Source organism: Notolepis coatsorum (genome assembly GCF_963971535.1).
Source record: "Notolepis coatsorum genome assembly, chromosome: 8".
In the NCBI taxonomy this organism is placed as follows: Eukaryota; Metazoa; Chordata; class Actinopteri; order Aulopiformes; family Paralepididae; genus Notolepis; species Notolepis coatsorum.
In genome coordinates this window covers 19,355,181-19,499,359 of record NC_140172.1, presented here as the reverse complement: position 1 = coordinate 19,499,359, position 144,179 = coordinate 19,355,181, and the positions used below count along the sequence as shown (strand labels likewise).

Sequence of the window (144,179 nt, the reverse complement as noted above, 5' to 3'; positions counted from 1 at the left end):
GGTATACAGCATTATAGTACATGCAATCATACAGGGTTATGTGCAGGTGTACAAGCAAGTATTCCTTCATAATGAGACGAGCAGGACAAGACAAACAAACCAAAACACAAACAGGAAAAACACATGTTAGTGTTATATATCTAGTCTGGTCAGAATGACAAACAACAGAAATCCAGTTATAGCTCCATTTTTATTTAAACGGATCTCCTTCCGGTTTTAATTGATGGAGCTGCTGTAGAGAATCAGACGGCTGTTTCCATGGTAACGCATTTGATGACAATTCATGGGCAGAAGTGATGGTTTCCACTACAGATGGAGCTATAAGAGTGGATCTTTACAAAGTGGTGTTGAGTTTACCTCCTCATTCTTACCAGACTACTGCTTTCACTGTCTACAACTGCCCTACACTGTAATCATAGTAATCATAATACAATAACTACCCACCTCATACTAGTCTATCCATATACTCTTTATGATATCATAGCATGTACAACAGTGCTGTATATACTGCATATTTACATCCATATTTGTATATTTACCACATATTTATATCCATATTTATCTGAATATAACTGCTATACAAAACTCTACTTATACACCTGCATATAACCCATAGCTGTCATAATCACAGCAAGAGCGTTCTTCACTCCTCCTCATTCCCCCCTCACATTCACCACACGCCCTCCTCACTCCTCTTCAACCTCCCTTCCATCCACCACGGAAGCATCACGCCCATATATGGTCAGCACCCCTTCACCCCTGTCACTCAACTCAGCTGCACCTCATCCCCTGATTCGCACGCTGCCAGGCACCTCACTCCTCACAGCTGTATCCCATCCCCTGTTGATGAAGACCCTACTTCTACTGGACGAAGCTGACCAGAAGTCGTCGTGGTGTTAGTATCATTACCTAGGTACGACGCCTCAGTCCGAAGACCTGCTAGACATCCCCGTGTGATTATTCCCTGTTCTAACTTTCCTCTCTTGTGCCCAGGACCTCCGTGCCAGCGTGCCCCTGTCTGGAACCCCTGGAGCTTACCAAGGAGTTCCTGCTCCCTCTCTCGACATGGACCCGTGTCTTCCGTCCGCAGTAGCACTGGAGTGCACCTGCTCCCATTACCCCAAGAACATTCCCAATTCATATTTGTTGTACATTTCTGGATGTAACTCTTGCTTACTTGGGAATACTATTAAACAACCTGAAATGCTCCATTCTCTCTTCTCCTGTGTTCAGCGATTGGGCTCTGCTTAAAACCCATTCCCACAATAGCTCTGTATGATAGCATGTACAATAATTCTATATATACTAGAGGTGTAACGGTACACCAAAACCACGGTACGGTACGTACCTCGGTTTTGAAGTCACGGTTTGGTACGGGTTTTCGGTACAGTGTGGCAAAGCCTTTCCATGTTCCACTCAGGGGTGATGTAGTGTGCAGTAACTAATTGTACTTGTAGGGCTGTCAACGAATATTCTATATTGAAATTAATAATCGACTTTCAATTCAAAACACAGCCGCTCTGTACGGTACGCTACACACTGAAACTTGTTTGGTTCGGTACGGATATGCGTACCTTTACACCCCTGATACCTTATATATGTATTCTCACTGTATGTATATATATATATATATATATCCCCAACTGTCTTTACATAACTGCATATAATCATTTTTACATATCTGTAGATTCTATATCTGTACATAATCCTTACCTACTCTTACTAGTTACACTGCTGACCAGTATGACTTACCTGTATCACTGTACATGTTAATACTACAACTATGTACATACATTTGATTTTATTTGATTATTTATCCCAAACATATACAAATAAAACATGTAAAAAAGCAAGAAGAAAAGTGTTTTCACACAACATTTACCTAAAGCAGGGGTGTCAAACATACGGCCCGCTAGGGGGTCCAGCTCGGCCCGCCGGATGACTTTGCTAAGTGTGGAAGACATACATTGCATTTCTATACAACTTTGCTTTATAATAAAGGTAACTGCTATTCCTAATCAGTCCACTGGGGGTCACACTGTATCCATAAGATAGACTGTATATTAAACAAGACTTAAATACAATTCCCTCCAACAGTTTACTCAAGACAGGTAATATGCTGATAGCTAGGCCTGCTGTTCGCCCTGTAAATGATTCTCTGACATTTTGTTTTGACAAGGGAGTAACCTTTGCAATCTTCCACAAATTAGGGTAAACACATTCCTCAAAACGAAAGGTTATGTATATAACCTAGTTATATGAGTACTGGCTGAGCGTCTCGCTCTTTCGCCATATTGAGATATACCTCATCTCCAGTACCTACTGTACTTCATTAACGAAAACAATGCACCCATGCACTTGACCAGGCCCCGCCCCAGTGTCCCCCTATAAGACACTGGGCATGGTCACACTCGCCCTTCCTCGGGAAAACGTTTTTCATCAAGAAACACCCAACCAAGGGACCTCAGGGCGCGCTAAGAGCGAGACGCTCAGCCAGTACTCATATAACTAGGTTATATACATAACCTTTCGTTATATATTCGTACTGGCCAATCGCGTCTCGCTCTTTCGCCATATTGAGATATGGGACATAGCAGACGCGTGGCCCGACAAATGTACCCCCTGAGGACCCGCAAGCCCATCACCAGGGGGAGGGGAGTCCCGTCCACCCGCCCTTCCTAGTGAAGAGGGAGCGGCAGTCAACTCCACCAAAGTGCGAAAAAGAGGGAACTAGAGACCCCTAAAAACGCACAGCACAGGCGGAACCACGTGTGACACATCACCCACACACCCCTGCTAACCCACCGAAGGGCGGGACGCAGGGGAGGTCCCAGACCTCAGAACTGCCTGGGAGACAGAACCCCCAGTCATGTCCATGAGGTAAAACCTAACGAAGGGACCCGGGGAGGACCAGGAGGCCGCAGCACAGATGTCCTCCACCGAGGCCCGCCCTAACAAGGCGGCAGAGGCCGCCACCCCACGAGTGGAGTGCGCCCTGACACCCCCAGGGGGGGCCAGCCCAGCCAACGTGTAGCAAAGGGCAATGCCCTCGCACAACCAATGTGACAGGCGCTGTTTGGACAGTGCCTTACCAGCGCGAGAGCCACCGTAACAAACAAAGAGCTGATCGGTAGCCCTGAGGTCCTGAGTCCGGCTGAGGTAAACCCCCAAAGCCCGGACTGGACACGACAGGTGAAGGCTCGCCTCCAACTCACCAGCGTGAGGAGGCGGATGAAACGCCTGAACCACAATATCCCTGGAGCGAAAAGAGCTCCGGATATTTTTTGGCACAAAGACTGGATTAGGCCTCAGAGTCGCACCGCTATTGACACGAATAGACAAGTACTCAGGCCGCACCGAGAGAGCACAAAGCTCACCCACGCGCTTAGCGGAGGTGATGGCCAGCAGGAACGCAGTCTTGAAAGACAGCTGTTCCAAAGACGCCTGCTCAAGAGGCTCAAACGGGGCCTCAGACAACCGGCCGAGGACCAGTTGGAGGTCCCAACTCGGAGACAGAGAACGTTTCAATTTAGTATAGATTCCCCCTCCCCTCCTCCCCCTCCCCCTCCCCTTCGAGAGGGTAGTCCTAAGCAACTCGCGAGACCTAGAAGATCTCACAGGACTTGAGGTATTCAAACTCAAAGTAAACTTGGCGCGATGGTGTCTTCACTGGCTTGACAAATAGTCCTAGTGTGAGCCAAACTCCTTGGTAAGGTAAGTCCTTGACAATATAATGTATTATGCCATTCACATACCATAATCTTGCTGTCATCGTTTGACTACATGCTACTTTGTGAATTATTACCGTGGTGGCAACTATTACAGTGCAGAACTCAGCTTGTTAGCATTGTTAGCATTATTAGCTAGCATGCTAGATACTAATAATAATAATAATTCATTTAATTTATATAGCGCTTCTCAATAACCCGAAGTCGCTGACAGTAGTCGGGAGCAGGGGTACAAAAAAAGAAACGAAAGCAAAGAAACAAAAACAAAAACAACAAAGAAACAAAAACAAAAGGAACATGAGACCATGGGGGGAACAGGGGAGACAGCCTGATAGCACAAAAAAGGACTGGAGACAGATATCAATCAGGTTGGAGGGGAGGGGGGGGGTTTAGGGGTGGGGGGGGTTGAAGGCAAGGGAGAACAGGTGGGTTTTGAGGCGAGCTTTGAAGGTGGAGAGTGTAGGGGAGTCTCTGATGGACTGGGGGAGGGAGTTCCAGAGTCGGGGTGCAGTGCGAGAGAAGGCCCGATGTCCGAAGTTTTTAAGCTTGGATGTCGGGACAGTGAGGGAGGCAGTGGAGGAGGACCGGAGGAAACGGGTGGGGCGGTAGGGGAGAAGGAGATCAGTCAGGTAGGGGGGGGCCAGGCTGTGGAGGGCTTTGAAGGTGAGGAGTAGTGTTTTAAAGTTAATGCAGTGTTTGATCGGGAGCCAGTGGAGGGAGTGGAGGACAGGAGTGATGTGTTCGCGGGACCGGGTGTTAGTGAGGAGGCGGGCGGCTGAATTTTGGACCATTTGCAGTTTATGGAGGGAGCAGGAGGTGATACCAGTGAGGAGGGAGTTGCAGTAGTCCAGGCGGGAGGAGATGAAGGCGTGAATGAGGGATTCAGCAGCGGGGGGGGAGAGGCAGTGACGGATTTTTTGCGATGTTGCGGAGGTGAAAGTAGGATATTTTTACGATGGAGCGGACGTGGGGGTCAAATGAGAGGGTGGGGTCAAGGAGGACACCAAGGTTGCGGACTAGGGGGGAGGGGGTGATGGTGGAGTCGTTGATGGTGAGTGTGATGGGTCCGGATCTGGTGAGGGTGGTTTTGGTGCCAATGATGAGGAGTTCAGTCTTGTCACTGTTCAGTTTGAGGAAGTTGTGGGTCATCCAAGTTTGGAGTTCGGTGATGCATGATTCGATGTGACTGAGGGGTGGGCTGTGGGGGGATTGTGTACTGATGTAGATTTGGGTGTCGTCAGCGTAACAGTGGAAGTTGAGGTGGTATTTACGGATGATGTGACCAAGGGGGAGAATGTAGCAGATGAAGAGCAGGGGGCCAAGGACTGAGCCTTGGGGGACCCCCTGTGTGACTGGGGAGGGGGAGGAGGTGTGGCCGGAGAGGGAGATTAATTGGTGTCGGTCAGTGAGGTAGGAGGAAAACCAGTCAAGTGCTGTGCCCTCAACACCCAGTTGGTGCAGCCTTTGGAGGAGGATGGAGTGACACACTGTGTCAAAGGCTGCACTGAGATCGAGTAGGATCAGGATGTTGAGGGCACCGGAGTCAGCGGAGATGAGGAGGTCGTTGATGACCTTAACCAGTGCAGTTTCGGTGCTGTGAGCGGGACGGAAGCCAGACTGAAGGGGTTCATAGAGGGTGTTGGACTGGAGATGGGAGTGGAGTTGGGAGGCAGCAATACGTTCCAGTGTTTTTGAGAAAAAAGGAAGATTGGATATGGGGCGGTAGTTGGAGAGGCTGGATGGGTCAAGAGTGGGTTTTTTGAGGACAGGGGTGACAGCGGCGAGTTTGTAGGGGGAGGGGACGTGGCCTAGGGATAGTGACTGGTTGAAAAGGGCGGTGAGGTGGGGGATGAGAGCAGGGAGGCAGGCTTTGGTGAGAGTAGTGGGTAGGGGGTCAAGGGAGCAGGTAGTGGTCTTGGAGGTGGTCATGAGGTCCATGATGAAGGAGGAGTCAACTGGGGCGAAGGCAGTAAAAGGGGTGGGAGGGATGGAGTCAGGTGGGGGAAAAATGTTGGTGGGGGGGGCGAGGGTGGGGGAATTGGCGATGCAGGCAGTCAGTGAGCTGTTGATTAGAGATACTTTATTATTGAAGAAGAGGAGAAACGAGTTGCAGAGGTCAGGGGAGAAGAGTGAGTTATTGTCCGGGGGTTGTAGGAGTTTCTTGACAGTGGAGAAGAGGGTCCGGGGGTTGCGGTTGCTGCTGTTGATGATGGTGGAGTAGTGGGCGGATTTGGCAGCTTGGAGTGCATCACGGTAGGAGGAGACGTGCTGTTTGTGGAGGTCGGCGTGGATGGTGAGGCGGGTTTTTTTATAGAGGCGTTCTAGTTGACGGCCGGTCTGCTTCATGGAGCGGAGTTCCGGAGTGTACCAGGGGGAGGGGGTGGTGAATGAGACAGTGATGGTTTTCAGGGGTGCCAGTGAGTCGAGGGAGTCAGAGAGAGTAGAGTTGAGGAGGAGGGCATAGTCGTCGGGGTTAGAGGGGGCGGAGTCAGGGGGAAAGGCAGAGGATATGGACTGAGACAGTGTGAGAGGGTCGATGGATTTTATGTTACGGAAAGAGATGGTGCGTTTGTTGGAGTGGTGGGGTGGGGGAAGGGGAGCAGACAAAAGGATGCAGTAGTGGTCAGAGAGTGGGAATGGGATGGGGTGAGGATTGGATATGGGTAGGGAGGCAGAGCAAACAAGGTCAAGTGTGTGGCCTTTGTTGTGGGTGGGGAAGTTGATGTGCTGGGTGAGGCTAAAACAGTCAAGGAGGGAGAGGAAGTCAGGAGTGAGGTTTGAGTTTGGTTGGTCAACATGGATGTTGAGGTCACCGGTAAGTAGGAGGCGGGTGGAGAGAGTGGAGGCTATGGTCAGGAGATCAGAAAGTTCAGTTAGAAAAGAGGGATGAGGCTTTGGAGGGCGGTAGAGGAGTAGTGCAGTGATAGAGTTGGGGAGGGAGAGGGCAAGGTATTCAAAGGATAGCATGGGAGGGAGGTTTAGGTGCAGTTCAGTGATGGATAGGGAGAGTTTGTGGAAAACGGCAAGACCCCCCCCCTCGGCCAGAGAGGCGGGGCTTGGCGATGAAGCTGTAATTTGGGGGGGTAGCTTGGTTGAGGGAGTAGAAGTCCGAGGGCTGTTGCCAGGTTTCAGTGAGGAGGAGTAGGTCAAGGTTGTTTTCCAGTAGTAGTTCATAGATCAGAGGTGATTTGTTAGAGAGAGAACGGGTGTTGAGGAGAGCAAGGGAGATGGATGGGGGAGCAGGGAGGAAGGAGCGAAGGTTATCGAGGTTAGCGGTGCGGCGGGTGGGGGTGGCAGGGGGGCGAGAGGTAGTCCAGGAAGAGGGGATGTATGAGCCGTCAGGGAGGTGGAGAGTCCGGTTTCGATTTAGGCGGGGGCCTCTGTGGATGTTGCGACGGTGACAGTGAATGCCAGCGTTTCTGGCAGCAGTGGCAGTGGCAGCGGGGAGGCGGTAGTTGTTGTTGAGCGAGTGAAGATCAGCAGGAGTATATGAGAGGCGGCCGGGGGGTGGGGGGGGGGCAGTGAAAAATGGGGGGAGGGGGGGGAGTGAGAATCCAAGGGGAAAACGGTAGGAGAAGCAGGAGTCCGAGTTGGGTGTAGAATAGGAGCAGGAGTGGGTTAAAAGTTGGTAGTAGCTGGAGGGCGGAGAGTTGGAGTAGAATGTTGAAACTAGTTAACTGGTAAGTGAGTTCTTATGGGAATAGTATGATCCCATTCAGATACCATCACCGGGCTGTTATCGTTTGACTAAATGTTATCTCTGTGCCGTGGCAAATAGTTTTGAGCTTGTTTTAGCAAATAGTATTGCATATTATTACAGTAGCTAGCATGCTAGCTAACGTTAGTCCGCCATTTTGTTTCGTGTAAATGTACATTTTTAATAGTTGCATAAGCATTGTTGTAACCAGTGTTAACAAATACTTTATTATAGTTCAATTGTGTTAAACTTGGGACACAGCCATGGCTCTATATTTTATTTCGTTTTGTATGTGAGGCATTTTAGCTTGAAGTTGTTGTGTTGCATTGTGGGTCTTCATCTTGAAGTTGTTGTGTTGCATTGTGGGTCTTCAGCACAAAGGAATCCCTTGCTGAGGGTAAGATGGTTTTCTGTCTGCTCAGACTCAGAATACTTCATTAACATGATCTGTGCTTCATAAAAAACAGATATTGTTTATCTGGTTTTGGTTATTTTGCACAGTAAATACTTATTCAGGCCTACCTGCAATTCAGCATTTAATCCAGCAGGGCGGCAGTTATGTTCATTCTGCCTTTTGTTATATATAAAAAATGGGGCTTTGAAAGACTGACATATTTGAACTTCTAGCTCCTGCTACTCTAAACATATATATAATATACACAGTCTTGATAAATTGCATACAAGGATTTTTGAATATTTTGATCGTCTTCTTTTTAGAATTCGCTGGCAATCCTCACCACCCCCAAGGCTATCAAGGTGAGTTAACTAACACATTCTCAAATCATGTTTTGTTTTTACCACCAGACATGCTCTAGGCAGTGGCGGCTGGTCAATAGGGGTGCTAGAGCGCCGCCCTCCCTGGTTAAAAGAGAGAAGAAGAAGATTTTAATTTTTATTTTTTTATAGCCCTATAAATAAAATAAACATGTTTAAAATGAATAATATTTACTCATTTTAAGTATGTTTGTGTTTCCAATGCACAATATAACGTTAATATATCAAATATAAATAATTGTTTTCAGTTAACAGGAAGTGACTGTCTGATAGAGAATACGTTCCGTAGCCGCATTTCTCTCTGGCTAGCTGTAGCCGCATTTCTCTCGGGCTAGACGCAATAGCGCTTACAGTGGGCGTGTACTGGTTTCATCGCTGTATCCGTCGCAGCCAATCAGTGCGTAACGCGCTGTGCGTTGAAATATGATGTATTATGATGGAAGCCGGGCGTGTTTTAAAGCGATCTATTATCATCTAAGCAAGCAGCGCCAGTATTTTCCGTAGCCGCATTTCTCGGAGACGCTCTCTGATTGGCCGACGCGGTGACGCCAGTACTTTTCCGTAGCCGCATTTCTCGGTTTGGCTTAGAGCAGGGCGATAGAACTCCAGGTAGTTTGCACTTTGCAGCTGTTGGTCGGATGCAGTCTGGACAGGTCAGTGACGGGCTGACGGCAAGTTATTTCGACGGTTAAGCTTAGGCACTCTTTCAAAGTTGGTTAAGGTTAGAGTTTGTCTTAGAGCATGGCAATAGAATGCCAGGTAGTTTGCAGGCTGTTCGACGCTGTTGTGTTGTGATGCAGTCTGGACAGTGGGCAGTGGATATACATCGACAACAGTCTGGGACTGTGGGACAGTCAGTGGACATACACTCTATCAAGCCCTCCGGCTGGACCACGTTTCAATTAAACAAAGTGAGTTAATTCTCTCTCTCTCTCTCTCTCTCTCTCTCTCTCTCTCTCTCTCTCTCTCTCTCTCTCTCTCGCTCTCAACACAGCGTGTTCATTTCGCAGCGCGTGATGCATAATGGCTGAATGAATGAATGGTAACTTGTTTAAAATGACAAGATATATATGTGTTTAATATTGGATTGATGATCATACGTGTACTAGTGTAGTATGAATGAACTCGCGCCCACCCAAATGTAGTTCACAGCGGCCGCCACTGGCTCTAGGTATATGGAGCTAGGTACACTTGCTACTGTATATGGTGCTCATTGATAACTACTTTGATGGTGCTTATTTACCTTATTTTGTTAATTATGTCGCTCTTTCTCTAGGAATGCCAATGTATAACTCCAGCCCCTACCACACTGCCATTGTCTCAGCTCAGTAAGTATTATCTTTCAATTCAATATTGTCTGTCTCTCTCACCCCCCACCCCACTTCAAACTTCACACCTTTCTCTGTGTTTTCATCTCTGTCTTTCTGTCTCTCTCACCCCGACCCCCTCCACTTCACACAACACCTACATTGCCAAAGCCTTTGTCATTTGAAGACACAGCAGTGCTATGTATGTCTCTCTCTCTCCCTCTATCTCTGTCTCCCTCTCTCACTGACATAAAAAATTGATTGTCGTATTCAATATTTCAGAGATTCTTCGCCAGAGGAACTTGAAGCCATTCCCGAATTACCACCAGAGACCAGCAGTTGCACGCAGGCCGAGACTGCCTGTAGCGTGAGTTGAATTTTATACACAAGTTCACTGGTGTTTATTCTTATATAAAACTTCTCTAAAGAGGTATGTTTACCTTTGCATTGATTGGCGGATTTGTGACTGAAGACATTGGATCTTGCCTGCTGTCCCATTCAAGTCCCAGGTTGTAATGACGTAATCATGACACTTAGTTGATTCTGAGTAGACAATTACTCGTTGCATCTGGGCTCATAGTCGTCTACCTATCTTACCATATAGGAATGACCACTACACCGTCGTGCCAATAGCGGCCGAGGGAGGGAGAGTTTCGCGAGTTCTTTGTCGTTCAGACAGATTCTCCTATCTGCACCTATCTGACACGTTATTCTTATATAAAACTTCTCTATATAAATAAAGAGGTATGTTTACCTTTGCATTGATTGGCGGATTTGTGACTGAAGACATTGGATCTTGCCTGCTGTCCCATTCAAGTCCCAGGTTGTAATGACGTAATCATGACACTTAGTTGATTCTGAGTAGACAATTACTCGTTGCATCTGGGCTCATAGTCGTCTACCTATCTTACCATATAGGAATGACCGCTACATCGTCGTGCCAATAGCGGCCGAGGGAGGGAGAGTTTCGCGAGTTCTTTGTCGTTCAGACAGATTATCCTATCTGCACCTATCTGACACGTAGCCACTGATGGTGGAGAAGTGCTGTCCAATTAGCCAATTAGCAATTTTGGGGAAATTCAGGCGTAAAATAATATTCTGTTGTGTGTCACTGTCAATCCAATATTTCAGAGATTCTTCGCCAGTTGCGGGAACTTTGTCACCACCGCGGAGAAGACGCAGACCATCACCTGAAGCCCATGTAGAATCGTGAGTTGAATGTTATACACAATAGATTATTCTTATATAAAACTTCTCTATATAAAGAGGTATGTTTACCTTTGCATTGACGGCGGATTTGTGACTGAAGTAATTGGATCTTTCCTGCTCTCCCATCAAGTCCCAGTTTGTAATGACGTAATCATGACGCTTACTTGATACTGAGTAGACAATTACTCGTTGCATCTGGGCTCATAGCTGTCTACCCATATAGGAATGAGGTTAAACCGTTGCGCCAATAACGGCCGAGGGAGGGAGAGTTTCGTTCGAGTTCTTTGTCGTTCAGACAGATTCTCCTATCTGCATAGGGACTCTGAAGCTTTTACAGTGGCTGACACGTAGCCACTGATGGTGGAGTAGACAAGTGCAGTTCATCAAAATGCTAACATGTTTTAGGACTTACCCTTGTTTAGTCTATCCATACAGTTGATTTGGAGAAGTATGGCCTGTTTTCTTTCACCTTGTTACAAATGAATTGGCTTGGTGTTCTGTTCAAAGTGATCAGAAGTTTAGTAAAAAAAAATGATCTGTGTTCTTGAGCTTAGTATCAGTGTTAGTATCAGTCTGTCTCCCTTGTGAAAGAGATATTTGATCTCGACGGGACTAACCTGGTTAAATAAAAATAACCTTCTCACCAAAAAAATTGTTCTAACTAAAATATGAACAACTTACAAACACAACTCCATATACTTAGCTTTGTGCTGCACTTTGTAGAAACCATGGATTTATTTGTGATTATTATGTCTCTTTCATTCCTTCAGGACACGACTGATGAGCCAGAGCTTCAGGGTGTTGCAGTGGCCCTCCTTACTGTCATCAGTGACCATGACACAAGTCCAGTTCACTACCAGCCTGTGACAATCTCTGTTGTCGTTGAAAGTCACATCATGATCAGCCTCCCCAGATTTGGTGATTCCTTCCTGGTAATGTTTGGACTAATCTATGCACTACACCTCAGCTACCCCAAGGGACTTACCAACACTTTTGAATTCATTCAGAAGATTTTACTAGGTCTAGAAGCTGGGGAACTGTCTCCCAGGTTGCAGACTCTCAAGAATGACTTGATGATGCATTAAACTTTTGAAGGTATTATTTTGACATGACAAGGAAAAAGTGTGTCTATAGAAACTCATCTGAAATGTCTTGTCATGTCAAAATAATACCTTCAAAAGTTGCCGTACTACTTTGCAGATGTTCAGCCAATAGGTCCAAACTACTCAATGTACCTTGTTCTTTTTTTTATGTAATATGTTTACATTTGAGAGTTTTACAGTTCGAATTTTCTTAACCGTCTATAGCATTATTGTAATTTCATCCAAGTAAGTTTTAGAGTTGAAAGAGTTTATCAGAATCTCAAAGGCAACATCCAAGTCCCAAAACGTTTGTTTCTCGAGGAACAATAGGAGGCAATGGGCATAAATGCCACTCTGCTCTGACTGCTTCCATTGCTTGTAGGCAGTGGTAGAGTGTACTGTATAGTGTTCTCAGTACCGAGTACTGTGTTCTCAGTACAGAGTACTGTAGTGTTCTATAGTTATCATTCTGCAAACATAGCCTGCTCTAAATGACCGATGGTGCCTCTGACAATCTGACCAACTCTTTCAATGAAAACACCATCTTGTTCCATGATATAGAACATCATGGAGCAAGTACAGCTGCATTTCCATACCTATATGTAGGTATGTCACTATTAACAGTATTGCCAGCTGTATAGCGTGTAATGTGGATTGGTATTTTGGTTCCACATTGGCAAGACCCAATATACAGCACAACGTTTGTGAATTTTACATGTGCCAAGCGGATTGACAATTTTCAGATAATCTATACATTTTATTCTGTACTGTACATAGATACACTGTGTTATCCCAATGGTCACAATAGTTGCCGTCAACATGTTTGCTCATTCTATGACCACACTATACAAATTTGAGTAATTCAGCCAGGATGTAAACAGCTCTGGTCATGTGCACTGCACATATTGAGACCCTTTATTATTTCAATATTTGCTGGAAATGCATTAATGCATCATTCAGTAACATTTTCAGAGCCTTATAACAAACATTATTACACTATTGTGACCAGTGGGATTAAATGTGTAATATACATTACATTTTATGTACATGTTATAACATGCATGTATTTATTTTCTATATATATTTTCTATATATATTTTCAGATAATCTATACATTTTATTCTGTACTGTACATAGATACACTGTGTTATCCCAACGGTCACAATAGTTGCCGTCAACATGTTTGCTCATTCTATGACCACACTATACAAATTTGAGTAATTCAGCCAGGATATAAACAGCTCTGGTCATGTGCACTGCACATATTGAGACCCTTTATTATTTCAATATTTGCTGGAAATACATTGATACATCATTCAGTAACATTTTCAGAGCCTTATAACAAACATTATTACACTATTGTGACCAGTGGGATTAAATGTGTAATATACATTACATTTTATGTACATGTTATAACATGCATGTATTTATTTTCTATATATATTTTCTATATATATTTTCAGATAATCTATACATTTTATTCTGTACTGTACATAGATACACTGTGTTATCCCAACGGTCACAATAGTTGCCGTCAACATGTTTGCTCATTCTATGACCACACTATACAAATTTGAGTAATTCAGCCAGGATGTAAACAGCTCTGGTCATGTGCACTGCACATATTGAGACCCTTTATTATTTCAATATTTGCTGGAAATACATTGATACATCATTCAGTAACATTTTCAGAGCCTTATAACAAACATTATTACACTATTGTGACCAGTGGGATTAAATGTGTAATATACATTACATTTTATGTACATGTTATAACATGCATGTATTTATTTTCTATATATATTTTCAGATAATCTATACATTTTATTCTGTACTGTACATAGATACACTGTGTTATCCCAACGGTCACAATAGTTGCCGTCAACATGTTTGCTCATTCTATGACCACACTATACAAATTTGAGTAATTCAGCCAGGATGTAAACAGCTCTGGTCATGTGCACTGCACATATTGAGACCCTTTATTATTTCAATATTTGCTGGAAATACATTGATACATCATTCAGTAACATTTTCAGAGCCTTATAACAAACATTATTACACTATTGTGACCAGTGGGATTAAATGTGTAATATACATTACATGTTATGTACATGTTATAACATGCATGTATTTATATATATATTTTCTATATATATTTCTTCAATTCTAACATTGCCATAATGTTGGAGAGGGCAACACAATGTTTTTGTAAGTTAAATAGATGTATACTCTGAATAGAAATAAATAAGAGTTTGAAGTTGATATAATGTGCTTGTTGGGATTTTTTACCACAGTCGAAAGAACGAGTAGCAAGATTCTCCGTGGGAGGAATAGCCGTCTTATCAGCTACACACAAAGGACTATGTCGGAAGGCAAGGATATTTATGAAAGACGAGGAAGGCTTTCCTTGTTATTTTGAGTTTTAACGAGACGGAAGACGACAGTGGTTTTGGTCGTGTGAGTAATAGCACAGCTCCAGGGCAACGGAACTGCCCCGTGTAGGGGAGAGCGACGGAAGCTGCCCCGTTTAGGAGAGAGCGACAGACAGCTCTCCTGTATGATATTTCATAAAGACCCCGGTTGTGAAGTGAGTGACCCACCATCACCACCACCACCACCACCATCACCACCACCACCACCACCACCATCATCACCACCATCATCATCACCACCACCACCACCAGCTAAGTACCTAGCTTAGCTTCAGCTTAGCCTAACCTGAAAAGACAGGAAATAAGGGAAGATGCCGGGACTCGGCTCTCCCACAGAATGTACTAATTGCTTGGAGATGAGAAAGAGGATTGTAGAGCTGGAGGCTCGGGTTTCTACCCTGTACCAAATACAGCAGGGTGAGCAACTCATTGACTCTATTTATGAAGCTACTACAAATATAGCCAACAATACCATGATTGAGAACTGGCCTATGCTAGTAGCTACAGAACAGCACCACCCAAAAGACGGTCCTTGGCACAACCAAGGAGCTAGACCAAAGCAGTGGATCACCGTCAAGGATAAAAGGAGAAATAAACGATCCAGGACCTCACCCCCGGTACCGCCAGGAAATAGTTTCAACCTACTCTCGGAAACACGCATATCAACACCCAAGGCAAAGAGACATAGAAGCGTGGCTAACAACGCTAACGAAGCAAACAGCGAGCGTAACGGAGCTCACGCTAACGACGCTAATAGCAAGAATACCGGAGCTCACGCTAACACTAGCGAAGCAAACAGCTGGCATGCCGGAGCTCACGCTAATGCTAGCGAAGCACACGCTAACGACGAGACGACGAGGAAAACAGAGCCACTAGCAACACGGCTAGCAAACACGACCCAGACCGAGCGAACGGCTAACAGCGAAGAGACTATCATGCGCCGAGAACGTCGCGGTAGCCAACGCCGAAGGTACGGGACCAGCGTTAACATGCCGGCTATTGAGAAGGCTAACGAGGCTTCACCAAGACCACAGGACTGTGGAAAGAACCGGCAGACTAGGCCTAGCCCAAAAACAAACGGCCCCAAAACTGTTGGAAAGAAAAATGCTAACCTCACACAGAAAATAGACTGCATACTGATTGGAGATTCCACAACAAGGTATGTGGAGATGGCAAACACAGAAAATATCTGTCTAGACAATACATCTGTGAAAGAGCTGGCCGAAAAACTTCCAACACTAATCAGACCGGGAATAACAAAAATTGTCATTCACTCTGGATCGTTTGACATCCTGCGAAAGAAGACTGGCACAGAGACTTTGAAAGACGATTTCACACGTTTAATGAACACACTAGACAAACATCATTCTGTGTACACAAACACTGATGTGTCCATCAGTGGACCAATTGCATGCTTTCGCAGAGGACAGGAAGCATTCAGTCGACTCCTAAATTTTAATTCATGGTTAGGGGCTGCATGTCTCGTACACGGCCTGAAATTCATTGACAACTTCAATGTTTTCTGGAATAACCCAGAACGTTTTCAAAGAAATGGCTTCTTCCCAAATCGCTTAGGTTCAAAGCTCCTATCAGCAAACATGCGTCATGCCTTGATGGCCTCCAAGAATATTAAGCTCATACCAGCACGAGAGATAGTCATGAAGGACACAATCTCACCACGAAGTACAGCAGCACAAGACGTCCCCCCCCCCCCCCCCCATATCACACAAGGCCATCTCGTCTGATCAAATGTCCCCGAAAGCACAGTGCAGTCAGTACGGTGCAGTATAGCACAATTACCATGCCATCTCTCAAAACATACAAGTAATCATAACCAGCCAATGGCATGGTGAAAAATATACGCCATCAATGCGTTTACCTGCTATTAACCTCAGGGCCATCACGGTCAAGCCAAAGCAGACCTCCTCTAAAGAAGTCCGACAAATAAAATTAGCTTTCCTAAATGTCAGATCACTGAATAATAAAACATTCTTAGTAAATTATCTGATTAAAGAAAATAACTTAGATTGCATCTGCCTAGTAGAGACATGGCTAAATAATGACACAGCTACATCAATAATGATAGAAGCTTGTCCACCAGACTATAACTTTTTTCAAATACCCAGAAAAAATAAAAGGGGCGGAGGAGTTGCAGCAATCTTCTCCTCAAAACTCTTGTTTAGAATCACAGAACTAGGCGAGTTCATGTCAATGGAATATCTTGCCATTGAACTAAAAACAGAATCAACTATTATTGTCACAATATACCGCCCGCCTAGACACTCACCAATATTTATACAGGAGCTCTCTGAACTGATCTCACTATGTGTTACCGGATATGATAAGGTGATCCTAAATGGAGACCTGAACATCCATTTTAATAAGAAAACAGACTCCAAAACTATGGAACTAAAAAATCTACTGGATAGCTTTGACCTAATACAGCATATAACAAATGCAACTCACCGGCTTGGGAATACACTAGACTTAGTTATAACAACAACTGGGCTAAGCATAACAAATATCTCAATAATTGAATTACCTCTCTCCGACCATCACTGTATATTTTTTGATACTCAAATAACCCTTACTAAAACAAAAAAATAAATCATAGTTAAAAAGAGGCTCCTAAACGACAAAGCTGAATCAAAGTTCATTGATCTTATCAGACTACATGAACCACACAATCATGACAGCTCTCTAAATGAAATGGTAGAAAATCTCAATGATGCAATGTCATCTATATTAAATTCTGTCGCCCCATTAAAAACGAAAAAGAAGAAAACTAGAGCCTCGCCCTGGTTAAACTATAATACGGTCAACGAAGAAAAAAGGAAATGTCGTGCAGCGGAGCGAAAATGGAGAAAAACAAAAACCACCTTATGCTGTGATATATACAAAGATGCTTTAACTGCTTATAATAAAACCATCCGCTTAGCAAGGAAAGATTACTTCTCATTACTTCTCAAAATCATTACAGAAAATGCTGGAAACTCCAGAATCCTCTTTTCCACTATTAATGTACTACTCAACACTGCCCCTACACCTCCTCAGTCATCAACGGTTAAGTGTGAAGAACTTGCACTATTCTTTAACAACAAAATAACCTTGATCAGGGCCAGCATTACTCATGATGGAAATAAAGTTGATTGCGGCAAACCGTGCAATGTAACCATGAGAAGTTTCACATGCATCACATTAGATGTACTCTGCAAAACTGTCTCAGAATGTAACTCCTCCACCTCAGACATTGACCCTATACCTACAGCTTTCTTCAAACGGGTATTTAATAGTGTTTCAAGCCCTGTGCTAGATATCATAAACACTTCCCTTAGGACTGGTATTTTCCCGGATGCCTTTAAAACAGCAGTTGTAAAGCCATTACTAAAAAAACCTAACTTGGATAGTAATGAAATGGCAAATTATCGTCCAATATCCAACCTACCATTCATTAGTAAAGTACTTGAAAAGATAGTTTCAGTTCAAATAAATTCCTTTCTTGAAGAAAACAACATCTTAGAAGAATTTCAGTCAGGATTCAGAAAATATCATAGCACTGAAACTGCCCTCACCAAAATAATCAGTGACCTCAGACTAAACTCTGACGAGAATAAGATCTCCATCCTTATCCTGTTAGATCTCAGTGCAGCATTTGATACAATCGATCACGATATACTAATCGATCGTCTTGAAAACCATGTCGGTTTCTCAGACCATGTGCTGGGCTGGTTTAAAACATACATCAGAGGGAGGAAATTCTATGTTAAACTAGGAGATCACATGTCTGATATATACGACAACAACTATGGAGTTGCACAAGGGAGTTGCTTAGGTCCTTTACTCTTCTCCCTTTACATGTTACCGCTGGGTGATATCATCAGAGAACATAATGTAGATTTCCATAGCTATGCGGATGATACACAACTGTACATATCTGCTGAACCAAATGATACAGCGATTAGCTCCATTACAGACTGCTTACTGGCAATAAATAAATGGATGAGTAAGAACTTCCTGAAACTAAACGAGAACAAAACTGAAATTCTAATTATCGGCTCCAAAACTAAAAAAGAAACATTAATAAAGAACCTGGGGGGACTAACCCCTTGGATCAAATCTGAGGTCACTAGTCTTGGGGTTATCATAGATTCAGAACTGAACTTCAATTCTCATATTAGCAAAGTGACGAAAACATCGTTCTTCCATCTCAGAAATATAGCAAAAGTACGACCATTTATTAATCAGAACGATGCTAATTCATGCATTCATATCTAGCCGGTTAGACTACTGTAATGCACTTTTCACGGGTCTCCCTAAGAAAACCACAGAGAGGCTTCAGCTAATCCAAAACTCTGCAGCCCGACTGCTAACTAGAACCAAAAGGAGAGAGCACATTAGTCCAGTCCTAGCCGCTTTACACTGGCTTCCTGTAACATTTAGAATTGACTTTAAGGTCCTTCTCCTTACATACAAAGCTCTAAATGGACAGGGACCTAGCTACATCGCCAACACTCTAATAAATTACACACCAGCAAGAACACTGCGATCATCAGCTGCTGGACTACTAGAGGCTCCCAGAAGCAGTCAAAAGAGGATCGGTAATGCAGCCTTTATCAACTATGCCCCAAAACTATGGAACAAACTACCCCAAAACATCAGGGAAGCCAACTCGCTAGACATCTTTAAAAGACAGCTTAAAACTCTCTTTGCTCAGGCATTTCACTGATAGATATCTGCTACCACCTAGTGGCAAGAGGAAACATCAGGGATATCCTGACACAACTTGTATTTATTCTTACCCTGCCTACTCTTTTACACTGCCTATCAAATTCATGTGTCGGTTATTGCACGTTTTACTTCTTACTGATGACTATTTTTAAACTGAATCATTTTAAACTATTCTTATTATTTGCTAGATCCAAATGTGAAACACTGTGATTATTTGTTCATGAATTACAGGAGTATTACTGAATAGAGAGCCTATTAGGATGCTAGATCCTAATGTGAAACACTGTGATTTGCCATATCTTGCTATGCTCGCTCATGCCTGTATTTTTATGTCCGTCGGTTATTGCACTTTTTACTTCTTACTGATGACTATTTTTAAACTGAATCATTTTAAACTATTTTTATTATTTGCTAGATCCAAATGTGCTCGCTCATGCCTGTATTTTTTATGTCCGTTCTATTTTATAATTTTTTTTTCTTTTTTTTTTTTTTACTATTTTTAAACTGAATCATTTTAAACTATTTTTACTATTTGTGTTACTGAAAACTGTAAGCGGAGAGCCTATTGGGATGCTAGATCCTAATGTGAAACACTGTGATTCTACCTGTCTATCTTTTTATGCTCGCTTATGCCTGTATTTTTTACTGTTGTGAAGCACTTTGAACTGCAACCTCTGTATGAAAAGTGCTATACAAATAAAGTTATTATTATTATTATTATTGTGTAGTTATTTTTCTGTTAACTTATTCACATGGATTTTAAAACTGAACCTTAAGTTATAGTAACTGCAAATATTTGAGTTGATTAACTTAGGCATAAGAATGACTCAATTTCTTTGAGTTCTGTTAACTTAATCACATGGATTTAAGGTTGACCCTCAAGTCACAGTAACTGACCATATTTGAGTTGACTCCACTTGAGAACCTTAAGTCACAGTAACTGAATATATTTGAGTTGCCTCCACTAGAGAACTTTAAGTCACAGTAACTGAACATATTTGAATTGCCTTAACTGAGAACTGTAAGTCACAGTAACTGAATATATTTGAGTTACCTCCACTTGAGAACCTTAAGTCACAGTAACTGAACATATTTGAATTGCCTTAACTGAGAACTGTAAGTCACAGTAACTGACCATATTTGATTTGACTTAACTGAGAACCTTAAGTCACAGTAACAGACCATATTTGAGTTGCCTTAACTGAGAATTGTAAGTCTTAGCCAACTGAAAACATTTGAGTTGATCAACTTAAAAAATTTGAGGCAGGGGGTTACATCAATTTTTTTAAGTTCTGGAAACGTATTGGGTTTTACAGTGTAGCTGGATGGTTTGTGGTTATAGGCTATGTGTTATATAGCTGGATGGCTTGTGGTCAGTGGCGGACTGGCCATCGGGACGTTCGGGACGAATCCCGATGGGCCGGAACCAAAGTGGGCTGGTCCAAAAAAGAAAAAAAAAAAAAATTATACTTTTTTTTTTTCTTTTTTTTTTGGGCCCGTGTGTGGGCCAGTGTGTGGGCCACTAATGTGGGCCAGTGTGTGGGCCAGTGTGTGGGCCAGTGTGTGGGCCAGTGTGTGAGTCGGTGTGTGGGCCACTAATGTGGGCCAGTGTGTGAGTCGGTGTGTGGGCCACTAATGTGGGCCAGTGTGTGGGCCGGTGTGTGGGCCAGTATGTGGGACGGTGTGTGGGCCGGTGTGTGGGCCAGTATGTGGACCAGTCTGTGGGCCGGTGTGTGGGCCAGTGTGTGAGTCGGTGTGTGGGCCACTAATGTGGGCCAGTGTGTGTGCCGGTGTGTGGGCCAGTATGTGGGCCGGTGTGTGGGCCGGTGTGTGGGCCAGTATGTGGGCCAGTCTGTGGGCCGGTGTGTGGGCCGGTGTGTGAGTCGGTGTGTGGGCCACTAATGTGGGCCAGTGTGTGTGCCGGTGTGTGGGCCAGTGTGTGGGCCAGTATGTGGGCCGGTGTGTGGGCCAGTGTGTGGGCCAGTGTGTGGGCCGGTGTGTGGGCCAGTGTGTGGGCCAGTGTCTGGGCCGGTGTAGTGTGTGGGCCGGTGTAGTGTGTGGGCCAGTGTGTGGGCCGTATGTGGGCCGGTGTGTGGGCCATTATGTGGGCCGGTGTGTGGGCCAGTGTGTGGGCCGGCAATAAAACAATAAACAAGTTGCATAAACTAAATCAGATTAAAAATGATCACAGTTCTGGTTTGCCTTAAGATGCAGTTTAAGATGGGTCTTGAACATGGAGTATGTAGGGCACTCTCTAATCACAACTGCTATTCCAGTAGTTACCACTTTTAACAGAGAACACAGTTTTTTGCAATGGTAGTATACCGAAAAGGCACCTTACAGTCCCCTCTACTGATGGCCCTGGTGGTAATGCCAGTGTCTGCTTTCTGTTGGATGAACTCATTCAATGGGGGAGGGGCAAGTCCATGCAGAACCTTGTACATGAAGCAAGTATATTTGAAAACTTGGAAATTCTCGAAACTTAGCATGTTATGTTTTTCTAAAACATTACAGTGATGAAATGAAATTGGTTTCCTATCAAATACTTTTATGGCTTTTTTGTAGAGTAATTCTATTGGTGTAAGAGTAGTGACATATGAAAGAGACCAGTTGATAAAACAGTACTCGATGTGTGATAAAATCATTGAATGCAGAAACATCCTTGCAGCATTAACGTTAGGTTATGACTATAACCGAGTTCTGTTAACACTTAGTGAACGCTCAGCGTTTCATGCATAATCTCGCTTCAGCGTATGCACACTGAATAAATTTCAAATGTACCTTTAAATGCCAGCATTCATCTGGCCACACCCCCATCCGCTTACCTACATAAGCAGGGATGGGCCACACACTCATCTCCTTCCCAACAAATTTCATCACAATGAAAAATCAAGGGCCTGCAGCAGCGTCTAGACGCTGAGCGTTCACTAAGTGTTAACAGAACTCGGTTATAGTCATAACCTAACGTTCTGTTCCACACTAGCTCACGCTCAGCGTTTCATGCATAATAGGAGCTGGGCGGGAGCTAGAAGCTCGACAAATGTACCCTGCTGAGGCCCCCCACAACCATCAGACCAGGGAGGGGCGAGCCCCCCCGACCCACCCTAATGGAGGGCACCCCCCCTATTGGTGGCTTCACGGGAGGGCGACGGACCCGACCGTGCGAAGAGGCACTCAAGCAACTTAACGCACAGGGTGAGCAGAGCGTGGCTTGACCCCAAGACTACACACACGCACAACCCGCATGCCACCCGGGAACGAACGGAGGAAACAACCTTGTTACTGCCCCCAGAATCACGGGGTCAAGGGCAAACCCAACCCCGTGGCAAGGCCGTAGCAGCGGAGCGCGAAGGAAGACCCAGACCCACCAAAGGGACTGGACCCCCTGGAACGGGGGCCCGGAGAAGTCCATGATGCCAGCATCAAGACCCCACCAGGTGGGCACTTAGTGACCCCGCCCCCCACATCGCCAGCGTGTTCGGACAAAGGCCCCTCAGCCGAGCGGGCCCTGTCCCCCCAATAGTACACCGCCTGGTACACTGACCCTGCAGAACAGGCAGTCAGCATGGCCGTAAGCACACAAAAAGGTCAACCAACGGAAGCAGGCAGCGCACCGGGGAAAAACCAGGCAACAGGCTGTTAACCCTAGCCTGGAGACTGCGGACGAGACAGGCGCCAGAGGGGACAGCTGAACACAGTCGCACCGGCGGAAGGGGCGTATGCTGGCGTTGTTGCATGACCAAGCCTCCATTCAAAAACCCCCACCCAGAGGGGTTGAGGCAGAGAAGGCTGACATGAGTGGCAGACGTCATGAACGTGCAGGGGCACCCTCAAACGGTGAACCCGGGAGTTGACACTGCTCCAACACACCAGGGAATCAACCACCTTGGTGTTACCCAATGCGGTGGTTGTTCCATAACCCCTCAAGAAAAAACTCCAAAACACACCTGCGGGTATACACCGGCTATACCGCAGTACAAGTGTTTCAGTTTTCAAAAAAGGGTTAACCCAGGCCTACGGGTCGATGAAACATTACCTCGGACCGGGCCTGGCGATACGGGAAGCACAGGGTCACCAGAGGAGGTCAAAGACCACCCCAACAGGCCCCTCTTCGCCATGCGTGAGAGAGGAGCGAAAAAGAATGGAGAACCAGCCCCTAAGCACACCGTACTTGGTATTCCCAGGCGGTCTCCCAACCAAGTACTAACCAGGACCAACCCGTGTAGCGGCCGAGATCCGACGAGATCGAGCATGTACAGGTTGGCATGGCCGTAAGCCATTACGACAGTGCTGAGTAAAAACGTACCCAACCAGGGTCTCCATAGCGCTTAACCCTGTGACACCCGGACCGACCTGGCATTTTTCCCCCTGAAAAAAGCCCAAGTCCCTCAGGGTACCAGAACAGCAGATCTGCATCCCCGGCGGACAACGGGTTCAACTGATCCGGACCAGCGTGACCAGAACCAGTCCCGTGCCCTAACCACGCCGACATGCCTACTCCAGGAGAAAGGGCAGATATGCGTGTCGATCTTAACATGAAAAGAAGGCGCCACCCAGACGTTCGGGCGAACCGCGCCTGGTGGCCCACCCCAAGGGCGTGAGACCCCTCTACATATGTTCAGATCCATTCCGTCATCATCCCCCAGACATGAACGAGAATCCGTCGATAACCAACCCAGGTCGTGGGATGTGGTCGTCGGAAGAGGAAAAACCCCCATCTCAGTCGCTTTATAAAAACGCTGTTTTAACCACAAGCAACCAAGGCGTGCCAGTCAGTCGCCTGTTTACAGCGAGCTAGCACTATACGTGCGTCGGGACACACCCCCATCAATGAACAGGCTATTTAGACCTGTCATTGAATCCCCAAGGCGCCCAGGGGAACGACAAGAGGGGTGTGACACTTCCTAACTCCAACACTTTTTGAATAGAAAAGAAGGAAGCATCAACAGTATGTATCCCAGTCTACACAGCCGGGGGTAAAAAAAAATCACATTTTTACATCCCACCATCCTCCCATAGGAAGGAGACGGGGATCCCCAGAGAGACTTCCCACGCGAACTGTACAGATTGAAAAGAATATATTGCACCTTGAGCCATGTAAAAAATTGGTTTTAGGGCTCTCCGGGGAAGAGGCACTGAACCCATACACACTCAATAATCGAATTGAATCAAATACATATACAATAGAATAGGACACCTTCTAGAGCAGTGGTTCCCAAAGTCGGGGTCGCGACCCAAAGGTGGGCCGCGAGCAGCCACGGATGGGCCGCGAGATGATTTAAAAAAAAAATAAAAAAAAAAAAAAAAAAAAAAAAAAAAAAAACATTTTTTTAATTTTTAATTTTTTTATTTTTTATTTTTTTATTTTAATTTTTTTTGTCAGGCCACTGAACTTAGAAGCAGGCCAGGACAGTGTTTCTAGTTGTATTCTAAAATTCTATTCTATAGTATTCTAAAATGTGACTATATGGTTTTATATTAACTTAATAAATAAACAAAAACGAAAAATCTACTTATTTCAACGAACATTTCAAACTAAATAACAGATTATGCACATAAAACGCTGAAAACAACCGAAGCAACAATAGTATTTTAATGAGGCTATTATTATTATCATTATTATTTTGCAACAAGTTAGCCCTCTCATAAATAGCACATATAAATGAATAACTAACTTGAACTAACTTAACACTTTGAGTGCCGGGACACGTCTTTTCACGTCTTTGCTGGCCATGCTAAAGTTGCCGGGGGACGCTGTACAGCGTCCTTATATCAATATTTCAAAAATCTGCGATCGGATTCATAATGTCCCTCCGCTGGCCTGAGATCCACCAGCAGGACCCACTGAGCTCTCTGGCGGTTCAGGAGCGCCATCTGGTGGCCGATCGGCGCAATCGCCAAAACAGGATGTTGAATAGAGGTTGTCATGACGACCGTAGTACTTCCGGGCGCTCGCTATGGTTCATGTGACTCTGGCTCGTCACGCTACACGGTGATCGATTGCCAATAACTCGATAAACAACATGATTTGGACGTATATACCATTATACAAGCTGGAGATGGACCGGGTAAAAATATATCCCATAATGATAAAATGTCTACTCGACGATGATCGCCCAACGGCGCGCGGAGACTGGGGTGAGTTTCAGCGTGTAACGTTACCTTCTTCGATAATAACTGATATTATCAACATTTGACCCACATTAGATGATTGGTATAACGCTGCCCACGGAATTATAAACGCCCCCTCGCCCATCCGGTCAACATCAGATGACGTGTAGTAACTTCTAGAAGTACGTCTAGTTGGAATTTTTTATATCGCGCTGATTGCCATCAAACTGTATTTCATCATCAATATAATGCATTTGGGGCTATATATCACGTTCTGGAGAAAGCTGCAGAAAGAGATGAAAACATACTTATACATTAGACCATACTTTACTATGAATATGTGAATGAAAAAGTTTAACGTTGCTACACAATGAACAATACATATAGGACTTTGAATGGGCCCTAATAATGGCAATGTAGCAATAGAATTTAAAAAGTTATAGCCCTGCAAAGAAGGGGACTTTCTCCATAGACAAATAGCGCTGGCAATCTATGGTATATCATTAATTTAACCTTAGGCAACCAAAGTGTTAATAGGATTGAAGTGATATTTGGCTTAAAAAATCGGTCGCATGAAAAAAAAAAAAAAAAAAAAAAAAGCCAGACGATGTGCATTGGGCCGCGGCTCTCTGACGCCTTATTTTCTGGGCCCCGGCCTGAAAAGTTTGGGAACCCCTGTTCTAGAGGGTCCACTCACTTTGACAATCTGAGGAGGAAGGCTCTGTACTCTGATGGAGGCTCCCTCACATGGAAGAAGGAGTCCGAACTCACAGAAGGCCCGAATAGGCGCTTGGTGAGGAGGAGCCCTGACCACCCCCCTGAAACAGATCCATCACATGGACCTGAACAGCACACGGAAGTCCTACCAACAGAGACGCGCACGGTAACGTACTCTATGGCGGGGGAATTTCTGCGGTGCACACGCCCAATATACCAGGCCGTGGGACCAGGAAACTCCCCCCCCCCCCCCCCCCCGTAACGTGCCGAACCGCAACGTGACGGGAACCTTGAAGGACAGGGGGTGTACCCCTGACCGACAGAAACAAGGGGGAGAGGAAAGCTTACCAGTTCACCCCTTTACGACCCCACACCCATGATACGATGTAATGACAAAAAGAGAATATGACACAGTCATAGTCAGCTCTATGAAGCGTTTGACAGCTCCACACAGCGCATGAGCCAACCTGCTATCTGATTTTTACTAAGGAAAAAACACAGAATAGAGAGGGCTCTAAGAGCCCCGGTCCAACATACACATGTGCTTCTGTGGCCAGTCCAACCCAGTTGTAGGTCACATGACACACACAACCCATCATCACCTACAAAAAATGGCAAAAACACTCTACAGAGGAACGCCGTTTTTCATAATGAGAGAATACATAATTCTCGATTAGTATCGGCCACAGGCCTTGCTAAGCACACACGACAGCGACCAAACAATCTTTTCTTTTTTGGATTAAAATAAAGTTTCTCCAGCAGTTTTAGCACAACCTCAGCAATCAAGCTAAGGGTTACATCGCATCCCTACCACACAAAAGACACAACGTAGTGCAACATGTCTGATAGGAGGATGAAAAAGTCCCCAGGGAACCGGGGGGAAACACAATCCTCTTATTTTACCCTTAATACGGCCAGTTAAAACAGGAAAACCTGTTAATATGTTAATTGTCATCACAGGCTGAGAAAAGAACATTCTCTTACTCACTTGTCACTAAGCATAGCTTCATAGGTTAGTTACCTTAGTTGTGAGTACACGGTACATATAAACACACATGATGTTTCTCACACAACAACCAGATCATTTTCACATCTGTAACAAACCGATTTGCACGGAGAAGCTAACTGCCAGTGACAAAGACACATAACTCGCGTCGTATCCTAAATGCATTGCAGCAACACACGTTTTGGGAAAACATCGTTATTCACAAAACACTTAGAAAAGTCAAACCAGAAGACGTGTTATAAGGTCTGGTCAAACCTTGTCCTACCCGGAACGTAGATCAGCGAAGTGCAGACTCAAGACCCCGTAGACAACACAGCCGATCCTGTGTTGCTCGAACTGGGCAGCGTCGTCGCTCCAACCAGTCGCTACAGTCCTCTATGTTGACGCAATCCCCGTCCAGGCTCAGGGCAGGGTCGACGAACATCCCCTGTCAAGGATGACGTCGTAGTCAAGAGTGTAAAACATGTTATAATCAAAGCACGTTCAACAGAGTAGCATTAAGCTAACGGCCGCTCCAACCGTTCGGGCGCTACTGCCCCTGCTCGCGAGACGCAGAGCTAACGGCGCACGCGACCAGAAGCGAGCTCGCGGCGGCGCGCAAGGAGCTGAAGCTACCCCGCGCCAGGCCTTGGCCTATAGCAGCAAGCTAATGTTACCTAGTGATCAAGACATGCTAGCGCCGCAGCTAACAGCTGACTGGCTAACAGTAGGCCCAACCTAAGTAGGCCATGCAGCGATCCCAGCAGGCTAACGCAGCAGCTAACAGCTGACTGGCTAACCGTAAGCTAAGCAGCTATCACCTGAACATGTATACAATGACATAACACTCACCCAGACAGGCCGCCGTTCTGAACCTCTCCTCACTTTTTAAGAGAAAAGAGAAACAAGATGTCAACACTGCTTTACAACGGTGATTTTACCAACACCCGACGGAATCAGCACAATACCAAACTGGCCTGTGTAGCTGACTTGAACATGGATCTGCCGCTATCGCACATCCATGCACATATCTCCTCGTGAAGGAATACTCTCATTTGGATATGAAAAAAGGGGCTTAACACGGGACAGAGAGATATCCACTCGTCCAGAAAACACAGGGATCACCAGTGTTAATGGTCGCGGCCCACTAGTTAAACTAAAATGGCTTCAGACCAAGGTCTTCCGTCGTCTAGGAGACTGAACAAAGGACCCTAGCCTGGGCCCGGTTTTCATAAACATTGTCAATTAGTCCCCATAGCACTAACAGACAAGTGGAGCCTGCCAGCAAAACACTACTCACCCAACCTGGAACGCACCGCTTCTCACAACAGCGGCGCGCCACTACAGTCCCTGCACCGCCGGAGGGTTTCACTCCGTCCAGCCGCATCAAAGAAGACTGTAGCTGGGAGGTATGTAGCGGCGTGAACCCCCAATACGAACCGGTGGAGTTTGTGGAATGATCACCATCTTCCAGACACTCCAGTACGAAGACAATATCGCCGTATTTTCTCGTTTTAAAATAGTGAGAGAGAAAATAAAGATATGATGTCAACGTATTCTCCTTATTCTTCCTTTCCTTAGAGCAATATTTTTCTCCACGTCAAGTGGGCATATGAGCAACACGTTGCTTGTGATGAAATTTGCGAAGGAGATGAGTGTGTGGCCCATCCCTGCTTATGTAGGTAAGCGGATGGGGGTGTGGCCAGATGAATGCTGGCATTTAAAGGTACATTTGAAATTTATTCAGTGTGCATACGCTGAAGCGAGATTATGCATGAAACGCTGAGCGTGAGCTAGTGTGGAACAGAACTGGCAGGCAGGGCCTGATCTGCCTGAAGTTTTCGATGTTAAACTTGACTGTGTTTGTCACTTTCTTCACATTACTTTTTGAAGGTCAATGTAGAGTCCAATGTGACCCCAAGATACTTGAATTAATGTACAATGTCCAGCTCCGCCTCTCCCAGAAACACATTAGAGTGAGTGACCTCTACTGGTGACTTTGTGAACATCATACACACTTTTTCTTGGTGTTAAGTGAAAGACATGCTTTTGTTAGCCAGTCTTGAATGAGACATGAGACATCAGTGAATGAGATTCACGTTTCCTCCCAACCGCGAGTAGGCCTAGAAGCGCAGAAATGGAGAATGCAAAAAAAGAAAGGGTGGAGCTGAAAAAGCTAGAATTGCTAGTAAAAGACGCAGAACAATGTTCTAAAATTACAGACATGTTTAGTAGAGGAAGGGCTGGCGTTAGAGTAGCTGCTGCTGCTAATGATGATGAAGTTCAAGTGGAAGGAACCAACAGTAACATGACAGGTGCGTGCAGTAGCCTAGTGCATATTCTACTGTTGGTGTGTGCCGGTTCATGAGGGCTAGCTAGCCTATACTAGTTCTTGCAGTGATTTCAGTCATTCTATTACAAGACAATGTGCTTTCCGTATTCCTGATTCCTTACAGCACGTGGACGTAAATAGTCGTGACTCGTGATGTTTTTTCTCTGACTAAAAGTTTAGTTAGCAATGTTAGGACTAGTGCCCACCACAGCATCAGAAGCTAAAGTGCTAACCTAGAGAGCCAATCAGAACCTAGGACGGGCTGCAAATTAATTGGCTACTAATATTATAATAGTAAATACTCAAATAGAATACTATTATGTTCCCTTTCAAATTTTCATGTTGATATAATATTGGTAATCTAATTGATTGAATTGATTAGTTGCCATTTTACATGCTTAAATAAGATGTACCTTAGAATTCCCAACAGTTAGCCATGTTCTCGATTAGTCTCATCTACATGTTTGTAGATAACCACAGCTAACTAGCTTAAGCTAACAACTAGGTCAACTACTACCCCGTAGTTAAACAAATGTGATTGCATATAACAGCTAACTGCTACAGCTAAGTTGGTAGTTAGCCTATTCCATTAATGTTGAATGTATTTATGAAGGTTGTTGATGGTGGTTGGCGCTGAATAGCAGACATGATTCTGTCAGTCTGCCACAGGGAAGCTGTGTTTGCTGATGCTGCTCACGACCACCAGTAGCGTATGACTGTGTGAGTGTGAATGCTTGATGGTTTCTGTGAAGCGCTTTGTGGAACAATGCTGATATACAGTTAAGAATGAGTAATTCGCTTTTGGTTTTTAAGAAAATGGTTTGTAAAGCTATTTTTGAAAACTACAAGGGTGAATAATACTGTTTTTTTTGCTATTTTCTTTTAGAATACTGTTTTGGAGTCTTAATTTTTTTAATTTTTGTTAAGAATATAGGACAGGCATAGGCTATATAAGCATTGCTTCAGTCTGTACCTTCTCAGTCACTGTAAAATCAAATATTGTTAATTGATGGTGTATATTGTATTGTGTGAGATGATGACTGAATAAACTACTACTACTACTACTACTACTACTACTACTACTACTACTACTACTACTACTACTACTACTACTACTACTACTACTACTACTACTACTGTAGTAGAATTCCAGCCAAACTGTGTTTATTGTACTGTATACCATGAAGCACAGAATGGCGAAAACACAGAGGTAAAATACATACACTTTTCTTCCCCCGCTCCTAAAGTACAAGAAACGAGACACACCGCTGATTTAGTAATGCAGCTGCTGGTTCAGGCTTCCTCTAATCTCTGTGGAGGGGGGTTGAAACAGGCAGACGCTTATTGAGTAAGAGATAGTGTCTCGTTTGATCCTTCCTGGGAAAGTCAATAACATGGGTGATTTTACAACCCAGGGCCCTAGGCCCATCTGGTCCAACAAAGAAACTGCCATGAGAGATGCCAGTTTGTCTCTGCTGAAACAAAAGAGCATGAGATCAAAGAAAAGACCATTTAAAGCCACTCCGTGACCTAAAATTAGTTCAAAACGTCACGGTAGTGAGTTAGCCAATGAAAGCCAGAGATATTGTTTCTCCAATCAGAGAGCTCGGTATGAGTTTGGAAAACGCCCGCTTGCCGTAAAACTAGAGGCGGAGCCTAAATTTGATATTAGCAAAGACTCCGTGCCAGGAGGAAAAAAACACACCCGAACAGGACCCAGGAAGCAACAAAGAACACACACCCTTTTTCTCCACAACAGACCCAGCAGGAGGAGAAATCGACGCAGCAGAATCGAAGACGAGACGAGACGTGTTTTTAGACAGAGCTTGTTATTTGAGAATTTAGACTGAATTCTACTGACCTTCGGCATAGCGAATGCAACCGGTAGAATTCATTGCACCATTCTTTCAAAGATTTCTTTTGTAACATCTAATTGAAATCCTTTTTTCATTAAATACGGGTTCCTTTTCAAACTGCTCAGATCTCGCTTCATTTCAACGGCCGCGCCGTATTTTCAATCTGGGTAAATAGAAGGCAGTAACCAAGTTAAAACACTGGTTATCTGCATTTAGAACAGAGTGGATCCCAAGAGCTTGTAAAAAGGTTTAAATCACAACGCAGAAAGAAGTAATAAATAGGGAATTTAAGCTGGGAATTCACTTCAATTGTGGTGCCGTGACAAGAATCGACGCGCTCGTTTTTTTTTTTTTTTTTTTCATCACAACAAAGAGAAGTTATTATTTTTTTTTTCTCGCCTCTCTTCGCTTTCTTCACGAACGGTCAAACGAGGAATCAACTGATCAATCGATCCGTCTTCAAGTGACTGGAAGTCGCTAAGAGGTGAGTGTGATGATGAAAATGAGGGCTCTATTCGAACCAACGGGGGGTTGCTAAAAGTATGACTGTAATTAGATATTAAATGGAATGTTCTGACCAAAGGGTGGCGACTCGAGGCTGTGTGTGTGTTTATAGGTCCTGTAAGCAGGATTTTTAACCACGCTGTGCTGTCGTATACCTTACAGTAATGGTGTTAAGCACAATTTTGCGTTGTACGCTCTATAGTAGAATTTTAGCACAAGTGAACGGGACGCTACCCGAGGTCGGAACATTAAAAAAAAAAAAAAAAGGTATGGAAGTATTTAGAGACAATGTCTAGGTTTGTGCTCAGGGTTAAGCAAGGGGAACATGTGCATAGTACGCCTTATAGTATTGGCTTTAGCACATTTGCGTAGTATTTTCTACAGTAGAGATGGAGCATGAATAGAGTCTAGTTTAACCCTGGGCACCGCCGGACGTGTTGAATTAAAACAACGATAGGCTGTAACATTAGAATAGTACTTAAAGTAGACTCGTATGTTGCAAGCTATGGTTAAACAATTGTAAGTGTATGATGTTTGTGTATGAGTGAAAGGACTTATGGTTAGGATGAACATGTGTGATATATATGGATTAAATCTGTAAGTTGGCACTTACAATATGACTAACAACGGTTTTTAATATTGAATCGGGTACACACGCGACGTCCAAAGCGCACACACGCAACGGCAAATGCGCCACCCAGCTTGTGCTGGACAGAGCGCGTTCTCGTTGGAACTCGTGCGTGTCGTAGCGCGCAACATGCTACAAACGATAGCTCGTTGTGGCTCGCCTGGGATGGTTTAATACTGTATGTTGTGAATGGGGCGATAGGGGTGAATGTTTATGGTTAGGAGTGATTGGTGGGATGTGTGAGAGTATAGTTATGTTATTATGTAATTTAAGTCACCGATTGGCCGTGGGGGAGTTTAATGGAAACGCCGGTTTTCCGAGGCCCGTCGAACGCAGCAGCGGTTAGCTGCTGTATTAGCCTCTGGGCACCGGAGCGAACGGGGGGAAAAGTAGACGTAATTCAAATGTATAAGGTCGATCGATCGTGTCTTGAGATTACGGGGATATGTAGGGCACTTAAAAGTTTTCATATTCGTGGCGGATAAAACCAGTTATGTAATGTTTAAGGTGATCGGGATTTTCTAGACCCGACCCGGAAGTCGTTCTAAGCTCGCCGGAAATGACGACGGAGGGGTCAAACTAGTGTTTTGATATTATGTTTTTATATTTCTAATTAGATCACTACACTGGCGTTTTGAGGGAAATAGGATTCTGTTGTGGGGTATGTGGTATTGTATTAACGTTGCGAGGGGACGGCCCGCGCGGCGGAACGGGTCGTTGGGAACGTTTTTATGGGATCATGGGAGCAGCTAAGCTAATGCTACTTAGCCGCGCTAACGGCTAAAGCGGTCGCCGGATGTGACGTCGTAAGCGCGCGCTAGGTTGAAGCTAACGAAGCTAATATGCTAAGCTAACATGCTAAGCTAACTGTGCTGACGTCATGGCATGACGGGACTCTCGGTATGTCTCGCGAGGGGGCGTCCATCTTAGAAGGGGCGCCGAGCGTCCATCTTAGAAGGGGCGCCGAGCGTCCATTTTGGGAGGGTACCGAGCGTCCATCTTGGAAGGGGTGGCGAGCGTCCATTGTTAAGGGGAAGGTGGAGTTTATTTAGGAATACGGTAGGGGGCAGTAGTGGACAGGATGAATATGTTTGGATTCTGCTCACAGAACGCTTTCATTGTACACTCTCTCTCCCCCTCTCTTCTCTTTCTCCCTCTCTCTTTCTCTCTCTCTCTTCTCTCTCTCTTTTTCTCTTTCTCTCTTTCTCTCTCTCTCTCTCTTTCTTTCTCTCTCTCTCTTTCTCTTTCTCTCTCTCTCTCTCCCTCTCACCTCCCCTCCCTCTCTCTCTCTTACCCCCCCCTCTTTCTTTCTCTCTCTCTCTCTCTTTCGCTTTCTCTCTCTCTCTCTCTTTCTCTTTCTCTCTCTCTCTCTCTCTCTCTCTCGCCTCCTCTCCCTCTCTCTCTCTTCCTCTTTCACCCCCCCCCTCTCTTTCTTTCCTTCTCTCACCCTCCCTCTCCCTTTTCGCCTCCCCCCCTCTTTCCCTCCCCTCCCTCTCTCTCTCTTTCTCTTTCACCCCCCCCCTCTCTTTCTTTCCTTCTCTCACCCTCCCTCTCCCTTTCGCCCCTCTCCCTCTCACCTCCCCCCTCTTTCCCTCTCTCTCTCTCTTACCCCCCCCCATCTCGCTCGCTCCCCTCATTTCAACACCGCCTCTCTTCCATGTACTTCCCCCCCCTCGGCCCCCCCCGAAACGCTTCTCTTTCTCTCCTAGGTTAGGGCCTGTATATAGAGTTTTTTATGGGTTTCAAACGCGGTGTAGTGCTAGGTATATTGTTTATTGCTGTTTACTGTAAGGTTTCAAAGGCGGTAGGTTGAGTTTGGGACTTATTAAGTTGGTTAGGTTACATAGGATGGACAATTGCTAAGTATTTGCTGTGTGCTGTGGGTGATGTTTGCGGTTGTAGTAGTTTGTGTGAATGTTATCAGGGTGTGTGTGACGTACGTGTTCAAGACTCTCGGCGCGGCTGGTTCTGCGTCTGGGGACCCACACCGCTCGGTTGCGCCTGCGTATGCAATGATGGTGATGAAGGTTGGCGCGGAGGGTGGCAGGGTAGGTGTGGGCGTTCCGATAAAGCCGTGGTGCCCGGCGTCCGCGCTGGCGACTATTCTCTGATCTGGGTGGTGGACATTCAGGGTTGGGGAGTGGGAGGGCCGGGGCGTGCGTGTGGGTGTGAGGCGGGGGACGTTCCTGGACGACCGTGCGTTGCAATTGACGGGATAGGATTGTGTGTACAATTGTGTTTTTTTTTTTTTCCCCATAGTAGGTACGTTTGGAGGGCTGTGTGATGTGGGGCGGTGTGCCCGGGGTTCGGTGTTGGGTCTGGTCGGCTATGTGTGGCCGTCCGGCAGGGCACTGGACTCTGGGGATACTGGCCTGGAGCACGGGAGAGGTTGCCGAGATGCTGTCTGCTGTGTACCTGTGGTGAGGTGGGTTTAGGCCGCTGTGGAGGGGCTGTCAAGGTCTCTTCAGTAAAACAGGGTCGGCACCTCACGGCGTGCGTGGCGCGGCGTCTGTGGCATTCTTTAGATTACCTCTGGGGGACACGTGTCTGGGTGACAGGTGTCCCCTGGGGGGTGTGGTACTGAATAATGAAAAAGAATGTAAAAAATGAATGTAACTATATTAATCAAGATGTTTTGGTTTTCCGAGGAGTATCAGAATTGGAGCAGGATCAAGCGGAAGTAAAGGAGAGCGGAGATTCAACAAAAAATAGGAACCCAGTGTGTTGACAGAGATCGAACGAGATAAGCTGTATCGTTATATCGTTATTTTCAAACAGATCACACTGTGTCTTGCTAAATATTTTAGTATAGTGTTGCCCGACATTTCCAATGCATAACGAATAGTGGAGATAACAGGGAAATGCCACTGTATTAAGTCTGGATGTTTTTGCTTTCTTCCCATACAGGTGCTCGACTGGACAGGAGCTCTGAACGATTTCCATAACCATCTGGGGAAACGGGCCGGCTGTAATGAGCCTTGGTATAAGTATGAATGATAAGCCAGTTATCAATCCTTGTCTGCACAGTAGAAATTTGACAGTGTGAGTGTTTTAACTCAAGTAAGTAGAAATAGTGAAAGACAGAGAAACTTGTTTTTTCAAACGGTAATTACAGGAGTGTTTGAAGTGGAATGAATGACAGTAACATAGGAAGTTCACCTTAGTGGAACATTGATAGGAACAACTGGAGCGGTAAATGCAATATTATTAACAATAGAATAACAACAACAACAATATGGAAAAGGGGCTTAGTGATCGGGCCATTGGGGGGAGTAGGCCGAGAGCCTCTGCAGACATTTCCCAGATAGACTTTACCAGGGATAATGATCTGATTGATTTGGACTTCTCTCATGTGACCAGTACGACAAAAGGACTGGCAATGTTGACTTTGGTTCCAATACAGGGGAGTGAACCAGTGACGACGGTGTTACTCCAACCAGAACCGATTCAAGCTGGAGTGTCCATTGCAGGCGACTGCAGTTTAACCAAGGTACAGAAAAAGAGACTGAGGAGGGCGGCGTTGTTACAGCGGTCCCGTGAAATCCACTCTGGCCGGATGGCTGGAACTGAGACCGACAGCAGGTATGGAATACACGAACAGCTTCTACGGCCCACCCGTTTCCCATGTCCAACCGGCCCTCAGCACCGAAGCCAAGATGAGAGGCGGGAAGAAACACATTCCATTCGGAGGACACAACGACTTTGTGGTCAAACCCAAACACATGGTGATGGAGAACCCCTCCCCCATCAGGCCGTTCCAGTACGTGTGTGCTCCAGACAGCGAGCAGACCCTCCTCGCCGCCCCGGCCCAGTTCCTGCTGGAGACCTTTCTGCAGAGCTGCTGCCACAGGCTGTTCCCCAAAGCCGTCCGGAACAGAACCAACCCTGTGCTGTCCATCGACAGCTACCTCAACATCGGCCCAGCCCAGTGATGGGAAGTCAAACCGCCGGTGCTGAGATGGGGGAAGAGGCAGCATCCTATAGACAACAGAGAGCGTTTGTGACAGCGTTCGAACAACACGAGGCAGTTCATCGAGATCTGATGAAGATACAGCTGGAGATTGGTCAAGCCGCACACGAGATTCAGAGATTGGGACGAGAACTGGCAAGAAAGGCTGCGCTACTAGAAGCGACAGCTGTTGAGATCATGCTTCAGGCGTCTGACCTAGGCCGCCGTGATCAAAGAGTGCCCTGTGCTCCGTTGCCCGGACAGGGAACTGGGCCGCGACACAAAGGGTGGCAACCACGACCAAAAGGAGACAGAGGCCGGAATCCGATTGGATTCCCGGTGCGGAAGGTGGTGTGTTGGACGTGTGGGGAGACTGGTCATATCTCACGGGGGTGTGCGAACAATGGCCCGGCTAGCTCAGTCGGAAGAGAATGAGACTGATTAAAATAAGGATAGAGATGAGGATACATAGATAAGGTTTGATTAGGTGTGCGAGTTACTAAAATGGTTTGGAAGACTAACCAGGGTAAGTTGGGGCTATAGAGGGATGACGTAACTGAATATTGCATGAGCTAATCAAACTAACGAAATTAATGGTTTTAGACAGGAACAATGGAACATTTAATGTTAGACAGAGTTGGAAACAAAGGACTATTTAATTTTGTTGCAGGGGTATTTATGCCTCTAGATGATAGTTAATTCTGTTGGATGAGTGTGTAGCATTTAGGCACTCACAATTTTTTTACAATTTTCTTTGTTTTTGTTTGACTATATTTTTTAGGAACTGGCTGGCTGGGAGGGATCTCTCGCTGGTCAGGGATAGCAGGTGGTGGTGACACAGCGAGACTGGTAGGAAGTCTGATATAATGAGCTGGAAACTGAGAATGGACGGGAGCTGGTTCATGGTTTGTTTTCCGCTCATTAAGAGTCCAGATGTAGAATCTGGGGGGTTGTGTCACATGTTGGGTTATGTTAAGTGTTGGGGAAACATATTTCTCTGTCTATAGAAAGCTCTGTAGGTTTCTGGTCGCAAATTGGCCAGATAGTGTTCATGTAGGGTGCAGACATGTGAATTTGATGATTGACTTATGGGAGGCTCTGCACCGGCTTGTTGAAAGCTGGCGGAGTGTGTGTGATGAGTGTTTAAAGAGACTGTGGTTTGTTGACCATGCACATAGGTTCTGTTGGTGATTGGCCTCGTCTAGAGCTGGCTGTCCGGACCGAGGAGCTGTCGGGAAACAAGGTATTGATAGTGAAATAATGAATATTCCACTTTTAAGGGTGTGGATAGTTGTGTTGAGCTTGAGATATTTGATCTAGTAAAACAGTACAGCACAAATAAGAAATGAGACAAAGGTGATTTGATTGGATGCTAACGTAAGAAGCTGTAAAATACATAGATAAATGATTTGGAGAATTATGTATTGTCAAAATGCGGAACAGTAGAGAATGTATCTGCGAAAATAAATGTTTCCAATCTATTATGTGTTTTGTAAATAATAATCCAAAATGCAAATAAGGACAGAGGGAAAATTGTTTCCTTCTGTGGAAAATTGGAGCAGTACCGAGACCTGCACACAACAAAGAGGAGGCTGTGGTTAGCACAAGGTACAACAAGAAGAAAACGGTCAAAAACGAGTTAAAAATAAGCTGGTAATGATCTGTCAACACACAGGACTGATTTGGTTGAACGCTCTCCCTCTAGTACGGTATTGCTTGTCGTTCGTGCGAACTTCGCGGTCTGCGTTTGACACCGCACGAAATGATGCTAGGTCGCTGCATGGTAGTACCAGGTTTGCGCGCGACAGGCAAAGGTCCGAGTTTGGACATCCTGGACAACGACATGCGTGAGTACGTAAAATACATGTCAGAGATACACAAAAGTATTCTGGTTCATGTCTCCAGTAGACAGGAGCATGAAACCGGGGAGGAGGTGAATAGGCAGACTACACCTCAAATCATACCAGGCGACTACGTTTATGTCAAAGTATTTAGACGCAAGTGGTTTGGCGCGAGACGGGAAGGGCCATACAAAGTCGTTCGAGCCACCGAGAGGGCTTTACAAGTTGAAGGATCGCCTATGTGGTTTCACGTTACTCATTGTGTAAAAGCAACCAATACGGACCAAGAATGGGAACCTGAACCACAAGACCTTGACGGTAAAACCGGGGCGTCGCAACCGTTACACGAAGGCGAAGTGAAGGCGGCGCTAACCCCAAACGATGGGGAAGACCCGGATGATTATGGCGAGCCAGACCGAGGGGGCCACGATTGGCCACCAGTAGAAGATGAAGGTTAGGGAGGGGATTAGGCACCCCGAACCTCTAGCCTTCAACAGGCGGCAGTGGGCTCGCAAGAGTCTGGGCGCACGTTAAACACATTCTATAGTGCTGGGGAGAAACTGAAGGCCCTCGTGCGTAACGAGGTATGAAATAACATACCACTGTGGCACCGCCTAGTCGGCCCAGGAAACGTCGCACGTAAGTTGGTGTGGGCACTGGGTGGTACGTGGGCGACAGTCCACACCTAGGAGCAGGGCGGTGCACCGTAGGGGGCACAGCTCCTGCCATGAACAGGCAAGGCTGGCGAAAACGGTCAATATTTCCATGCCCAGAGCAAGCGGGGTGGGGACAAGACCGTCGGTTTCTAAACTGAGTGGCTGATAGGTACTACGGACAGTCAGCTGCTTGGGGTCCTGACTTGATGACGGACTATGAGGTCGCTATCGACTGGGTCGCCAGCCGGTCAGGAGAGCGTTATGACCCCTGCTTATAGTCACAGATAGCGGGACGGGGACCGTGAGTGACTGGACAGTATGGGCATAAATGCACTTGGCTCAATGTACAGTCAGGCCACGGTAACCTTACTAGCCGATACAGGGTTAGTAGGCGAGCTGTGCTTCTGTGATCAGTGTTTTTGAAAAGAAAATGCTGGGAAGCAGAGGGATGAGGGGTGTCAATTCAGAGGAATCTGAATTGTCTCTCCTAAGATTGGAAAGGGACCCAGCCTTAAACTGCACCTGAAGGTAAAATAAGGGGACTTCTTCTGTTCATGTGAGGAGACCTTAGCCTGGAAGTGGAGGCCTGTATCCTTGGTTGGGTGAGAGGGGGTCCAGTGTAGGCGGCAATGCGGCCCTGAAAAAGCCGGTTTCCCCACACGTGGTATCTCCTGATCCTGGAGGGGAGAGGTGCATCTAAGTAGGGCAAGGAGTGCATCCGAACGGGAGGAGGGTACTCTTAACTGGAAGGAGGTTAAAAGGGTCAAAGCGTTTTTACAGGAACCAGACAGAGGAGAGGATTATGAATTGGAACATAATAACTTCTCCTCTGTGGACATGGAGAAGGTACCAGAAGAGCCAGAGGAACCAGTGCTTAGCACAAGCCCGGAACAAGATACTCGACCACAACGAGTCATCAAGAAGCCTAAACGATATACATAGGCAAAGGAAGGGATAGTGTAACTGATAGGCCTTGGAGAGGGCGTGTACATATTAATTTTTGATTTTTCATTAGCTAAGCTCTCTCCTTTTTTAGAAATGTTTAGATAGTAAATGCAATGTAAGGTCTTTTCTTTCAGAGTGAATTGCACAAAACAGACACATTTGGATAAAAAACACATAAAGTATAGTCTAAACCTGGTAATTGGTACGATCATCTTTTTGTATAAAGGGACGGACCTAGACGGAAGTGAAATTGATATAACTGATAACATTGTATATAACCTGCAAAATGAGTGGAAATTGTTAAACGGTGTGCGTGAATAGAGAACTGTGTAAATAAAAGATGGGTCCATAGTCGGTCAGTGGGGGAGGGAGTAATGTGGGTGTTGAAAGCAAATGATACTAACAAATATGGAAAATGAGTCAGAAGGATTCTGGAAAGGTTTGGCTCTGAGGTAATTAGGTTAAACAGTAAGGTTAAGGTAATTGTAAACAGTTTGTTTGAGGAATTACTAACATGTATCTTGGGGATCATCAATCCCCAAACCGGGGAAACTGTAGTAGAATTCCAGCCAAACTGTGTTTATTGTACTGTATACCATGAAGCACAGAATGGCGAAAACACAGAGGTAAAATACATACACTTTTCTTCCCCCGCTCCTAAAGTACAAGAAACGAGACACACCGCTGATTTAGTAATGCAGCTGCTGGTTCAGGCTTCCTCTAATCTCTGTGGAGGGGGGTTGAAACAGGCAGACGCTTATTGAGTAAGAGATAGTGTCTCGTTTGATCCTTCCTGGGAAAGTCAATAACATGGGTGATTTTACAACCCAGGGCCCTAGGCCCATCTGGTCCAACAAAGAAACTGCCATGAGAGATGCCAGTTTGTCTCTGCTGAAACAAAAGAGCATGAGATCAAAGAAAAGACCATTTAAAGCCACTCCGTGACCTAAAATTAGTTCAAAACGTCACGGTAGTGAGTTAGCCAATGAAAGCCAGAGATATTGTTTCTCCAATCAGAGAGCTCGGTATGAGTTTGGAAAACGCCCGCTTGCCGTAAAACTAGAGGCGGAGCCTAAATTTGATATTAGCAAAGACTCCGTGCCAGGAGGAAAAAAACACACCCGAACAGGACCCAGGAAGCAACAAAGAACACACACCCTTTTTCTCCACAACAGACCCAGCAGGAGGAGAAATCGACGCAGCAGAATCGAAGAACGAGACGAGACATGTTTTTAGACAGAGCTTTTTATTGAGAAATTAGTCTGAATTTCTGCAAACATCCGGCATATTGGATGCGTCTTGCAGGTTCATTGCACAATATTTCTTTTTGTAACATCTAATTGAAATCCTTTTTTCATTAAATACGGGTTCCTTTTCAAACTGCTCAGATCTCGCTTCATTTCAACGGCCGCGCCGTATTTTCAATCTGGGTAAATAGAAGGCAGTAACCAAGTTAAAACACTGGTTATCTGCATTTAGAACAGAGTGGATCCCAAGAGCTTGTAAAAAGGTTTAAATCACAACGCAAAAAGAAGTAATAGATAGGGAATTTAAGCTGGGAATTCACTTCACTACTACTACTACTACTACTACTACTTTGGGTGTTTTCAAAAGGCTGAAAAACGCTGTATGAATTCAAGCCATTATTATTGATTGCTGATGTTCTTCTTATGCAGTTGACTCTGAGGAAAGAGAGAGCGCCCAGTCCAGCACAGCTGACCCTGAGGGGAGAGAGAGAGCCCAGTCCAGACAGACAGACAGACACACAGAGAGAGAAAGAGAGAGAGAGACACAGAGAGAGAGACACAGAGAGAGACACACAGAGAGAGGGAGAGACACAGAGAGAGAGAGACACACACACACACAGAGAGACACATACACAGAGAGAGAGAGAGAGAGAGAGAGAGAGAGAGAGAGAGAGAGAGAGAGAGAGAGAGAGAGAGAGAGAGAGAGAGAGAGAGAGAAAACAAGCTCTTGGAATGGGTGTCTGGGAGGAAGTGGGGGGTCTTTCGATGTTGATTAAACGGCAAGCAACTAATGTCATGAGTGCCAAATTAAAGGACAATAAATCCAATCTAACTGAAATTGTGTAGCACAGACCTTTTCTATGGATCAAAACCTCAATATTATTATGGTGTAGTTAATACTTCATGTATCCTTAATCCCTAGGCTAATGAGGCACTAAGATGTTAGTAAAAAAAAAAAACATATGCCAATGACAGGAAGTAACGGTATATGTATGTGTGTGTCTCTGTGTGTGTGTGTGTGTGTGTGTGTGCACTGTGCATGAGTGCACATCTAGGGGCGGTGTGTAGATTTGGTCTCCCTGATGTTGACTCCTTAGCCACAGCCTTGGGTTGTTTAATACTGGACAAGTGTTTCATAACGGCCGTTGTGTGGGCCAGTTTCGGGGCCGGTGCGTGGGCCGGTGCGTGGGCCGGTGTGTGGGCTGGTGCGTCTGAATGTCCCGGGCTGAATTTGTGTCCCAGTCCGCCACTGCTTGTGGTTATAGGCTGTGTGTTATATAGCTGGATGGCTTGTGGTTATAGGCTATGTGTTATATAGCTGGATGGTTTCTGAGCACTATACATCACTTCAGAACTGTTATATTAGGCCAGGGCCGCCTCAGGGGGTGTGCGAGCAGTGCGGTCGCACAGGGCCTCGCGGGAAGGGGGGCCTCGCAAAAAAAAAAAAAAAATAAATAAAAAAAAAAAAAAATTATTTATTTTTTTTTTTATTTTGCGAGGCCCCCCTTCCCGCAAGGCCCTTTTTCATCACAGACCTAAAATCTAGTTTTGCTTATTATGCTTATATATTTCACATTAGACACGTTTGTAGAATGTGTCTGACTTGTTCCTGGGTCTGCAGTGACATACTCACTATTGGAGCTCTGGTGCTCTGCAGCAGACATACTATTGGTTTCAACGAAGGGAGTGGTTACTTACATCATGTGTAGTACGCCGGCGTGAGTCAGCTGCGTTTGACTATTTTGCGCGTGCAGCTTTTGACTATTATGCTTAGTTATGCCAGCCAAGACGAAGAGGTCGGTCGGTCACCAAGGAACGTTGACGAAAGGCCTCTCGCTGGCGGGACAAATGGCCGGAGCCTTGTCATGATGCAGTCGGGATATAGCCATGATGATGTCGGCTAGTAGCTAGCTTAGCTAAAGGCTAACTAGCGTTAGCTAACCTAGAGACAGCGTATGCAGCCAAGATGAAGAGGATGGTCGTTTGGCAGATGAACTTCGTCAACTCCACGCGGTTGTCTCCATCCTCTTGGACGTTTGGTGAGTTTTTAACCTATTCTATTAACTCTATTCTATTCCCGCCGTGGACATCTCTCTCTCTCTCTCTCTCTCTCTCTCTCTCTCTCTCTTTCTGGAGCTAAACTGGCCGACTAGCTGTTGTAGTACTACTAGTAGCTAACGGTGTGTGGCCTGGTGTCAGCACCTGTATGTAGCCGCATAGCTTGCTTCTGCGTTAGCTAATGGTTAGCGATAGCCTGGTTGAGCTAACTGTTAGCCAGTTAGCTGTTTAGCTACGACGTTAGCTGCCGGCTGCGCTCGGCTGGGAACGTTCGTTTGATGCTATCAGTTAGCCTTGAGTTAGCTGTTAGCTTGTGCTACGACCATTGACATTAGCCGTGAGAATAGCAGGGGGTTCTGGCACTCTGACTACGACATCATCTTTGACAGAAGATGTAGTCGGGCCTGCACCATGACAAGGCTCTGGCCATAGCTTATTTTTGTCCCGACAGCGAGAGGCCTTTCGTCAACGTGGAGACCTGTGTTGCGGCCTTTCGCCCTGCGTTCCTTGGTGCAGGTAAGATTAATGAAAATGTCATGACATTACCCCACTCTTCCTTCCTTCCCCTCCCGAATGTTTTGTTAATAACAATGTTTTTTTCCAGGCAAAACATATGTTACTTCACAACATTTGGAGATACGACATGTGCTGTGTGTGAATTCATTGTCTTGGTCGTTTGTGTAGCTTGGGTAGCGTTGGGCCGTTGGCCAAAGCTGTGTGTGGCCTGGTGTCAGTAGCCTACCTGGCTAGCCTTTAGCTGTCGGCCATTGGCTCCTTGCTGCTTTGTTTTCTCTGGTATAGACCCTCTTCTCTTTGGATTTAAGTGTTGATCTTTGTCCTTTTGGATCTATGTATATTCATGTTGCCTTTGTGAAGTTATCTTTTCCTTCTGTTTTGTTCTTTCATTAAAAGTTGAATATCCTTTAGGGGGTCATCTTTGCTTATCTCTCTCATACATGCTCTCTCTCTAACACACATGCTCTCTCTCTCTCTCTCTCTCTTTCTAACACACACAGTCTGCCTATGGCGGCCTTTCTCGATGGCTAGGCTGTGCTCGCTGAGTCTGTACCTAGTCAAGGATCTTCAGTCACAGTGCTCAGGTATTCTGCCACTGTGTACTCTCTGTTTAGGGCCAAATAGCATTTCAATTTCTTTCCAATGTGTCTCTCTCTCTGTACACTGTATATTGACTGTAGAACGGGAGCTCTCTCTCGCTCTCTCTCTTGCTATATGTTGACTGTATCATGCCCAGCCTCGGGCAGCGCTATTATTTACGAATATGTTGACTGTATGAAAAAAAAAAAAAAAAAAGATTATATATATATATATATATATATATATATTTTTTTTTTACCTTTGGGGGGGGGGGGGGGGGGGGGGGGCTCGCGTTTAAATCTCGCTCAGGGCCTCGCATTTCTCCCAGGCGGCCCTGTATTAGGCCACAGGGTATTGAGATTCAAACAATGCAGTTTATAGTGTATGCCGAAGTTGAGAGATCAAACCTGATTTTTCTACTTCAAATTCGGACTTTGAGAGCTGTTCCACTGGAGGTTGGATCAAGTTCAAGTTTATTTTGTCATATGTATGTTAACACAAGGTCAGTGGTACAATGAAGTGTGTTGGATGAGAGAACAGGTCAGATCAGCAGAGAGTAAGTAAGAGCACTAGACACATTAGAGCACTCGTCATATAAAGGTCAAGTAAGATTTAAAAATAATAACAATAAAAATAAATGTAGAAAGCCACCCATAACCATGAGTAAATTCTCAACCTGTGTTGAGACCACACTGGGAATGCTGATGAAAGATATCCTGGATGGTCGGGAGTCTGTTACCAGTGATGTGCTCGTGCTGTACCGCCTTCCACTACTCTGTGTGGTGATGTGTGGGCAGAAACGTCTCTGTACAGGCTGTGATGCAGGCAGAAAGGTCTCCGTACAGGCTGTGATGCAGGCAGAAAGGTCTCCGTACAGGGTGTGATGCAGGCAGAAAGGTCTCCATACAGGCTGTGATGCAGGCAGAAAGGTCTCCATACAGGCTGTGATGCAGGCCCTCAGCAAGCTCTCAATGGTGCACTGAGTATGCTGGCATGTGATGAGGCCCAGGATGGGCATGTTGTCGGCTTGTTGATGATATTGAAGTTGTGCTTGGCAGCACAGTTGTAGGTGATGAATGAATGAATGAATGAAAACTTTATTAACAGATTGCAGAATGGGTACAGTGCAGTACAGCTCAAGTAAATGGTGAGCTGGTGAGGTGGTGAGCAGGGACTACATGAGGAGGCCTAGCACACCGCCCTCTGGTGCACCGTGTTAAGGGTCAGTGAGACGGAGGCGTCTGCCTCACCACCTGGGGCCTACCTGCCTGTCAGGAAGTCCAATATCCAGCTGCAGATGGAGGTCTCCAGTCCAAGATCAACGACCTTAGAGACAAGTTTAGATGGAATGATGGTGTTGAATGCTGAGCCATAATCAATGAAGAGCATTCTCACAAACAGTAAGTGTTCTGAGAGGGCATACATACCAGGGTCACAAAGTGCTTCACATATAAAAACATCAATAAAGTGCAAGGATAGCAGCATGTTAAAAAGAAAGTAATTAAAAACGTGAAAGAAAGAAAGAAACAAGATAAAAAGACATAAAAGATTTACACAGACATAGTTAGCCAAAACCAAAAGCCTGTTTGAACAACACAGTCTTTAGCTGCTTTTTAAGAGTGTTTGATTGATTGATTGAAAAGTTTATTAACAGATTGCAGAATGGGTACAGTACAGTACAGCTCAATACACACAATTGTTAAGAGGATGCAGACCTGAGAAAGACTTTCGTCTTGTTTCCATCAGGGTCCCCCATTTTCAATTCATCATATGACACACACGACATACAGATAGACAGTACTGCTACATCTATACATTTATGACATACCAGATTTTCAAATACAGTACTGTTTGTGATACTAAAAAAATCCAGAAAAGTGTATATACATTTGACATAGAAACTGTGCATTGGAGGAGGTTGGGTAGGTGGGGTGGGGCTGTACATTGGAGGTGGGGGGGGGGGGATACTGCCAAAGCCATGCTTGGTCTTTTTTGTACAACTGGGTTAGGACATTTGTAGGGGCCAGTTTCGTATTGCAGTCTCCCGTAGCCGTAGGTGTTCTTTGAGAGTGTTTTTGAAGGTGGGTAGTGATTCACATTCCTTTACAGCTTTGGGTAGGGCGTTCCACATTGATGTGGCATAATTGCGAAACGTGTTTAGTCCCTTGTTTGAGCCGAATCTGTGAGAGTTTGATTGATTGATTGATTGAAAAGTTTATTAACAGATTGCAGAATGGGTACAGTACAGTACAGCTCAATACATACAATTGTTAAGGGGATGCAGACCAGAGAAAGACTTTCGTCTTGTTTACATCAGGGTCCCCCATTTTCAATTCATCATAACATATATGACATACATGACATACAGATAGACAGTACTGCTACATCTATACATTTATGACATATCAGATTTGCAAATACAGTACTGTGTGTGATACAAAAGTGTCCAGAAAAGGAGTGTATATACATTTGGCATAGAAACTGTACATTGGAGGAGGTTGGTTGGGTGGGGTGGGGTTGGGTGGGTTGGGTGAGGGCTGTACATTGGAGGTGGGGGGGGGGGGGGGGGGGTTGGGAAGGGGACACACACACATTTTACACTGTACATTGGAATATTGACAAAGCCTTACTTGGTCATTTACTGTACAACATTTACTAGGTTAGGACAGAGTGTTTACCGAGACCACACCGATGTATCCTAGTTCCCACTTCAATGGGATGCATTTAGAGAGAAGAAAGAATATTCTCCAAAATGTATTTGTTAGTTATAAATAGTGATTTTGTGTAAACCTCCCATTTAGTGTACCTCCCGCAATTACAATGACTGCGCTTCGAGCGCCCTCTACTGGCAAGAGTTGGTCCTCTCCTTTATAGAGCTTTGAGGCAGTCCCCGCCCAGCGGAAATGACGTCAGCACGCGCTCTTCGTGTACTGTAGTTTCACCTCGTTGTCTATGGCTAATAAGCTAATGCTAATCTAATTCTCTGATAATATCTAGAACTATGGCTAATAAGCTAATGCTAATCTAATTATCTGATCATATCTAGAACTATAATGCAGAGATCGTGTAATGGATGGACTAACTGCAGCTGCAGAAGATATATTTGAAGTATTTGAACGGACTAAGGTGGAGCACCGTGGAGGAGGATGAACTAGAGGAGAGACTGATCGCCATATTCTTCACCGTGAAACTACTGAATGTTTTGATGCTGAAACTGAGATGAAGAAACACAAAGCAGGTTTGTTAAATCAGAAGGTCCTTTGAACTTTAATGTCACCCTCTTGATCAATAGGCTCCCATTTGAGATGACATTAATGTAATGTTTTATTCTGCATATTACCAGCCGCTTGCAGTGGTTTCATAACCAGGCTGGGCCTTGTGTGCTGCAGACGCCATCATTGTACCCTAATGCTGCTGCACTGTTTCTGTCTTTATTACCTAACAGGCTGAACATAAATACTCCACTAGTTTCAGTTAAAGATGAACCCGAATCTCTTTGTCTGGAAAAAAAAACACAACAAAACAGAGTCGTAGCAACAAGGGTCTGCTGAGGAGTAGAACTAGTCCGGCTCCACGAGCAGAACAAGATAGATGTGACGCGCATCGTATAATAATTCAGTTCCACGTCCAGAATATGCTTTTAAACTATATTCTTTCACTTAAGCTTAGGCACTCTTTCGAAGTTGGTTAAGGTTAGAGTTTGTCTTAGAGCAGGGCGATAGAACGCCAGCCCTGATTCCAAACTCTAACCTTAAACCAACTTCGAAAGAGTCGCCTAAGCTTAACCAGTCATAAGGCTTGTTCGAGATGGGATAGGCGGACGCAGATCTGCGCAGGTTATATCTATGGGTTTTACTACGGCCTCGCCAAACGCGTTGCATGACGGTTAGAATATTGTCCGACTTGCTCTGAAAATCTGACGAGACGAGGCGCAGAACTCTCGCGGGAGCGAGCCACGCACAGCCTTCAGAGCGAGGCTCCACAGTACCTCTCACTCGGCTGCTCCCGGCTGGGAAGCGACTTGCTACGGTCGCGCAAAGCGCCTATTGGCTCAGAAAAGTTGTCAGTCACCAGCCATGTGACAGCCAGGGAGTTATGAGACGTTTGATTGATTGATTGATTGAAAACTTTATTATGTTATGCGTTATCATCATATCATCATGATAAACTTCAAGCTGTCAGACACACATACACACATGCGTCGTCTGTTTTGCCTCAATACTGTATATATAATTCTGTTTTGCCTCAATATACACAGTATACATATATATTAGTGCTGTCAAACGATTAAAATATTTAACTCGATTAATCGCATGATTGTCCATAGTTAACTCGCGATTAATCGCAAATTAATCGCATTTTTTTTTAATTTTTTTTTTATTACCTTAAACAGATCTTTTTCAAGTTCCAAGTTTTAATACTCTTATCAACATGCGAGTCAACAAATGCTTGCTTTGTGCAGCCATTTAACACAAAAGGATGACCCTCATGCATTGCAAATTTGCATCAAATTCAAAACAGAGTGATGCACAAAATAACTTAAAAGAAAATAATAATTTAAAACAATGAATAAAGTGTGCATGAAATAATAGGGGAAAGAAAACGTTAGGAACTTGTTACATTCACACACACAAGGGCTGATTAATCACACACCCCCCTCTCTCCCTCACACACACACTCTCCCAGCTCTTTTTCTCTTTTGCCCCTTCCTCATCTCTCTCACCCCCCTCTCTCTCTATATCTCACACACACACACACACACACACACACACACACACACACACACACACACACACACACACACACACACACACCAGAAACAAACATAGTATCAATGAGAGCATCAATAATACACCTGAGTGAAGTCTAATAAATTTTTTTTTTTTTTTTTTTTTTTTTTAGTTAATCTTGAGTTAAAAAAATTAGTGGCATTAATAGAATCGGGAGTTAACGCGATATTAACGCGATATATTTGACAGCCTTAATATATATTGATGCAAAACAGAATTATTCAGCAGTGTGTTGTGTGTGCGTGCGGCCAGGAGCGTGCAACAAGATGGTATACATTATGGTATATGAATAGTATATTCCACTATAGCAGTATATGGTGTGCTGTACATTTGAATCTGATCTAATTTTGCACACGGCCATCGCATTATAATGAGCTGGACAGGTGTGTAATGTGTGTGTGGTGACGTGAAAGCGTATCTGCCATGCGAGACTAGGCGAGAGGCTCTCGTGAAATCGAAAGTGTCCGCCTTTTTAACTCCTCCCCCGGCTTCACTCGGCTACTCTCGTCTACTAGTCGAGGCAAACCGAAATCCATCTCGAACAAGCCTATAGATAGTGGTAGTTTGCAGGCTGTTCGAGGCGGAAATAGGTGCAGAAATAGGCGTCACACGATTGGCGCACATGTCACATGACCAGAAACGTCAGTGGCCAATCAGATCGCAGAACGCGGAACTGGAAATGGTTGGTAAAAGTATAGACGCACCCCCTCTCCTGAGCTCACCCCCTCTCTCCTGAACTCACCCCCTCTTTCCTGAGCTCACCCCTCTCTCCTGAACTCACCCCCTCTCTCCTGAGCTCACCCCTCTCTCCTGAGCTCACCCCCTCTCTCCTGAGCTCACCCCTCTCTCCTGAGCTCACCCCCTCTCTCCTGAGCTCACCCCCTCTCTCCTGAGCTCACCCCCTCTCTCCTGAGCTCACCCCTCTCTCCTGAACTCACCCCTCTCTCCTGAGCTCACCCCCTCTCTCCTGAACTCACCCCCTCTCTCCGTCCTGACCTCATCCCTCTCTCCTGAACTCACCCCCTCTCTCCTGAACTCACCCCCTCTCTCCTGACCTCACCCCTCCTGAACTCACCTCCTCTCTCCTGAGCTCACCTCCTCTCTCCTGAACGCGTCTATGCTTTTACCAAACGGTTCGTGTTTCCGCGTTCCCGTTTTGCGCTCTTGATTGGCCACGCACGTTTGTGGTCATGTGACATGTGCGCCCAATCGCATGACGAGCAGTGTCTTAGCCCATTTCCGCGGAGAACAGCCTGCAAACGACCTAGCGCCTAGTTTATCACTGGTTAAGCTTAGGCGACTCTTTCGCAGTTGGTTAAGGTTAGAGTTTGGAATCAGGGCTGGCGTTCTATCGCCATGCTCTAAGACAAACTCTAACCTTAACCAACTTCGAAAGAGCGCCTAAGCTTAACCGTCCAAAGAACTTGCCGTCACACGATTGGGCGCACATGTCACATGACCAGAAACGGACCAGAAACGTCAGTGGCCAATCAGATTCGCAAAACGCACGAACCGTTTGGTAAAAATAATGAGGCCTCCTGAACTCACCCCCTCTCTCCGTAAAATGTCAACACCAGTTAAAAGGAGAATGAAATCCCATATGAATACTACTAGGGATGGGTACCGAATTCGTTTTTTTTTTTTTTTTTTTTTTTAACTTTTTTTCTTTTCATGTCAACGTTCACACGCACAATATATGCTTACCTTTGACTTGATTCAACAACAAAGCAGTCGGAGCAATGACAAGCCGAAAACTGTCGAAATTGTAGTTATTTGAAGTTTTGATTTTTTTTTTACGACTGAGGTAGGTAAATTAAATTTCTTGAGACTAAAGTACTGAAAAAAGGTACCGTTGGGTACCGGTATCGATTCACAGGTACCGGTATCGGTTCAAATGTGAAAGGTACCCATCCCTAAATACTACTATTGCAGCCAAACCCCCGTGAACACGCCCACCACCTAAAGTGACAGTACGACTAACAATACAACACCATAAAGTTCAGCTCAACCCCATGTATAAATCATCCATTATCAAAACTCATTCTTAGTTAATAATAGGGATGCCCCGATCACGTTTTTTGCCACCGATACCGATCACCGATCGTCGTGAGCCATATCGGCCGATACCGATCCGATACCGATTGTTTTTGATTAAAAAGAAATTAAAAATTATTTTATATAATTTTTTTTTTTTTTTTTTTATAAAATATATATATTATATAATTAGACTTGTACTTGTATTATCTGCGACTGCGAGACATCGCCACCACGCAACAAGTCAAAATGCTCACTATCTGCAAACAGCTCCACTGTCTGTGTGTACTCTAGTAGCCCAGCTCCAAAAAGGATTCTCCTGTGCTGCAGCGGGACCCCATTGGTAACGTTAAGTGCTTTGGTCATTTCACATTCAGCAAGCCCTCAGCTCGAATATGCATTAAATCAATATTATAAGACATTGATATCAAGAGCTATCTGTAGCTACTGCTAGCCGGCTAGATGACGTTAAGACAGAACTTTATTTCAATGGGACATTTCGTTTTGAACAGTAAACGAACGTCAGCTAACGCAAGCTAACTGAGGTATGAACATGAACTACTAGACTTTCTGGATCATTTGTTGATATCAGGAGCTATCGGTAGCTAGCCGGCTAAATACCGTTAGACAATGCCTACTAAACGTGAATAGTTGACTGGGTAATTTTGTTTAAACAGTAACGATAGCTAGGTAGCTAACGTTAGCGCAGGTCGAATGCAGTGCACTACAGACTCGAGCAGAGGAGCCGCACCTCTTTGTTTACAAACTCTACACGGGGGCGGGCGGGGCTAGGGAGGAGGAGCAGCGGCAGTTTGCAGGTTGTGTGTGTCTGAGACAGACAGCGAGTGAGAGCTTCGCTTGATCGGTTTCCGCTATCGGCGAATATGACTAATTATCGGAATTCACAGATTGCATATTTATACTGAGTATCGGCCGATAACGATCGGTGGCCGATCGATCGGGGCATCCCTAGTTAATAAATAACAAAATGGACATTATGCAACAGCATATTATTTATTCAAAGGAGGTAACAGGATCACAAGACAGGCAGGACTTACGACCTTCACCTACAGACCAGGCTCACAAGACTCCAGCTAGCAGCAGCTACTGGGTAAACAAAAAAAGAGCAAACAATACAGACTGAGGCCCCTCCAGCACCAGTCTCTCAGTTAGTTACAGACTGAGGCCCCTCCAGCACCAGTCTCTCAGTTAGTTACAGACTGAGGCCCCTCCAGCACCAGTCTCTCAGTTAGTTGGTACAGACTGAGGCCCCTCCAGCACCAGTCTCAGTTAGTTGGTACAGACCGAGGCCCCTCCAGCACCAGTCTCAGTTAGTTGGTACAGACTGAGGCCCCTCCAGCACCAGTCTCTCAGTTAGTTACAGACTGAGGCCCCTCCAGCACCAGTCTCTCAGTTAGTTACAGACTGAGGCCCCTCCAGCACCAGTCTCAGTTAGTTACAGACTGAGGCCCCTCCAGCACCAGTCTCTCAGGTAGTTGGTACAGACTGAGGCCCCTCCAGCACCAGTCTCAGTTAGTTACAGACTGAGGCCCCTCCAGCACCAGTCTCTCAGGTAGTTGGTACAGACTGAGGCCCCTCCAGCACCAGTCTCTCAGTTAGTTGGTACAGACTGAGGCCCCTCCAGTACCAGTCTCACAGTTAGTTGCTGTGCCTCAAGCAACAAGCCACCACTACCAAGCCAGCAACCATCAGAATCAGAAAGGTGTTTATTGCCAAGTTTATGTTTATTAGGATCCCCATTCGTCATCACCAATGTGTTGACTATTCTTCCTGGGGTCTGCACAGATATACACATACAAATATGAAACATTCAGTATAAATCATATAGTCATATCACATACATAATCAATAAAAAATAAAACAAAATAAGGTCATGGGTGAATCAATTTCACCATACCTTTAAAACAAAAACAGTACACAGAAGAAATTTGGATAACATGGCTGCAGTTTGTGTCTCAGTAAATACCATATTGGCGGATTGCCGTCATTCAGGTAATTCATTTCCTGGTCCATTTTAATCGCGTCATTCTGATTTGACTCGCATGGTGACGTCACGTGGCGCTGGGGAAGAGGATAGTGATCCGATTGGCTCTGTGGTTGGAGCAAATCCCCGCCCACAACTAGAGATGTTCCGATACCATTTTTTCCTTCCCGATCCTTATTATTATTATGATATTCTCGGTGCGCTCGGGAGGTTCCGTCCTGGCAGGACGGTTACGGCGCTGTCCGTGATGCGCCTGCTCGGTATGATGGCATCTGCTCAAACTGTGGTCCCTCTTGGCCTCCTCTCCTCTGGCCTAAACTTCAATCGGTTCGGATCATTTGAATGAAATGAAATGACTGCGTTGCGTGAAACCACCAGGGGGCGAAATTAAAGCCCGCCGCCCGCCAGGGGCGCTCAGTTTTTACCTTTGGCGCTTGCCACCGAGAGCCCTGCCCGCCGTGTGGCGTGTGGACGTGTAGTTCATAACTATACTCTTATTTTGAAAATCTGTGCGGGTCTCATTTCCGGCCCAAGCGCAGCTAGAGTCATAATATCGATGGCTCCGGCAGTTAGCAGCATTCGGTTCGTATGATATTCTTATTTTGAAAAAAAAAGTGGCAACGAGTCATATCCGCCCAGCCGGGCCAGCCCTGCAACGGGATACTATTGGCTTCTGCTCGTATCAACACAGAGCGGCCCGCAGCTCTAGTGCCACTGCTAACGTTAAGCTCTCAGAATGGTAGCAGCTCGCCTGCAGCATCTAGTGCTAACGTTAAGCTCTCAGAATGGTAGCAGCTCGCCCGCAGCTCTAGTGCTAACGTTAAGCTCTCAGAATGGTAGCAGTCTGCTCTAGTCTAGATCGGACCTCCATGAGCTGCATAATACCTCCGTTCCCTCGTTAGCTAGCTCGCGTTAGCTAGCTCACTTAGATCGATCTGTCCCAGTAAACTAAATTGTCTTAACGTTATCTACCGGGCTAGGTAAGCAGGTAAGAAATATGCTTGGCGGGTAGACTCTTCCCATCTACCCACCACTGGCCGGTGAGTAAAAAAGTAAATTTCGCTCCCTGGAAACCACTGACTGCGCCCCGAGAGGAGTGGTTCGGCAAAAAATTGTTCAGAGTATATTTGCTTAGAAAACATAATTGTCGAATTCAATTATTTTTTTATTTCTCCACGTGGTAAATACACCGGTCACAACATGTTTACATGAACGTTTTGGAGTGTATTTGGTGACTGTGGATACTGTAAGGGAACGTCAGGCTCCTGTCCTCCCCCACTTCCAGTGATGAAGCTAAGCTACGCTAACGGAGCGACTGTTCCCAAAGCTAAATGCACGCACAGAGACAAAAAACGTATGTATCTTCTTGTCTAACTCCAGGGAAGATGTTAAATAAGCTAATTTCCCAAAATGTTGGAGTTTTCCTTTAACTCTACGGTGGTTAACACCATCCAGAACGTGCAAGCTCCATCCACTACCGCGGTTTACGCAGGGAAGTGGCGTATGTTTCGAGAGTGGTGTGAGGTTGGGGGCCTGGACCCGGTGTCGTGCCCCCTGAACTCTGTTCTGTCCTTCCTCCAGTCTATCCTGGATAGGCTGTCGGCCTCGACAGTGAAGGAATACGCCGCAGCTATATCGTCTCGTCATGTGGGTTTTTCATGAGGGTGTTCAGCCACCCTCTCGTGAGATGTTTCCTGCTTGGGGCACAGCGTCTCAAGCCTGTGGAACGTGCTCTGTCTCCGAGCTGGGACCTCCAACTGGTCCTGGAAAGGCAGTTGGGGGCCCCATTTGAGCCTCTTGAGCAGGCGCCATTGGATTGTCTGTCTTTCAAGACCGCGTTCCTTCTGGCCATAACCTCCGCTAAACGCGTGGGTGAGCTGTGTGCTCTCTCGGTGCGGTCCGAGTGCCTGTCTATTCAGGCTGATAACAGTGCGACTCTGAGGCCTAATCCGGCCTTTGTGCCAAAGAATATCCGGAGCTCTTATCGCTCCAGGGATATTGTGCTCCAGGCGTTCCACCCTCCTCCTCCTCACACTAGTGAGTTGGAGGCGAGCCTTCACCTGTTGTGTCCTGTATGTGCGCTGATGGTTTACCGTAGCCGCACGCAGGATATCAGGGCTACCGATCAACTGTTTGTTTGTTACGGTGGCTCCCACGCGGGTAAGGCGCTGTCCAAGCAACGCCTGTCACATTGGTTATTCGAGGACATTGCCCTCTGCTACACTTTGGCCAGACAGGTTCCCCCCGCAGGCGTCAGGGGACACTCCACTCGTGGAGTGGCGGCCTCCGCTGCCCTGCTTGGGGGGGGCCTTGGTGCAGGACATCTGCGCTGCGGCCTCCTGGTCCTCCCTGGGTCCTTTTGTCAGGTTTTACCTCATGGACATGACTGGGGGCTCTGTCTCCCAGGCAGTCCTGAGTGCCGGGACCTCTCCTGCACCCCGCCATCAGGTGGGCTAGCAAGTGTGTGTGGGTGTGGACCGCGAAGTGCTCTGTTCACACGTGGTCCCACTTGCACTGTGTGTTCTAAGGTGACTGGTCCCTTTTTCGCACATTGGTTGTAGTTGACTGCCTCCCCCCCCTCGTTAGGATGGGCGGGTGGACGGGACTCCCCTCCTCCCTGGTCAGGGGCTTATGGGTCCTCAGGGGGTGCATTTGACGTGGCCACGCATCCGCTCTGCCCCTTTTGATCTCAATATGGCAGAGCGAGACGCGATTGCCAGATGTAATATAATGAAGGTTATCCTATAACCCTAGTTATATGAATACTGGCAGAGCGGCTCGCTTTTCAGGGCCCTGAGGACCCTTCACGCATGAAATTCAGACTTGGAAGGGCGTGAGCATGACCACTTCCTGTGTTTTGTAGGGAAACATGGGAGCAGGCGTGGTCACGTGCAAGTGACGTGCATGCGTCAACTTTTTCACGTGCACAATATGTGCATGGAGATGATATCTCAATATGGCAGAGTGAGACGCTCTGCCAGTATTCATATAACTAGGGTTATAGGATAACCTTTGTTACCTGAGAGACCAGATCCTCCTCTGTTGTAGTAACTCTGTTAACTGAGAGACCAGATCCTCCTCTGTTGTAGTAACTCTGTTACCTGAGAGACCAGATCCTTCTCTGTTGTAGTAACTCTGTTACCTGAGAGACCAGATCCTCCTCTGAGTCTGTTGTAGTAACTCTGTTACCTGAGAGACCAGATCCTTCTCTGTTGTAGTAACTCTGTTACCTGAGAGACCAGATCCTCCTCTGTTGTAGTAACTCTGTTACCTGAGAGACCAGATCCTTCTCTGTTGTAGTAACTCTGTTACCTGAGAGACGAGATCCTCCTCTGTTGTAGTAACTCTGTTACCTGAGCAAGAGAGACCAGATCCTCCTCTGGGTTTTTTCTCTCTTGCAGTCCATCTGCAATCTCTTTGGTGGGATACTGAAAGCTCTTTCTAGCGTTCTCCTTGTATTAAAATGTTGGCTGGTAGCCTGGGGCTGGCCTGATGGTGGCTGGTAGCTGGTAGCCTGGGGCTGGCCTGATGGTGGCTGGTAGCTGGTAGCCTGGGGCTGGCCTGATGATGGTGGTGGCTGGTAGCTGGTAGCCTGGGGCTGGCCTGATTTTGGTGGCTGATAGCTGGTAGTCTGGGTCTGGCCTGGTGGTCGTGGCTGGTAGCTTGGGGCTGGCCTGGTGGTGGTGGCTGGTAGCTTGGGGCTGGCCTGGTGGTGGTGGCTGGTAGCTGGTGGCCTGGTGGTGGTAATAATAATAATGCATTTGATTTAAAAGCGCCTTTCAAAGCACTAGGGGTGGGAATCACCAGAGCCCTCACGATACGATATTATCACAATACTTAAGTCACGATACGATAGTATTGCGATATTAATATTGCAATTTATTACCTTTTTTCAACTGCAAAGTAAAAATGTGTCAACATGTTTTATCTAATAAAATAAGGTTTTCAGTCTGTTCATCTCACTTCAATAATTTGTATTGCAGCAAATGGGATTTTCTCAAGCAGACAGATGTCAACACTGTAATCTGTGTTGCATGTACTTGACAAACTGGACTGTTAATTTACAGTCATACTCCAACTGAACTGAATGCACATGTGTGCATGTGTGTGTACTACTGTACTATTACAGGTATTGAAATGAACAATGCAACCTCCTTATGAAAAACATTTATTTGCATAATAAAATATCGATACTTGGCGTCCTTGTATCAATACAGTATCGCCACGCAAAGTATCGCGATACTATACTGTATCGATATTTTCTCCCACCACAAAGCACCCAAGGTCGCCGTACAGGGTTAAAAACAAATACAATTACACACAGTAAAAACACAATATTACAGAGTTACACATAGGGGAGCAGTTATAATAAACTTAAAATTAAAGTGAATATGCCAGAATGAACAGATGTGTTTTGAGACGGGAAACAAAGGTGGGGAGGTTGTCTATTGCACGGATGTCTTGTGGTATTGAATTCCAGAGGGGGGGGACACAGCAGGAGAAGGCTCTGGATCCCATGGTAGTCAGACGGGAAGGGGGAGTGACAAGTTGGAAGGAAGAGGAGGATCTGAGTGACCGAGAGGGAGTGTAGGACTGGAGAAGTTCTGTGAGATAAGGAGGGGCTAGGTTATGGAGGGCCTTGAAGGTGAGTAGTACTAGTAATACTTTGTAGTCAGTGCGTGACTTAACAGGCAGCCAGTGGAGTTGGTGGAGAACAGGAGTGATGTGGTTGGTGGAGGGAGTTCTAGTGATGATGCGGGCGGCTGAGTTTTGGACCAGTTGGAGTTTATAGAGGTACTTGTGTGGGAGACCAATAAGGAGGAGTTACAGTAATCCACGCGGGATGTGACCAGGGCGTGAACAAGAGTAGCGGTGCTGGTAGGTGTAAGTGAGGGGCGGAGACTATTGATGTTGCAAAGGTGGAAGTAAGCAGACTGTGTGATGTTATTTATGTGAGATTTGAATGACGGTGTGTGCTATCGAGGATGACACCCAGACTCTTAACTAGGGCTGGGCGATATGGCCTAAATATGATATCACGATATTTTCTGACCTTTCGGCGATACACGATACGCATCACGATGTTTTTCTTTTTTCCCCCCAAACAATTCATTATGAGGCTTACCAAGACAGTATTTGAGTTTGCAAGCTAACATTAAAGACAAAATAAAATACCCATGCATTTAGCATTTTTATATTATATATTAGATTTAGATTATTGGATTATTAGATTATATATTGCATATATTTAGCAATGAGATATTATATGATTTAGATACGAAATATGATGAATTGAAAATGGGGGACCCTGATGTAAACAAGACGAAAGTCTTTCTCTGTTCTGCATCCTCCAGTCCACTGTTGACTGTTGTTGTATTGAGCTGTACTGTATTGTACCTATGCTGCAATCTGTTAATAACGTTTATATTCATTCAGTCGGCAAACAGAATCAGTTTGATTGACAGTCGCGTCTGCCAATTACGTCACATCGCTTGCACCCGCCCTGCTGTTCTTAGCACCAATCGGCAAGCGCGTATTAATTTTTTACTTCCGCTATTGGAGAGCTCAATGAAAACAACAATGGCAGCGGTAGCTCGCCGCGACCGACTTTTACCTTTTAGCTCTGCAGAATGACTAAACGACTGGAGGCATAATGATTTTACTGCAACGGATGTTATAATAAAAGCATTTCCATACATCTGTCTGATTGAAAACGTTATTAACAGACCGCAGAATGGGCACAACGGAGTCAGCACGGGCTGAGATATGAACGGCTAATGCTTGCTATATCTAGGTCGACCTCGGTCGTTGCTATGTAAATACGCTGATGTTATTGAAAGTGTAACTATATAACGTCAATGCCACAAAACGAATGCCTTTGTTATCATAAGTAGTAACTTTTGATGCAGTAGTGTGTGTGTGGGGCGGCGCTGTTCAAAAGTGTCAACGTGTGGACCAGATTGACGCAACACAAGCCTCTTGGGCAAAACATCACGATATCCACGATACGTTTAAAAAGTGTATCGTTAATGAACTGTACCCGATATTTATATAATATCGTCATATCGCCCAGCCCTACTCTTAACCTGAGGGGAAGGGAAGACTGTAGAGTTGTCAATGGTGAGGGGAAAACTGTGGGATTTGGCTATGGTAGATTTTGAACCAATGAGTTTATCACTGTTTAGTTTTAGGTAGTTGACTGTGAATATACATTTATTTCTTGTAAACATTCAGTAAGGGAAGTGGTAGCTGGTAGCCTGTAGGGGTGGGACGATACATCGATCCAGATCGATACATCGATGTAATTATCAACAATCGAATCGGATCGATGCGATGTAATAAGATCGATTCATATCGATACTCTTATTTTGAAAATCCTGTGGCGAGTCTCATATCCGCCCAAGAACAACAGCAGTAGCTCCGTGTGTGTAGATGTTACAGCATAGCATTCTCCCTTTCTGTGTGTGTGTGTGTGTGTGCGCGCGTCTTTGGAAAGACCAGATGAGGTCAGAGGAGTTTGATGTTTAAATGTTATTTAAACATAAACAATATAATACATAATAAATGTAGGCCTATACATGATCATGCAACATCAACAAATTGTTGTAGGAACGGTTTGGGAGAGGGAGGTTGTGAGTTTTGAGTTCCAAAAAATGTAGCTTAAAGTTTAAAGCTCAATATATAAAAACGTGGCACTTTACAGTGAACAGGAGGTCTATTTGTATTAAAAACAATAGATTGATTTTCCTTTAAATGTCTGGAAGAGCTCAAAAATACAAATGTCAAATGATATTTTCATTACCTTTTTTTTGTTGATCTAAATGTTACTGATTGTGTTAAATGGGCATATGATATCATCTCATATCGATCGCAGGCACCTGAATCTAATCGTATCGTATTGTATCGTGAGAGACTTTGTGATATCGGCAAATATCGTATCGTTGTCCAAAGAATCGATATCGTATCGTATCATGATGAAACTGGTGATTCCCACCCCTAGTAGCCTGATGGTGGTAGCTGAGCAGGTGAAGCCTGGGCCTGGCCTGATGGTGGTAACTGAGCAGGTGAAGCCTGGGCCTGGCCTGATGGTGGTAGCTGAGCAGGTGAAGCCTGGGCCTGGCCTGATGGTGGTACCTGAGCAGGTGAAGCCTGGGCCTGGCCTGATGGTGGTAGCTGAGCAGGTGAAGCCTGGGCCTGGCCTGATGGTGGTAGCTGAGCAGGTGAAGCCTGGGCCTGGCCTGATGGTGGTAGCTGAGCAGGTGAAGCCTGGGCCTGGCCTGATGGTGGTAGCTGAGCAGGTGAAGCCTGGGCCTGGGCTGAGGCTGCTGGAGCCAAGTAGTTTTCACATACAAGGAATTTGCTTTGGTCATTTTCGGTGCCACATTAGATAATAAAATAAAAAGGTTGAGTAAAATAAAATGAAATATCAACTAAGATAATTATGATAGAAGCACAATATAATATAATTCTGAAATAAAAAGAAAAATAGGCCAGGGCTGTTCAACTGTAAAATAAAGAGGTGGAACACTGTGTTGTCAGGACCTAGGATGCAGCAGAGCCTGGACTTGGACGCGGCGTCGTCGTCGCTCCCGACTCTCACCCCTCCGGCCAACCCGCTGTCCAGCATCAAGCTGCTGCCCATCGAGCCTCCCGTGAAGCTGGTCCCCATCAGCACCATGGCACCGCCGAAGCCCATCCCGGGCGAGTCTCAGGAGGACTTCCTGCGGAGGAAGAGGGAGTACTGGAGGGTGAAGAAGACTATGAAGGACAAGGAGCTGACCCAGAGGAGAGCCTCAAACAACTGGAGGCCCATTCGACCCACCGCCCAGGCCCAGCTCCAGGGCATGGAGACACAGGTACAGGGGACTGTGACTGGTCTAGGACCAGCTCCAGGGCATGGAGACACAGGTACAGGGGACTGTGACTGGTCTAGGACCAGCTCCAGGGCATGGAGACACAGGTAAAGGGGACTGTGACTGGTCTAGGACCAGTTAGGTTTATACTGACTATAGGGCTGGTCCTCTCTTAGTTGATTCGTTGGTTGGTTTGGTCTCTTTGTTCGTTGGTTTGTTGTTATCCCCTGAAAAGTCACAAGCACATCTCTTGGAAGCACTCGATTTAAAGAGGTCCATCTGCATGGTTGCATAATGTGGGAAACACAATTTCACGGATTTGTCTTCAAATCAATTGGTCAACAAAGTCCTATGACAACTAAGAAATGTCTCAAGTCAAGGACAACCCTCATTGATTGTTGAAGAGTGGGCTGCCTTTTCTGATAATGCTGCACAGCAACTCCATGTAAAGCATTCTGTACAGTAGGGCTGTCTTAAATACGTCGAAGCTTCGTTCGATGGCACGAGCTTCGAACATAAAAAAAGAATCGAAGCAAAAAAAAAAAAAATATATATATATATTTTTTTTTTCTCAAATCTTGCGCCTCCATTCCAATGAAACGAAAGTAAGCGGCGCCTTCCCGCCTCCATTCCAATGAAACGAAAGTAAGCGGCGCCTCGACTCCACCTCTCTACAACAAGCACGTGGAGATTATCTGTGTTGAAAACAACAAGGACATGTGCAGAAGACATGTCGACGAAGAAGCGAAGCAATGCCGTTTGTTATTTAAGACTATGTCGGACAGATTTGTGTTCATTGTGCTGCTTTTTTAAAGTGTCCCGACCCATATAAAAATATGTCTTAATAAAACATGGTTAATTAAGTCGAATTCTGCCTTTGTCTCTATCAACTACATATAAATATTTATATAATTGTTTGCTTGATAGACGAAGGTTGCAACATAATTATGTAATGTCATGTCGTTGGCTGTGAGAGCAGCCCCACTGCACCCAGGCAGCGCAGCCGAGTGAAACCTTGTTGGCTGCGTCACAGTCACGGAAGGGGCTACTTAATTAATTAATCCAATCCACTTTATTTATAGAGCACATTTAAAAACAACAAAGTTTACCAAAGTGCTGTACAAGTCCCACAACATAAGATACAAAAAAAATATATATATATATAATTAATTCTTTTTTTTTCTTTTTTCGAAGCTTCGAATTAAAATCGAAGCTCGGCCCCAAAGCTTCGATTGCCAAAAAAAGCTTTGAAGGTCAGCCCTACTGTACAGTATATAATAATTCTGTTTATAATCTCTCTCGCTCTCGCTCTCTCTCGCTCGCTCTCGCTCTCTCTCTCCTATCGTTCTGTAGGATTCTGGGCAGTGGATGAACTCCTCGGAAGATTCTGATCAGCTAATGAGGTGGGAAACCTTTTTTCTGTCTCCTGGAGCTCAACGCGCCGTGATAATGAATGTAACATGTACACATCTCTTTAACAGTGATAATGGATGTAACATGTACACCTCTCTTTAACAGTGATAATGAATGTAACATGTACACCTCTCTTTAACAGTGATAATGAATGTAACATGTACACCCAGGGGCGTAGCTGGGGGGGGGGTAGCTTAGGATGATTCCAAGGGCCCAGCACTGGGGGGTACTCAGGTGTATTATTGATAGAGCTGCCGCGGTATCGGTATTACCGCGGTATCGCTGTTACATCATGCCCACCGCAGCGTTGGGCTGAATACCGGCATCACCGCTGTTTTTTATTATATTATTATTATTATTACGCTCTCGTTGGGCTTGCGGCTCTGCAGATATACCCTACTTCTCTGTCGAGATTCCAAGCGACCCTATTGGCTACCAGAAAAGTCACATGAAACACTGCAGACCACTGATTGGTCAGAAGAGATACGCGTCACATGCTGGAGCATCTTGCAGTGCTTTTACTTCCTGAATCTCAGCCATGAGCCATTGATCAGAGCTCACAGTCACAACACGGCTAATAGTACGTTAGCTCCCACCGGAGACCGGAGTGGATTACCGACGCCGTCGCTCCTCAGGGAACGAGGCATAATGATTTTACTGCAACGAAATGTTATAATAAAAGCCCTTCGTTCTATACACTTGTCTGATTGAAAACTTTATTAACAGACCGCAGAATGGGTACAACTCGGCACGCTCTGAGCAAAGAAAGGAACTTAGATATTAATTGAGTAACGCTTGCCTTGCTATGGTCCGGTAAATACGAACGTGTAATTATACTAACGTTAATGCCACAAATCGAATGCCTTTGTAATCATAAGTAGTAACGTTATAATAAGAAGAAGAAGAAAGGGTCGGGGGGGTAACCGGCGGGCGCGCCGCTACCACCCCTGCTCGCGACACCGAGGGGAGACTTCGAATCCGTGTTTCACTTTTAATAACGAATGCGTGCATGCCGAATCCCAAACAATATTCATGCTGCAAAGTCATCCTCTAAAGATAGACATTTAGACTAGAGGCAGGCTATATGCTATAAAGAGTAGACTACAAAAAAAATGCATTCAGACTTTTTTTTTTTGTGTGTGTGTTTGTGCGGTAATAACCGCGGCGGTAGGAAATATTTTGCAAATTTGTGCGGTAAGGAAAACATCAATACCGTGGCAGCTCTAATTATTGATGCTCTCATTGATACTATGTTTGTTTCTGAAGTGTGTGTGTGTGAGAGATATATAGAGAGAGAGGGGGGGGCTTTGGTAGACTATTGCATTGGTCCATTCATTGAAGATGAACGCAATGCGACATCCTTTACTAGGCTCACCCACCAACAGTGCAGGTGCTGAACTGCTGATCCGAATGTATAGGTAAAAAACATATTATGCGTTTTCATCAATAAAAAAATGGCACAAAAAAATTCGCTCGCATTCACTGGGGGCCTACAAATACATTCTTTCAGGGGGCCCAGAATCTGGAGCTACACCCCTGTGTACACCTCTCTTTAACAGTGATAATGAATGTAACATGTACACCTCTCTTTAACAGTGATAATGGATGTAACATGTACACCTCTTTTTAACAGTGATAATGAATGTAACATGTACACCTCTCTTTAACAGTGATAATGAATGTAACATGTACACCTCTCTTTAACAGTGATAATGAATGTAACATGTACACCTCTATTTAACAGTGATAATGAATGTAACATGTACACCTCTCTTTAACAGTGCTAATGAATGTAACATGTACACCGCTCTTTCACAGTGATAATGAATGTAACATGTACACCTCTCTTTAACAGTGATAATGAATGTAACATGTAGAGATGTTCCGATACCATTTTTTCCTTCCCGATCCGATTCCGATACCTAAGCTTTGGGTATCGGCCGATACCGATCCGATACCAGTGCATACATTAAAAAAAAACTAAAAATTTTTATTATATAAATAATATATATATATTTTTTTTACAGATACTGTTTTATATATACTGTTTTTTAGTAATAACTAGAAAGTAATGGTATTTATTCAACAACAGGTGATTGTATAGATTAGTATTAGTATCATTAACTATGCTCAATGAGTTCACCCACGGAAAGGTTGTTGGGACATTGTTTCCGCACGGACGTTATATGCTGTTGCACTTGCTATCCAGTCTGCAGAGGCTCTGGCTAGTAGTAACGTGTATGTTGTGATTTTCGATGCAAAATAAATATTCAACACTCTCTTTTGAGACTCTGCCTCAGACTCTTATCCTTTGGCACTAAAAGCTAAACATTGTCACCGGTATGGCTGTCCGCAACATGTCATTAATTGCGTGCGAGAAGTCGATCAGCGACGACACTTTAGGTTACCCACGTTAGCGTGAGCTAACGTTAGATGGAAAGACAATGTAACGTTACTGCCAGTAACTTACTGGTGAAAAAGTGATTTACCTTGGAATACTCATTTGCCAACTTGCTGTACTTTGCTTGCAGGTCTGCAGCCATTATTGCTGGATTATGAATAGCCCCAACTTTAGCCAAGGTAACGTTAAGCTAAAACTCGCTTTTCAGCTAGCGCTTTAGCTAATGCTAATAACGCCAGCAAGCCCCGCTCTGCCGGGACGATGGCATTTAAGAAAGTATCTGTTGTTAAAATGACAAATGGCATTGACACTTTAATTCACGGTCGATTAAAAACACATTTGTTTTATAATGCTCACTCTCAGCAGTGTTGTTGATAAATAACGTCATGGCATCGGAGGCTAGACTTTCGGCGTACTCGCCGATACCAGCATTTTAGGCAGTATCGGAGGCATTTCCGATACTGGTATCGGTATCGGAACAACTCTAGTAACATGTACACCTCTCTTTAACAGTGATAATGAATGTAACATGTACACCTCTCTTTAACAGTGATAATGAATGTAACATGTACACCACTCTTGAAAAATACGCCACTTCCCAGCGTAAACCGCGGTAGTGGGCGGAGCGTGCGCGTTCCGGATGGTGTTAACCACAGTAGGGTTCAGACACATCTCCAGATTCACCCTTTCAGCAGCCAAACCATCAATGGCTGCCCGCAGAAACTGCGTCCTGTGAGCCTGGGAGAGGGCCCGTGGCGACTCCGGAACAGGCCACGCCGGGGCCACCAAGAGCTGAATCAGGCCCGGGAACCACACAGCCGTGGCCCGGTCCGGCGCGACCATGATCAAAGTCCTGCGCTCCCGACGTACCCGCTCCAACAGCTGAGCTATCTGGTATATGGGGGGGAATGCGTACAGAATCCCGGGCGGCCACGGATACATCGAGAAGGCATCCACTCCCAGAGAGGGGTTGTCCTTCCGACTGACCGAGAACCACAAGGGGCACTGGTGGGACTGTCTGCTCGCAAACAGGTCCACTGTGGCCTTCCTGAATTGGTCCCAGACCTGTCTGACTATGTCTGGATGTAGTCCCCACTCGTCGGGGTGAGGACCGCCCCGCGACATCACATCTGCACCCACATTCTCCCTGCCGGGGATGTGGAGGGCCCTCAGGCTGCCCAGATTGACAGACGCCCATAGCCAGAGCTCGACCGCCACCCGGTGCAGACAGGGGGAGCGTACTCCCCCCTGTCTGTTGATATACGACGCTGCCGTCGTGTTGTCCGTCCTGATCAAACATGCATGTCCACCACAAGGCGGCCGAGCCGCTTGAGGACCAGAAGGACTTCCTTCAATTCCAACACATTGATATGTAGAGCAGACCGGGCAGCATGGTACTGCCATCTGCCCCCTACTATGTGGGCCCGACGCGTGAATATTTTCCCTAATGGGGTTGTACTTCCGTGTTCGGTTTGCGCAATCTGATTGGCCACTGATGTTTCTGGTCATGTGACATGTGCGCCAATCGTGTGACGCCTGTTTCTGCGCCTATTTCCGGCTCTAACAGCCTGCAAACTACCTAACGCCTAGTTTATCACTGGTTAAGCTTAGGCGATTCTTTCGAAGTTGGTTAAGGTTAGAGTTTGGAATCAGGGCTGGTGTTCTATCGCCCTGCTCTAAGACAAACTCTAACCTTAACCAACTTCGAAAGAGTGCCTAAGCTTAACCGGTGAGCTTAACTTGTCCTTCCGCGTTCCCGTTTTGCGCTCTGATTGGCCACGCTCCTACGCTATTACGCCCCCCTTATCTACGCCAGTTATCTACGTAAGTAGAGAGTCGGCATTGCACTCAACCGATTCATTCAACACAATACACCATCCAACCAGAGTGGGAGCGCACACACAAAAGCACACACGCATGATATCTGATTTATTAATGCCAAATAATGGACGACGACCGCAATTGGCACTTGAAAAGTGTAAATGATGGATTAGTCAGTAACAATTCATGACAGCTTGTATAGCTCAACTGGTTAGTGCCCTGCCTGTCGACCATATGCTCCCCGGTTCGAATCTCTTGCTTACTTTTTTTTTCCCGTAACGTTAAATAATCTATCCACTCTGGTGTCCCAAAAAGGACAATAACACCACCTTATGCATACTGCACCTTATGTGAATACTGTGAATACTGTATATTGCAGTTGGTTAGATAGTCAATTCTATTGACTTATTTGTTTACACTGCTTGTGTTGTTTTCAATACCTGTGTACCCCCCCCATGCTGCTATGATGCCTGAATTACCCCAAGGGGATCAATAAAGGAATATCTTATCTTATCAACCAGAGTGGATAAATTAATTAACGTTACAGAAAAAAAATAAGTATCCAAGAGATTCAAACCGGGGACCATATGGTCCACAGGCAGGGGACTAACCAGTTGAGCTATACAAGCTGTCATGAATTCTTACTGACTAATCCATCATTTACACTTTTCAAGTGCCAATTGCAGTCGTCGTCCATTATTTGGCATTAATAAATCAGATATCATGCGTGTGTGCTTTTGTGTGTACGCTCTCGCGCTGACTCGTTAAGCCTTTCCCTACGCATATTCATTTCTGGAGCATTTCTTTATCCACTCTGGCGTGATGGTGTATTGTACTCTCAAATCGCTTCCTGTTGAATGAATCGGTTGAGTGCAATGCCGACTCTCTACTTACGAGGGGGGCGTAATAGCGTAGGTCAGTGGCCAATCAGAGCGCAAAACGGGAACGCGGAAGGACAAGTTGCTTGTGGAAAGTATAGACGCGTCCAGTATAGGTCTGACTCTGACACCTCCCGATTTCTTGGGCACCAGAAAATACCGTGAGTAAACGCCACACATCGCGTCCTCACTTGGGACCACGACAATGGCCTGCTTCGCCAACAGAGATTGGATCTCGTCGGCCAGAGCTGTCACTGCTGCGGACCCTGACAAAAGGGTCTGTACCAAACCCAAAATGGGGATAAACTAGGGATAAATGCTAAGTCCCTGAGAAACTGGTTCCTATATACACTACTATACAATATACAATTTACAATTCTAACTCTTAATGTATCTAAACTATACTATACAGTATCTCCTTCCTTTAAAGCAGGGGTCTCAAACTCGCGGGCCAATTGCGGCCCGCGGGATGATATTTTGCGGCCCCCTACTTGACGTCAACGTTTAGTGTTAGTGCGGCCCGCGCGCAACTTGTTGATGAGTCGTTGCGCGAGTTAGAAGTTTTATTTATTTGGTCACTTGTAGGCTATCATAGCGCAGGCTCATGACAGCAACGTTACGTTAGTGACTTGGTTGAAACGTGATTCCGGAGTGATATCAAGTAAAGTGGAAGGCAAATGCATCCTTGCTATCTCCTCTGCGAGCAGTGCTCTGCATGTGCGGCTGCACTGCCACTGTCTGTCTGTGTACGGGTCTGGTCCAATCACATTCAGCGTCCCGTCAGTTTCTCCCCCCCACCCACAGTCTGCGAATCAGAGGCAGAGTAGGGCGGGTCTTCACGGAATGCGTGTCGTCTCTTTCAGTCCGAGTCAGAGCAGAGAGTTGACAGCGCATCTACAGTAGCCTCGCTCCCAGTTTTTGTTAAACGGAGTGCATGGCGGTGGCGATTGAATGGAACTCGACCGGATAGACCGGAACAGGAATGCGAAGGAGACGTCAGTGACGTCACGTACTGGACATACTACATCGCCCTCTGTAGAACACAAATGAGTAAGGGCGCACATAATAATAATACAGTTTTATCTTTTTATCTTTTTATTATTGTTAAATCTATGTCACAACGAGAAAAAGCAACCATGGGTGGCATGGATGTTGGCTAAACACAAGAAGCCATTCTCTCTCTCTGATGCATACATAATAAAATAATGTATGACTGAAGTGATGGAGACCATGTTTGAAGGCAAAAGCAAATCCCCCTCAGATCGCACAGCAACCAGAATAACTGAAATACTGGCTGGTGATTTGATTAAACAGCTTTGTGATAGAATAAAAAAAGATGCACAGTGCATTTCCATAGCTGCATGTGGATGAGTCCACTGACACCACTGCTAAATATTGAGAAGATTGGATCAGTTGTACTTTTTTTTTGAATACTTGAAACTCTTTTTTTGTGGAATATTTGATGCGGCCCAGCCTCACCCAGACTTTTTAAGTGACATTTTGTTTAAAGTGATTGTTTTAGCGGTTGCCGTGTGTGTGTGTGTGCGTGTGCTCATGTGTACTTGTGAGTGGAGAGTTCAGTGTTCTGATGGCCTGGGGGAAGAAGCTGAGCCGGAGTCTCTCTGTTCTTGCAGCGTGTGACCGTAGGCGCTTGCCTGACCGCAGCAGCTTGAACAGGCTGTTGTTGGGGTGGTGGGGGTCTTTCATAATTCTGCAGGCTCTGGATTTGCACCTCCTGTTATATAACAGTGATAATGAATGTAACTGTAACATGTACATCTCTCTTTCACAGTGATAATGAATGTAACATGTACACCTCTCTTTAACTCATTCTGCGCCAATCACGAGAAAACTCGGGTTTTAATCGTTATTTCTTTTATTAGCTATATCCATAAATTTTTCATCCATCCAGCCTGATGTTATCATTGGGAATGGGTCTGAGCTCGCAAAAGGGCAAATACTATGCCTTCCAACCGGTATTGCACTCCATTATAAATTATGTAGTTTCTTGCGCCCCGCTACAAGCCCCATTTCATGTATGCATGAGGAGACATAATAATGATAATCTAGCGTTGATTTCAGGAAGATTTGATAATAAGATGAAAAATGACAACGTGATAAGTGTATTCCACTAAAACGCTATTATCACGTCTTTTCCTGGGATTACTAAGAATCACCAAAACTATACTCATATTCAAAACGGAAATGTACGGATGAAAAAACAATCCGTTTTTTGCATGTTGACCAGAAGCAACTCACTGACAATCGACAGCATTATTAGACCCATAGCTATAATATAAGATATATTTTAAGCAGGGCTGTCAGTTGATCACGTTAATTAGATTAATTAATTACACATCAAATTATCGTGTTGTGAAAATTAACATTTTTTTTAATTTTTTTTAATTGTTTTTTTTTTTTAATCTCATTCATTCCATAAGAACGTAGAATAAACATTTACAAACTTTTTTTTTAAATGGACTATTTGCATGTTCTTGGTATCTGATTCTAGGGACATCTATGGATCTCAGGGAATGTATTCCCAGTGTCAGAAATACTGTGTCTGTTACTAGGCTTGAGTACATTGTAATGAACCAAATGAGAATCTTAATTTTTTTTTTACTGTGAATAATACCATGCTCAAATTTACCAGACCTGAAAAATCTAAACAAATGAATAAAGGGAAGACGATTAAACAAAAGGTCTTGTAGATACAGTACTGAATTCTGCCATCCGGACACATGCTATTTTAAATATAGAATATAAAATATCAGGCCTAAAATGCTTATGCGATTAAAATGTGATTAATTAGATTAATTAATTACAAATCCTGTAATTAATTAGATAAATTTTTTTAATCACCTGACGGCACTAATTTTAACCACTCACAAATTTTGCAGTCTCCCCATTGATTAAAGCGATGGCGTTCTAGCACCCCCATGGCGCCGGCCCCCTGGCGCTGAATGAGTTAACGGTGATAATGAATGTAACATGTACACCTCTCTTTAACAGTGATAATGGATGTAACATGTACACCTCTCTTTAACAGTGATAATGAATGTAACATGTACACCTCTCTTTAACAGTGATAATGAATGTAACTGTAACATGTAAACCTCTCTTTAACAGTGATAATGAATATAACATGTACATCTCTCTTTCACAGTGATAATGAATGTAACATGTACACCTCTCTTTCACAGTGATAATGAATGTAACTAACATGTACACCTCTCTTCCACAGTGCTTCCTCTGACGCTGACCATGGCTACTTCCCTTACTCCAGCTATACAGTACAGATAGAAGGTATAGTATTGCCAAAGAATGTTTAGACGGACTAAAGTCATTATATAGACTATCTCTGGTATTATTTATTTTGATAGTCAGTGAATTTACTTTTAGTAAATGTCTCTCTCTCTCTCTCTCTCTCTCTCTCTCTCTCTCTCTCTCTCTCTCTCTCTCTCTCTCTCTCTCTCTCTCTCTCTCTCTCTCTCTCTCTCTCTCTCTCTCTCTCTCTCTCTCTCTCTCTCTCTCTCTCTCTCCCCCCTTTACTCAGATGAGTCTGACGGGCTGTTCGGCTTCATGTCGGACGGCGCGTGGCGGAGCCGCTACCTCATGGACCATGACCCGCTGAACCAGCTGCTGGTGTGCATGGTGTGCGGGGACCTCCAGTACTCGCAGAGCCTGGATTGCGTGCGCGCCCACATCGAGGAGGCCCACCCGGACACCCTGAACCTGGAGGCACCGGAGCGCAGGCGCATCCTGGAGGCCTGGGACGAGCAGGTGTCCCAGCGGGAGCGCTTCTTCAGCAGCCAGCTGCAGCAGCAGAGCGGGGACCTGCCAGGTGAGGCCCCCCCGGTAGCCACTGACCGTAGTCACCTGGCCATGCCATTTTGCTCTTATGGCGTGCTCAGGTTGGGATTCCTTTCATCTCATTCAAACCTTTTATTTATTCTCAAAGGGACAATTGAGGTCACCCTCATTTTCAATGTCGTCGAGACTTTACAGACTTTTCAATGCATACATTTTTTACAATACAATAATAATAATAAATATGAATGACTCTATAGCACCTTTCACACATGGGCCGCAGCCCAGAGTACCCCACAGCAACTAGTATACAATTTACATAAAACCAGCACACAATTGACCGAATAAAAACTGCATAAATTACATAAGAATAGGTATAAAAGACAATAAAAGTAGTGCAACGTAAACATGCAGACAAGTTTCAAGTTTGTTTATTAATTATCACAATAAAATACACGTACTTTACGGTGAAATGCTTGGTTCTCTATGAGCCCCTGAGAGCGTGCTTCATACAGTAAAAAAAGTAAGTAAAGTAAGTAAAGAGGAATATACAATATACACGTATTGCAATAAATGCACACAATGCATTGATGAAAGCGTCTGGTAAGATCATTAAGCATCTCTGTGTATGGCTCTAGAGCAGTGTTTCTCAACTGGTGGGTCGCGACCCAAAAGTGGGTCGCAGGGCCATTTTGAGTGGGTTGCGGATGTGTGTGTAAAAAAAATATATATATATATATATATAGTAAAAAAAATAATTTATAATTTTTTTTGCACTACCTATCTTTGTGAAAGTGGCTTTTCAGCTCTTGTCTAGCTGAAGACAAAGCAGAGGAACATATTGGACATTGAGCATGACCTCAGAGTTGCTTTGTCTACCATCACCCCAGACTTTGAGACTCTTGTCAGGAGCAAACAACATCCCCAGTTATCCCATTAGTTCCCTGGGATGTTAAGCTAAGAAGTCTGCTAAGAAGGATATATTATTATTTATTATTATTATTATTATTATTTTATTTCATTGTGTTTTTTGCCCTAGTTGTACTTTTGTTGCAACTAGGGATGCCCCGATCGATCGGCCAGCGATCGGTATCGGTCGATATTCAGTATAAATATGAGATTGGTGAATTCCGATAATGCTTTATTTTCGCAGATCGTGAAAACCGATCGAAAAACATGATCCAATTCTTAGCGGAGTTCTCACTCGGTGACTTCTCTCTCAGACACACAGAGCTGCAGCAACGCGCTGCTCCGCCCCCTCCTCCTCCTCCCCTGCCCCTCCCGCACCCGTGTCAACAAGCTCCAGCAATAGTCTGCTCTAGTGCATGCAACCTCTGTGAGCTAACGTTAGCTACCTAGCTATTGTTACTGTTTAAACAAAATCACCCAGTCAACTATTCACTTTTAGTTTAATACATGTGGCATTGTCTAACGGTATCTAGCTGGCGAGCTACTAATAGCTCCTGATATCAACAAATGCTCCAGCAATAGTCTAGTAGTGCATGATACCTCCGTTAGCTAGGTAGCTCACGTTAGCTCACGTTAGCTCCCTGTTCAAAACGAAATGACACAGTAAACTAAATAGTTCACTGATGCGTTGTCTTAACGTTATCTAGCCGGCTAGCAGTAGCTACAGATAGCTCCTGATATCAATGTCTTATAACATTGATTCGATGCGTATTCGAGCCCCTGGCTTGCATCACAGTCACAAACGGGGCTAGCTGAGGGAGTAGGGTATATCTGCAGAGCCGCAGATATACCCTGCTGAGGGCATGCTGAATGTGATTTGACCAAAGCAGAGTATACACACAGACAGTGGAGCTGTTTGCAGATAACGAGCATTTTGACTTGTTGCGTGGTGGCGATGTCTCGCAGATAATACAACTACAAGTATAATTATATAATATATATATTTTATAAAAAAATTTAAATAAAGTAAAAGTATATACCGGTATGTATATATATATATATTTTTTTTTTTATAAAACCAAAAACGATCGGTTATCGGTGGCAAAAAACGTGATCGGGGCATCCCTAGTTGCAACCCCAGTTAACCCATTAGTTCCCCCAAACTTACTGTAGGTCTGTTATGTTAAGCTAAGAAGTCTGCTAAGAAGCATAATTATTTATTTGTATTATTATTATTGTATTTCATTGGGTTTTTAGCCCTAGTTGCACTTTTGTTGCAAACCCAGTTAAACTTAGGTCTGTTATGTTAACACTTTAACTGCCGGAAGACGCTTTTAGGCGTCCTTCCCCGCCATGCTCAAGTTGCCGAAGACGCCGTAACTCGTCTTTGATATCAATATTTCAAAAATCTGTGATCGGAATCATATTTCCTTTCCGGGGCCCTGAGACACAAGTGTGATCTCCTCTCAATCCTCTAGCGGTTCAAGACTGCCATCTGGTGGCCGATCGGCAGATCGAAAAAACGGATGTTACCTTTAACCCGGTAGGACTCACTCCATATGGGGTCCGGGCACTCGCTAGTGTTAGAGAGACTCAGTCTTCACATAGTGAACATCGATCGCTGCAAATAACTCGAAAAAACAACATGATTTGGACGTATATATTATTATACAACCTGGAAATGGACCGGATATTTCTATATCCCATAATAGGAAAATGTCTGTTCCACGCTCATCGCCCAACGGCGCGAGGAAGATACGGTAAGATTCAGCGTTATTTTTCAATGTGTACGATACTAACTGCTATGATGAACATTTGACCCACATTAGATGAATGGTATAACGCTGCCCACGGAATTATAAACGCCCCCTCGGCCATCCGGTCAACATCAGATTACGTGTAGTAACTTCCAGAAGTCCGTCCAGTTGGATTTTTTTATATCGCGCCGATTGCCATCAAACTGTATTTCATCATCAATATAATGCATTTGGGGCTATAGATCACGTTCTGGAGAAAGCTGCAGAAAGAGATGAAAACATACTTATACATTAGACCATACTTTAGTATGAATATGTGAATGAAAAAGTTTTAACGTTGCTTCACCCTGAACAATACATATAGGACATTGAATGGGCCCTAATAATGGCAATTTAGCAATAGAATTAAAAAAGTTATAGCCCTGCAAAGAAGGGGAATTTCTCCATAGACAAATAGAGCCGGCAACCTATGGTATATCATGAATTTAGCCTTAGGCAATCAAAGTGTTAAGCTAAGAAATCTGCTAAGAAGCATATTATCTATTATTATTTTTAAGGCTGTCAAAGGTATTAACGCGCTATCGCCCGATTCTATTAACGCCAATTTTTTTTTTTATTATTATTATTGCAAAACAAAAATTATTAAAAGTCAGTACTCAACACACAATGCATAATGAAACTAACAATTAAGGTGGCTAAAATGACATGAAAGTACAGAAACGGAAAACAAAGTCTATAATAATATTTTACCGTATACAGTGTATATCCAACGAAATTACCAATTATACCAATGCCTTATACAGGATATACCCCTAATACCTATTATCTAAAACCCTACACACATATGCTCCAGCTCGAACCCCCCCCTCCCGGACCCCTCCTTGGATAGTACCTCCATTATCCCTCACTCCTAACCAGACACTACCATTATAAGCTAGCTTTTATTCTCTCCACCACTTCTAACCACATTGACATTTTGGATTCGTTGAGACCCAGAATTCTTGCTGTAGATATTTCTTGATAAATCACATCGAGATATGTAAGAAACCAAACCTTCCGGCAAACTTTTTCCGGTTGAAACCAGCGTGATGCGATCCGTTTTTTTAGCTACTGTGATACCCGATAAAACCAATCTCTTTAGCTGTGGATTTACTGCAAACTCAAAAACATCATTCAATAGTAATACAGAGGGGTGTACTGGTATATTCCAAGATACGAGTTTTGATAATTGATGGGCCACTATTTTTTTTAACTCACGATTAACTTGATTTTTTTTTTTTTACTTTACCCTTTTTTTTTTGTGCTAGACTTCACTCAGGTGTATTACCTTTGTACATGACAGATTGTGTGTGTGTGTGTGTGTGTGTGTGTGTGTGTGTGTGTGTGTGTGTGTGTGTGTGTGTGTGTGTGTGTGTGTGTGTGTGTGTGTGTGTGTGTGTGTGTGTGTGTGTGTGTGTGTGTGTGTGTGTGTGTGTGTGTGTGTGTGTGTGTGTGTGTGTGTGTGTGTGTGTGTGTGTGTGTGTGTGTGTGTGTGTGTGTGTGTGTGTGATATAGAGAGAGAGGGGGGTGAGAGAGATGAGGAAGGGGCAAGAGAGAAAGAGGGCTGGGAGAGTGTGGGGGTGAGAGAGAGAGGGGGGGGTGTGATTAATCAGCCCTTGTGTGGGTGAATGTAACACGTTCCTAACGTTTTCTTTCCCCTATTATTTCATGCACACTTTATTCATTGTTTTAAATTATTATTTTCTTTTAAGTTATTTTGTGCATCACTCTGTTTTGAATTTGATGCAAATTTGCAATGCATGAGGGTCATCCTTTTGTGTTAAATGGCTGCATAAAGCAAGCATTTGTTGACTCGCATGTTGATAAGAGTATTAAAACTTGGAACTTGAAAAAGATCTGTTTAAGGTAGAAAAAAAGTGCGATTAATTTGCGATTAATCGCGAGTTAACTATGGACAATCATGCGATTAATCGAGTTAAATATTTTAATCGATTGACAGAACTAATTATTTTATTTCATTAGGTTTTTAGCCCTAGTTGCACTTTTGTTGCACTTTTTTGTGTTTATTTCATGTTTTTAACACTTTCCCCGCCAATCACGTTGTACGACATGTTTCAAGTTCATGCGAATTCTATTTTGATATTTCATATTTTCGCCATGGTATTCATATCTCCCTCACGGAGCCTTGTCTGATGCTGTGGGACTCGGCACAACTCTGCAACGCGTCAATACTGCCCCCTGGTGGATGATCGGCGAGTTGCCAAACCGGAAATGCCGGTTGGATATGGGTGCGTCTCCTAAATACGTCCGGCCACTCGCATATCGTTGCAGGACTATAGCCACACACAGTGGATATGGATGGCTGCCATAACTCAATAATCGACATGATTTGGGCGTGTATCCGTATTATACAAACCGGAAATGGATCGCCTCGATCCCCATCAAATAACTGGGATATTTTTGCTCCAGTATCATCGCCCAATGGTAAGAGGAGGCTGCCGTGACTTTCAGCGTTTTTGTTTATTTTTATCCATGCAAACTGCTCTGATCTATATATCACCCATACTACATGAAGCATTTAACGACGAGCACGGAATTATAAACGATATAAACGGTATCGGTATCGGCCAGTACCCTCTAATGCTGCGCTCCGATACCATATGACGTAATTTATCAACAACACTGCGGTCTGTTGAGTGAGCATTATAAAACAAACATGTGCTTAATCGACCGTGAATTAAAGTGTCAATGCCATTTGTCATTTTAACAGCAGATACTTTCTTAAAATGCCATCGTCCCGACAGAGCGCTGTTGACGGGGAGCTCTGATGGGTTCGTTAACCTGTGTTAACTGGTGTTAGCTGGTGTTAACCTGTTCATGCTGCTGCAGTCAGGCAAACGCCTGCGAGCACCAGTAACGAGGACAGAGAGACTTAGGCTCAGCTTCCTCCCCCAGGCAATCAGAGCCTTGAACACTGAACTCTCCACGCACAAGCACACATGAGCACACACACAACACACACACTGTACACGCCCACACACTAGCAGCCACTTTAACATGCTTTGCTTTGAAATATTATAGTGAAATATTTTGCACTGTTGTCGCATTTATCTTGTTGAAATCCTCCCACAGGTTCTTTTTACTACCACATATTTAATTGAGACCTTTTATTTGTTTATTATTTCAATTTAGCTGGAAATACATTGCTACATCATTCAGTAACATTTGCAGAGCCTTATAACAAAAACATTATTACGGTCACCATTGTGACCAGTGGGATTAATCAACACATTTTTTTATTTTTTATTTCATTGAACATTGCACATGTTAAAAGCAATTTTTTTTTACTCAAAATGTGAGTATTACCAAGTCAACTTGTGTTCTTAAAACAATGACAATAAACATAGTTTTATTAGGTTGAAATAATGTGGTTGTGTACTTATTTTTCTGTTAACTTATTATGGATTGAAAACTGAAAACCTTAATGCACAGTAACTGAACTCAATATTTTTAAGTTCTGGTAACTTATTATAATAAATTTTTTTTACAGTGTAGTCTTGCGATCAATCAAAACGTATTTACAAATGCATGGAATATTGTTGAGGCACACTAGTTACAACTATATTTCAAACAGGCACTCCATGTCAAAAAGGTTGCTGGCCCCTGGTGTATACCTAGTAGGGGTGGGCGTGAGTAATCGATTGATCTCACGGCTATGAGAACTTGATCTTAAATTATTTACTAGGACACACTTTTTTACGATGCCAGCTTGTGAGAATTCGTTGTAGCCAGCTAGCGTTGATTGATGCTATTCAATGCTATCAACATTAGCTAAATAGCTAACCAACGAAATACAATGACAGTACCCAACCTACATTAATGCCATTCAGAATGTATAACATAGCTACAACACACAATACCGTTAATACAATTACATGCATCATTGTTTACAATGAACGGGTGGGGCTAGTTGAAATGACTGGACACGGACAAGTTAAACATCAATTAATTTAATACAACAGGTAGTTTCGAGCTGCGCTGTCGTGCCTATGCACCACAGGGCTATTCTATTATATACGGCTTTGACACGCTGCCGATTAAAATCAGCAGCTCTCACAATATGGCGCGACACAGGTCACTGCCTACAACCTGGGCAGAGAGTCAGGAAACATGGAGGAGTACAAGGCTACAGTCTATACTCTGCGCAAGGCTGTAAAACTTGCAAAACGGACATACGCTGATAAACTGGAGACACAAATGGCACAAAACAACACAAGAGGCTTATGGCGGGGACTGAGGACAATAACTGACTACAAAGTCAGCGCCCCCTCAATGTGGAGCGACGACGCCTCTCTCGCGGACAAACTCAACTCTTTCTACGCTCGGTTTGGTGTAGACAGTGGCGCCGCTAGCTCAACGGCTAGTGACGTCACTGGCGCGCCGGCTGTTGTGGAGAGGGGGGGCAACCGTGGGGGGGGGGGCGGGGACGCTCTCTCGTTGTCGGTACACAGTGTGAGAAGAGCATTTATGCAGGTGAACACCAGAAAAGCTGCTGGCCCAGATGGAATAACAGGACGCATACTTAAAGGGGAACTATCTTATAAATGGCCTTTTTCAGTGTTTAGCATTGTTTCCTAGCTATGTGGACTTATATTAATATGATCTATGTCTCTAATTCTCATATTGGCGCATTCTTCCAATTCTCCTCTCACAATATTCACCCTCACTGAACTGAGTCATCTGAAAATGTGATGATTTGTGATGTCAGAAAGACACCGCTGCATGTTAATGTTCAGGCGCCGGCGCCGCGGCGCAGTGGTTTAGGAGCCCAGCCTCAAAACAGCTTGAGATCTTGAGGTAGAAAAATGCTGTTTTTGAGGACTTGATTAGAAATACAAAACAATGAATTAAAAAATATATATAATTACAGAGGTGTTCCATAAACTCACAGGAATTGTGTAAAAGTGCCCAAATAGTGAAAGAAATAGTAAAATAGATCCCCTTTAAGTCCTGTGCCAACCAGCTAGCCCCTGTGTTCACCGCCATATTTAATCGATCCCTGGCGGAGTCAGTGGTCCCTGCCTGCTTCAAGATGTCTACCATCATCCCTGAACCAAAGAAACCCTCCCCAACAGGTCTCAATGACTACAGACCGGTGGCACTCACCTCTGTGGCCATGAAATGTTTCGAGAGGCTGGTCAAGGATCACATTTGTGCCTCCCTCCCAAGTGATATGGACCCTATGCAAATTGCACACACTAGCAGCCACTTTAACATGAGCACACACACACTCATGCTGCACACGCTCACACTATGGACACTTTACAGAAGGAAAGATCACTTTAATAATAGTATAGCTTGAGATCATATAATATAGCATTGTATAGCAGTGTACATAAAGACCCAATGCCCAATGACAGTGTACTGCACTGACACAGGACCTAGCATGTACTACCATGCTCTGTAAATAGCTCATGTACAGATACCGATATGCCTACTTTGTTTACTTGTTTATTGCACTATGTCACTCTATTGGTTGGACTCTTATTATTATTATTATTATTATTACTTGTATTATGCACATCGCTCTATTGGTTGGACTCTTATTATTATTATTTATTATTATTATTATTATTATTACTTGTATTATGCACATCGTTGCGGGCGAGACCCCCCGCATTTCACTGTATACCTGTATGCCGTGACAAATAAAACTCTTGTATCTTGTATCTCTTCCTCATCGTCGATTGCCTGTAGCTACATTCAATGTTAGCTAACGTTAAAACGAACCTAAAGTTAGTTGTTCACCAACAATCTCAACATTTGTTTTAGCGTTACTGTAGCTCAAAAACACAGAACCGGACGACACAAGTTGTCCGCTCATAGATAGGTTCCGCTAGCGATAACAACAATACTTCCAGTCGGGGGGTTTCGAAATAAAAGAGCAAAGTCTAAAACACCAGAAAAGACGTTTATTTTGTACAGCGTTTTCCTCCATAAGTAATCGATCACTACTTGAGTACATCATGCGATCAATCTATCTGGATTTTTTATAAAATGCCCATCCCTAATACCTAGTAGTGTAGACCTAGTAGTATAGCCTATAGTGTATACCTAGTAGTGTAGCCTATAGTGTACCTAGTAGTGTAGCCTATAGTGCATAGGTGTCAAACTCATGGCCCGCGGGCCAAATGTGGCCCGCCAAGTCATTTGATGTGGCCCCCAAGAGCTCTGGTAAAAAAAAAAAAACATCTATTTTTTTCTTTTTTTTAAACATTAATCTTAGGTTAAAAAATTGCGGCGTTAAAAGAATTGTGGGTTACTGCGTTAATAAAGCTTTAACTTTGACAGCTGTGGGATATTTGTGGATATCCTGATGAAGAATGTCTCAGTCAACCGAGGCTTGGATAATAACAAGGTTTATTATCCAAGCAGATAGAATACATAGAGAAAATGGCTGAGGCTCTCGCCCCAGGTGATCAGCTGAAATTACCCAGGTAAGACCTTGATTGTGGTCGGGAAGAGCCCTTTATAGTTCAACAAAGGGGGTGTGTGGTCCCATTTGATAGGTCAGATGGGGGGGAGGGGGTACAGGTTTGGGGACACAGGGGAGGGGGGTGATTATTCCACAGAGAGGGGGGGGGGGCACAGGTAAAGGGAACACAGGGAAGGGGGATATATTTACATGAGGACACATTATACCACAATACTCACTTTTCTTTCTTATAATGTGGGTGAGATTAATGTATAATATACCAGGATTGTTTGGAACAGGTAAAAGTGGGGATAATAGTTTAAAATAGAATTATTTACATACATGATTAATAGAATTATTTACATACATGATTCATAGAATTATTTACATACATGATTCATGACATGATCGACTGGACTGCGGTCTGTGTTATTTTGATATCAGAGATGTGGGGATAGATATCACCCTTTTCTTTTATTAATCGCTCAAAATACCTATATCAATGAGTGGTCCTCATCTCTGATATCAAACAACAATTAACATAATCATTAGAAGCTATCGCTGTGCAAATATCTTGGCATACCTTCAGTCGTTCATGTCGTGACTCTGGGGAGCTAATGTGATCGTTTGTGCATACAGGCATAGTAATAAAACTATTAAATACATGCACTGTCTGTGTGGTCAGAGTGCACAGGGTGAAAAAACAAAATTGTGTTCATAATTATTAGGAATCGGATTTACACATAAGGCTAATGTGTACAAAAACATTTTAACAACCGTTAACCTGGTGGTTAATAAAACTAACATGATTGCTTATGGGAAACTGTTCACAAATATATATATATATTTTTGCACATTTTGTGATGATTCTTGATGAAATTACTTAGGATCCAGTTGTATTTACCCTGAGTTTGAGTGTCACGTTCATCTGTGATTGCCTCAGTTTTGTTGGTCTTTACTTAGAATCAGGCAATTTTCTCCATTTCTTCTCTATAAATGAGGAGATAAAACGTCTTATGCATCGCTTCTGTATGTAATTCTAGTGCATCACCATATAGGTGCAAAACAACGTTACATGTCCTCTTCTATGAGAGAATAAAACAACTGATTCTTTCTTGTCTGACAATACAATTTTGTAACCTAAGTAATTCAAATGTGATGTAATGTGATCATGTGGTCACTTCTTCCTTCAGCAATACATTTTAGCTCATTATTACTAACCATTGTTAATGCTTTCTCATTGATTTCTTTTCATCACATCTCTAGTTCATCGTTTTGCAGATACATACAATTGTGTGAAAAGTTTCCTTCTTGTGAAGGTATTAATCTGAATGATGTTGCGTCGTTGTTGACAAGGTGTTCTCTGTCGGTCGTGTGGCAGGGCCAAACAGTAACACATAAAAATTAAATAAATACATACAATAGACATTACCTTAGTGGCTAATGTGTCAAAATAAAATTGAAAACCGTTAACCTAGTGGTTAATATAAAAGGTGATTATGATAATCGTTATGCATTGTTCTGTGGTGCATACTATCAATGTTGAACACAAACTTGGTGTCTTGGAACAATCCAACTGGTTCTGCCCTGTTTAACAATACCATTTTGTAATGTGACTCTGTGATCATTTCTCATTGTCATTATAAAATTGGTTAATGCAATCTTACTGATTGTATTTCATCATATTCCTAGTCAGTAATTTTCCAGATACATATGAACTCTGTGAAACAGTTCTTGTTTGTGAATCTGACAGTTGCTGTGAAGTGTTGATCATCTGTTCTCGGTCTGTCGTGTGGCAGGGCCAATACATACATAACAATGTGGACAATGTGTGTTCAGAAGTATCTTGTTCTACAGGTCTCTGATGATGTCTCTTCTTGACGATGCAGTCGGGAACATTCACTGGTCGTCGTTCATTCAGAGGGGGCCTACAGGAGGTCGCCGTCCGCTCCCTGTGTACCTTGTCAAGGGTCACCGGTAGCAGTCAACTATAGTGGTCTTTTCCTGCAGCCTATGTTGTTCTCCATCACCACCACACATCCGCCACTGTGTTCACGCTTGGCTCCCATCAGGCCCAGAGACATGGTGGTCGGGGCGTTTTTTGAATGTGTTGTGCTGGTTTCGCTGTCCTCTCCTCGTCATTGCGGTACCACTTGATGGAGGGCGAGGGCCCGCCGGTGTAGTGGCTAGTCAGTAGGACGCTTTCTCTCACACGGATGACAATCTTGTCATGGGAATCCACCTTGATGGTCGGGGCTTTGGTTCCCATCTGCAGGTGATGGGTTTGGTCTGCAGTGCCGGGGTGGAGGCCGTCAAAGTTTGATCTCCTCTTCGTCAGTGTCTCCTTGGTCAGTCTCCTTCGCCACGGTTGTTGTCGTCGAGTCCCTTGCTCGAGGAGTGCTATGGCGTAAATGTCTTCCTTGGAACGAATGTCTTTCTTTTCGTTCTTAAAGGGCATTGTCTCTAGTGTCCATAGCCTCTCGACATGCTGTAGGAGGGTGGTGTCTTCTTCTGTCACTCTGGAGTGGAGGCAGCTAGTGGCTGCTGTTCGGTTAAGAGACTTAGCGAGGGGGCCTTGTAATGTCCATCCTAGGCGGGTCTCGACTGCTGCAGGACAGCCTCTGGGCCCTGTGTGGACCCGGTCTATCGGGACTATGAGGTCTGCATGGTCGGAGCCTATCAGCAGGGTCGGGGTGGCACCGTCTATGAGCGGGATAGGTAGTTGACGCAGGTGCACATATTTATCCATCAGCTTGGCGATGGGGTAGGTGTACTGCAACAGGCCTATTTCTTGGCTGGTGAAAGCGTTAGTAATCCTATACCGTCTCTCTGGCTGCCCGCTTGCTGCGATAGTGAAGGAGACATTCTCGCCCTTTATCGTCTTTAGATCTCTTCTTATTGTCCGAATCGTCATTGGTTGTGTCCGCAGCTTCGTGGTTCAGGTCGCGCATCGTCTCACTCGTCCTGTCCTCTCACCAATTCGTGATCTGAGGGTGATAAACACTGCCTTAGAAAACTCCTCACATAAATGATTCAACGCCTTTCTGCTAAAGTGGAAAATCATTTTGGGATTAATTCAATTCATAGTAAATAAAATCACTTAATTGACAATAGGAAATGCAAACCAATTGCATTAGCAGTGATAACTTACGTCAAGAAGGTCACATTCACTACAATTTTATCAGATCTTGTGTCTAACTAGATCTTACAGCATTAGGCTTTAAATAAAATTTGTAAATGAATGGCCAAAGTCTTGAATCAGATAACATAGTCTGTGGTGTTAAATTGAAGTTGATCTTACCTCAGGATGCGTTGGGTGTGCCTCAGGATACTTACCTCGCCACGACTTCTCTGGCGTTTTTCACATCTCAGTATGGCTCATCATAGCATAGCATGGGGAAAAAACATAAAATCTAGGTAGCCAGTTAATTTTTTGCATGAAAAACAATCATTTGTTTTGTCATCTACGTTTTAACTAACCTTACTGTCATGCATTTGTCCTAATAAACTAATCTACACTGTAGCACTTAACACTTTGATGACCATTGTTACTCAGCTGATAGAGGTGTGCCTTGCCTGATGTCCTGTCGTACAGAACCTGTGAGTCGCTTTGGATAAAAGTGTCAGCTAAATGATCAATGTTGTTGATATCTTGTACATTTAGATAATTGTGCTGCAATTTTGGTGGTTGATAATTTTGCAATCATGGAGAGTATTAGTTGTTAAAAGAATAGTCTAAGGAAAGTCATGCATGTTATTGGTTATGAACAGAGAATAGAAGGAGGGGATTGTAAGTAGTTGTTTTCATCATTACTCTTTCATCTCGGGCACTTCTCTGATTCATGTGTCTTTTGAAAAGAGATGATGAAAACGACTGGTTAGTTATTGTTAGTATGGGAGTTAGGTAGATTTTCATAACTGCAAATTCATCACCGGTGTCTAATTCATGTTACTTAAGTGGTTCTCTGTTGGTCCACCAAGTCTGTGGTCAGAGTGTAGGCATACCCTGTGGGTTTCAAGTGCCCATCCAATGGTGTCTGCTATCGTCGTCTCTAGGTGTGGTCAGAGTCCTCTCTAGGCATTTGCATTGTTTTGTCTCCCAAGTACCCACTCTGAAGAAATTTACATGTGGGTATTTGGATGCAGATTTGTTCCAAATGGTCAATCGATTGTCTCTCAGCTCTGCACTGTCTCTCGGTTGACATGCAAATTGTTGGATTTTCTGTCTTTTGTGATACAATTTGGGTGTAGTCATTCACTGTTTTGCATCTCGCCTCAGAGCCAGATCTGTAAATACAAACACATGTTAATTTTCCACTCTTTTCTAAGACCATCTGTTCTCCTTGACTGTCTGTGAGCCTAACAAAACATCAGATATTTCTCATCCATCCTGTCCTAGGATGCAATGATAGTGTTTATCATTTGTCAATCATATCGCACATGTACACAAGCATCATATGAATGTGGACTCACACACCTTGACTCATGTTTAAAAATGTCTTACAATGGAAAGGGCTAGTTATCTTTCATTGGTTCTTTAGCTAAACACATTAACTCAAGTGAATATAACCTAAACATCTTACTTTTAACATGATCTATGTTGTTTGTGTTCCAAGTTTTCAACATTGAAAGCTTATAAAGTCTAATCTAACGCTGTTTATGTGGACTACAATTCCTGTACTGCCATATATTGGGAACCGGAAGTGTTTGTTTAGCTCCCATGGTCAGTATGACCGGTGCGCCCACAGATGTATTATAATTCTGAAACAGACATTGTAATTAGCTTTATGTGACTTATAATGTGTAAATTAAAGCACATAAACACTCAAGTGATCTGAGATAGTTGTAATTTGCTTTAACTGATAGTTGTGTATATGTACAGTTTCTACGTCAAATGACTCCCTTTTCTTGGCTCCTTTTGTATCACAAAAAGTACTGAATTTGCAAATCTGGTATGTCATAAATGTACAGATGTAGCAGTACTGACTATCTGTCTGTCATGTATGTCATAATATGTTCTGATAAATTGAAAATGGGGGACCCTGATGTAAACAAATCTGATAAATCGAAAATGGGGGACCCTGATGTAAACAAGACTAAAGTCTCTCTCTGGTCTGCATCCCCTTAACAATTGTGTATTGAGCTGTGCTGTATTGTACCCATTCTGCAATCTGTTAATAAAGTTTTCAATCAATCAATGCATCTATATTTATGATTGTCATACTCACCGGGGACAGCTGTTGTGTTGGGTTGGATCCGTTACGTGTCGTCAGCAACCCGCATCTCGCCACCTCAACTCAACATTTTCCAATAGCAGCGCGCACATACATATACAAATAAAACATATACTACACGTGGATTTCACGCACCCTTGGCCTTGGGTACATTACACTTTACGTTCGCTTATGGATAGTTTAATATAAAATAATCACTTCACGGCGCGCATAGCGTGACGTCATCGCTCCATGCGACGTTCGTGCGTTCCCATTCGCCTCGGAAATAACGCTTTGTAATTCATACAGTATTTTTCCACGAGTTCTCAATAGCCTGGAATTCCTATACCAGCGTTTTGTTACCGAATGAACGCGCCTGTGCATATGTGAAACGTAAACAAACTGAAACGATAAAACTATACTTCTCCAAATGGTTGCTCCCGTGGGTCGGTTCCGGAAATTACTATCCTAATATGTCGCGTGAACTGCACTTCAATGTTATTACCTGAACTCCAATGTTATTCTCTATATAACGGTAATAGTCTCTCAATGTTCGGCGCACGCAAATACAAACGAGACTTTAAACAGACAAAACAAACATTAATACATATAAGTTAACGTGTGTATATGTCTGACTGTATTGGATCGCTTGTTCGTTTAGTCGGCCAGCATCTGCTGCGACAAGGCATTTATCCCTTGATATATCTATACATCGTTATTAAAGTCATAACGACCGAATCCTGAACTTCGAAATTTAATAGCGATATATTAGATTATATATACCTTTTAATCACACTCACGGTCCCTTCGACCTGCGACTCGTTAAATGTACATTCACGTACTCCCGAGCGCGCTGGTCATCTTCCCGCTATCTGTATAATCAATTGGAATTCAATCCAAATACATCGTTTTCAGGAAATGGAAGAGATTGTGGGCTTGAAACAATGAATATTATGACGCTACTCTGGTCCAATAGAGTAGCGTTTTATCACATCATAATAAGCTCACGTATCTTCCTTTGTTGCCTATATTTTTAGTCTGCATCAGCTAGACTAGGGGTAGCAAACCAACACCCTTATTTTGTGCCCTAACTTTCGGTTTGGCAACAGCCAAATCCGGGAATAGCACAACAACCCATCCTCTCAGAACATCTGTCCAGATAAGGACCCAGGTACACGCGTTTCCCCGGTACGATTCTCAATACAGATCAGATATATTAATGCACATTATTCTTACTCAGCCATGATCTCAATATTGGACAACATTCTGTAATATTCACCTGGCACAGAGAAAAGCGGGAAGATTTTAATTCCTTCCATACATTTAGTCGACCATCCTATTATACTCACTTTTCTCTGTATAGTTGAATGATACAGCACGCCGGGAGGACGCAAAAAGTCCGTCACAAGTTCGTAGACGCCAATTGTGGGATATTTGTGGATATCCTGATGAAGAATGTCTCAGTCAACCGAGGCTTGGATAATAACAAGGTTTATTATCCAAGCAGATAGAATACATAGAGAAAATGGCTGAGGCTCTCGCCCCAGGTGATCAGCTGAAATTACCCAGGTAAGACCTTGATTGTGGTCGGGAAGAGCCCTTTATAGTTCAACAAAGGGGGTGTGTGGTCCCATTTGATAGGTCAGATGGGGGGGAGGGGGTACAGGTTTGGGGACACAGGGGAGGGGGGTGATTATTCCACAGAGAGGGGGGGGGGGCACAGGTAAAGGGAACACAGGGAAGGGGGATATATTTACATGAGGACACATTATACCACACAGCCTTAGTTATTACACATTCTTACACATACATGTATGTTGAACATCTGAGGTATTGATGAACTAACGAAGGAAAAAAGCCAAAAGCACTTACTCCTCAGACATTCTTTGACAATTTTACAGCCCAAAATACAAAAAAGATTCAGGCGGAATAGGTAACAAAGGGTTGAAGAAATATTGTCTGAACTGTCGGATGCAAACTGGCTGTGTGACATAACCGAGCATCTCGCTCAATTGAATAAGAAGCTGTAGGGACGCAAACAAGTCCCACCCAAAACTTGACCAATATAGTTGTGAACTGAGACAACCCTTATTTTGTTATTTTTGAGTACAGTTACAATTGTGTGTTCATGCAGACACATAATAGCAATTTCATTACGAGTTGAAAATGGGGGACCCTGATGTAAACAAGTCGAAAGTCTTTCTCTGGTCTGCATCCCCTTAACAATTGTGTGTATTGAGCTGTACTGTACTGTACCCATTCTGCAATCTGTTAATTAAACTATCTTCCATTAGTTGGATGTATGGCCTCTGCAAGGTTGTGTGCAGCCATTTGTTTTTGTAACATCTGCTACATCTGTTCCACGTGTTCTTTGCAGCTCACAGTTGTTAGTTCTGCCCCTCTTGACTGTGACAAAAAGGTTTTGAACAAACTTAATGTCATAGCTTGTATTTGATGATATTCTTCTTTGTTATTTACTTGAATGGTTTGATCATTGATTGATTGTAATATGGGGTTCTGATGAACTAAGATTATTTGTTAAAATAACATAAGCTAACATATATTTTTACATCTATGCAAATGCATATGCAATATGTATAACTTGAATAAGTAATAAATACAGAAACAACATGTTTAACAATATGTAAATGAGTAGCTACATTTATTTTACATTACATTAACATTTATACGGTCTTTGGCCCTTTGAGGGCAACCATAATGCTGATGTGGCCCTCTGTGAAAATGAGTTTGACACCCCTGCTATAGTGTATACCTAGTAGTGTAGCCTATAGTGTATACCTAGTAGTGTAGCCTATAGTATAGCCTATAGTGTATACCTAGTAGTGTAGCCTATAGTGTACACCTAGTAGTGTAGCCTAGGGATGGGAATTGATAGGATTTTATCGATACGATTCCATTATCGATTCTGCTTATCGATTCGATTCTTTATCGATACCCTTATCGATACCTGATCAATTTATAATTTACATAAATAAATTGGAAATGCAACAGAACTACATTTACATTTAGTCATTTAGCTGACGCTTTTATCCAAAGCGACTTACAAGTTCTGTACGACAAGCCATCAGGAAGGGCACAACTCTATCAGCTGAGCAACAATGTTCATCAAAGTGTTGAGTGCTACAGTGTAGGTTAGTTTATTAGGACAAGTGCATGACAGTACGGTTAGTTAGGGTTAGATATATTTTTTTTTATTCAGATAATGGTTGAAGAAGTGCGTCTTTAGTCGACGGCGAAAGATTGGACGTGATTCGGCTGTCCTAACTGGGGTGGGTAGTTCATTCCACCATTGTGGGGCAAGGACTGAGAATAGGCGACTTCTCTTTGATGACCCTCCCGGAGCTTGGATAGGAGTAGGTCTGAGGCGGCCAGAAGATGCAGAGCGTAGGGGTCTAAGCTGGTTAGAATAACAACATGCAACTTGACATTTCTGATTGTCATTTATTGTTGAGCCCCCATGTCAGAAAAATACAAAAACTGTAAAAAATAAAACATTAACTATAGCCTACACTTAAATAAAATAATGTATTTGAGATTCTCTTAAAATGTATTTATTTTTTTATTCTTAAACTAATTTAATCTATTGAATAACAGGTCGTTATTCCTCTGACTTCTGTCTCACACACACACACACACACAGAGCTCCCTCCCCGGGCCCCTGTCCTATAAGGTATTGGCTTGTGTTGCTACATGGACACATTTGTATGTTGCACCACCTCGGTACTTCCTGGCTTACAGTGTACAGACTTGTAAACAAACACTCCGCCTCTTATTATATGTGAACTAAAGAGTACAAGGTTTACACAACAGCCCCCACCTGCTGTTTTATTGTATTTGTACCTGTACTATCCGCTGTCAGCTGTTTATCTCTCTTTGTGAGCTTGATTAAATAGCGTCAGCTCACGTTACCTAGCGTTAGGTCCGCGGCTAATTTGAGCTCACCCTGAACTAAATCAATGACTAGGTTCTAAAGCATTCAAGTAGTTTTCACTGCACATAGAAGTAGCCAAACAGCGGGAGCATTTCGGGAGCATATTACCAAAACCCATGCAATTTCGAGCCCTTAAGGAATCAAATAGAGTCTGCCATGGCTACATGCTAACGTTATTGCGCAACTGTAGGAAAAACCTGGCAGCGATAAGGGAATTGAAAGTCACGGGAGCCACACGGTTCCAGGCATCGGCCAATTAGGAATCGGTTTTCGATTCCCATCCCTAGTGTAGCCTATAGTGCAGGGGTCGGCAATTAGGTCTGGCCACGGGCCAGATTTTCCCCAAGCCATTGAATGGCGGGCCAGGACCAAAAACAATGGCTAATTTAATATAATGATAGTGAAAAATGCAGCACCGCGGCGGGTGCATACACATAATAATAATAATAATAATAATAATAATAATAATAATAACTTTATTTGTATAGCACTTTTCATACAGAGGTTGCAGTTCAAAGTGGTTCACAACAGTAAAAAACACAGGCATAAGCGAGCACTCGCAAATGGGGGACCCTGATGTAAACAAGACAAACGTTTTTCTCTGGTCTGCATCCCCTTAACACTTTGGCTGCCATGGGTTAAATTAATGATATACCATAGATTGCCAGCGCTATTTGTCTATGGAGAACGTCCCCTTCTTTGCAGGGCTATAACTTTTTAAATTCTATTGCTACATTGCCATTATTAGGGCCCATTCAAAGTCCTATATGTATTGTTCATTGTGTAGCAACGTTAAACTTTTTCATTCACATATTCATAGTAAAGTATGGTCTAATGTATAAGTATGTTTTCATCTCTTTCTGCAACTTTCTCCAGAACGTGATATATAGCCCCAAATGCATTATATTGATGATGAAATACAGTTTGATGGCAATCAGCGCGATATAAAAAATTCCAACTAGACGTACTTCTAGAAGTTACTACACGTCATCTGATGTTGACCGGATGGGCGAGGGGGCGTTTATAATTCCGTGGGCAGCGTTATACCAATCATCTAATGTGGGTCAAATGTTGATAAAAGCAGTTAGTATCGAAGATGGTAACGTTACACGCTGAAACTCACCCCAGTCTCCGCGCGCCGTTGGGCGATCATCGTCGAGTAGAAATTTTATCATTATGGGATATATTATTACCCGGTCCATCTCCAGCTTGTATAATGGTATATACGTCCAAATCATGTTGTTTATCGAGTTATTGGCAATCGATCGCTATGTAGAGTGACGAGCTAGAGTGCCGGAACCTATCCCGAGTGGCCGGAAGCAATAGGGCCGACCAGCAAAACCTCTACTGCGCTTCCTGTTAAGCAGTTGTGCCGATCGGCCACCAGATGGCGCTCCTGAACCGCCAGAGAGCTCAGTGGGTCCTGCTGGTGAATCTCAGGCCAGCGGAGGGGGAATATGAATCCGATTCCAGATTTTTGAAATATTGATATAAGGACGCTGTACAGCGTCCCCCGGCAACTTTAGCATCGCCAGCAAAGACGTTGTAAATCGTTTTTAGGCAGTCAAAGTGTTAACAATTGTGTGTATTGAGCCGTACTGTATTGTACCCATTCTGCAATCTGTTAAATAATTTCATTCATTCATTCATTCATGAACAGCAGATCAGCTGTTGCAGATCACCGTGGTGGGTGCATAAGTAACACATGAACAGCAGGTCAGAATGCATGAAGACATGACTCACCATAACTGCCCTGGGCTTGTTCAGTCCTCCAAAATCCCTGCTAATGTTTGAAACATGTCAAATATCCACTCGCCGCCCTCCAATTCCAGATTGGCGTTGAATGCAGCTACTTTATCTGCCAACTTGAACACAGTTGTCATCATTGCCTCGTTGTTGTTGTTGTTGTTGTCGCCACATATTATGCAGAGAGGACGTCGGCACGCAAGAATCACCGACCTGTTGCGATAACCCGTATTTTAAGTATGACTCCTGTTTATTAAAAGAAGCTTTATGTGTCTTGGAGATCGTAGGCTCCTCTTCTGGCTCATCAGTTGGTATTTCCCCGTTGCAAAGAAGCTATCCAAAGATGTTTGTTTAGTTTTTTTTAACACATTTTGTTAACACTTTGGCGAGCGATGGGATGCGTCTAATTAGTGGCTAGAGGACCGGGGAATGTAAACAAACATGTGGGTTTTGTTTGAACTATATCTATACTTTATCGTATTGCTATCTGTCCATTCTCATTGTCACTTGAGTGCATAAACCGTCCCTTCATAATGGCTTAAAGGAAAAAAAAATAATATATATATATGTGAATATAAGCTTTATCGCAGATTTCGTATCATCTATTTTCTGGAAAGCTAGTTATGGGGCTAAAGGCTACTAACGTTATATTCAACAGCATTTCGGTTTTATATATGCTAATAAAATAACACAAACCGCTTATGATCCGGACTATCCCAGAGCATCTATGGATGAAAGGGGGGCGGCGGGGGATGTCGATTAGTATTATTGATTACCAATACAGTGTCCGTGTAAGTAGCCACATTCACAGATTGATTGCTTGCGTTCCGATCTGGCTATAAATTAGGTGATAAATGTCTTACCGTCAGCCCGTGTGATACCCGGCAGCATTTCCCCGTTATCGATCGGCATCTGGTAGATCGATATGTCCATTGGTTGATGATGAATCCCCTTATTCTATGGTGGAATCTCCGCTTCGAAACGTGATATACGGTGCATGATGTTCGCTTGGGATCAGAGTAATATGATACTCCACTGAAAGGTAAATATTTTTTTTAAATCCATTCGCCCACAATGATACTGCAGTGGAGCGATGGCGCTCCTAAGAGGATCTGGCCGGTATTGCATGTTGCTGAGGGTAGATCTGCAGAGTCGATCGGGGAGTCGATCGGGGATCTTGATCCGGTTATTAATATGGAATAAAACAATAACAACTTGCCACGGCTATATACGTGCCTCTGGTCCACAACGCATGGATTCGAAACACGCATTTATACGTGGCCGGTCCCAATAGTGTTGCTCGCATCTCGAACGCGGAAGTGAAAGTGCGTTAGGGAAATATACACGCGGCCCGGTGGGGCTATTCCATTGGTTCTCCCAGTCCATGTGACCATTTCTAGCATTTCAATTGGCTATAGTGAGACATGGATATGATGAATACCGGTAGATAGATACAGCTTCACAAAGACACTCTGGCGTCACGAGAGAATATTTCCTGTGCGTAAAATAAATATCATATTCTCAAAATAAACTGACGGGCCAGAAACGATTGCTGGCGGGCCAATGTCGGCCCGCGGGCCGCCTATTGCAGACCCCTGCTATAGTGTATACCTAGTAGTGTAGCCTAGGGCTGACCTTCGAAGCTTTTTTTGGCAATCGAAGCTTCGGGGCCGACCTTTGATTTTAATTCGAAGCTTCAAAAAAAGAAAAATAATAATAATATTTTTTAATAATTAATTTTTTTATTCTTTTTATCTTATGTTGTGGGACTTGTACAGCACTTTGGTAAACTTTGTTGTTTTTAAATGTGCTCTATAAATAAAGTGGATTGGATTAATTAATTAAGTAGCCCCTTTCGTGACTGTGACGCAGCCAACAAGGTTTCACTTGGCTGTGTGATTTAATTCAAGGTGGATCGCTGTTGTCGTTTGAACAACTTCAGATTTCATGGGAACTACCAATCCCCCAAATCAAGAATGTTTAAGATGAATGAAGTAGGGCGGTTAGGTGGCCGAGCGGAGATTGCGTTCGTCACCAGCCCCGGAGCTGAGCTGGATTTGCCTGTTCGAATCCAGCTCACAGCTCCGGGGTTGTCACCAGCTTGGCTGGCCGTCTGCACTGATACAATTGGCTGTATCAGAGGGTGGGAGAAGCTGGCGGGGTGGGTCCGGGTCGTTGTAAACAGCGACTCCTACAGTTCGGTCGGGGCGCCTGCTAAGCGCGGATTGGACGTGAGGGGGATAGTGTGGTCCTCCCACATGCTACGCCCTCTCAATGAGAATCCGCGCTGCCAGGTGAAAAGAAGCGGTGATTGGCTGGACGTGTGTCGGAGGAAGCACGTGGTAGCCTCCACTCTCCCAGATGATCTGACTGTGGGGGGTAAGTGCGCAGCGACCAGGAAGGGACTGGGAATTGGCATACGACTAACATTGGGATGGGAGAAAATCGGAGGAAAATGGAGGGGGAAAAAGACCAATAAAAAAAAATAAAGATGAATGAAGTAAGATTTTGATTATTTGAAATATGGCCTGTGTAGACTAAACTATGCACAGAATTATGTCAGTCTACAAGGTCCGGATTCTACATGGTCCGGCAATGTAGACCTTGTAGACTCCACTACAGACCAATTATAAGTGAATGTTCATGCATTTTTAAGAAGGGCTACTTCTAGGGGTGCACGACGATATTGATTTTTTGACCCCGATACCGATAACTTTATGCTCCTCAAGCCGATAACCGATATTTATTGTATTATACAATTTATTTTTTAATGTATATTCCTGTCGTTTTGACCTAACCAGACAACCGAAACAAAAGCCAAGACAATAGTTTTGACTGATAAAGTGACCATATTTTTTTTTCCAAATGAAAATTCACAATCCGTCAACAACTTATAATATATCCAACCTAACAAGTCACCTGCAACATCACCACCGCTACGATGGTGTTAAAAGCCTACAACGACGGCGCGAGCACGCTTGTACCCATTGACGAGGCGTTTGCTAAATTAAAGATGTTTGACAGAAATGACCCAAGGGCTCAAGCCGCTACCTTTTAAGCAGTGCTTGGTGGTGCAAATGAACCTGGCTACTACGGAGCAATAAGTGACTGCGTATTCAACCAAGGGTTGCATCACAGTCATGAAAGGGGCTAAATTTGGAGCAGCTTTAGCTCCTCGCGCGTCGTCGACTCGTCGTAGGCTTTTAACACAATAACACACCATCGTAGCGGTGGTGATGTTGCAGGTGACTTGTTAGGTTGGATGTATTATAAGTTGTTGCCCTTTTCCCTCCTTGTGGAACTTCTGCATTGCATTTGTTACAAATAGCAAGCAAACTTTTTTCCTCTGAAACTATTCCGACACTACCGACGCCATCTTTGTTGTTTACGTCTGTGCTGCTTCAGAAACTTATGTGGCTACCTCACAGCCAAGAAAGGGAGCGCTGGATTTGTGCAAAACGCCCGCTTCCTAAACCACACGCTATCAGTCGTACCACAGTACTGGCAAAACGGGAGGAGCCTATAGTAAAAACAAACGCCCTTCATCCCAATTCACCCACACCGCATTTTTTTTTACCAAAAAATATATTATATTATCGGAGCTATTAATAACGTTATCGGGTTTATCGGGATGACGTCATAATTGCTGATATCGGCCCGATAATTATCGGCCCGATACTTATCGTGCATCCCTAGCTACTTCCACAAAAAAACAAAGAACTCAGCAAAACATCTCAGTAGCACCTTATCTAAATGTTCTATTTCATATATGGAGATTCATATTTATTTATGTATTGCATGCATTTCTACATTTTATTTCCTATTTTGTTTATTCATCCCAGTAGGGCTGGGCGATAAAACGATAACGATAACTATCGCGATAAATTATTTCCTTGAAATAAACATGAAACGTGGTCGCAAAGTTTCGATATATCGATTTTCCAAGCTTGGATATGAGCACACGCACTAACAACCAATCAGTGAAGGAGATGGCCGAGAGCGAAGGAGACCCGGAAGGAGACCCAGAGGTAGGACTCACTCAACAACAAGGCTTGCTAGGATAACTAGCTTGCACGGCGCTGTTTTATATATTTACGTGCCGAGTATGTGTGTGGCGTGAATTCTGAGGCCACGTTTATAGTAGTGTGGGGTATACAGTGGACGTCGTTTCAATATATTGTGGCGGAAGAGAGTATTTTAGTGTCATATTATTACATTGTCATGAGATACTCCGCTTGTCGGCTAACTGCTAACGTGCGCGGACTGATGACGACATCAACTCGACTCGAGACATTCGCAGCAGCATAAGAAGTTAATTAAACATGTCAGACATTATATCGACGATAATTATCGATATCGAATTATATGAATATAATTTTATCGCGATAACGTTTTTGGTCATATGGCCCAGCCCTACATCCCAGTATCTTTCTTTCTTATGTGTGGAATTCTACAAGGCATGTAGGTGTATATGTGTTTGAGGATGATATCCTTCAAACAGGCAATAGTGATGATATAATTTGGGCAGTGCTGAGCTGGGTTACTTTCCTCCAGTGTATTTGTCCCCCGGCCCCACCCAATGGCCCCATGCACACATGCACACACACACACACAAATCTAAGTACATTTTTTATTATTATTTTTTTTTATGTTCGAAGCTTGTGCCATCGAACGAAGCTTCGAAGTATTTAAGACAGCCCTAGTGTAGCCTATAGTGTATACCTAGTAGTGTAGCCTATATAGTGTATACCTAGTAGTGTAGCCTATAGTGTATACCTAGTAGTGTAGCCTATAGTGTAGACCTAGTAGTGTAGCCTATAGTGTATACCTAGTAGTGTAGCCTATAGTGTATACCTAGTAGTGTAGCCTATATAGTGTATACCTAGTAGTGTAGCCTATAGTGTATACCTAGTAGTGTAGCCTATAGTGTATACCTAGTAGTGTAGCCTATATAGTGTATACCTAGTAGTGTAGCCTATAGTGTATACCTAGTAGTGTAGCCTATAGTGTTGTAGCCTATAGTGTAGACCTAGTAGTGTAGCCTATAGTGTAGACTAGGGCTGACCCCGATTAGTCGAATAATCGATCGAAAGGAGCCGTAGTCTACTGCCAACCTCTTAGTCTAATGATTTTTTTTTTATTATTATTAAAAAATGTATATATATTATCATTCTTTCCAAAAGCAAAGGGGCCTAGAAGCGTGGCTAACGCTAATGGCGCGCATACCAGAGAGGCTAACTGACTAAGAAAACGGGCACAGAGGCACTGAAAGAGGATTTCACCCATCTAATGAACACACTAGACTAGTGTCTAACTACACACCCTCAAGACCCCTATGCTCTGCATCTTCTGGCCGTCTCACACCCACTCCTATCCGAGCTCCGGGAGGTTCATCAAGGAGGAACCTGCCTTTTCTCAGTCCTTGCCCCACAATGGTGGAATGAACTACCCACCCCAGTTAGGACAGCTGAAACCCCGTCCAATATTTTGCCATCAACTAAAGATGCACTTCTTCAACCATTATCTGAAATAATAATAATAATTAAAAAAATCGAACCCTAACTAACCTTACTGTCATGCACTTGTCCTAATAAACGAACCTACACTGTAGCACTCAACACTTTGATGAACATTGTTACTTAGCTGATAGAGTTGTGCCCTTCCTGATGACTTGTCGTACAGAACTTGTAAGTCGCTTTGGATAAAAGCGTCAACTAAATGTAAATGTAGACAAATATCAAGATGTATCCATCAGTGGACAAATTGCATGCTTTCACAGAGGACAAGAAGCCTTCAGTCGACTCCTTCAGACATTAACTCATTCGGGCCCAAACTCGCCAACGCTTGAGTGCCAAACGCGATCATTATTTCTTTTATTCAATATTTCCATTCATTATCCATCCAGGGAGCCTGGTGTTATCATAGGGAATGAGTCATGAGATCCCAAAAGTGCAATACCAGCCACATCCTACCAGGCGGCGGTATCGAGCACCCTTTGAAACTCTGTCTTGGCTGTGCGTCGATTATATAGGTCCGGGTGGACTTTTCCATGTCGGGCAAGGGGAGCGGTTGTCCCGATCGGCTTGAGGAGCGTCAAATGCTCCAGATCAGGGGTCGGCAACCTTTTTGACATGAAGTGCCAGTTTGAAATGCTCTTGTTAACCCATTCCCCGCCAATAACGCTGTTCAGCGCTATTGCCCGCCATGCGTTGTCTGCCAATAACGCTGTACAGCGTTTTTTAGATCAATATTTCATATTTTCGTCATGGTATTCATATTTCCTTCACGGAGGCTGGTCTGATGCTGTTTGAGCCGGCACAACTCTGCAACGCTTCAATACTGCCACCTGGTGGCTGATCGGCGAGTTGCAACCGGAAGTCGATAATTGTGACCCCGGTGCGTCTCCCTATTCCTGTTATATTTTTAATATAACGTTGATCGGTGTCAACCGGCATTTGATAATCTAATATATGCATTTATGTCTATATCTCACGTTCTAGGAAATACTGCAGAAAACGATAAAAACATATTTATACGGTATTTTTGTGTGAATGAAAAAGTTAAACGTTCCTACATCCTGAACGATAGATAATCGATGTTGAATGGGCCATAGTAATGTCAATTTAGCAATACAATTTAAAAAGTTATAGCCCTGCAAAGAAGGTGAACATCTCCATAGACTTATAGCACTGGCAGATGCAGATGTATACCTAGTAGTGTAGCCTATAGTGTATACCTAGTAGTGTAGCCTATAGTGTAGACCTAGTAGTGTAGCCTATAGTGTACACCTAGTAGTAGCCTATAGTGTAGACCTAGTAGTGTAGCCTATAGTGTATACCTAGTAGTGTAGCCTATAGTGTACACCTAGTAGTAGCCTATACTCTATAGTGTATACCTAGTAGTGTAGCCTATAGTGTATACCTAGTAGTGTAGCCTATAGTGTATACCTAGTAGTGTAGTCCAGTGGTTTCCAAAGTGGGGCTAGGGGTCGCGAGTGGGGTGGTCGCCAGATGATTTAAATATATATATATATATATTTTCTTTTTGAATGCAGTCAGGCCCCTGAACTTAGAAGCAGGCCAGGCCAGTGTTTCTGGTTGCAGCGGCGCAATAGTTAGATAACCTAGGTGGGGAACAACCAGGAGATCACTGCAACTCACGCAAGTTGGAGAACTATTTCTCTCTCTCTTTCTTGCTCACACACACACACACACAAAGGGAGCCGCAGAATGCAGGAAATGAAGTCTTTGTAACAAAAAAAAATCCTGGTGGGGGACCCCCAGATCCCCCGCTTAAAAAGTGGCCTGACTGGGGCTATATTTCGCACTATATTTCCTGGCCTGAATGATTTCCCCAGTCCGGCCCTGGTTAAAAGCCTCCAATGCTTATTAGTGTGTGTGCGTGCGTTTGAACGTTTGCATCAACCATACATTTCCAATTATCATTTTTTTTAAATAATTATATATATATATATATTATTTGTTTTTGCTCCTATAATAGTGGGGGTCGCGGCTCTCTGACACAGTTTTTTCGGGGGTCGCGGCCTGAAAACGTTGGGAACCCCTGGTGTAGCCTATAGTGTATACCTAGTAGTGTAGCCTATAGCAGGGGTTCCCAAACTTTTCAGGCCGCGACCCCCAAATAACGGTGTCAGAGAGCCGCGACCCCCACTATTATAGGAGGTATATAAAAATGTTTTTATATAAATGGAAATGTATGGTTGAAACATGCAAACGTTCAAACGCACACACACTAATAAGCATTGGAGGCTTTTAACCAGGGCCGGACTGGGGAAATCATTCAGGCCAGGAAATATAGTGCAAAATATAGCCCCAGTCAGGCCACTTTTTAAGCAGGGGGTCCCCCACCAGGAATTTTTTTGTTACAAAACTTCATTTCCTGCATTCTGGTGCCCTGATCATAACACCACATATTCATTTTATAATTCTAACCCTTTAAATGCCAGTGTGTGTGATGGCATATATTTGCAATATATCAAATGCAAAGTAGATATTTCTGGGCAGGATTATTACAGGCTAGCATGTGTCAATGATTAGCAGTCCCGCCTTCACCAATCAAATGCGGCTCCCTTTGTGTGTGTGTGATAGTGATGTGACGATTCATCGATTTGCATCGGTGCGCCGGGCCGCCGGCATAAACGTTCACGATGTGAGTGCACCGGTGGAATAAGTCTGCATCGGCTACAATTCAGGCTGAACTCGCGATGCATCTTGTATGGAAGCAAATGAGTGCCATAAGTATTTGAATTTAATCAGACACCGCATTTATAGCATTGAAAATAATTACTTTGAAAACATGTATAATAACTTTGAAAACATGTATCTGAATTTTTTCAGACACCGCATTTATAGTTCCAGACACCGCATTTATAGTTTCAGACACCGAATTTATAGCATTGCAAATAAATACTTTGAAAATCATGTATCTGAATTTTTTTGCTCAGAGTTTACCAAAAATGCAGTGTTAATAAAAAAATTCGAATGCATAATAAAATTCAATGTAAAAATGCAGTGTTCATTAAAAAATTCGATGCATAATTGCGGTGTATATAATTCGATGTCAAAAATTGCGGTGTGTGGATTTCGACGTAAAAAACCCAACATCCGGGTTACCCAGACAGGATAAAGCAATCGAGCTGGATGTGATCGAACTGACTTCTGGCCTATCACTGCACGGCTTTGTCAGTCATGTGATCACAACAACCCAGGAAGCCACGCTAGTCAGTTAGTTGAAGTTCTGTGTTCCGTGTTGCAATAAACGTTCAACGATGTCAACAAAACGGTATCTTATTACCGCTTTCCTCCCGACGACAAAGAGAAGAGAAGGTGGCTGAAGCCTGAAGTTGATACAGTAAGTTTGATCTCAATGATAAACAATAATTAACAGGTAGGCTAACGGCAGGCACCACTACGAATTGAAAATGGGGGACCCTGATGTAAACAAGACGAAAGTCTTTCTCTGGTCTGCATGATTGCATCCCCTTAACAATTGTGTGTATTGAGCCGTACTGTATTGTACCCATTCTGCAATCTGTTAAATAAAGTTTTCAATCATTCATTCAGGCTAGGCTAACATTAGGTACTACTACTAGTTAGGTAACGTTAGCTAGAATCCAAATCGAAAATCAAGAATCCAAATCAAAAGTCTTATATAAGGTTATGAGATGAACATGTATGTTATGTAGGTTATGAAATGAATATGTATGTAATATGTAATAAAAACGCAGCTCAACGTATACATTTGATCTAGAACCCCGTTTGTTGTCCCCTAACTGTTATACGAAGATGGCCGGCGGTCTCGTGACAACCAGAATACAAAACATTACCTGTTGTTATTGTTAAGTCGCTATCTTGTGATAGTAACATGGTCGTGGTGTGAATTACCTCAAATTAAAGTATTTTTGGATGACATAACACAGTAATAAGAAGGATGGCAAGTGTATGATGGCATGCATGTACAATAATGCTGTGTAGTATACCCTAATTATATTTATTCTTAATGTACTGTATATATATCCACATGCGTTTGTACATATAACTGCATATAAACCGTTTACATATCTGTAGATACTACTATATCTATATCTGTACATATCCCTTACCTACTCTTACTAGTTACGCTGCTGGCCAGTATGACTACCATAGTGTCTTTATACCTGCTGTATCAATGTACATAATAATACTACAACTCTGTACATACATATGATCTGATTAGCATTATTACTCAGTAGTACTGATTTATATATTTTAAACAATATAATGAATTAAGGTTTTGTTTTATTTGTCACATAAGGTACATGTACATTACAGTGAAACACTTGGTTCTGTATGAGCCTCCTGAGATTGTGCTTCATAGAAGTTTTTCTAGAAGTTAGACATCTCTTTGATCCAATGACCTTGTAGTAGACAGAAATCTATTTGTTTGTTTCTTCATATCACAGTTTACAATTTATTTTCTTTTTGCAGGCATGACTTCACCCCAACATCCCCTGAGTGGAACATGGAAAGAGTGTTGACCTTGATGTTTATCGTGGTCTTTCAACCATATTGTTTGTTACTGTTTAATAAATTGTTTGTTACTGTTGATGTTTAATAAATGTTTATCGTCGTCTTTCAACACCCTGCCTCAGACTCCTATCCATGGTAACTCCCAGCTATTACTAAAGTTGATTTCAAGACGTGACTCGGGGGCGTTCCAATGGTGCGTTCCAGCAGAGGTGTTCATTGACTCCAGTGTTTATTATGTATTTTCACAGCAGAAAAACACTCAAGTTATTCCTTTCTTCCGTTCAGAATCAGCCAGCCTGTTGTATATTGAACAGCCCAGTATATGTATTAGGGATGCACAGTATGGACGTTTTTTCAGCCGATAACGGATCACTACCTGCTGCTCATGGCGAATACTGATAACTTCATAACCTGTAGTTTATACACAACTGAGGGTCTACAGATATAAAGGACAACAACCAATCAGCGCACTTGTCTGCCATAAAAACATAATACATCTGTAAAATAACAAGGGAACAAAGGTGAATTGTGCCACATTTATTTTAAACGTGTTTTATGTTTACTCTGGTGTTTAAATTTCTGTGAATATAGTTTGTATTGTGTACTGTTTACATTTTGTACAATCGTCGTTTCTGTAAATGAGGGAAACCTCATTTTAAATAAAGGTTGAAATGAAAAAATTTGGTTACAGAAAAAGACCTAACCTCTCTTTCTCAGTCATCAGATAGAACATGCTCACAACATTGAACAGCAGCAATGTAGATCTCACAGACTGGGATGCAGCTCGTAGGTCAACAGCTTCTCTTAAAGCAGCCATTAGTCCATCAGTCAGTGGGCTCTCTGTGTTTGGGACAATGACACTAGAGTGGCCACCAGGAGCAAATCCACTGTTCTCCCACTCAATCTGAGGAATATCCACACCCTAAAAACAACAGAAATAGAAAGCCTTATTTGTGGTATTAATGATCTTGATAGACAGCAGCAGTAAGGTGGGCACTTATGGCTTTTGAAATCTGTATGCTCCTACTCATTTATCTTTCTGTTTTCACATACTGTAACTCATTTTCTAGGACTATAAGCCCTAAACCACTGCCCATGTTGTTTAGCAAATGTTCATGGCTCTTATTCTGACCTACACTTTTGTAATTCACTCAGCATATGAATTGTTCCCACATGTAAGAGAAATTACATTTTCTCATCAGGAAACCTTTCTTATGCATTTGACACATCCCAACTTTTGCCATACAGTATAACTATGCTATAGTTCAAATATTTTCACCTATTTACCTTGCTGTCAGATAGCCCTTTCTGGTGGGGAACAGGCTTTATAGCCACCTACAGTATGCTCTCTTAAAAGGGTGCTCTGGGATGAAAATACAGGGGAAGTTCAATGGAGTCTGGTAGGTGTTTGCAAGAGCATGGATAGCGGTTTCAGTTTTTGAGTGGCTGAGGGATCAATACTATTGAAAGCATTGAAGTTGTAAAAATTGGACAAAGTTACCTCCATGTTATCAGAAACTGGAATTGGGTGATGGATTCGTCCCAGCTCCCACAGCTGATTTAGGGTCATATGGCCTTCTGTTCTTATAGGATGATTTGCCCAGCCACTGCGGAATGTGTCCAGGTCATCGTGAAGCCGTGGCAGGAACACATAATGGCAACAGAAGAGGTGTGTAGCATTGCCAATGTTGAGGAACCCCTCTTCTTCAAGGTAGTGTAGAGCATCATAGTAGATGACTGTAACAGCTGTCCACATGTCTCGCCATAGCCTCTCTATCCTGGAAAATTGCGAGTTTACCAGAACATTTTAAAGTTAAAGGACAGGGAATGGCAATATTTGCATTTGTGGCAGATTTGACATGGAATTATTATGTATGTATAATAAACAACTGATCATGTAAGATCTCAGCAGTTTCTTTTGTTGAGAAAAGGTTTCCAGCAACCACAAATGCACAGATGGATTTTATTTTAAATGCAATCCAATGATCTGATGTTTATTGTGTGTATTTCTTTATCTACCCTTTCATGAGTCATTATTGTCAGTCCAAAACAAGAGATTATGTTTTTGTAACATGTTTCTAAAACATTATCTTGTGTTATTTACATACTAAGACAATAGGTGTGACATACAAATGTAATTCGACACACACTGCCCAGCAAAAACTGTACATTTTTATTTTTGCAGCAAGGAAGAGATTGTTTAATTTGCATGATGAAGAGGTCACAGTTAAGTACCCTTTGACTGACATCAACTCCCACCGTAGAGAGGAATTTTACCTCACACTATTGCAAATAACAGTACTGCTTCTAGTAGGTATATGTGTAGCAAACAGTACAGTTCTGGCATGGCAGCAGTGAGATGGTGTCTTTCAACTAGCAATCTCTGATCTTTTGGGTTTACCGTTGGTTGTGAACACTCTTGCCAGATATAAAGCTGCCCCTTCCAGTGCCACGGACTGTAAACATGAGACGTGGAACGTCCACATTTTCCACCCCCTGATCAGCTCGTACCCTAAAATATACCAACAATTACAACAAAGACCACATTAAGTGTTGGTTTCAATTAGGGATGCTCGATATTGGCTTTTTTACCGATACCGATATTCCGATATTGTCCAACTCTTAATTTCCGATACCGATATCAACCGATATCAACCGATACCGATATATGCAGGGTTTCCCCGTCCAAAAAACTGAATAATTTCAGGTAACTAATAATTTCACTGGATATATACATAACAAATATTGTTATTGTTTTTTTTTTTTTTTAAACCGATACCGATATTTTCCGATATCACATTTTACTGCCGATATCGGCCGATAATATCGGTCGGCCGATAATATCGGACATCCCTAGTTTCAATGGCCCCCCACTGCCTCAGGAAATATTTACCTAAGAGGGAAACCAAACTTCTTGACAGATTCTTGGAAGAAGGCCAGATAAATAAATTATATTTTCATCAGTCTACAGCATTGGTATTGTGTAGTGTTTGGTGAATTTATTGTATATATTATATTGTATATAAGCTAGTTGAAAGACACCATCTTACTGCTGCCATGCCAGAACTGTACTGTTTGCTACACATATACCTACTAGAAGCAGTACTGTTATTTGCAATAGTGTGAGGTAAAATTCCTCTCTACGGTGGGAGTTGATGTCAGTCAAAGGGTACTTAACTGTGACCTCTTCATCATGCAAATTAAACAATCTCTTCCTTGCTGCAAAAATAAAAATGTACATTTTTTGCTGGGCAGTGTGTGTCGAATTACATTTGTATGTCACACCTATTGTCTTAGTATGTAAATAACACGAGATAATGTTTTAGAAACATGTTACAAAAACATAATCTCTTGTTTTGGACTGACAATAATGACTCATGAAAGGGTAGATAAAGAAATACACACATTGAACATCAGATCATTGGATTGCATTTAAAATAAAATCCATCTGTGCATTTGTTGTTGATGGAAACCTTTTCTCAACAAAAGAAACTGCTGAGATCTTACATGATCAGTTGTTTATTATACATACATAATAATTCCATGTCAAATCTGCCACAAATGCAAATATTGCCATTCCGTCCTTTAACTTTAAAATGTTCTGGTAAACTCGCAATTTTCCAGGATAGAGAGGCTATGGCGAGACATGTGGACAGCTGTTACAGTCATCTACTATGATGCTCTACAGTACACTACCTTGAAGAAGAGGGGTTCCTCAACATTGGCAATGCTACACACCTCTTCTGTTGCCATTATGTGTTCCTGCCACGGCTTCACGATGACCTGGACACATTCCGCAGTGGCTGGGCAAATCATCCTATAAGAACAGAAGGCCATATGACCCCAAATCAGCTGTGGGAGCTGGGACGAAAGCCTGTTCCCCACCAGAAAGGGCTATCTGACAGCAAGGTAAATAGGTGAAAATATTTGAACTATAGCATAGTTATACTGTATGGCAAAAGTTGGGATGTGTCAAATGCATAAGAAAGGTTTCCTGATGAGAAAATGTAATTTCTCTTACATGTGGGAACAATTCATATGCTGAGTGAATTACAAAAGTGTAGGTCAGAATAAGAGCCATGAACATTTGCTAAACAACATGGGCAGTGGTTTAGGGCTTATAGTCCTAGAAAATGAGTTACAGTATGTGAAAACAGAAAGATAAATGAGTAGGAGCATACAGATTTCAAAAGCCATAAGTGCCCACCTTACTGCTGCTGTCTATCAAGATAATTAATACCACAAATAAGGCTTTCTATTTCTGTTGTTTTTAGGGTGTGGATATTCCTCAGATTGAGTGGGAGAACAGTGGATTTGCTCCTGATGGCCACTCTAGTGTCATTGTCCCAAACACAGAGAGCCCACTGACTGATGGACTAATGGCTGCTTTAAGAGAAGCTGTTGACCTACGAGCTGCATCCCAGTCTGTGAGATCTACATTGCTGCTGTTCAATGTTGTGAGCATGTTCTATCTGATGACTGAGAAAGAGAGGTTAGGTCTTTTTCTATAACCAAATTCTTTCATTTCAACCTTTATTTAAAATCGTAAGCCTCTGAGGTTTCCCTCATTTACAGAAACTACGATTGTACAAAATGTAAACAGTACATAATACAAACTATATTCACAGAAATTTAAACACCAGAGTAAACATAAAACACGTTTAAAATAAATGTGGCACAATTCACCTTTGTTCCCTTGTTATTTTACAGATGTATTATGTTTTTATGGCAGACAAGTGCTCTGATTGGTTGTTGTCCTTTAGATCTGTAGACCCTCAGTTGTGTATAAACTACAGGTTATGAAGTTATCAGTATTCGCCATGAGCAGCAGGTAGTGATCCGTTATCGGCTGAAAAAACGTCCATACTGTGCATCCCTAATACATATACTGGGCTGTTCAATATACAACAGGCTGGCTGATTCTGAACGGAAGAAAGGAATAACTTGAGTGTTTTTCTGCTGTGAAAATACATAATAAACACTGGAGTCAATGAACACCTCTGCTGGAACGCACCCTTGGAACGCCCCCGAGTCATGTCTTGAAATCAACTTTAGTAATAGCTGGGAGTTACCATGGATAGGAGTCTGAGGCAGGGTGTTGAAAGACGACGATAAACATTTATTAAACATCAACAGTAACAAACAATTTATTAAACAGTAACAAACAATATGGTTGAAAGACAACGATAAACATCAAGGTCAACACTCTTTCCATGTTCCACTCAGGGGATGTTGGGGTGAAGTCATGCCTGCAAAAAGAAAATAAATTGTAAACTGTGATATGAAGAAACAAACAAATAGATTTCTGTCTACTACAAGGTCATTGGATCAAAGAGATGTCTAACTTCTAGAAAAACTTCTATGAAGCACAATCTCAGGAGGCTCATACAGAACCAAGTGTTTCACTGTAATGTACATGTACCTTATGTGACAAATAAAACAAAACCTTAATTCATTATATTGTTTAAAATATATAAATCAGTACTACTGAGTAATAATGCTAATCAGATCATATGTATGTACAGAGTTGTAGTATTATTATGTACATTGATACAGCAGGTATAAAGACACTATGGTAGTCATACTGGCCAGCAGCGTAACTAGTAAGAGTAGGTAAGGGATATGTACAGATATAGATATAGTAGTATCTACAGATATGTAAAAGGTTTATATGCAGTTATATGTACAAACACATGTGGATATATATACAGTACATTAAGAATAAATATAATTAGGGTATACACAGCATTATTGTACATGCATGCCATCATACACTTGCCATCCTTCTTATTACTGTGTTGTGTCATCCAAAAATACTTTAATTTAGAGGTAATTCACACCACGACCATATTACTATCACAAGATAGCGACTTAACAATAACAACAGGTAATGTTTTGTATTCTGGTTGTCACGAGACCGCCGGCCATCTTCATATAACAGTTAGGGGACAACAAACGGGGTTCTAGATCAAATGTATACGTTGAGCTGCGTTTTTATTACATATTACATACATATTCATTTCATAACCTACATAACATACATGTTCATCTCATAACCTTATATAAGACTTTTGATTTGGATTCTTGATTTTCGATTTGGATTCTAGCTAACGTTACCTAACTAGTAGTAGTACCTAATGTTAGCCTAGCCTGAATGAATGATTGAAAACTTTATTTAACAGATTGCAGAATGGGTACAATACAGTACGGCTCAATACACACAATTGTTAAGGGGATGCAATCATGCAGACCAGAGAAAGACGTTTGTCTTGTTTACATCAGGGTCCCCCATTTTCAATTCGTAGTGGTGCCTGCCGTTAGCCTACCTGTTAATTATTGTTTATCATTGAGATCAAACTTACTGTATCAACTTCAGGCTTCAGCCACCTTCTCTTCTCTTTGTCGTCGGGAGGAAAGCGGTAATAAGATACCGTTTTGTTGACATCGTTGAACGTTTATTGCAACACGGAACACAGAACTTCAACTAACTGACTAGCGTGGCTTCCTGGGTTGTTGTGATCACATGACTGACAAAGCCGTGCAGTGATAGGCCAGAAGTCAGTTCGATCACATCCAGCTCGATTGCTTTATCCTGTCTGGGTAACCCGGATGTTGGGTTTTTTACGTCGAAATCCACACACCGCAATTTTTGACATCGAATTATATACACCGCAATTATGCATCGAATTTTTTAATGAACACTGCATTTTTACATTGAATTTTATTATGCATTCGAATTTTTTTATTAACACTGCATTTTTGGTAAACTCTGAGCAAAAAAATTCAGATACATGATTTTCAAAGTATTTATTTGCAATGCTATAAATTCGGTGTCTGAAACTATAAATGCGGTGTCTGGAACTATAAATGCGGTGTCTGAAAAAATTCAGATACATGTTTTCAAAGTTATTATACATGTTTTCAAAGTAATTATTTTCAATGCTATAAATGCGGTGTCTGATTAAATTCAAATACTTATGGCACTCATTTGCTTCCATAATCTTGTTGTAGCGTCAAAACCAGGGAACAAACTTAACTTTGGCAATACAATGAATGAATACGATAGTGTAGACCTGATACTGATAATAATACTAATAAAAAGAGTATTGAACCGTTTTTAACAGCTGGGTATCGAGAATAACACTAGTAAAGACGTTTATTTTGACATTCTGATTTAAGAACTTTCTAAATAAAATTAAATGTATCTGACTGCTTGTATTAATTGATGAAAAATTAGCCATGTGCAGTAATATAGATTATAAAATTGAGGATGTAATATATTATTGATATATTATTTCTAGGTTGTTTGCTAGCCAGTACAGTAAAGAAAATCTCACCTTCTACATTCAGGAGAGATATAGTCCGAAGCTGGCTTAACAGTGAGGACTCTTTCTCCTTGGGAATTAGGATTCCTCCTGCTCTACACCAAGCTTTTGGTATAACCTGTTTATCCCATACTACTCTCAATAACCTCCACAAGAATCTGAGTACATCAGGCACACTTTTATAAACCCGGTAGTGGACTCTATTCGCCCCTGGGGCTTATATATTATATATATATTTGGCCAGGTCTTGCTCGAAAAAGAGATCTTTGATCTCAAGTGACTACCTGGTAAAATAAAGGTTAAAAAAAAAATATATATATATATATATCGGACTTTATACAGTAAGGTCCATAAATATTTGGACATTGACAAACATTTTCACAATTCTGCCTCTGTACAACACAATGGACTTGAAATTAAATCAAGGTGTGCTTCAAGTGCAGACTTTCAGCTTTAATTTGAGGGTATTCACCAAATCAGGTGAACAGTGTAGGAGTTTCTACATGTGCCCCAACTCAACTAAAAAAGGTAATTGGTCAAGCTAACAATCCATAAGTATTTCAGATATCCATAGTTCCCTTGTTTAGTTTGGAGAACCTCAAGTATCACTTTGTTTGTTTACATTTTCACCTCCTGACAACATCTGATCAACCTCTAAGGCCATGTCCAGACTAAACCGATTTCGGTCGTATCAGGCAAAGTATTTGATCTAGGGATGTCCGATATTATCGGCCTACCGATATTATCGGCCGATATCGGCATTAAAATGTGATATCGGAAAATATCGGTATCTGTTTTTAATTTTTTTTTCTTTTTTTTACATTTCTATAACCTTTATTTACCCAGGCAAGCAAGTAAGAACAAATTCTGATTTTATTTATTGTCAAAAGTATGCATAATGTTGTGTTAATTCCACAACAAGAGATATGTAATGTTAATTACCTGAAATTATTAAATTTTTGGGGGGGGGGGGAACCCTGCATATATCGGTATCGGTTGATATCGGTTGATATCGGTATCGGAAATGAAGAGTTGGACAATATCGGTATCGGTAAAAAAGCCAATATCGAGCATCCCTAATTTGACCGTTTTTGCACCTTTCATCCACACGGAACTGCGTTCTGGCAGCCTGAAGACGCTACTTTCTGAGACCGGCTTCCAGAGTGCGCAATTCTGAAGACGCTCCCCTTTTGTCACCATCTTTACAAGCCATACGCGTCTTCTCCTGAACCGATTACGCGATAGCCCACCTCTCCCTTAACCCGCATGTGCAAACTCAGCCAAACGTCACCAACCACCGTCGACAACAGATTGACATCTCCCTTACAGTGTTACAGAAGCTATTGAGCTTGATTGGGCTTTTACAGCTAAATGTACTTTTTCTGAAAACCCAAGTAGTAATAATAATAATAATAATAATCTTCATTTATATAGCACCTTTCATACACTGAGTGCAACTCAAAGTGCTTAACAGAGACACGTCTTCTTTAAACAAGTCAAGAAGAAACAACACAATAAGTCAAGAAAAAACTAGAATACCATAAGGTCCAAAAAAGTATAATACACTCAAAATAAATAAATGAATGCATGCATGCATGCAACACTCCCAGAAGGTAAGGAAAAACTCACTAAAACCTAACAATAGAAAAAAATGCACCACAGGCAATGTGGAGGAGAGAAACCTTAGAAGGGCCATTCAAGGGGGGATCTCCCTTCTTAGATGTCGGTGATATTAGTGTTGCATGTTGCATTAAAAACAGGCGAACAGTTGGTAAGCATGCACCCATGTGTGTAGTGAAACACAGATGAGTGCATGCGATAGCAACTGAACATTTAATTTTTTTTATATAGAGCTGATAGTGATAACAACTGAACATTTTATAAGATTAAAGATAGAACTGATAATAGTAGTAGTAGCCAAGCACATACTGTTCCATAGCATACCCCTTCAGTTGATCATGACAAATCCTCTCTTACCTTGACGATTAAAAAGCCTCCATCATTTAGTAAATAGTATCACCATGGCATGGTGTTGAGCTGTAGCCAGCAAGCTATGCTATGCTATCAACATTAGCTAAATAGCTAACCAACTAAATACAATAGACAGTGGTATCCTGAGGTAACGTTAAATAAGACAATGTTTGCTAGTCGAAAGGACTGGACACAGGTACAAGTTAAACAACAATCAATTACTTTAATACAACACAGGTAGTTTGTGGGGGCGACGTGGCGTAGTGGGCAAGGCGCTCGCCACAAATGCGGAGACGCTGGGCTCGCCTGTTCGAGCCCAGCGCTAGAGCTGCCGCGATAACCGCATTACTGCGGTATCGCTGTTGCATCACGCCCACCGCAGAGTTGGGCTGAATACCACATCACCGCTGATTTTTTTAATAATAATAAAGTAGCGCCCCCAGACGTTGGACTTGCGGCTCTGCAGATATACCCTACTCGGTTCCAAGCGACCCTATTGGGTAGAAGTGGTACCAGAAAAGTCATGTGAAACATTGCAGACCACTGATTGGTCAGAAGAGAGACGTGTCACATTGGGGTCTCTGAACAAAAACAGAAAGCCGCCATCTTTACTGCCTCGCTAAGGATGTATTTCATTCAGGATTTGTTTGCGACAGCACCAAGTGTAATAAACAGAAAAGGATGGATTCACTGTGTATTCGGCCTCATTTATTGATGAAACAAAACCGACATCAACCCAATTTACCACAGAGCGGAAAGTTTAGTGTCACAACAAGATCGCTGATGTGTTAAGTTTGTTGTTATTAGCCTAATACTAACGTCAGCAGATATACACGAGAGGTAACGTTAAACCCGGGTTGCTTGGTAGAATAGACACAATGAGGTAACGTTAGCTTTAGCACAATAGATACAACGAGAGTCTGGTTAATGTTGTTATTGATTGATTGAAACTGTGTTAAACTCTGGCTTGCTGCAAGCCCTCGGACATGCCCACGGAGCTTTCAGTGTACACAAGCGGCCCCGCCTGCATCCCCACACGGAGACAAACGGATTTCTTTTTTTGTGTGCGCACTGTGCGGTAATAACCGCGGCGGTAGGAAATATTTCGCAAATTTGTGCGGTAAGGAAAATATCAATACCGCGGCAGCTCTACCCAGCGCTCCACATTGCTTTCAGTTTAGCTGGTCGTCCGTACTAATACACATTGGCCGTATTAGGGGGTGGGAAACTGATGGGTGGGGATCTGGCGTTGTGGACAGCGACTCCTACAGGTCGGTTGGTGCGCCTGTGCAATAGAATCAGGAAGTGTCTGGGGCAGCGTGAGCCTCCCACGCGTTACTCCTCGCCACTGAGAGATCGAGCTGCGCAGGTGAAAAGATGCAACTGCTGTTATCTCAAGTACCGGAGGGGACTTGTGCTATGTATGACTTAGTCCACATTGCAGCCGGCTTATGGGAGGCAAGAAACAGCGTTCGTGACAGGGGAGGGTTGAATTGGATGATACGAAATTGGGATGGGAGAAAATATAAAAAAATGGGAGAAAAAGTGGATCAAAAAAAATACAACACAGGTAGATTGAGCCGTGGTCTCTCTCTCTCTCTCTCTCTCTCTCTCTCTTCTCTCTCTCTCTCTCTCTCTCTCTCTCTCTCTCTCTCTCTCTCTCTCTCTCTCTTTACACACCTAGTAGTAAACGAAAAAGATCAAAATCGTTTTAGTCTGGACAAGGCCTAAGTTGTGATTGACAGCGTGATGAGGACATGTCCTCACTATTAAATAGGCTCATTTTGTAGCCAAGCAGTAATTGATTAAATCACTTGTGTTTTTACTCTCAGTTGCAGAGATTCACTTAATCAGGGCTGTACGTTAACTTTTTTTGCACATAGCACTGGTGCTACAGAGGTTGATCGTTTTGTAGCACAGGCCAAAATCTAGTATAAAATGGCTCTAAAATCTCTAAAAACAACCACAAGTAGTGCAGTTCATTACTTAAATAGGTATGTGACTGGCAAGGGACATGAATCTTGCATACAGGGCACACAAAATCCAAACTTTAACAAGAAATGCTTACAGACAAATTCTTTCTTTATTTGCCCATAATGTAAAACAAAAAAAACAAGGACATATTATATCGGTTTAACAGAAGCAGTCTGAGACCAGGCATCCACACACACACACACACACACACGCACACCATTGCATTAATCAGAAGTACAAGGAACTCTGCATGAATGAAGTGCTTTATAAATAAAATGAATTATTATTATTACTTTATTTGCATATTGTCTCATTATTAGATAGATAGATAATTAATACTTTATTGATCCCGGAGGGGAATTTAAGTAGCCAGTATTTAAGTATTGAAAAACATCATAGTGTTTACTCACCTAATGCATGGGCATGCTCTAGTTCCTGTTGCCCGATCAGTTTGTTCATTGGCTTTCCATTTTTGATAATCCAAATGTAGACCATCTCGCATTCTTTGTTCGAAGCGTCCGTGTCCCCGTCAATCATCACGGACAGGTAGCGGCTTCCTCCAATTTCCTCCACCAGGTCCGACTTCATTTAATTTGCTATCGTCTCGATCATCTCTCCACATCGGACGTGGTTGTCATTAGAGATGTTCCGATACCATTTTTTCCTTCCCGATCCGATTCCGATACCTAAGCTTTGGGTATCGGCCGATACCGATCCGATACCAGTGCATACATAAAAAAAATAAAAATAATAATATTATATAAAAAAATTTACAGCTACAGATACTGTTTTATATATACTGTTTTTTAGTAATAACTAGAAAGTAATGGTATTTATTCAACAACAGGTGATTGTATAGATTAGTATTAGTATCATTAACTATGCTCAATGAGTTCACCCACGGAAAGGTTGTTGGGACATTGTTTCCGCATGGACGTTATACGCTGTTGCACTTGCTATCCAGTCTGCAGAGGCTCTGGCTAGTAGTAACGTGTATGTTGTGATTTTCGATGCAAAATAAATATTCAACATTCTCTTTTGAGACTCCTCAGACTCTTATCCTTTGGCACTAAAAGCTAAACATTGTCACCGGTATGGTTGTCCGCAAAATGTCATTAATTGCGTGCGAGAGGTCGATCAGCGACGACACTTTAGGTTAGCCACGTTAGCGTGAGCTAACGTTAGATGGAAAGACAATGTAACATTACTGCCAGTAACTTACTGGTGAAAAAGTGATTTTTCATTTGCCAACTTGCTGTACTTTGCTTGCAGGTCTGCAGCCATTATTGCTGGATTATGAATAGCCCCAAATTTAGCCAAGGTAACGTTAAAGATAAAACTAGCTTTTCAGCTAGCGCTTCAGCTAATGCTAATAACATCAGCAAGCCCCGCTCTGCCGGGATGATGGCATTTAAGAAAGTATCTGCTGTTAAAATGACAAATGGCATTGACACTTTAATTCACGGTCGATTAAAAACACATTCGTTTTATAATGCTCGCTCTCAGCACGTGTTGTTGATAAATGATGTCATATGGGATCGGAGGCTAGACTTTCGGCGTACTCGCCGATACCGATACCAGCATTTTAGGCAGTATCGGAGGCATTTCCGATACTGGTATCGGTATCGGAACAACTCTAGTTGTCATACGATGGAGTTATATCGGCTCCGTTCTTTTTACAGAGTAAAATTAGCGTCTTAAATTTAGTGAACGGCATTTCTTCCTTGGCGATGCAATATGCCACATTCATCTTAAGCTTTACCTCGCGGAGATCAGCATCATCCGCTCTGGTCGCCTGTTTACTCGAGTGCAAGAGGGTGTCGGCCCGCTCAGGGTTTTGTTTAGCGTTGAAGGCATCCCGGGCACGAATGTGTCGATGGGACGTATTATGTTTATTAATGTTATCCCTTTTTATGATATTGTTACCCACGACATAGGTAAAGATCCGATCGGATCTTTTCCGGAGCCTCCCGGCACCAGTGACAGAATAATAGCTGCGCTTCCTCATAAAAAATTTGCCACAGGAAATCATTTTTCCACTCTGCGTTATATCTGTAAATCTTGTTAATCTTCTCCTTTTGTCTCGTTTCTATTAACGGTGGTCCCTCTCGGGCTTGTTTGGGGTTTTGATCTTGTACTAATCCTTCTTTTGTTGGATTTAATACCTTAAAAAAACACTTTTGTCGAAGTCACTCAGTCAGTGTACATTGAGCTCGCGACTCGCTGGCATATTGTTCGCTAGGAATTATGGGATTTGGTGTTTGATATATGGACTCTACGCAGACGGGACATTGTTTTTAATCGCACGAGACTACAACTACCAAGTGGAATAGCGTGGCGCCGTGGCCCATTCAACTTAATACCGTCACTATTAGTGTTGTCACGATACTGGAATTTCGACTTCGATACGATACCTTGAAAAGTATCGATACTTCGATATTATTTCGATATCAAAAAATATATATATATATATATATTTTTTTTTTTTTTTTTTTAAACAAATTTAGCTTCAAATTTAGCTTCTCTCTGGTACTATAAGAGAAGATAAATATAACAATTTTAAAACCCTTTGTTTATCTTTAGATCACACATTTAAAAATAACTGTTCATCTCACTTCAATCATTTGTATTGCAAATGCAGAACATGGTATTTTCTCAAGCAGACAGATGTAAACACTGTAATCTGTGTTGCATGTACCTGACAAACTGAACTGTTTATATTACAGTTAGTAACAGTTTCGTTTTTATTTAAAGATAACGAGAGAGAGAGAGCGAGAGAGAGAGAGAGAGAGAGAGCGGTAGATAGATAGAGAGAGAGAGAGAGAGAGAGAGAGCGGTAGAGAGAGAGAGCGGTAGAGAGAGAGAGCGGTAGAGAGAGATAGAGAGAGAGAGAGAGCGGTAGATAGAGAGAGAGAGAGAGAGAGAGAGCGGTAGATAGAGAGAGAGAGAGCGGTAGAGAGGTAGCGGTAGATAGATAGAGAGAGAGAGGTAGCGATAGAGAGAGAGAGAGAGGGAGAGGGCGGTAGAGAGAGAGAGGTAGCGGTAGATGGAGAGAGAGAGAGAGGTAGCGATAGAGAGAGAGAGGGAGAGGGCGGTAGAGAGAGAGAGAGAGCAGGCAACTGCACCTCCTCATCCATCACCCTCAACATAGGGGCCCCCCAGGGCTGTGTTCTGAGTCCCCTCCTCTACTCCCTGTACACACACGACTGTGTGGCTCAGCGGAGTAGCAATACAATCGTCAAATTTGCTGACGACACAGTGGTGGTGGGCCTGATCTCTGCCAACGACGAGAGGGCCTACCTGGAAGAGGTCAAGGTCCTGGCGGGATGGTGCCAGGAAAACAGCCTCTCCCTGAACGTCAGCAAAACAAAGGAGATGATTGTGGACTTCAGGAGGTCGGGGGTCAAGGACTACAGCCCCCTCAGCATCGACGGGGCACCGGTTGAGAGAGTCAACAGCTTCAAGTACCTCGGAGCCTACATATCCGAGGACTTGACATGGACCACACACATTAACAGTGTGGTGAAGAAGGCACGACAACGCCTCTACTTCCTCAGGCGCCTAAGGAAGTTCCAAGTCAGCCAGAAGATCCTTAAGAACTTCTACTCATGTACAATAGAGAGCATCTTGACCGGCAACATCACCTCCTGGTTTGGGAATAGCACTGCACAAGACCGAAGCAGACTACAAAGAGTGACACGTTCAGCCGAACGCACAATTGGAGGGGGGCTCCCCACCCTCCAGAACATTTACTACAAGCGTTGCAAGGGCAAGGCTAAGAGAATCATTAAAGACTCCAGTCACCCGAACAACTGCCTCTTTGAACTGCTGCGGTCAGGCAAGCGATACCGGAGTCTCAAGGCGAGCACAGAAAGACTCAGAAGTAGCTTCTATCCCCAGGCCATCAGGCTGCTAAACGAACAATGAATGAACACTACACAACAACAACCACCAAACGCACATAGCACACACATCCACACGCACACACTCACTTTAAACAAACACACTGTAGCACCCACTCCACACACTTTATAGCACACACCCACTTTAAACAAACACACTGTAGCACCCACTCCCCACACTTTATATTTATGGATGAAGGATTGCACTACAACTCGTACACCTTACTGTAAATTGTACCTAAAATTGTACCTCATCCCATTTCTGCTTTGCACTAGATAGTACTGTACATTAGTACACTGCATAGTATTGTGTATTGTATATTATATGGTAACTCAGAACATTGTACATATGTCTATACCGAACACTGTGACCTCATTTTCTTCTTCTAAATTCATGCTATATTATGTTATTATGTTATTTGATACTATCTTGTCTAGCACAGTCTCTGGAGCGTAACAGTAAGAAGCATTTTGTATGAAAGTATTCTGTACTTCTGTATGACAACTATTAAAGAACTTGAACTTGAGAGAGAGAGAGAGAGAGAGGTAGCGGTAGATAGAGAGAGAGAGGTAGCGATAGATAGAGAGAGAGAGGTAGCGATAGAGAGAGAGAGAGAGAGAGAGAGAGGCTATGCTCGGAGCATTTTAGTAACGTTACATTTTTAACAAGATTGCTGCTATTTAAACACTTGATGGAAACGGGGTAACGTTAACCTTATGTCGACTGTAGTATTGTATGACCTCGACATAACGTTTAAGCGTTAACGTTACTCCGTTACCATGCATTAATTATACAAGTAGCCAGCTAAGATAATGGAGATAGCAGCAGCTAACGTTAGCTGGTAGCTGTAACGTTACAACGAATCAGCTGTTGCTATTATGCGCCATCAGTAGACAACGTATCATGTATTAAACTAGAGTTAATGGTTTAATGCTTCAGTCACAGTGACGTTGAAAGAGCAGCTGTCACGAACCTCTTTAATTTCTTTATGGAGATCGGCGCTGGCACTGCTCTAACACCGCTTGCAAATAGCATTGGGTCATTTGTAGCTTGTCCTTCGTTGTTTACTTGAAACCCGAAGTACCTCCAAACAGCACTTCTGCTGTTTTCTTTATCCACAAGCACAAGTTGCGGAGGCTCTGCATTTACCATCTTCAGCTAAAATGTTTGTTTACTAATTGAAGAAGACGGCTCTCTGTGACTCTGTGAGGGGGAGGGCTGGACTCGGAGGAGCCGGGGGGGCAAGCGCGCTGAGCGCTCTGAACAGCGTCAACAACTTGCGGTAGAACACTCGCCAGCTGGTACCGATACTGCAGAAAGTATCGGTACTTTGGGAAATGAGTATCGAAGCCGTTTTAAATATTCAGTATCGATATGTATCGATACTTCGATATTTTTGACAACACTAGTCTCTATATATTTTTGTTATGCGCCACACACACGGGCCATCGCACCAGTGCTACTGAAGTAAATCCATTCATCGCACAGACTGACGTCAGTGTAGCACGTGCAACATATATCTCACACTGTACAGCCCTGACTTAATGCTGAAAAGTTATCTACTGTATCTTTGTTTGTTACTCATATTATTATTATTCCTTCCTCCAGACCCCCCACAGTTCCCTGTGTGTAAAGAGGAGGTTCCCCCTGAGCAGCAGGAGAGGAGCCCCAGTCTGGGCCAAGAGGAGTCAGAGCCCCTGCAGATTAAAGAGGAAGAAGAGGAACTATTTCAAGATCTAGAGGAGGCTGATGGCTCCAAGATGACCTTGCACCCTGTGAAATATGAACATGATGGAGAGAATACTCTGTCCTCACTGCTCATCCAAACCCAGGACCCAGAGCTTCTACAGATTAAAGATGAACTACATCAAGGGCTGGAAGAAGCTGGTGCCTCCAAGATCACAGGACACCCAGTGAAATGTGAAGATGGTCAAGAGAACGCTCAGCCTTTCCAGCCTCTTCAAACACATAGGGAGATAAACAGAGAAGCTTACTTTTTACCCAGCACCTCAACTAAACAGATGAAAACAGAACCTGATGGAGAGGACTGTAGAATATCAGAACCAGACAGTAACTTAGATCCAGCTGGTGACTTAGAACCAACTAGAGATAGCCAGCCCCTTTCTTCAGACTGTTCTCTAATTGAGACTGAAGACAGTGATGATGAGAGTTCTGGAACTGAGACTGATGACGGTGATGAATGGAAGGAGAGTGGAGCACCAGGTTTGATGACTTTGAAACCAAAGAAGACACAGAAAATACGAAGTAGTCCTGGCTTCAGCAAGAAGGGAGATCTGAAGAGACGCACAAGTCATACTGGAGAGAATAAACTACAGACAAGTCTCTTGGAAATCCCGCTCAAGAGATTGTCAACGGTAAGATGGGGAAGAAAATATTACAATTGGGAGTTGTTTTGCAAAATCCATTTGCAGATTTTATATAAACTTTTACATGATAAAAATATAGATATACTGTATTAAAAAAATCTGTTTAGACAATGTTGACTGCAAACAAGTCATTGATAAGCGACGGCCACATTAGACACATAATTTAAGATATAGTTTATGCGTTCGCAAAAATGAGAGCTCTATCATTGAAGTGGGTGGTGGCATTCAAGGGGGTAAATAGGAAACGGAGGCCGGCACGGAAAGTGTTGAGGGGAAGTGATGATGGGGTGGCCTTGATGTCAGACCTGGTGGCGCCAGGTGGGTTTGCAGGACTGGAGTTTTGAGAGAAACTTTGTGGTCTTGGTTGACCAGGTGGAGAGCATTAGTCTGTTTGACACTGTGGTCTTGGTTGACCAGGTGGAGAGCATTAGTCTGTTTGACACTGTGGTCTTGCTTGACCAGGTGGAGAGCATTCGAGAGTCTGTTTGACACTGGTATTGGTTAGGGGTGTAACGGTACGCAAAAACCACGGTTCGGTACCTCGGTTTTGAAGTCACTGTTTGGTACGGGTTTTCAGTACAGTGGGCGAAAGTTTGGCTTTCCATGTTCCACTCAGGGGTGATGTAGTGTGCAGTTACTATTAAGTAGGGCTGTCAATGAATATTCTATATAAAAATTTATCGACTTGTAAAAAAAAGTCTGAATGTGCTGCTTATTGAGCAGAACAACGTGTAATAATAAAATAATCGAGTAATAATGACAGCCTACTTTTCTGTTTTAGAACTTTATTGTAAATCAGCCCTCAGGCCAAATTGCTATTGAATAGAGAAAAAAGCATCATGCAGGTCCCGTTTCATATAATTAATTTGATCTCCGAGAGACAGCCCCTTCCACCTCACGCATGAGAGAGAGGGGGTGTGTGTGTATTCGCCACACTATGAGGCTATGCTAAATTACAGGTAAGCTCTGTGTTGTGCGTGGGTTGAACGAACACCTGGCACTTTGCGCAAATTATATATACCGTACTTTTCGGACTATAAGCCGCCGCTTTTCCCCCCATTTTTCAACCCTGCGACTTATATAACGGTGCGGCTAATCTATGGATTTTTACAGCTAACTGGGCGCACTCCCTCAGCTCTGTGACCGTCAGATCAGACTCCTAAATCTGCTGCAGCAGTGCACATCAACCACGTCAACAAACCATTACGGTAAGAGTCTAGTGTATGAGCAGCTCAGGGCTCCTCTTTCAACATGCTGCCTACCTACTGTACCCGGCGCTGCTAACTGGCTAACGTTATGAGAGCTAACGTTGCTACCTACTGTACCCGGAGCTGCAAACTGGGAGCTGCTAACTGGCTAACGTTATGAGAGCTAACGTTGCTACCTACTGTACCAGGCGCTGCTAACTGGCTAACGTTATGAGAGCTAACGTTGCTACCTACAGTACCCAGAGCTGCTAACTGGCTAACGTTATGAGAGCTAACGTTGCTACCTACTGTACCTGGCGCTGCTAACTGGCTCTTATCGTTATGAGCGCTAACGTTGCTACCTACTGCACCCGGCGCTGCTAACTGGCTAACATTATGAGAGCTAACGTTGTTACCTACTGTACCCGGAGCTGTAAACTGGGAGCTGCTAACTAGCTAACGTTATCAGAGCTAACGTTGCTACCTACTGTACCCGGTGCTGCTAACTGGCTAACGTTATGAGAGCTAACGTTGCTACCTACTGTACCCGGAGCTGCTAACTGGCTAATGTTATGAGAGCTAACGTTGGTACCTACTGTACCCGGAGCTGCTAACTGGCTAACGTAATGAGAGCTAACGTTGCTACCTACTGTACCCGGCGCTGCTAACTGGCTATTGTTCCTGTTTAAACAAATGTTAATAAATGGGAGCTTCCTCAAACAGCCATCTCTTTCCCGACAATCCCCTCTGTGCACGAACCCTTACATATGGTAATTAAACATTAAAACACCTGCGGCTTATAGTTCAGTACGGCTTATGTATGTACACATCATTCAATTTAGCTGCTGCGGCTTATATTCAGGTGCGGCTTATAGTGCGAAAAGTACGGTATTTCCTTTTTAAAGATACATTTTTTGGCGTTTTATCGCTTTATTTCTACTGGGCAGTCCAGTAGAGAGAGACAGAGGAGGAATGGGAGACAGAGTGGGGGGAAGACATTCGGCAAATAACGACTGGTTCGGGACGGGTATGTGGTTCGCCACTGGGGCGCCCAAAATTATATTTTGATTGAACTTAGGAGTTTTTAATAAAATTCTGCACAAAACAAGTTCTGCGTGTGTGTTCGGTACACAGCGTGTACTGAACCGAAGATCCAGTACTAAACGGTTCGGTACGAATACGTGTACCGTTACACCCCTAGTATTGGTTGATCAGGTGGAGAACATTAGTCTGTTTAACACTGGTCTTGGTTCACCAGGTGGAGAGTATTTATCTGTTTGGCACTGTGGTCTTGGTTGACCAGGTGGAGAGCATTAGAGAGTCTGTTTGACACTGTGTTCTTGGTTGATCAGGTGGAGAACATTAGAGAGTGTTTGACACTGTGGTCTTGGTTGACCAGGTGGAGAACATTAGAGAGTCTGTTTGACACTGTGGTCTTGTTTGACCAGGTGGAGAGCATTAATAATAATAATAATAATAAACTTTATTTGTATAGTGTGGAAGTGAATCAATGAGACGAGCAGACGGAGTATCGAGTCTCTGAACTTTACTTCCACACAAATCCAACAAAACCAAGGTACAGCCACACCCTTAAGTCAACTCCCTCCTGTCACTCAATCAGTGTCCATTCTGAAGTGAGACACCTCCATCTAGTGTCCACCACACAGGCCCCCCCCCCCCCCCCGAACATTCAGAATTGACATTCAGTGCAACACCAAATAAACGGAACTGAACACAATAAACCCCCAAAAACAGTGCACCCAGTGTCTTCAGTCTCTTTTAGGAGGTCTGACCACGCGGCCATAACGACTGTATTTAACAGTCACAGGGAACGTGGAGGGGGAAAGGGTAAGGGTAGGGGCAGGGGGCCGTCCCCGCCGCCGAGGCTTCGTCGGTGGAAAGGTAGGGGTAACAACGGCCGGAGGGCATGGGACAGGGGAAGACTTGGGTGGCCGGCGCTGGGGCTGAGCCAGCTCCACCGGCCCGTTTGAGACCACATGAGCAGGCTTAAGACGATCTACTGAGATCTGCTCCTTATTCCCCCCCATGTCCACCACAAAGTACTTGGGGCCTGGCTCGAGGACGCGGAAGGCCCGTCATAGGGAGCCTGCAGTGGAGAACGGTGGGCATCATGAGGGATGAACACATACCTCGCAGTCATCAGGTCCTTAGGAATGTAGGACTGGGGAAGGCAGTGATGTGTGGGAACTGGGGCAAACACCCTCGCTGCGTCCTGGAAGGCAGATAGGTGAGCTGTAGTGGACCAAGGGGCAGAGGAACCAGGAAGGAACTCCCCTGGGACCCTCAGCGGTTGACCAAAAACCAATTCGGCTGAAGAGGCCTGCAGGTCTTCTTTAGGGGCAGTACGCAGGCCCAACATGACCCACGGAAGACGGTCGACCCAGTTGCCGTCTGTGAGCGTGGCCCGGAGAGCGGCCTTCATGAATCTGTGAAAATGCTCACACATGCCGTTGGCCTTTGGGTTGTATGCTGTGGTACGATGGAGTTTCACCACAAGTCCCTCAGCCACGGTGCTCCACAGCTCAGAAGTGAACTGGGATCCCCTGTCCGAAGTCAGGTCCAATGGCGTGCCAAACCAAGTGACTCAGCCGAAGATAAACGCCCGAGCCACCTCCGCAGCCGTTGTTGATGACAGGGGAACAACCTCCGGCCACCTGGTGGTCCTGTCCACCATAGTGAGGAGGTGTGTGAAACCCTGAGACGGGCGAAGTGGGCCCACCAGGTCCACGTGGACATGGTCAAACCGCCTCTCTGGAATGAGAAACTGCTCCAGGGGGGCCTTAGTGTGACGATGTACCTTGGCACACTGGCACGCCACACAGGAGGCCGCCCATACTTTGACGTCCTTCCTAAGGCCCGGCCAGACGAACTTGGCCCCTACCAGCTTGACGGACGCCTTTACCCCAGGGTGTGAAAGGGCATGAATGGTGTCAAATACCTGGTGGCGCCAGTCAGTTGGAACCATGGGGCGGGGCTGGCCAGTGGAGACGTCACAGAGGAGCGTGGCGCCGCTGTCGTGAAACACCACATCCTCAAGTCGTAGTCCTGTCACAGCCGTCCTGAATGCCTGAAGGTCTGAGTCGGTGAGCTGGTCAGCAGCCATGGCAGCATAGTCGATGCCCAGGTGCACAGGGCTGACGCGCGCCCGGGAGAGGCAGTCTGCCACCTGGTTGTCTTTACCGGCTACATGCTGGATGTCGGTAGTGAACTCCGATATGGCGGAAAGTTGGCGCTGCTGCCGCCCCGACCATGGCTCCGTGGTCTTGGCCATGGCAAACGTTAGGGGCTTGTGGTCGAAAAAACTGTGAACTTGCGGCTCTCCAGCAAGAACCTGAAGTGACGTATGGCGAGGAAGAGGGCCAGGAGCTCCCTGTCGAATGTACTATACTTCCTCTCGTTGTTGCGCAGCTTCCTACTGAAGAAGGCCAGAGGCTGCCAGGTGCCAGCCACCCACTGCTCGCACACCGCACCTACTGCATAATCGGAGGCATCGGTGGTGAAGGCTATAGGAGCAGCAGGAGATGGGTGTGCCAGCATGGCGGCATTGGCAAGGGCAGCCTTAGAGCCCTCGAATGCCTGGACCCGCTCCGGGGACCAGCCCACGTCATAGTTGGCTCTCTTCCCCTTCAACGCCTCGTACAGAGGTCTCATCAGGTGAGCCGCATGGGCTATAAACCTATTGTAAAAATTAACCATCCCCAGGAACTCCTGGAGAGGTTTGATGGTGAGGGGGCGGGGGAAAGCAGCAATTGCCTCCACCTTGGCGGGTAGAGGAACAGCCCTCTGGGAAGAGACATGGTGGCCCAGGAAATCCATGGCCGGCAGGCCAAACTGACATTTGGCCGGGTTCACGATCAGCCCATGCTCGTTGAGCCGCTCGAACAGTTGACGGAGATGTCCCCGATGCACTGGCTACCAGGATGTCATCCAGATAAATAAACAAAAATGACAGGCCTCGCAGCACAGAGTCTATCAGCCGCTGGAATGTTTGCGCTGCCCCTTTAAGGCTGAATGGCATGCGCAGGAATTCAAACAGTCCAAACGGGGTGATAATGGCAGTCTTGGGCACGTCGAGCGGATGGACCGGCACCTGGTGGTAGCCACGCACCAAATCTATTTTAGAAAAAATGGTGGCGCCCGCCAGGTGGGCAGAGAAATCCTGGATATGTGGCACTGGGTACCGGTCATGAGTGGTGATGTTATTTAGGCGACGGAAATCACCACACGGACGCCACTTCCCGTCCGTCTTGGGGACCATGTGTAGTGGGGAGGCCCAAGGACTGTTGGACCGGCGCACAATGCCGAGCCGTTCCATTGTGGCAAACTCCTCCCTGGCTATTGCCAGTTTAGCAGCATCCAGGCGGCGCGCCCGTGCATAAACTGGCGGGCCCACCGTTGAGATGTAATGTTCCACCCCATGCTTGGCGACGGAGGCAGAGAAAGTGGGGACAGTCAGAGCAGGAAACTCAGCGAGGAGGCGCTGGTACATATCGCCTGTGGCGAGCATATTGGCCAGGGCAGGTGGCCCCGGCCCCCCCAGTGTGCAGGGGTATGTGTCAAAGGACACAGAGCCAATCAGCCTACGGTTCGCAACGTCCACTAACAGTCTGTGAGCACACAAAAAATCTGCGCCCAGTATAGGCACCGACACTGAAGCAATAATAAATTCCCAGCTAAACTGCTGTCCATGTAAACACATAGTCACGTACCTGGTACCAAACGTACGGATGGAAGTCCCATTAGCCGCGTCCAGGGGTGGTCCATGTCCGTTTCCCAAGGCGTCCGTGGCCGACGCAGGCAGGATGCTCCTCTGGGCGCCCGAATCCACCAACAGACGCCTTCCAGACAACGTGTCCTCGATAAACAACAGCTCGTTGATATTGACGCCAGCGCTCATAGCCGCTAACGAGCGCCGGCTCTTGCGTTTCCCTGGTTACCAAAGGTGCATGGTGAAACACAGCTCTTCGCTTTATTGCCAAAACGGCAATGATAATAACAAAGCCCTCTATCATCCCTCTGTGTCTGATCCCTGCGATCAGCCACCCGATCAGACACAGCAGCCACACAGTACTGACGGGAGGCCAGTAGAATTCTGTCCGCCTCCTCTGCCAAATTCCGGTAATCCTTGGTGCGCACGAGAGGCGAGCTGGCCAGAGCCGTGCGCACCGGAGTCGGGAGTTGACGCAGGAACAGCTGCACAAAAATAAATGTAGCGTCACCTGAACCGAGCAGTGCTAGCATGTTCTCCATCAGTTCTGTTGGTTTACTGTCCCCCAATCCGTTGAGGGACAATGGGCGCTCCGCGCGCTCTGCATCTGACAGCTGGAAAAGCCGCAACAGCTGTTCTCTGAGCGTGTTGTATTTGCCGGCTGCTGGTGGTTCTCTCAGGAATCCCATCATCCGGCGTGTAGTGGAGGAATCCAATGCCGCGACAACATGATAATATTTCGTCTCATCCGATGTTATTCCGCGGAGGTGAAATTGTGCCTTGATGTGCTGAAACCACAGGGCCGGGTCATGCTGCCAAAACTCTGGCAACTTGACTGTAAAAACATATAAAATCACAGTTTTTCACATTAGGATCTAACATCCCAATAGGCCACCTTGTTTGTTTACTCATCCATCTTATTTGCCAAAGACCTCACGTTACCCATGACTACGGAAGGGAGATATGGTTTGTATCGCCTTCTCTCTCTCCGTGCTTCAGCCCTCTTCTGTCTCGCACGTCACCCACGTCCTCGACATCCACAAAAGCCACCATTAGTCCTTTTCAGCTCCTCCGGGACTGTGTTAGTTAAGTCCGGGTTGGTTAGCTGGCTGTGGAGCGCCGGCTGGTTGCGTAGCAGCAAAGGCTGATCTCTCATGTAAACAAAGAACCCGGACGCTCCGATCAGCTGCTCACAAACTTGAAAAGTAATTCCACCATCAGCCAGACAGACAAAAACTCTTCTTGCGTGTTTAGAAGGGCATAACTTAAATAAAAAGGACTTGTGTCCAGGTAAAAAATACAATAGAAATGTAGAATTGGATGAAAAGTACAGAAACAGGTAGAGCGATCTGCAACAGTGGCCGTCTCAGGCGACGCATGCGCACAAATGTCATTGTCCACAATCTGGAAATATGTCTTTTGTCTCACCTTTGAACAAACAAACAACAAAGTCAAGGTAGACCGCGCTTCTCAGTATCTGACACTGGGTGCTGAAATCCCAAGGATTATGAGGAAAAAAGGCGAAGGCCGGACCAGCACTCTCAGATTTAAAAAATTGTTTTTAATGGCAGCCTATGATACAGACATGTTTCGGAACAGGTGTTCCATCTTCAGTGTTAATAGGCTAACCGTGATAGCTTGTAAAAATGGGAGCTATATACCATGTGGGCAGGAAGTGACATCATAGAGGTGAGCTTGGGAATGCTAGTCAACTTTGACCTCCACGAAATCTGCTGTATGTCCACTAGGGACAGGGTAGCTTAGAGACCTGCAGCTCCAGAGTTTAAAGTTCACCCTGTCCCTAGTGGACATACAGCAGCTTTCGTAGCTACAACGATGGAGTCAAGAGACTCATCCTCGCCTGAAGCAGAGGGAGACTCTTATCCTACTCCATGGCGTGACCCTTACTAACTACTGGCAGGACGCCATCATCCCGAGGGGCCTGCTTATCGCCAAGGCAAGACATCGAGTGGCATAAGAGATGCTAGAGACGAAGAGACTACAAGACTACCTACACACATGGTGCCTCCTGCACTCCTGCAGGCCTACAGGGCAGCCCAGAGACCGACCTAGGAAAGAGATGTCTCCGTGCAAGAAAAGTTCATCGGCCCCGGAGATATACACTATTACAAATATTGGTAACATTGCAGCTGCATATTTGAGTGATTAGCACCACAATGTCCTTTCTTAAGGGTGAATGTTTGTACCGTTTTTCTCCTAATGCAATCTTATTGTTTATGGGACTTGTTAGTCTACAATGCTCTCTAGAGGGGGAGACAGGTTACTATATTCATTTGATTAATGGCACTGTACCAAAGGGAATGAATGAAAAAAATGTGTTATCCTGTTTCCTATAAGTGACTTTAACTTTAACTTTTATTATCAAGATTATATTATCATTATTATTATTATTATTATTATTATTATTATTATTATTATTGAATGGTGAAAAGTTTCCTTCTGTTGTTGTTCTTTGCTTATTGTGTTTGCTACTGGCTTATCTAAGTTTCTGGTTTTTATTTGTTTTCAACATTCTACATTATTAAGCCCTTACTCTGGAGGTCAAAGTTGACTAGCATTCCCAAGCTCACCTCTATGATGTCACTTCCTGCCCACATGGTATATAGCTCCCATTTTTACAAGCTATCACGGTTAGCCTATTAACACTGAAGATGGAACACCTGTTCCGAAACATGTCTGTATCATAGGCTGCCATTAAAAACAATTTTTTAAAACAAACAAACAACAACAATGACCGCAGACATTATAGATATACATAAATCAGTAATGGAGAAGTGCAGAGAACGTAGGAATACATCAACAAGGACCGGGTCTAACGAGTGCAAGATTAATTTAATGTTTTTTTAAAATGTTTCGGTTTGCCCTAGGTAGTCTGTAATGACCAGAGGGCAACAGCTCGAACTCCCCATAGAGTGGGTGAAAGGGGTCACCCACAATCTTCCTAGCTTTGTTCCTAAGCACTTCATTGTAGATGTAGCTTGGCTGTTTATGCAGCTTCCCTATGGTTTTAGAGGCCAAATTCACTATCCTCTGCAACTTATTCCTTCCTTATGTTCAGATTTCCTTACCACATGGCCATGTTAAAGGTTAAGATTCCCTCCACTAGGTTCTTATAAACTTTCTATAATTTATGGCTGCATGACAAAAAATGGCTGCATGCCTACAGAGGGCGGGTCAACTTACCCACTGGCCCAGTCTCCCTAAGTTAAGACGGTGAAGGCTTTTACAATTTGGTATTTGTTTGGGCAAGTTGTCCAAGTTTAAAATGTCTGGGGTTTTGCATGTAGATTTAGGAAATGTTCTTGAAACACAAAATGTACTTATTAATGATTAATGAATTAAATAATTATATACCATGCCTTAGTTAATCTTCCTATGTGCCTTAGTTCCATAGTCATAATCAGTTCTTGCTAAACATTACCTTGAAAATGACCTTTATACATAATAATTACTTCATAAATTGATCCCTTGCACCAACCAACAAACATAGAAAAGGTGATATTATACAAGGATCTAGTTTTTTTTTTATTTATTTTTTTATATCTTTTCCCCCCTCCTTTTTCCTCCGTTTTTCTCCCATCCCAATGTTAGTCGTTATGCCAATTCCCAATCCCCTTCCTGGTCCCTGCGCACCTACCCCCTACAGTCGGTCTGGGAGAGTGGAGGCTATCACATGCTTCCTCCGACACATGTGTAGCCAATCAACCGCTTCTTTTCACCTGGCAGCGCGGACTCTCACTGAGAGGGTGTAACGTGTGGAAGGATCACACTACCCCCCTTAGATCCTTTCCTCGCTGAGCAGGCCCCCCGACCGAACTGTAGGAGTCACTGTTTACAACGACCAGGACCCACCCACCAGCTTTCCCACCCCTAACACTGCCAATTGTGTTAGTATGAACGACCAGCCAAGCTGGTAGCAACGCCGATAGCTGGGCTCGAACCCAGCGTCTCCTGCGTTGGTGGCGAGTGCCTTGCCCACTACACCACCTAGCCGCTCCCCAAGGATCTAGTTCTAATAGGAGCTGAGATATGACATGTTCTCTTTCCGATGGCGGCCATATTGGATTTTATGCATACAGGCCTAGCTGTACCTAACACCATACCTAACTTTTGCAATACCTTTAACCAAATTGCAAAACATATTCCCTCTCAGCTAAATGTTTTACATTTGTAGTATTTTAACATCTCCATATTCGACTAACTGCTAGCATCTGCAGCGACGTAATTCTCTTCGCCAATTTTTTTTTACAATTCTCTCGATACTGGAAGCTACCTCTGATAGCTCTATGTAGCTGTAAAGACATTCATTGTCAATGGATTGGTCAAAAAGAAGATAGAGCTTCTGGGATACACATACGTAGTAAACCATCAGTGAAAGAAAGCTGCTGTTTGATAGTGTTTCTTTTTATTGTCCTTTTTTGATTAGTGAATGACAATACGGATGTATTGTTTAGCCCAAGAGTAGCCTATTGATAATTTGTTTGTAATATGTTTATCAGATCGACATAAGCATAATAAATATGAGGAACTTAGTTAGTTCACACCTTATTTCACATCTATGGGCACAGATGTAACTACTATGACACAGATATGACCAAATCAACAGAAAAAGGTCATTCCTCCTTTGCCTTCAGGATTAACAAGCAGCATCAAGGCTGCAACAGTCTTGGTGCTGGGCAGACTGAAAGGTTATAGGGTGGCAATATGCTGGATACTATAAGACTGTTGAAAGAAACAGGCAAAATGTGATCTTAATTCATGATCGGATGCGACAGCCCATATCAGGGCAGTTTTTCTGACTTTTTGCAACCGGCACTTTGGCCCCTAGTGGCTCGGGTGTGCATATTTTGTAATACAATATATATATCGAATTGAAGGCTTATTTGTTGCCTGTCGATAGCGACAAAATCCGACAATCCGTTCAGTGGTTCTCGAGTTACATCCCGGTATTTGAGGCTTGTGCAAAGTACACGGTATTGCGCAAAATACCACTCCTGACTCAGGCTGCAGTAGTTCCGTCAATCTAGATCCGATCTCGAAAATGATTGTGGATTGTTGTAGCCAATGAGTGTGGCTTCCAATGATACCCCATGTGGGGATGTGTGAATCAGGGATCTAGGTGAACAACTAAATTCTTTAACAGGAAGCCAAATTAATTGAAGTCTTTGTACACAGTTTACCAAAATCACTCCTAATCACTAATTTCTGAATGGATCTTTATGAAATTTGGATATGTACTAGGGGTGGAACGGTTCACAAAATCAACGGTTCGGTTCGTATCACGGTTTTGTGGTTATGGTTTTCGGTTCGGTTCGATATGTTTTTTTCTTTTATTTGTTTTTTTTAACACAAAAAAAATTAAACATGATTCTCATTTATAAAAAAAAATAAAAAAGGTTAACAGCGGTTTGCCTTAAATAATGTTTGGCACGGGGCGCCCCAGTGGCGAACCACATAGCGCGCTCAGCCGCGACACGGCCGACCAGGGTTCGACTCCCGACCCCGTCGTTATTTGCCGAATGTCTTCCCCCCACTCTGTCTCCCATTCCTCCTCTGTCTCTCTCTACTGGACTGCCCAGTAGAAATAAAGTGATAAAACGCCAAAAAATAAATCTTTAAAAAATTATATTTGGCACACAAAGACCGAACTGAACTCTATTTTTGTGGCCACATTATAGACAAAGGCCAGTAACGTAAAGTATGCATATGCTCAACCAGCACTAGACTTTCCATTCTTTAAAATAAACACAAAAAACAGTCAACAATGTTTAAATTCCCTGATTGTCAGTTCTTAATGGAAAGATTAGTTTTCCGCTTGAAATTAAAGTGCCGTATTTGAAATACAATGAAAGGAATATGGCTGGATTTCTTATCAAAAGGAAAAGTGTCACTGTGTTATTTAAAATAAACAAACAAACAAATTAGAAGGCTGTCTACATTTATTTAGACTAACATTATTTAAATATTGAGTGCAACACAGTAATTGTGAAATGGTGGTGGATTAACGCAATTCACACACGGAACTGTCTATGGGTTGGGTCCGCAGGGACAATTTAGCGTGTGGTACCTTCGTTCTCGACTCTACCTACAGTGGAAGTTGAGTGGAGTCGAATGGAGTTGATACCATGCAGTGGGAAAGCGGCAATGGTCCCGGTTGGAATTAGTAAACACAATGTTAGCCTTCTTGGATGTTGAATAAACGTCATTGTCTTTCGACGCCCCGCCTCAGACTCCCATTTTATCCTCTGCTAGCTATGGTAACATTTCATTGATGTCTGATAATGATTTCACTGGCTGTATTGGAGCTTGCGGGCTACCAATGTGCGTTGTACTTGTAGCGTCACAAACCGTGCTAACGTTATGGCAAGATGTAGGCCTATGTAATGTTAATGCCAAATGTTTTTAAAGTCGTAATGAAGATTGATTTATATTGCGCTTGCCATTTCCACGCACTTTCTACGAACTGACTAGCACCTGCTGCAGCAGCCGGCGCTTCACCTCTCTGTGTCAAATGAAGACAACTTTTCTTTTTTTTTGCATCCCCTGAACCGAACAATACCCACACGCCCCGAACTGTGGAGGTTGTGCCGAACGGTGTACGGTTCGAATGCATACCGTTCCACCCCTAATATGTACTACATAAGGCTTCAGGCTATGGCTCCATCTGGATTTGTAAGCCATACCACCTTCTGGAGAAATACTACCTCTGGACTACTAACTACTACAGTAAAACTTGAGTAACACTCAAGTTCAGACCTATGTAACTATTACGATAGCACTAAAAGTGATATTTTCTTCTGGAATCAGAACCTTCAGAATGTCATCTTTCAAAAGAGACCAGGCTCATGCAATTTTGGGGGCGCTTGCTAACAGGTAAACATATTACAAACAAATTATCAATAGGCTACTCTTTGGCTAAACAATATATGGATTAATTGACATGTAATTTATATTGCTAATATAATGTCCATTGAATTTGGAGCATACAATTTTTTTTCTGTACGAATGCAAAACAGACTAGATCTGAACTTTTCATTGGTGTACTTCTCTCTTCTCCAGGTACAATTGCTGCATTGCTCCCCAACAACAAGCAGAGATATGAACGAGTCAAGGCCTCACTGCTGTCACCAGTGTGGAAAGAGCTTCATCAATAAGGCCACTTTTCTAATACACCAGCACATTCATACAGGAGAGAAGCCCTACTACTGTGACCAGTGTGAGAAGAGCTTCAGTACCTCTACAGACTTGAAGAAACACCAGTGCATTCATACAGGAGAGAAGCCCTATAACTGTGACCAGTGTGAGAAGAGCTTCAGTAGATATTACCACTTAAAGAGACACCAGCTCATTCATACAAGAGAGAACTATAACTGTGACCAGTGTGAGAAGAGCTTTAGTACCTCTGGAGCCTTAGAGACACACCAGCGCATTCATAAAGAGCCCTATAACTGTAACCACTGTGAGAAGAGCTTCCGTAAATTTGCACACTTAGAGACACACCAGCGCATTCATACAGGAGAGAAGCCTTACCACTGTGACCAGTGTGAGAATAGCTTCAGTACCTCTGGAGGCTTAAAGAGACACCAACGCATTCATACAGGAGAGAAGCCCTACAACTGTGACCAGTGTGAGAAGAGCTTCAGTACCTCTGGACACTTAAAGACACACCAGCGCATTCATACAGGAGAGAAGCCTTACCACTGTGAACAGTGTGAGAAGAGCTTCAGTACCTCTACAGACTTAAAGAAACACCACCGTATTCATACAGGAGAAAAGCCTTACCACTGTGGCCAGTGTGAGAAGAGCTTCAGTAGATATTCGTTTTTAAAGCTACACCAGCGCACTCATACAGGAGAGAAGCCCTATAACTGTGACCAGTGTGAGAAGAGCTACAGTAGATCTGACCACTTAAAGACACACCAGCACAGTCATACAGGAGAGAAGCCCTATAACTGTGACCAGTGTGAGAAGAGCTTCAGTACCTCGGGGGCCTTAAAGAGACATAAGTGCATTCATACAGGAGAGAAGCCTTACCACTGTGACCAGTGTGAGAAGAGCTACAGTAGATATGACAGCTTAAAGATACACCAGTGCATTCATACAGAATAGCCTTACCACTCTGACCAGTTTGAGAAGAGCTTCAGTCAAACTGGAGACTTAAAGAGACACCAGCGCATTCATACAGTAGAGATATACTATATTCCAGTATATTCATTCAGGTTTTCAAACCCTAAAATTGTGTAGAAATCTGCCTAGAAACTCAACATATTTGACAACACATTCTTCCTGGACAGCAATCCAACTAATGTGATCTGCATCAGAAGAACTTCTGACACTCATCTTCAAACACCAATTTTGTGATTTTAATAGAGCCTTGCTCTCTAGTCCTCTCTTCCATCAATAGTTGTCTCTCTTCCAACATGGCTGCCTGTAGCCAGACACGCATAGGGCCCAAGGGGTGCTTGAGCATCTGCCCTTTTCCCCTAGAGTCAGAAAATGCCCCTTTCTGCCTGGTGGTAATTGTATTTTAAGTTTTGAAAGATTGCGTCCCTCCCAACTATTCTTTGACATCTGTAAGCTTTGCAACAGGACTCACTAAGAAATACTGCATGTGGTTTAGGAGGGGTGGCTCCTAGGTAGAGCAGGACAGGACGCAGAAGGTGACAATATATCCTCCTGTGTATGAAAATCAATCATCATCCTGTGTATTTAAATATTTATTTAAAATAATTTCCTAACCTGCCATGATGACGTTAATATGAATATTTATAGAGCCTTTGATGTGCCCTTTATTTTTGGTTGAGATGTGAAACATTGGAAAAGCATATTATTGTTCCACTGGCTTTCCTGTTGATATATTTCTCAAATATCTACACATAGCAACCGTTGTCCTTTCCATTGACATGTTCAAAACAATTGCTGCTATGTTACAGACAGCCATGTTGGAAGACAAAGAACTACACACATTCAGTGCAAGGCCTCTATTAAAAGACATTTTCAAATCTTATGACCACCTGCTATCAGAAGGCCTCATTGAGTCATGGTGTCCTACTCAATCAACCCTGCACCACCAGCTATAAATACATAATGTTATTTCATCATTTATTTCCTTTGTTGAACCAGATCAGGCTTTAGCTCCACTATTTTCACCTTGGTTAACAACAAGGAAAGATAACGTATTGTATTGTGGTTGAAATCTAGTAATCCATGTATGAAAATTATCTTATGTGTTGTGTTTATATGTGATGTATTTACAATGATGACATGTCTCTGTATATATAGATTAATATTGCTGAGGGGAATATATTGGAGCACATCATCTTCTCAAAGTAACTCTGAAGTAACATGTTTATGCATTCAAGATATATCTCTTTTAATTATGTCCGATAATGGCTTTTTTACCATGCATTCAAGATATATCTCTTTTAATTATGTTCGATATTGGCTTTTTTACCGATACCGATATTATCCAACTCTTAATTTCCGATACCGATATATGCAGGGCCCCCCCCCCCCCAAATGAATAATTTCAGGTAATTAACATTACATATCTCTTGTTGTGGAATTAACACAACATTATGCATACGTTTAACAATAAATAAAATCAGAATTTGTTCTTACTTGCTTGCCTGGATAAATAAATGTAAAAAAATTTAATTTTAAACCGATACAGATAATTTCCGATATCACATCGGCCGATAATATCGGACATCCCTACTTTTAATGTCTCTTACCATACAGTAAATATTATATGGTTTTCGCATTCTGTTTACATTGAATATACATTTTTTATTGATTTTATTCTCGTCATTGAGCAGTCCTTGAATATATAGGTACTAATCTTGTCCACTTAGATGGAAAAACACGCAGGACAGAACTGCCATAGAAAAGATTGTATTATGTCATTGAATGGAATAAACTTCTTGATTTAAAACAAAACATTTTCAATCTTTAGGAATCAAATGTATTGCAGTTCACAAAGAGTCGCCACCAATATTGTCTGCTCTGAGAGTGGAGACCACTAGTCACGACACCACCACTAACTTGTGTTTCAGAAACCTTGTTTAAATATGCTGATCCTAACGCATATACATGTTAAAAAGTAGAACCAGGTACTAATATCTATTGTGTGCCCAGGTAAACGAGAAGCCATTCTTCCTGTTTTCAATTATCAATATTAAGCCCAATGCCAGTGATGTATATCCAGGAGAGGTCATATTCCAGGTGGAGTGAACTCCTAACAACACCTGTTTTCATTATTTTGGTTGAACTACCCCTTTAAAACTGGACTATAATCCTTGTGGCCTATAGTGTGTGTTGACGTGTCAGAATGGCCTACAGTGTGTATAGTATAATTGTAGTGATTTTGTGTGTTCCACCTATGGTGAGTGGCTAATGTAACTGTGACACCAAGACTAATGCTAGTTGACTAACCTCTGCTGTGCAAGTAGTGAGAGTGATATCGTAGCGGAGCCAGAGAGCCTCCCGACACCTCTAAACCAGAAGAGCCATTGGCCGCCAACATTTCCCATTGTTTCTGTGCTTGCATTACTGTATTCAATTTGTCAATAAAGATTATTACTTTTTTTGCACCCGTTCTGTCTGTCCACTCTGTCTGGGCACATACCACCCACTTTTTACGTCCAGGTCGATTTAGCTCAAAACACACCAGCCAATCCATATGGGAAATATCTAGCCTGAAGCCTCCCCCAATTAGTCCAAGTTCCCCACTTAGCAGTCCCATGTTAACCTAATCACAGTCAATGTCACTGGTTTGCACACAACCTGGGGCAAAGAAAATAGGGCTCACACAGTTAATTCACAAAAATAACAGTCAATAGCATATATCGCCATGCTCTAAGACAAACTCTAACCTTAACCAACTTTGAAAGAGTGCCTAAGCTTAACCGTCGAAAGAACTTGCCGTCACGCTCTAAGACAAACTCTAACCTGAACCTACTTCGAAGAGTGGCTAGGCTTAACCAGTGTAGAAACTGACGTCGGCCAATCAGAGAGCGTCTGCCAGAAATGCGGCTACGGAAAGTATACAGGCATCTGGCAGCGTGCGGTTTACATCATCTCAGGGGTAGGGGCATTTATCTCTCTTTCTTTACCTAATATTTAGATTCTATCATGACATCTTTCATTTGGAAGGGCAGGGCAGTCTATCTATATGTGCAACAGTAAAAAATAAAATAAAAAAGGGGCATAAAAAGGGCACTTTCTAATGAAAAATGGAAAAGGCAGGTGCCCGGGCACCCCTTCACGTCTATGTGTGCACGTGCCTGGTAAGGACGATGTCGTGGCCTCATCCTCCGGGTTCTTCGAGAAGGCTGCGGCATCCTCAGGCGAGGGAATCGGTATTCTCACGCCGTCTTTGGTCGTAATGAACAGCCTCGCAGGGTACTGAAGACAGCTCTGTAGCGGGAACGCTGCTCCACGACTTCAGGACAGTAGTCTTCAAAGATTTGGACTGGTTTCCCTTCGTATTCCAGCTTTCCCCTCCTTTTCCGTGCCTCCCAAATAATTTTTTCTTTTATTCCATAATGATGTAAACTAGCAATAACTGCTCTAGGCCTGGAGCTATTTGTTGTTTTGGCACCGGCTCTGTTTTATTATTCATTTCAATTTGGAACATCACACAACTCAAGCAAAGTAATAAAAAAAAACATTCTCTTTGTTGTTTATCAGATCTTAATACAAAAAAAGAAAAAAGGCATAGTAGCATAGTAGATGATAGTATAGACATACTGTAGTAGCATAGTAGGTAATTGATTGATTGAAAACTTTATTAACTGGGGGTGCTCCAGTAGCACACCATGTTACCGCGCTGCGTCGCGGGACTCCGTGCTGCGTCACGGATCTGGTTGACTCCGAGTTCGATTCCCGGACTCGCCGTCATTTGCCGAATGTCTCCCCCTGCTCTCTCTCCCGTTTCACCCTACAACTGTCGGTCATGCTTGACCAGAAAAGCGATAAACGCTAAAAAATAAAGTTTAAAAAAAAAAGAAAACTTTATTAACAGACAGTACAGCTCAATACACACAATTGTTAAGGGGATGCAGACCAGAGAAAGACGTTCGTCTGGTTTACATCAGGGTCCCCCATTTTCAATTCATAATGACATACATGACATACAGGTAGACAGTACTGCTACATCTATACATTTATGATAGGGGTGCACCGATATATCGGTCGGGTATCGGTATCGGCCGATAAGTGCCTTGTTGACTGCTATCGGCCTATCGGCCGATAAGCTCAAATGTGCCGATAGCAGTCGCCGATAACTAACCATCCATTTGTGTAGCGTCAAAAGGCAAAAAAAAAAAAAGTTCACTCGCGACCCACCTGCACAACGCCCGCCGTCCCCCCACACACACACAAGCTACTGCATCAAAGTTACTATTTATGATTAACAAGGCATTCGTTTTGTGGCATTAACGTTATATAGTTAGTGTTACACGGACAATAACATCAGCATATTATTATTACCCATAGCAGCAAGGCATTACTCCGAGTCCGTTCATAGCCGGGAGGCAGAAGACTAACGTTACTGGTGAAAATGTGATTTACGTTGGAATACTCCTTTGCCAACTTGCTGTACTTTGCTTGCAGGTCTGCAGCCATTATTACTGGATTAAGAATAGCCCCAACTTTAGCCAACGTAACGTTATGGCTAAACCTTTAACATTAGTTAACCCTAGCTTTCGGTTAGCTGTTCAATGCATAGTAATAACACAACCAAGCGAATCCATCAGAGCTCCCCATCAACACCGCTCTGTCGGGAGGATGGCATTTAAGAAAGTATCTGCTGTTAAAATGACACAAACATTCGTTTTGTGGCATTAACGTTATTATAGTTAGTTACACGTTCAATTACATCAGCATAGTATTTACCCGAAGATAGCAAGCAAGCCGTGCATAGCTCGGTTACATTCCGTTGCTCATTCCGTACACAACTACACATTCTGCAATCTGTTAATAAAGTTTTCAACCAGACAAATGTATAGAAAGGATTTGTTTTATTATAACATTTGTTGCAGTAAAATCATTGTGTCTCGTTTGGCCATCCTGTGGAGCGCGCTGGTCGGCGGGCACTGCCGGGCAGCTAACGTATTAGCTTGTTGTGGTTCTGAGTTTGACTCGCATTCTCGCAAGCAGATCATCAATGGCGGCATGCCCCGAAGTAGAAAAATTAATAAACGCTTGGTGGTAAGCAGGAGGTGGGTGCTAGCGGTGTGGCGTAATTGGCCGAATCGACTGTCAATCAAAATGGTTCCATTGCATTGGTTGAAAGCTCTGGTTGAGAGAATAGTATCCCGCTGCAGGCCGCCAGAATGGTTCCATTGCATTGGTTGAAAGCTCTGGTTGAGAAAATAGTATCCCTCTGCAGGCCGCCAGACGATACTGGGAGAGGGATCAGTGATACCATAAACATATTTCTTGATGTTTCCTTTTTTAAGTAAGTAAAGAGGCCTACAAATACAAACACACATACAAATATACAGTAGTTTCATTAAAAAAATAAAAAAAAATAAAAAAATAAAATAAAAAAAAAATATTAAAAAAAATTTAAAATACTTATTTTTTGCCACAATTATCGGTATCGGTATCGGTATCGGCCGATTGTGTTAGTTGAACAATCGGTATCGGTATCGGTGGCCAATTTTCATATCGGTGCACCCCTAATTTATGACATATCAGATTTGCAAATACAGTACTGTTTGTGATACAAAGTAGTAGTATATGACACAGTAGTGGTGGGCCTGATCTCTGCCAACGACGAAAGGGCCTACCTGGAAGAGGTAGAGAACCTGTCACAGTGGTGTCAGGAGAACTGCCTTTCCCTGAACGTCAGCAAAACAAAAGAGATGATTGTGGACTTCAGGAGGTCGGGGGTCAAGGACTACAGCCCCCTCAGCATCGACGGGGCACCGGTTGAGAGAGTGAACAGTTTCAAGTGCCTCGGAGCCCACATATCCGAGGACTTGACATGGACCACACACATTGACAGTGTTGTGAAGAAGGCACGACAACGCCTCTACTTCCTCAGGCACCTAAGGAAGTTCCAAGTCAGTCAGAAGATCCTTAGGAACTTCTACTCATGTACAATAGAGAGCATCCTGACCGGCAACATCACCTCCTGGTTTGGGAATAGCACTGCACAAGACCGTAGCAGACTACAAAGAGTGACACGTTCAGCCGAACGCACAATTGGAGGGGGGCTTCCCACCCTCCAGAACATTTACAACAAGCGGTGCAAGGGGAAGGCTAAGAGAATTATTAAGGACTCGAGCCACCCGAACAACTGCCTCTTTGAACTGCTGCGGTCAGGCAAGCGATACCGGAGTCTTAAGGCGAGCACAGAAAGACTCAGAAGAAGCTTCTATCCCCAGGCCATCAGGCTGCTAAACGAACAATAATCACTATGCAACAACCATCAAATGCACACAGCACACACACACACTCACTCAAACAAACAACACACTGCAGCACCCACTCTCTTAGATCACACAAACACACTTACACTTTATATTTATTGATAAAGGATTTGCACTACAACTCGTACACCTACTGTGAATTGTACCTAAATTGCACCTCGTCCCATTTCTCCATTTCTGCCTTGCACTATATAGTATTGTATATTAGTACACTGCACAGTATTGTATATTGTATGGTAACTGTCTATTCTGCATCGAACATTGTACATATGTCTAAACTGAACACTGTGACCTCATTTTTTTTTACTTCTAATTTTACTATGTTATTTTATTTCATACTTATCTTGTCTTGCACAGTCTCTGGAGCGCAACAGTAAGAAGCATTTTGTATAAAAGTATTCTGTACTTCTGTATGACAACTATTAAAGAAACTTGAAACTATATAGTAGTATAGACATAGCAGCATAGTAGGTAGTAGTAGATAGTAATACATACTGTACTGTAGTCAGAAATAAAACGATATGCAAATATACAGTAAGGAACCTGACGCGAACTCCGCCATCACAACCATTGAACTATTATAACTCTGTTACACCTATACACGGCTGGCCCATAGTAGGTAGTAGTGGATAGTAATACATACTGTACTGTAGTCAGAAATAAAACGTTACCAAAAGAATAATATTCTAATGATATTATCTGTCTAACTCGGCCGTCCCAGGCCTGTACACTGCGATGATCTCGTCGCAAATTGCCCCTTAATTTGGCCGTTGCGAGTTGGAAATATTATTTGGGAGCAACGTTGCGAGTTGTGATTTCAACCCTTCATTCGCATTTCACTCCTAAATTAATCCATACAAATTGGATACATTTAAAAAAAAAAAAACATTAGCCTACAACCAAGGCTGTACAGTGCACAGTGTATGTCGTGGTGCTATGAAAGAATCTGTCGGCAATGAATGAACTTACTGCGATCACCGATAGCCTGAGTGAAAAAAAAAGATTTGCGTGTGGAGTGAATCTGGGTCACGCTATATACTTGGTACTTGTAGTCTATCGTGCGATTAAAGACCATGTCCCTATCTGCGTAGTCTATACATCCAACACCAAATCCCATAATTCCTAGCAAAACGAAACTGAATGTGGCCTCTCTTCCTTTCAATATGGACTATTGCATCGCCAAAGAAGCACCTCATTTCAATACATTTAAGACGCAAATTTTGCTCTGCAAGAACAACGGAGTGGATATCAGTCCATCTTATGACAACCATGTCCGATGTGGAGAGATGATAAGATGATGATGATTGACGTGATGATGTTATGATTGATTGACGGGGAGTCGGACACGGACACTTCTAACGTTCAGGTTCAGCCATCGATTTGGTGAGTAGTAGTAGCCCATATTAGGACGTGAAACTGTCTACTTAAATTTATAAAATATCAACCTATCTATCTATCTAATAATGAGACAATATGCAAATAAGATAATACTAATAATTGTCACGGTGTCCCCGTATATGAAATGAAAGTGGCTTGCAACTTTACTGCTGGTAAAATCACTGTTTATTTCTCGTTTAGCATAGTATTACATTCCACTTCTATAAACAATCAAAGTCCTACCGTAAGAGCCTCATACGGGTCAATTAAACCTTTTTGATTAGTCTTTCCTTCGAGCTAAGTTGGACTGAACATTTCACTGTCAAAAGCGCAAATGTAAATAAGGTTGCGTCGCAACACGGTTTTCAAAATAAAGGTCACATAAAAAAAAGTCCCGGATATACATAAACATTAATTGGCATAGATCTCTATAAACGGCCCAACACATTGATCACTTTAGGCACACACTGAAACCAGTAACATCACAAATATGAAGCAGGTAATTACCCATACAAATAATAAACCTTTCATGGGGTTATTTACAATAATAATTAATTTGATTTCTAAAGCACTTTTCATTGTGAAACAAATGTATGCAGAGTTTCTTGTCCTCCTGATTAATGCAATGGTGTGTGTGTTGTGGTGATCTCATTCAAGGAGCACTACACAAGCGCGCACACACACACACACACACAGTTTGTTGTTTTTGTTCTATTAGTGATTTACACACTTTCTCGGTTGGTTCATTATAAAAGATACAAACCTGAAAACAAACGCACTTAAATGTTAAATAAAAGGACCACAGTAATGAGGCAGGAACATATTTTTTTTAATAATGGCAAAATTGTTATTAAAAAATTTGCCCCTAAAAAATATTTTTTGCCCCTAAATTTCTCATTTAGGGGCAAGTGTGCCCCTAGTGAAAAAGCTTAGCGTACAGCCCTGCGTCCCCGTCCACTACGGCTGCTGCAGACTCAGGAAGCGCCAAACGTTTAGGCAAATCACAGACGCCGATACTAATACGTCTCCCTGTGGTGCCACGCAATAGGTTGGATCGTAGTGAGCTAAGTTGAAGACAATGGTCGAGGTGTTTCCTGTTTCATAATACGAATTTCATAATAAAAGCGGCCCGCTTAAAAAATAAATAAGAGCTTGTGCCTTTTCAAAGTTGACAGTTATCAATCGCTTGCGCTCAAAGGACATTTTATAAAACGAGGCATACAATATAATACTATGTATTTGAGCCAAAACATGTGGTCAGAACACAGTGCATTTTGGCCATTCGCTCTCATTCTCTCTCAGCCTCTCTCTCCCTTTGTCGAGGGCGGAGCTCTTCCTGAATTAACAGAAAGCAGGCACCTCGACACGTTGTCACACCAGCTGTATTCGAGCGCCCCCGCTGGTCATTGTTACCGTTAACGGTGCCCAAACGGTCCCCAAACAGTGGTTCCAGGACTAATCCTGGCTTCATCTGTATACATCTTGTAATCTACATTAAGTATGGACACTGGTCTGAAACTACTACATAGTTCCTTATCCTTCCCTTCCTTTGGAATCGTAGTAATTATGGCTTCTTTCCATGAGGGTGGCATTGTTCCTTTTTTCATTGTGTGTCTAAATGCTGCCTCTAATATGGGCCTCAGTTCCTGTCTAAATGTTTTTTTAAATTCCAAAGGGAATCCGTCGCTACTTGGTGACTTATTGTTCTTTGCTTTACTGATCGCATTTCCCACTTCCTGTTCTGTTATCTCTGCATTTAATATTTCGTTCTGTTCCTTTCCGATGGTAAATCAAATTTTTCTAAGAATGTCTCCATCTCTTCTTCTCCTGCCGCTTTCGGTTGTGTGTATAGTGTCTTATAGTATTCTACAAATGTCTTCTCTATTTCAGCTGGTTCTCTTAGTAACCTGTTTGTGTTTGTGTCTTTTATTGTGTGTATTGTATTTAGTTTCTGTTGTATTCTGATTTGTCTAGCTAAGAGTCTGGTCGCTCTCGTTCCTCCTTCATAGTATGTCTGTTTCACTTATCTAGCCTTTTTCTCAATTTCTGTCAGTAATTCTTTGTTTCTCTTTTCTCTAACGTCTTTTACTTCCCTAAGTGTCTCTTGGTTCTTTGAGTTTGTGTTTTTTCTCTAATTCTTTCAGTTTCTTTACTAAGTTCTGGTATGTCTCTATTCTGGCCCTCTTCAGTTGTGCTGCCTTTCCTATATGAGTTTTCATGTGTCTGTTCAGATCTGTTTTCGGACTGAACCCTTTCCCACAAACTGAACAACGTCTAAATGGCTTCTCTCCACTATGAGTTATCATGTGCGAGTTCAGATGTCCTTTCTGACTGAACCCTTTCCCACAAACTGAACAACTAAATGGCTTCACTCCAGTATGAGTTATCATGTGTGAGTCCAGACCTTTTTTCTGACTGAACCCTTTCCCACAAACTGAACAGCTAAATGGTTTCTCTCCAGTATGAGTTCTCATGTGTCTGGTCAGATGTCCTTTCTGACTGAACCCTTTCCCACAAACTGAACAACTAAATGGCTTCTCTCCAGTATGAGTTATCATGTGTGAGTCCAGACCTTTTTTCTGACTGAACCTTTTCCCACAAACTGAACAACTAAATGGCTTCTCTCCAGTATGAGTTCTCATGTGTGAGTTCAGATGTCCTTTCTGACTGAACCCTTTCCCACAAACTGAACAACTAAATGGCTTCTCTCCAGTATGAGTTCTCATGTGTGAGATCAGATGTCCTTTATCACGGAACCTTTTCCCACAAACTGAACAGCTAAATGGGTTCTCTCCAGTATGAGTTATCATGTGTCTGTTCAGATCTGTTTTCTGACTGAACCCTTTCCCACAAACTGAACAACTAAATGGTTTCTCTCCGGTATGAGATCTCATGTGTATCTTCAGATGTTCCTCCTTGCTGAAGCCAGGACTACTTCGTATTTGCTGTGTCTTCTTTGGTTTCTGAGTCATCAAACATAGTCGTCCACTCTCCTTCCATTCATCAGTGTCATAAGGCTCAGTTCCAGAACCCTCATCATCAGTGTCATCAGGCTCAGTTCCATAACTCTCATCATCACTGTCATCAGTCTCATTTTCAGAACGTTTATCATCACTGTCTTCAGTCTCAATTAGAGAACAGTCTGAAGAAAGGGGCTGGATATCTCTAGTTGGTTCTAAGTCACCAGCTGGATCTAAGTTACTGGCTGGTTCTGATACTCTACAGTCCTCCCCATCAGGTTCTGTTTTCATCTGTTCAGTTGAGGTGCTGAGTAAAGAGTAAGCTTCTCTGTTTCTCTGCCTACGGGTTTGAAGAGGCTGGAAAGGCTGAGCGTTCTCTTGACCATCTTCACATTTCACTGGGTGTCCTGTGATCTCTGAGCCACCAGCTTCTTCCAGCCCTTGATGTAGTTCATCTTTAATCTGTAGGAGCTCTGGGTCCTGGGTTTGGCTGAGTTGTGAGGACAGAGTATTTTCTCCACCATGTTCATATCTCACAGGGTGTAAGGTAATCTTGGAGCCATCAGCCTCGTCTAGATCTTGAAATAGTTCCTCTTCTTCCTCTTTAATCTGTAGGGCCTCTGGGTCCTGGGTTTGGTTAAACCATGAGGACTGAGGTTTCTCATCATCATGCTCACATTTCACAGAGGCAGGATTGAATGTGAACTTCATGATATCAGCCTCCTCCAGACCTTGAAGCTGCTCTCCCTCCTGACTGGTCCAGAGTTCCTCCTGTTCCTCTTTAATCTGTAGGGACTCCGACTCCTCTTGGCCCAGACTGGAGCTCCTCTCCTGCTGCTCAGGTGGAACCTCCTCTTCACAGATAAACACCTGTAAGGCAAGGGAGTCTAAAAAGAAGGGCATAAAATAATTTAAATGTAATTTGTTGTAAACAT

At 43.6% G+C, this 144,179-nt stretch overlaps 1 protein-coding gene across 1 annotated transcript; it reads left to right on the top strand.

Annotated features, from left to right (window-relative positions):
• Nucleotides 1–47,014: 47,014 nt before the first annotated feature.
• On the top strand, nt 47,015–118,059 carry LOC311233350 (uncharacterized protein; the record flags this gene model as incomplete). Its single annotated transcript, XM_084320325.1, has 7 exons — nt 47,015–47,122; nt 60,253–60,569; nt 61,920–61,969; nt 70,324–70,385; nt 70,636–70,923; nt 117,751–117,917; nt 118,015–118,059. Exons 1-7 carry the CDS (start codon nt 47,104–47,106, stop codon nt 118,057–118,059), a joined length of 948 nt encoding a protein of 315 aa, XP_084176451.1. The 5' UTR covers nt 47,015–47,103.
• Nucleotides 118,060–144,179: the final 26,120 nt, after the last annotated feature.